This window comes from Azolla caroliniana, unplaced genomic scaffold (assembly GCF_043228905.1).
Source record: "Azolla caroliniana isolate FFs.n. ecotype wild unplaced genomic scaffold, voAzoCaro1.0.p SCAF_7, whole genome shotgun sequence".
NCBI classification, from domain to species: Eukaryota; Viridiplantae; Streptophyta; class Polypodiopsida; order Salviniales; family Salviniaceae; genus Azolla; species Azolla caroliniana.
In genome coordinates, this window is record NW_028230442.1 from 9,286,687 (window position 1) to 9,430,865 (window position 144,179).

General features: G+C 42.9%; 5 protein-coding genes across 7 annotated transcripts in view; 1 reads left to right on the forward strand and 4 right to left on the reverse strand.

The window, feature by feature from the left end:
• LOC147861885 (uncharacterized) overlaps positions 1 to 16 on the reverse strand; it is a 3,242-nt gene extending 3,226 nt beyond the window's left edge. Inside the window, exon 1 of the mRNA XM_087322476.1 lies at positions 1 to 16. This exon is cut by the window's left edge and continues 1,043 nt beyond it. Within this exon, the coding sequence (XP_087178602.1) occupies positions 1 to 16 (16 nt within the window).
• A 32,454-nt stretch (positions 17 to 32,470) lies between these two features.
• LOC147861886 (pentatricopeptide repeat-containing protein At5g27110-like) lies at positions 32,471 to 36,439 on the reverse strand. The gene has a single exon (XM_087322702.1). The coding sequence runs from the start codon at positions 36,341 to 36,343 to the stop codon at positions 33,458 to 33,460; it is 2,886 nt and encodes a 961-aa protein (XP_087178828.1). The 5' UTR covers positions 36,344 to 36,439; the 3' UTR covers positions 32,471 to 33,457.
• Positions 36,440 to 61,833: 25,394 nt separating this feature from the next.
• LOC147861887 (F-box protein SKIP2-like) lies at positions 61,834 to 64,260 on the forward strand. Its single transcript, XM_087322636.1, has 2 exons — positions 61,834 to 61,898; positions 61,987 to 64,260. The coding sequence occupies exon 2, from the start codon at positions 62,188 to 62,190 to the stop codon at positions 63,829 to 63,831; it is 1,644 nt and encodes a 547-aa protein (XP_087178762.1). The 5' UTR covers positions 61,834 to 61,898; positions 61,987 to 62,187; the 3' UTR covers positions 63,832 to 64,260.
• A 1,555-nt stretch (positions 64,261 to 65,815) lies between these two features.
• Positions 65,816 to 68,536, reverse strand: LOC147861888 (ARM repeat superfamily protein). Its single transcript, XM_087322845.1, has 2 exons — positions 68,427 to 68,536; positions 65,816 to 67,617 (listed from the first exon to the last, which is right to left on the reverse strand). Exon 2 carries the CDS (start codon positions 67,587 to 67,589, stop codon positions 66,051 to 66,053), a length of 1,539 nt encoding a protein of 512 aa, XP_087178971.1. The 5' UTR covers positions 67,590 to 67,617; positions 68,427 to 68,536; the 3' UTR covers positions 65,816 to 66,050.
• Positions 68,537 to 109,681: 41,145 nt separating this feature from the next.
• On the reverse strand, positions 109,682 to 136,989 carry LOC147861889 (coiled-coil protein). Of its 3 annotated transcripts, XM_087322896.1 has the most exons (24): positions 136,262 to 136,987; positions 135,637 to 135,804; positions 134,943 to 135,017; positions 134,755 to 134,833; positions 133,308 to 133,372; positions 132,317 to 132,406; positions 130,453 to 130,542; positions 130,261 to 130,347; positions 126,529 to 126,612; positions 126,299 to 126,415; positions 125,088 to 125,122; positions 124,727 to 124,859; positions 122,391 to 122,978; positions 121,293 to 121,882; positions 120,612 to 120,675; positions 117,875 to 117,977; positions 117,549 to 117,751; positions 112,777 to 112,902; positions 112,033 to 112,103; positions 111,443 to 111,505; positions 110,999 to 111,071; positions 110,636 to 110,833; positions 110,300 to 110,350; positions 109,682 to 110,185 (listed from the first exon to the last, which is right to left on the reverse strand). In XM_087322896.1, the coding sequence occupies exons 1-24, from the start codon at positions 136,352 to 136,354 to the stop codon at positions 110,072 to 110,074; spliced, it is 3,360 nt and encodes a 1,119-aa protein (XP_087179022.1). In that variant the 5' UTR covers positions 136,355 to 136,987; the 3' UTR covers positions 109,682 to 110,071. The 3 variants fall into 3 exon arrangements, with proteins under 3 accessions (XP_087179022.1, XP_087179024.1, XP_087179023.1); XM_087322898.1 differs by lacking the exons at positions 135,637 to 135,804; positions 136,262 to 136,987 and having other exon boundaries at positions 133,308 to 133,367; XM_087322897.1 differs by lacking the exons at positions 109,682 to 110,185; positions 110,300 to 110,350 and having other exon boundaries at positions 110,693 to 110,833; positions 112,037 to 112,103; positions 136,262 to 136,989.
• Between the last annotated feature and the right edge of the window lie 7,190 nt (positions 136,990 to 144,179).

Below are 144,179 nucleotides of genomic sequence, written 5' to 3' on the forward strand. Positions count from 1 at the left end.
GATTTTGGAACGCCATGGCCGAGACTAAAATCAGAGGAGGAGGAGGAGGGACTATTTATACTTGATGTATGTATGTATGTATGTATGTATGTATGTATGTATGTATGTATGTATGTATTTATGTATGTATGTGTGTGTGTGTGTGTGTGTATGTATCTATCATCTATGTATGTATGTATGTATGTATGTATGTATGTATTTATGTATGTATGTGTGTGTGTGTGTGTATGTATCTATCATCTATGTATCTATGTATCTATGTATCTATGTGTGTATAATAAGTCTTCATTTGGGCTCATATAGTATGTACCATACGTGCATTCTCGTTCGCGAATGATTCAAACCTTCAAGTATGGTAAATACCATACTTTTTTAGTAATTAAGTAATTATTTATTATAAGGTAAATTTTTTTTTAAAGGTAAGAAAGTTTAGGAAAAAAATTGTAAAACAAAAAAACAATAAGAATGTTTTGATAACATACGCATTTGTTTTCATCCGTATGAAAAAAAGAATGTTTGCCAATGCATTCAGTATATTACGTACTGTGTTTTGGGCTAGCACAAACTGGATTAACCCAGGTTCAAATGAAGAATGCAACAATTTTGAACATTTGAAAGGCCCAAAGTATTCATTTGTATTCAAGAGAAAAAAAGGAGTTGTGCTATTGTGTGTTGAGAGGGGTTTTGTACATTACTCTCGGGGGTGTGCTTTCATACGAAACGAAGAATGTACACACAATTTTGATCTCGAACTTTCTTGAGCCCTTCAATTTGTTCGGATTAACAACATTTTAGCCATTAATAAACTTGTGTCAATCTCATTTATGTTTTCGCTTTAGGTGTAAATCTTTATTAAGTTATCATTGGTTTATCTATGCTTATACGCATTAATAGCAATGATACAAACAATAAATTTAACGTATGGTGATGACCACCTTGGACTCAGACGAAATGATTGTCAACTTATAATGGGAGCTCATTCCTTCAAGGACATAGATTCTGCATGGTCTACACCAACATGCATACTTATTACTATCCAAAATTATTTAGGATACTAGAGTAGAGTGTTTGAATGCGCATTATCTCTTTTGGCACTTCTAGATGGAGTAATATCTTGTGGACCCAACATTTGCTAGGGCCAATGGCGATGACGTATGAGTTTTTCTCATATTACAGACTACGACATTTGTTGATTTGCATTAACTAGGAAAATTAGTAACAAGTTCCATTAACTATTAATGTTATCTACAAACAACCTTTCTCGAATGCTACGATTATTGAAACTATTAGTTATTAGATGAAGTGAAAAGGTTATCCTTAGTTATGGTTTTTAGGAATATTAATCTAACACATACACTAACCATGTTACATGCCTTTACATTATTGTAATCATAGATTGACATATTTGCATTCATGGGGCCTGCCTCACGAATGCATGCGAATACATGTAAATGTTTTCGTCTTTTTTTTTTTTTGAAAATACTAATTTATTTATTTTTAACTGTTTTTTTTTCTATGAGTGAGTGAACAGCAAGCAACAAGTGAGGAAGCCTCACCCTACTCCCTGTGCGTGATGCTTACACCCTCGCCTCCCTCTACGTCCCGTTCTCAGTCTGTATATGTATATATGTGTGTATATATGTATGTGTGTATATACATATATGTAAACGAATGGTTTTTATAATATTCTTGGGGCCATTTTCTATTCTCGAACATCACGAATATCACAGATGTCGAATATCACGCATGTATCAATCTATGATTGTAATGTTTGTAACTTATGAGCAATGGTGATTTCGTCAACTTAGGTAGGTTATACATTCTTTAACATACCTTCTTTTCTTTGCCTTTGTTTTATAACTTGAATTCTCTATATTTTGATGTTGTAATGTAAACCAACAAGACAATAACCGAAGAGAGGAAGAAACATATCAATTGATTAATTTATTTTACCCAGAATTATTGGAGGTCAAATATGAATTTATCAGAACAAAGCACAACATTTTTAAGTAGTTGGTAAGCGACTCTTGATGTTCCATTATTTTACTTGGAGAGTGCACATCTCAATTAAGAGCGAAATAAGTGCAAGCTTAAATGTGATCGAAGGTAGAGAGTTGCAGGAAAATCTTCTATGACGTATACTACCTCAAGTCCAACTTTGAAAAGGCTAGAGGTTCCACTTGTACTAGTAAGTTTCCAAAAACAATAGAGCACTTCACTATATATTGTTAATATGCTTATCTTTATTCATATGTATCAATGAAATTGCGTCACACACAACTTGCATTATCTTAGGTGCAACAAATCATCCTTTCTTATGATTCATTTTGATGACGCCATCTATAGTCAATCAAGGAAAGTCAACACATAGAAATGTCATGGACTTTCTTTCAGTATCTTGAGGGATCTAAACGATCTTCTGACACTCATGAAGGCTATTGCCTAAGTTTTGAATTATCGAAGAAATCGTTATGATAGTCGACAATTTAGATGCGAAAAATGTCGGATATTTCTTTGCTTAGTTTGTGCACATAAAGGTACAAACTTTGCTTCATGAACCAATGATAAAAAGTGGGTTGCGTGTGACTTGTGCTAGTATCCCAATACGATTACATTGTGACTGCGAACTTCTTTTTTCATCTCAATATATATATATATATAATAATAATATATATATATATCCTAAAAGGTCCATTGCACCTACATTCTACAAACTTATCCAACAAATATCCGATTTCATTAGATGGCAAAGGGTACACGCTAAACCTAATCATATAGAAGACCCACCATTCATGGAAAGTATGAGAAACTAGAGTTTAGGAAGCACCAACCAATATTTTATTGTTCTGATGAGGGACACTAATGAGATCTTTCTTACAATATTTTATCTACCAAATCTGTTATTGTAATCAATGTAAAATATAATACCTTGATGAAGAACTTTTCTTCTCTCTTTATTGAGACATTTCCAATGATGGAGGTCTAGAAATTGATATCCATGGGATTTTTATTTTCTTTTAAACTATTCCTAGAAAAACAACAGAGGAAATTGACTAGTTATGATCTTATTTTAAGCTCTCAAATGTGTTGACGAGTCATCTTTGTATGCACTATCCGAAATTTTAATCATTTTACTTACACCAATGAGATATCGTCTACAACCTACCAATGTCTTTATAAGGAAATAGGAACTCATTTGACAAAATTTCTAGAATAGATCTTTTCCATGTTGAAAGCCATGTTCAGAGAGAGTATCTTTCTTTCTTCCTAAGGAAATCAAACACTCAATCATTTCAAACTATGAGATAAGGACACAACCATATGATCATTTACAGAAATTTCCAATATGAGTATCTTCTTATAGTAAAAAATTACAGTTCTAAAACAATACGTTATTCACTCATTTAAATAACCACGTTAATGATACTCAAAGGTAGCATCAAAGAGATTGTATGATAATGGGGACACCTTGACGTTGCAACTTGTAACGATCAACATTACATATTGTGCCCTAAGTGGAATATGTAAATCAATTTAATCTTTCCATCGAATATTAATAAACAAAAATTCAACGTCAATATGATTGATGCATTGGGTACTTAGTAGAATACAACCCCTTCATTTATGTTTGCACCTCAACCATGATGCTTCTCGAGTTGAACTTGTGATAAACGGTACAATACAATGAAGTATGATGCTTGACACTCGACAAACTTATAAAGCATATCTTATGAAGATCTTGTCCTTTAATACCTCAGAATGTGTGACTTATCTCAAGACTTATACCTCCATTGTAGTGATAAGTTCAATGATGTCACCTAAGAATGAAGTTTCTTAAGCAATAGGATGCATCAAGATTTTACTCTATATTATATTGACCATTACATGAATAAGCAACATGATGTGGAAACATTGAATAATGCCAACATCAATGGAGTATGGTAATGAGGTAATTTGCTAGCATATAGAAGATAATGGTATGAAACTTTCAAACATGGAAATTTTGCATGACAAGGTCGGCATCTCCAAAGTTAACAACTAGATTAGGACACAACTTCTTTGGTGAATCTCTAAAGAAATACCATCACGCTATGCACTACATTACGGGTAACTATATATAGTGAATGAGTATTCTTTGTAGGGGAAAAGGACCATATAAACATTGGCGTAACTACTTTTTTAATTGGTATATTTTATAGGGGAAAACTATCTAAAATAAGTCATACATTGAAAGCCAACATGATCTAGTCAATAAGCACTAGTTTATCCATAATCCACTTGGGCATTCTATGCATTATTTGTTAAAAACAACCACCACCAACATTGGTTCCCCACATAAAGTGCAAGCTCCGTGAGTTGTGGAACATAACATTTCTTTTGTGAGGCATGCTCATTAATTCACCAAGTCTCAATTCATTATGAACGAAAAACCTCCACAACGATTCCATAACTTGAGAATTGGGGAAACATCATCCTCTATATGATTAAACTTTAGTTTGTTTGCCTTGTCCCAAATGACCTAGGCGCCATGATGAAAATCATGATCATGAAGACGTGTTATTGGATTAGACATTAACATGATCAATAACAAGATTTATGTTGAACAAGAGTTAACCTCATCATCAGTTGGATATATATCATTGGTTTCACAAATATAGTTTCAAGGTGGGTCCCGACGACCATGCCCATGCCATGCGAGTCATGACCCTATACATCATCATGAACATATGGATGTATGACTTTCAGCGCACAGAGTCATTATAGAGCCCTTTCTATATGCATTTAAATAGAATTTGTAAAATAATTTAAAAATCTACCAAAACATCTTTTGCCAACCAAGTAAAATACTCATTAGTCCTTATCTCTCCCAACATGTTTGAGGATGAAACAATATATTTTGCATGTAGATATTACGGAAATTTAGATGTACACAAAGAGACATATCATTAAGGGCAAAATTTTTGGTTATAAATTATTTTAAAATGAAACATAAAATGAGGTTTTCTGTAGAGCCTAGTCTTCTCTTTTACATCTAAAATGGATTACGAGACTTGATTTCACTACATAACATCAAGTACTTTTTAACTCCATAGTACTCTAAAAGATAATGGATGGCATAGAAAAGCATGTAGCCATTAGGATTTAAGGATGCATGGGGGAGAGGTGTACATTTCTTGAATAGGATGAACATTTGTGAGGCCACTCCAACATAGGGGAATTCCTTCTTTTTGTGCCCAAATGTAGGCTTGTTTTAGATTTGTGAATTACCTAGTGGAACATTATGTTTTTGTTAGATTGAGATTTATTAGATGTGGCAATGTTTTGCCCCACATGAATTTGATTTTGTCTCAGTATATTTAGTGAACATATACCTAATCAAATCGAGCCATTTCTACTCACATAATCGCCATTTTAATGGAATGTAGAACGTTTAAGCCCACTGGTGCTTCACCTTACTTTATGTCGTCTAATGGATTATTTCATTCTTTTCATTGCAGACAAATTCATGTTTCATGCATGTAGGTCATTTGGGCGTCTGTATAAATTGTAAATAAGGCGTGGATGGGAGGGAAAAGGGCCATATGGATACTAATCCTCCATTACTTTTATTTTTTCAATTGTTTGATGTTGAGGCCTCAATTCACACTTGAACGGAAATCCTCCTACAAAATCTGCATTGTATGTAACAATCTTTGTGCATATATGTGTGCGTGTGTGTATGTACATATATTCCGTTAGGTCCATTTTTCACAAATAATATATTAGTGTGTGGATATACCTTGTCTTCTTTAACAAATTATGTACATGGTCAAACGAAAGTTGATAGTCAAAGTTCATGATTTTAAGGCTTTTAACTTTTAGCATGCCATTTATTATTATGCATAACTTATAAGGCATTCAAATGTATTGACATATGTCTAAAATCTTTCATTACTTATATGCAATTATTGCCCAATTCCTAAAGGTACTACTATTAACACATCAAAGTGAGTCTAAGTGTCCTTAGAGTACCATATCATCATTAATTCACTCATCATTCATGAATCATCATGATCTATTGCCTCCCCCTGAAATGAGACAATCATTCAAAATTCCAACATCCATTTGTTCAAACTTCCTTTTACTAAAACAAATTACCTACATATCTACACACAAGTTACCCTCCACTTTCCATTTAAAATTGAAAGTCATTACAAAACTCTCCTACTTGAATATTGATTTTTATTCATAGGTCACACGGGTGATTGATAGTCCACAAGGATAACACAATTTATAAACTTTAATTGAGCAAGCGAGACACAGAGAGCATGTACAGTTGATGTAGTGTTTTTGAGACCTTCCAAAATTTCTGTTTTATCTAATTAATACAAACAAATTCGGACGAAGGGAGAGGGAAGTGTATCAACATCTTTAAAGAGGTCAATGTGCCCTATGAGACCCGAACTACATATATATTATAGTTATAACTTGTTCGCTTGTTCGAGAATTGAAGGTTAATAAGCACTAAATAATGATGTTTATCATGACGAAGGTCATCAATCAATTCAAACTATACAAGCTATAATTTAAAATGAGATGAGCATCAAACATGCTTTAACTTTTCTTGTAATTCCTTCAATATAGTCGTAATTTGTAATCTTGAATGACATGAGTTCTTTGATGTGTCGTAATCTCCTCTTTCCAGAAGAAAATTGTGCTCAAAGATTTTTGCGCAAGGCTAGATTTCACATGAATCTAAATCAATTTAAAGTTAGATGAACAATTTCGTTTAATTTCAGAGAACAAAATATTGTGCATTATGTTTATTTTGATATCTTAAAATTCTTCTAACATATTTTACAATGATACTCATGTCCATTACTTTATTTTTCAAGATTTTTAGCATTACTTTTGACTCCATCAACACCAACAACTATTATTTTAATCAAGTGATTGTATGTTTAATGATTTCATTGTTGCTAGTTTTCTCAAGGGAAGGTTTAGGGTATAATATAGATGTTAATTTTCACCTCCTACTAAAGGTGAACAACGATACATTTTGGGCACACTAATCCTCAAAAGTAATGGTCCAACATGTTATTCTTTATGGAGATCGTCAAGCCCCATGAGTAACGGTGTCATGAAGAATTCCGGCCATATGATGAAAAAAGGGTCGAGGGCATGAGAACGGGGTTTTCGGCGTGAGGAGGACCGGTCGGACAAACGTGTGAGTGGGGGTGTGCAAATAGGCACAAAACGCAAGGACCGGAGTACAATAAATGTAAGTATGTGTAGAATATTTAAGGTACTAGGTAGAGTAGTTATTGGGAACTTTATGTCCCACATGTATAGAGAATACAAATAAGTTTAGATGGAGAGAATCGAGGGCAATCTCTGACAGAAAATGCGGCCATTTACTTGAGATGTAACGACCTCCCCTTGTGCTATAAAAGGGGAGGTTTGAGACTGTTTAGGGATCCTAGTTTTGGGAGAACGAAGTGCTACCAGACCGAGCTCTGTAGACTTCGGCTTCTCTGTGTTCAGTGTTCTATTGTCGTGCTGCGAGGCCTGCATTTCGCGTTGGTAGCCTGTGTGCTCCTAACCGGAGGGTCGCCATCGTCTGTGTGGGTGCATTTAGAGCTCGAAGCTCCTGTGAAGAAAATAGCGCTCGGCCACAACCGAGTCTTAGATTCACTTCTTCAAGAATCAAACATAGAAATGGGAATAGAGATGAATACTCGTACACCAAAAGAAAGTACACAACATGTTTACCGGGAAAATCCTAATAGGGAAAAACCACGGGAGCCCACAGACTCCAAGCTATCACTATATGAGAAAGGTACAATCAGAGACTCGGAGGCAACGACCTCGAGCTCTGTTTCTTCGCCAAGCGGCGGTTACAACAGAGTATCGCTCTCTCTGGTGAATAAGGTTGCAAGAGAAGAAGGATTGAATGGCCCCAATTTGATGCAACATGTTATCTTATTGCTTCTATATGCAGATGATGTGGTACTCTTCTCATATGATGTTGATAGTATGCAACATTTACTTGGGGTATTAGAAGAATTTTGCCATAGTAGTGGACTAGCAGTGAATGTGACGAAAACAAAAATGATGGTAGTGCAAACCATCCAACCTCATCATTACCCTATGCTCACATATAAAGGTGAACATATACAATTTGTTCAAAGCTTTAAATATCTTGGTATTGATGTACCCGCCACAAATAAATGGAGTGCATGCTTTGATTCTAGACTCCAAGCCGGTTGGAAATCATATTACCTTTTGGAGAACCAATGCAACCAAAGTGATACTTGTGGATGGGAAGTAAAATTAATGTTGTTCAATGCCATGGTAACTCAAGTATTGCTTTATGGAGTAGAAGTATGGGGTGGCACCATCTCTCTTAATGCATGGAACGAGATTGAGAAAATTCAAAAGATGTTTTTAAGGAGGCAATTAGGAGTTAAATGCACTACCTCTTACTAGGTTATGCTCTTGGAAACGGGTGTTCGACCCATAGAACTATTGGCACTCCAAAGAGTATATAAAAGAATCATAAAAGTAAGATTCTCTCATCTGGTTGGGTTGTTGACATAAAGAAATGGTTTAGAAGATGGGGTGTGGATGATCTTTTAGCGCTTTCAGGCAATGCTATGCAATATGTAATGATTGAGGAAAGGTTGGTGGAATCATTAACGATGAAGTGGGAGGATGCTAAGAGGACAAAGCTAGAATACTACATTGCAAATGTCAACCCTGAATGTTGGTCTCAATATAAAGCAAGAATGTCTATTGATCGTATCCAACCTTATCTCATTACAAATATGAGTAGCAATGCTCGTAGAGCCCTTACACTACTTCGCACTCGATCTCACAAGTTAGGTATTGAAGTTGCATCATTGAAGTTAGGTAACGAATTTGAAGACACATCGTAAAGTATGCAATGAAGACATGGTAGAGGATGAATGTCACTTGCTCTTCACATGCTCGACATATAGTGCAATTCGTTCAAGATATGTTGACATACTAAGAGGGAGTGATAACTTAAGATCCATACTTAAGACACCACCTAGAAGGTTGAGCTCATATGTGTATGCTTTATTAACACATAGAGACTTTGTGCTTCAACATATGAATACCCCTTCTTAGGAAGGAGACATATATCAAGAACACATCATGTATACTCTAGTCCCATAGGTCAAAATTGGCCTCTTTATGGACGATAAAAATTCTAATTCTAATTCTCTCTCTCTCTCTACAACATTTATACACATACAACAACATGATAACACTCACTGTCCACGCTCACTATAAAGTGATTGCCCTAAGTCATATTTATACTTATATGAACTTAGGGCTATTTACAAATATAGCCTCAATAGGCTTACTCAACACATTTACAAATGTGTCTTCTCTTCCGGTTCTTACCGGGTTCGTCCGATCCAGTTCTCACCGGGCCCATCCGATCCGGTTCTCACCGGGCCCTCTTTATTCATAACCGGATCCCATCCGGAGGGACCGATTTCCCAACAATCTCCCCCTTCACTCCGGCATGGGATGTCTTGTTAGCCCGATCCACTTTCGGCACACGTCCAGCTTGTCGGTTGTCAACACCTTGGTTAGCATATCTGACCCGTTCTCCTCCATGTGGATCTTCGTCAGCACGAACTCTTGATCTTCTACTCTCTCCCAGATCCAGTAGTACTGCCGCTGGATGTGCTTTGTCTTGGAGTGGTACGCCATGTTCTTTTCAAGGTGGATGACACTTTGACTATCGCAGTGGAGCCGATATTCCTCATGTTGGATCCCTAGCTCTCCGATGAAGTCCTTCATCCAGATTACCTCCTTGCTGGCTTCCACAATTGCCATGTACTCCGCCTCTATGGTTGACAACACGACTGTCTTTTGTAGCCTCAATTGCCACGAAATAACTCCCCCTGCATAAGTCATGACATATCCGGATGTAGACTGGATGGTATCCGCATCAACCGACATATTCGAATTGGTGAAGCCTTCCAAGAGGGGTTTACCGGAGCCGAATCGGAGGCACATACTTGAGGTGCCTTTCAAGTACCAGAGTACCCACTTTACCGCGTTCCAGTGCTCTATTTTTGGATTTCTCATGAACCAGCTCACCACTCCGATTGAATATCCGATATCCGGACGGGTACATACCATCGCGTGCATCAAGTTTCCGATGACAGAAGCATATGGTATCTTCATCATATCCGTCTTCTCCGCCTTTATCCTCGGGCTTTGTTTTCTAGATAGCTTGTAGTTTGCCGGGAGTGTTGATTCAACTGGTTTTGCCTCCGACGTGTTGAACCGTTGAAGCACCTTTGTCACATACTTCTCTTGTGACAACCACAACAGCTTCTTCGACCGGTCCCGGATGATGTGCATTCTCAATATCTGTCTTGCCGGACCAAGTCTTTCATTGAGAAGGTCCGGTTTAGAGCCTTCTTCAGTATCCGAATCTTGCCTTGGTCTCGTCCGACGATCAACATATCATCCACATATAGGAGCAGTATCAGGAAATCTCCTCCGTCAAATTTCTTCGCAAACACGCAGTGATCGGCCTGCGTCTTGTGGTACCCTTGGTCGGTCATGAAGGAATCGAACTTCCGGTACCATTGCCGGGGAGCTTGCTTCAATCCGTACAAGCTCTTCTTCAGCCAGCACACCAAGTGCTCCTTCCCTTTCTTCTCAACTTCTTCCGGTTGATGCATGTAGATCACTTTTTCGAGGTTGCCATGTAGGAATGCCATCTTGACGTCTAGTTGCTCTACCTCGAGGTTCATGCTTTCCACTATGCTCAATACCGTCCGGATGGATGTCATCTTTACTACCGGGGCGAAAATCTCATCGAAGTCTACTCCCTTCTTCTATTGGAAACCCTTCACTATAATTCAGGCTTTGTATCTCGGCGGGTTTCTGGCATCTCCCAATTTCAGCTTGTACACCCACTTGTTCCGGAGTGCTCTCTTCCCTTTCGGCAACTCCAGTGGTTCATATGTGTGGTTCTCATGCAGGGAATCCATCTCATCTTGCATGGCACTCAACCACTTGCGGTTGTGGGTGTCTCTCTTTAATTCTTCGAAGCTTTCCGGCTCCCCCTCATCGGTTAGCAACACATGCTCTACATCCGGAAATCTCCGGGGGGCTCTTATCTCTCGAAGAGGATATCTCAGTCCTTGGTTTCTGACTACCGGTTCCTCCATTTGTTCCTCATCCTCATCCGATTCGGGATCTTGTTTGGTTTCGGTGTTTTCTTCTTCTTCTTCTTCTTCGGTCGGTTCGGTTTCTTGTCCGTATCCGGCCGGTTCATCGAGTGTCCTCCGGTTGCCGGCCAACATCCGGTTCTCAATCGGGTAGGTCCTTGTGTCCTCAAACCAGATTTCATTGGATGATCTGGAGTTCATCATCATCTTCTCCGACTCCCAGTCAACAATGGTCTTGTCTTCCATGAAGACTATGTCACGACTCCGGAACACCTTCTTGTCGACCAGATCCCACACCCAGTAACCGAACTCATCATCGTCGTATCCAAGGAATATGCATGGCCTCGACTTTGGATCCAGCTTTGCTCTCTTGTCCTTTGCAACATGCACATATGCGAGACACCCGAACACCTTCAGATGCCGGTAAGATACATCTTTACTGGTCCATACTTTCTGAGGTGAGTCTCCTTCCAAGGGCGTTGAGGGTGATCTGTTTATCACATAGGTTGCCGTTGTTAGCGCCTCAACCGAAAACATCTTGGGTTACTTGGCATGTGCAAGCATGCTCCAGACTCTCTCCATTATGGTCCGGTTCATCCTTTTGGGCAGCCCGTTTAGTTCCGGCGTCTTCGGAACGGTAAACTCGAGCCAGATTCCCTTCGACAAGCAGTACTCCTCGAACTGCCCCGGTATTCTCCTTCGTTATCTGCTCGAACCGCCTTCAACTTCCGGCCGGTTTCTCTTTCCACTCTCACGTGGAGCTCCTTGAAGATGGATAACACTTGATCCTTCGTCTTCAATGGTGAGACCCACAACTTCCGGTTGTGGTCATCTATGAACATCACGAATAAATGCGATGTGGCATGTGACTTCGTGTCCACTTGACACATATCGGTATGCACCAGCTCCAATGGTGCATTCCGTCTCATCAGTGGCCTTGACCGGAAGGAGGTTCGGTTTTGCTTGCCGATTAAGCAATTGGTGCACTTCTTAAGGTGCAGGTCTTTCACCTCCGGAATGAGGTTGTCTTCGGCAAGTCTTCTCATCCCCTTCTGGCTCATATGACACAGTCTCCTGTGCCACAACTCACTGGCAGTGTCGGATGCTACGTTCACTTCTTCCCGGCATATCCGAGCATGCATCAGATATAACGTGTTGATCTTCCAGGCTCGAGCCACGATCAAGCTTCCCTTGCTGAACTTCATGACTCCGTTCCAGATGCTACCCGTGTAGCCTTCATCATCTAGCCGACCGGCTGATATCAAGTTCAGTCGAAACTTCGGAACGTGTCAGACATCCTTCCACAACAACTTGCACCCAGTTGATGTCGTTAACAACACATCTCCTATGCCGAAAATTCGGCATGTACCTTCATTCCCCATCCGGACACAACCATGATCTCTGGCTGTGTAGGATGAGAAGCATCTCCGGTCTGGTGTAAGATGGAACTACGGAAATGCCGACAGTTCTTTTGGAAGTGCCCCGGTTTCTCACAGTAGAAGCAAGTAGGCGTCCTCTTTGACTTCGACCTCGTCCTCGATTTATCCCGGTTTTGGGGACTCCCATACCGGCCTCTTCCCCGATTTTGGTCATCTTCCGTGACCAAGGCCTTCGGATTGGTTCCGGACACCCGGTCCTTCCGGCGAGCTTCTTCGTCTAGCAACATTGATTTGAATCTTGCTAGGGACAACTGTTTTCCTTCCGGCCTGGCGTTGCCCAATGTGACAACTAGCGTCTCCCAACTATCCGGGAGGGAACCAAGCAGGAGTAATGTGAGTACCTCATCACTGAGAGGCACTTCCAATGAAGTGGCTTGGTGTATTAGCTCCTGGAAGGCATTCATGTGTGCCGCCATATTGGAGCCGTCTTGGTACCGGAGCCTCACTAACTTCCGGAATACCAAAACCCGATTAACGACATTTTTGTTCTAGAACATGATGCCGATCTTCTCCCAGAGTTCATGTTCCTTACTCTCTGCATTGAAGTTGTTGTACATGCTTATGTCGATGAAGCACCGGAAGTATGACGTCGTCTTCATGTGCATCACCTCCCACAATGTGGCGTCGATCTTATCCGGTCTCTTGTCCCCGATCTGAACCGGCAACCAAAGAGCTTTAACCACCAACATATCCCTCATCTTCGACTTCCACACTTAGTAGTTGAAGCCGGTGAGCTTGAACATGCTGCCAAACGATTCTTCCATTTCTTTTGTTGTTCGCTCTGATACCAGATTGTGAAGAAAATAGCGCTCAGCCACAACCAAGTCTTAGATTCACTTCTTCAAGAATCAAACATAGAAATGGGAATAGAGATGAATACTTGTACACCAAAAGAAAGTACACAGGATGTTTACCTCGAAAACCCTAATAGGAAAAAACCACGGGAGCCCATCGACTCCAAGCTATCGCTATATGAGAAAGGTACAATCAGAGAATCGGAGGCAATGACCTCGAGCTCTGTTTCTTCGCCAAGCGACAGTTACAACAGAGTATCACTTTGTATCTCTCTTTGTCTCACTCTCTCTCTATACAACAATTATACACATACAACAACATGACAACACTCACTGTCCACGCTCACTATAAAGTGATTGCCCTAAGTCATATTTATACTTATATGAATTTAGGGTTATTTACAAATATAGCCTCAATAGGCTTACTCAACACATTTACAAATGTGTGTTCTCTTCTGGTGTCGTGAAGATTTTCGGCAATGGTGTGAAAATCGCATAAAACATACAAAATCGAGTATGAATCATATAAAACAATAATAGTGAAAATACTATTTTAAATAAATTTAATATCTTAGTACAAAAAGATGGAGGTCTTCAAAGAGCTTTCAAATGCACTTTACTGCATAAGAAACAAACATCTAAGTCTCAAGTTATGTGGGTAGGCAGTTTGTAAAGGAAAAGAGAAAGATAAAACTGTGAGATATCCCACATAGCTAGGACAAATAAGGATCTCACCATATATAAGGCAGAGCAAAACCTATTATCTTTGTGTTTATATGTGGAGCATTGGATGAGTGGGTGTAGCGAAACCGGCAAGCGACTCGGGATGCGGACCGAACTGGCTCGGGATGCGAACCGGGTTGGACCAAACGAATGCAAATCGGACGGATCGGTCAGGTCAGTTGATCGCGGTGCATGGTATCTTAAAGATATTTGGTCCAAAAGCCTAATAGTATTTTGTGCATAAAACAAAAACATGTAAGCAAGACTCTAACTTTGCACCTCCAAGATAGGAAGCAATAGGCTTACCATTAAGCCAAATCATTTCTGTAAACGTAAGTGTTTGCAGAAGCGTAAAACAGAGAACAACACAGAGAGAGAGAGAGAGAGAGAGAGAGAGAGAGAGCAGAACACAATTTCAAAATTATATCAAGACTCTGTACACACACTGTGCTAAGTAGCACTATTTATACAAGTCCTCTTGGGACTGACAGAAGTACCATGTACTTCAATGCTCACACGAGCATCTGACACTTACTACGAGACTATAACTACCTAGTAGTCTATCCTATACTAGGCTTCCGATTGGACTTCCGGTTACAGATTGCACCCGGCCTCCACTGCTTGCCGGTTCGGTTGCTCACCGTCATACCGATCTGTTTCGCCCGATCCGTCTCGCTTACCGGCTCCGGCTTATTCAGCCGATCCGGCTCCGGTTGAGCTTGCCGCTCAACACTCCCCCTCAAGCTCAACCTGAGGTGGGGTCGTAGTGTCGACCTCTGTGGCAGTCGGTTCTTCCAACCGACTTCTCCTGGCGTCACTCCGCCTTGCTCGCGCTCCTCGTCCGGTCCGGTCTTGTTTGCCGCGACCCCTTTGGTTCTGCGTGCCTCGACCCTCTCGGTCGGCATGTCTGCTCAATAGGCCCATCTCAGCACTCACGTTGTTGTGACTCCGGCGCTTGCCGATCCGTCGGTTCTCCCACGATGGCATCGACTTTCGCTGTGTCCGTGTCCCCATGGCCTTCAGTCGATCCGACTTATCCGGATCCATCTGTTGATCCGAGTCAGTTGTCTCCGACTCGTTCCAGCTCTTGTCCGAATCAGTACACTCCGATTCGACTTCCGGCTTCAGGTCTCTCACCACATCGGACCACTTTCGAGTCTTGGCCTTCTCCATGCTTCCCTCGGCTTCTTCAGCCGGTGAACCGAAATCGAATTCTTCATTCGACTCCGCATCATGGTCAGTACCGTCGTGATGACCTCCGCACAACATGCACTTCTCTTCCTGAGTGCACAACTCTTCTTCACAGCCGCTTGCTCCGACCTGTTCGGATGTGTCGACTTCCTTCGTCGACTCGGCTTCCTTCATCTTCTTGTCTCCTCTTCTTCCGGCTCTCCTCTTACTGACGGGTTCAACAGTATTTTTGCCTTTGCCCGTTTCGATAGAGACTTTGCCCTTGCTTCTCCCCCTCAAGTGCGGCACGTCGAGATGCTGAATACCAAGCATGTCGATAAAGTGCTGCAACTTGTCCAATCCGAGCGGCTTGGTGAAGATGTCGGCAACTTGCCGATCCGTATGAACATACCGTAGGTCAACTTCACCACTCAGGACCCGCTCACGCACGAAGTGGTAGTGCACCTCGATGTGCTTTGTGCGAGCATGGAACACAGGGTTCCTGGCAAGCTGCAGGCTGCTCATGCTATCGCAGTAAATCGGGATCGGGGTCGGTACCTCGATCCGCAAGTCTCGCAGCAGTCGCCGAAGCCAGATGGCTTCACAAGTGGCAACGGTAGCGGCCCGGTACTCAGCCTCAGTGCTTGACAAAGCCACTGTGGGTTGCTTCTTGCTGCTCCACGCAACGACCGCGCTACCTATGGAGAACATGTATCCGGAAGTGGAGCGGCGATTAGATGCATCGCCGACCCAGTCAGCATCTGTGTAACCGACAAGCTCTTCGGGTATACCTTGCCGGTATAGCAGTCCCCAGTCCTTAGTGCCGCTGACATACTGTAATATTCGTTGCGCGCATTGAAGGTGCTCCACGGTCGGCTTCTGCATGAACTGACTTACCATGCCGACCGGATAGCTGATGTCGGGTCGGGTGATGGTTAAGTATATCAGGCTTCCGACAACCTGTCGGAACCGTTTCTCATTGCAGGCCGGTCCGGAGTTGGGACGGAGCTTCTGGTTCCGGTCCAGGGGTGTGGAGATAGGTCGGCAATTCGTCATGCCGAACTTATACAACATATTCAACACGTAATGTCGTTGTGAGAGCAATATGCCGTCGGGGGTCCGGATCACTTCGATCCCAAGAAAATAATGGAGGTCCCCCAGGTCCTTCATTTCGAATGCGTCCGACAACTGGGACTTGACGCGGTTGATTTCGGGAAGACCCGGTCCGGTGATGACTAAATCATCCACATACAAGAGTATACATACCGGACCGTCAGAGCCTTGCCGGATGAACAACGAAGAGTCCGACTTAGAGATAGCAAACCTCAGCTTACGCAACTGGTGCGTGATCTTCACGTTCCAAGCTCGGGGGGCTTGCTTCAAGCCGTAAAGCGACTTCTTCAGTCGGCATACCGCCGACTTGTTCATCTCCGATTGAAATCCGGGGGGCTGAGTCATCAAGACTTCTTCTTCAAGCTCTCCTTGAAGGAAGGCGTTCTTCACATCCATCTGGTGAAGATGCCACCCCCTTGCCGCAGCAACCGCTAGTACCACACGAACCGTCATCATCTTCGCCACAGGAGCGAAGGTCTCGTCGTAGTCGATTCCGTGGGTCTGCGCGTATCCCTTCACCACTAACCGGGCTTTGTACCGGTTAACAGAACCGTCGGCATTGTACTTGACCTTGTACACCCACTTGCATCCGATCGGTTTATAGTGACGGGGAGGATCAACTAGGTCCCAAGTTTCGTTGGCATCGAGTGCCCGCATTTCTTCGTCCATAGTGGCACGCCAATTTGCGTCCTTTGCCACTTCCTTGTAGCTCTCCGGCTCACGCACTTCTGTTACCTTAGTCATGTACGCATAATGATGCGCCATGTATTCATTGTACCCGTATCGCATGACGGGATCCTTCTGGCGAGTTGATTGGCGCAACGCACCGTCACCTGATTTGAGGCCCTTCTTGGCCAGTTCGGTCTTTGTTGCCGAAGATCCGCCTTTCTCCTTTCCGGAGTCGGATACGCACCGATCCGACTCTTCGTTGCCGGTTTTGAATTCCGGTATCTTCCTCTTCCCCTTCTCTTTGCGCGTGAACCGTTTCCTTGGTTCCTTGCGCGGGGAGAGCACGGCAGAGTCTCCACCACTTGCCGTCTCTTCATCTGACTGGTCCAACCGACTCAGTCGCTCGTTCGGTCCACTCAACCGTAACGATTCCGGACCCTCAGCTTGAGTCCCGGCTTCATCATCCTCTGCCAGGGCTGATTCAGGCTCACTGGCCTGATCTTCCGGCATTGGGTCGGGATCGGAAGTCGGAGTTGGTACGAAGTACTAAGATGCTGATTCGTCGAACTCGACATCCCGGCTAACTCGGACTTCCTTCGTCCGGGGGTTATAGCACTTATACCCCTTTTGCTCTTGAGCATAGCCGACTAGGATGCATTTTTCCGATTTTGCATCCAGCTTTCTCCGCTTCTGATTTGGCACATGCACATACGCTATGCTGCCGAATATCTGAAGGTGTCTTAAGTCGGCCGTCTGGACCGCCTCCGCCCAGTAGAACTGGGGCATGCTCTTTTCCTCCAGCATTGCCCCTGCCGCTTCGACGAGTGTCCGGTTCTTCCTTTCGGCCACACCGTTTTGCTCCGGTGTGTATCTGCAATTGAACTCTTGCCGAATTCCCTTCTGCTGTAGATAACTAGTGAATTGGCCGGAAAAATATTCCTTTCCGCCATCCGACCGAAGGCATTTGATCTTCCTCTCCGATTCCCGTTCCACCATCTTCTGGAGGCTCCGGAAACAGTCGAAGACTTCGTTCTTCCGCTCAATGAGGTAGATCCAAGTATGTCGAGTATAGTCGTCGATGAAGGAGACGAAGTATCGGCTCCCGCCAAGGCTTACACTTTGTGCCGGTCCCCACACATCTGAATGGATGAGATCGAGCTTGTTACGGCTCCAGTTCCGTTCGGTGGGGAATGGAAGCCAGTGTTGCTTCCCAAGTTGGCAGGCTTCACAAATTTCGGCTCTCCGGCCGCTGAACTTCGGCAAACCGAAAACGACTTGTTTCGTTTGCAGGTCTTGAAGCCTCCGGTAGTTGACGTGGCCTATCCGCTTGTGCCACAGGTCGATGTCCGACTCGAACTTCTGTCGTTTCGCGAACAGAGCGGTGCCAAAGTCATTGGTGTTGAGGATAAACATCTTCCCGTCTCTGTGCCCTTGCGCAATGACTTCGCCCTCATCCTCAATGAAGCACCCGAGGTGCGTAAACCGCACCTGCATCCCCTGGTCGACAATCTGACCGACGGACACCAGGTTCTTCGTGATTGTCGGAACGTGTAATACGTTCATCAGCTTCCCTTTCTGTCCGACGTGGCTTAGAGGGACTTCTCCGACGTGCACGATTGGGTGAGGAGTGTCGTCTTCGGTTTCGACTACTCCTGGTTGATCCGGTTTCTCCAGAAAGGAGAACCACTCTTTGTGGCTCGTCATGTGGTTCGACGCGCCGGAATCAACATACCACACTTCCTCCATTTTGGAAGTGGTCTTCTTCATTGAGTTTGCCTTGTGATTCATCACCAAGGCCGGCCTCTTACCGGCCTTTCCGGTTCCGGATCCTCCTGATCCGTTTGCGTAGTGCGAGTTTTGCCGGCCATCCTTACCGGTCTTGCCGGATCCGGATTTGTCTGAATCGGCATGCTTTCTCCAGCACTCGCTTTCCCTGTGGCCTTTTTTGCCACAGTACCAGCATTCCGTAGCGGATTTGTCTTGCCGGCTTCCGGCACCGCCTTGACTCCCCCTGCTTGTGGAAGTCCCGGAACTGCTATCGGCACGCTCATAGTGCCTCCGTTCCCGCTCTTGCCGGCCGCCTCCATTGCGTGCCGACCCACCTCTTCCACCACGCCCACGGAGCTGATCCGTTCCCGTGTATAGCATTCGGTTGTCCGGGGATGCACTGGTAGATGCACCGGCGTGGTTCTCCTCTACAAGGAGCATCGACTGTAAGTCGAAGAATGAGGGGGTATTCTCCCTTGTACACACCGCAGTCCGGAACGCTCCGAACTTGGACGCCAGGCCTCCGAGGCATACCTGCACCATCTCGTCTTCCTCTACGGTAACATTGATAGAGGCAAGCGAGTCGCAGATCTTCTTTATCCGGCCCGTGTAGTCTGCCACGGACATGTTCTTCTGTCAAACATTGCTCAACTCCTGTCTGAGTTGCAGCTTCCGGGCAGTGGTGCTTGCGGCGAAAACCTTTTTCAGGTTCCCCCAAGCATCCTTCGGTGTCTTGGCGTCATGGATGTGGTTGAGCAGCTGATCGCCGACACTGGACGCGAAGCAGTACATCACCCTGCTTGCCGCCTGTTCCCATACCGGGAAGTCCTTGTGTGCCGAGTCGGGCACCGCATCATTCGCTCCTTCGACATAACTCCAATACCCGTGTCCAAGCAGGTACTGGTGCATCTTGTAAGACCAGGATGCGTAGTTGCTCCTATCGAGCTTCTCCACCGGGAGCGACGTAGCCATGCCTCTATCCATGTCTTCTACTGTGTCTGTTTTCGACCTGTTAGGGTTTTCTTCTCAAGAGTAAATGTTTGCAGCAGAGGTTCTCAACCCTCGCGCTCTGATACCATGTAAACGTAAGTGTTTGCGGAAGCGTAAAACAGAGAACAACAGAGAGAGAGAGAGAGAGAGAGAGAGAGAGAGCAGAACACAATTTCAAAATTATATCAAGACTCTGTACACACACTGTGCTAAGTAGCACTATTTATACAAGTCCTCTTGGGATTGACAGAAGTACCATGTACTTCAATGCTCACATGAGCATCTGACACTTACTACGAGACTATAGCTACCTAGTAGTTTATCCTATACTAGGCTTCCGATTGGACTTCCGGTTACAGATTGCACCCCGCCTCCACTACTTGCCGGTTCGGTTGCTCACCGTCATACCGATCCGTTTCGCCCGATCCGTCTCGCTTACCGGCTCCGGCTTATTCAGCCGATCCGGCTCCGGTTGAGCTTGCCGCTCAACAATTTCTTTAGGGATTATATTTTTATCATTATAGCTTTACATGTAAATTCTCATATTAGAGCTTGATTGAGTGACATGTGATGCATGAGCGCCAAATGGCAAACATGCATCACATGCATTCCATGCATTGTATGCATGTCTTGTACCCTCACATGCATTCTATGCATTGTATGCATGTCTTGTACCCTCACATGCATCATATGCATGGGAGTATCCATAAAAGGGTGGATGAAACAAATCAAAAGGGGAGCGATGTATTAATCAAGAAATTATGAAGAGAAAATTCGTTCTCCAATTGATGGTGTATCTTGTTTCTTAAATCTAAAGTCAAGGGTCCAATCTTAATCTCTCTCTATCTCTCTCATGCCATATCAATCTCTCTTGACCCAAAGTCAAGCATTTAAATCTCTCTCTCTTTTAATCTATCTTAAATCCTTTCTCGCTAAAGTTAGTGCAAACTTCGAATCCTTCCGGTCCAGAACCTCGGTGGTTCCGCCTCACGATCTGCGCCTAGTGATGGATCTTCACGACACTGGTTCTTACCGGGTCCATCCGATCCGGTTTCTGGATCTCTTTAGGTTCTCACCGGGCCCATCCGTTCCGGTTTCTGGATCTCTTTCGGTTCTCACCGGGCCCTCTTTATTCATAACCGGATCCCATCCGGAGGGACCGATTTCCCAACAGCTCCATTGCCAGTTGTGCCCGATTGTACGTTTTGTTTTCCTATTAATCACTAGAATTTGCCGAGTCTCTCTCCTCTTGTGTTCGGGCATTCTTGCGCTTCTTCTGTTCATCTCGTGGTCTTCGTATCCTGAGCAGTGTTCCTGTCTCCGTTATGATCCTGCTATGTGTGCACATCCGTGCGTGTGAGCTGTGAGCTCGTTGTTGCTATCCATCTACCGGTCCGGAGTAGTATTTGTCTCTAAGCCCGGGCGCTCACCGCTCGACATCCAGAATCGTTCTAGATAACCTTCCCTCTCTCGTCAGTTCCTTGGTCCTAGAACCCGACAGACCCGCCCTGTTTCAACACATAGTCGCGGATTACTGGGATATATTTGGTGAACCCGACATGAAAAGGGGAGGCAAAGAAGCTCGAGATGAGGGAAAATGAACTTGCGGAGGTGATGGTGGTGGCCGTCGACCGTAGAGTGAATGTGCGGGAGAGCGGGGGTGGGCTCGACCGGGCCGTTGAAACAATAGTCGACATGATAGGCCGATTTAAAGGGAAGGACGCGACAAGCTACCTGGAGGCCTACCAGGCCGAAATGATTATGAGGGACATCCCGGAAGATAGGAGGTTATCCGGATTCTTGCGAGTAGTGACACCGAGCATCCATGCGGAGGTGCTCGAGGTTCGGGCTGACTACCGGAATTGGGCGGAATTCGAGGGGCGGCTCCTTGAAAGGTACGATTTCGACGACTCACTCTGGTTGTCAAAACAGGAGTTCATGGCGTGGGTTGAGACCCCCGAAAAAGGGGGGAATACATCGGTGCTCCTCCAAGAGTTTGTAAAGCGATTTGCCCGACTCTTGGAATTAGATTAGACCGTGCTCGATACGAGCAAGGTCCTGTTGTTTATTAAGTTCATCGACGCGGTAGACCTAGAGAAGGTGGGTCTCTAGTCGGAGACGGATGAATGACTCACGACTGACTGGGCCGTGTTAAAGAGGGTCTACATCCGTTTCGATAAGTGGTGGGATTGGAACAACGAGGGGTCGTCTACAAGGAAGAAGTTCGAGGATCCGATTCCGACCCGATCAGAAGAGACGAGACGATGGATCGAGTCGTGCACGGCCTTGACGAACGTGACTTTGGAGGAGATGATGAGGATGGTGCACGATCTCTAGATTGCTCAAAGCCCGGAGGGAAGGTGGCAATCAAGAGTGCAATTGAAGCCCACCAAACGATAGGAGATGCATGTCACGGACACAACAACAGTCATATCAAAGATTCGAACTCTTCACCACTTGTATACAGTCAAGTGTTATGTTCTAACCAACACATCCAAACGATGTTATATATATATATATCTTAGTATATTATTACTAGATTATCCATTCCAAGTTCTAGGAGTTTTTAGAAAGTTCTAGAACTAGAAGGTTCTAGAGGGTTCTAGAATATTCTCCCAAACATTCTAATGCATGTACTTCAACTCTCAATATAAATACTTATAACCTCCTTAGTCCCTTTCAGGGGATTCAGAACCAGTCATTGATACATCAATCTAGTATTCTTGTTCCATTTCATCTTGTTGTGCGGAAATAACGTTCGGCTACACCCGAGTCTTCAACAAGGAATAGAAGAGAACAAATTAAAAGTGAGATGACACAGGATGTTTACATGGAAAACCCTAAATGGGAAAAACCACGAGAACCCACAGACTCCAAACTATCACTATATGAGAAAGGTACAATCAGAGACTCGGAGGCAATGACCTTGAGCTCTATGTCTTTGCCAGCCGATGGTTACAACAGAACCTAGTTCTGTATCTCTCTCCCTCCCTCGCTCTGTGTACAACAACAACTCTATATCGTCATCTGCATATTTATACTTATATGACTTTTGGGCTATTTACAAATATAGCTTCAGTGGGCTTATCCTAACATATTTACAAATATGTCCTTGGGTCCGGTTCGCACCGGATCCATCCTGGATTTACTGGTTACGGTTTCCGGATCTTATCCGAAACCCTTCTAAATCCAGCTTCTTCATCCGGCTCGTCCGATCGGGCTTCTCTGGTTCTCATCAAACTCCCAACAAACTCCCCCTTCACTCTGCCATGGGATTTCTCGTTAATCGGATCCGTCTTCAGCACACATCCAACTTGTCGGTTGAAAGCATCTTGGTCAGCATATTCGATCCGTTCTCCTTTGTGTGGATCTTCGTCAACACGAAGTCTTAATCTTCTACCTTCTCCCAGAGCCAGTGATATCTCCTCTGGATGTGCTTGGTCCGGGAATGGTAGGCCGTGTTCTTCGCAAGGTGGATGGCACTTTGACTATCGCAGTAGAGACGGTAATCCTCCTGTCGGATCCCTAGCTCTTAGATGAAGTCCTTCATCCATATTACTTCTTGCCCACTTCCACAACTGCCATATACTCCACTTCCGTTGTTGATAGTGCAACGGACTTCTGCAGCCTCAATTGCCATGATACGACTTCCCCTGCATAAGTCCTAACATGTCTGGATGTAGACCATCTGGTATCCGCATCAGCCGACATATTCGAATCCGTGAATCCGTCAAGTTGGGGTTTACCTGAGCCGAACCGGAGGCACATACTCGAGGTGCCTTTCAAGTACCGGAATATTCACTTGACCGCGTTCCAATGCTCTTTTCTGGGATTGCTCATGAACCGACTGACTGCTATGACAACATATGCAATATCCGGCCGGGTGCACACCATTGCATACATTAGGCTTCTGACGGCAGAGGCATGTGGTATCTTCGTCATATCCAATTTCTTTGCCTTCGTCTTCAGGCTTTGTTTTCCAGATAGCTTGCAGTTTGTCGGGAGTGTCGATCCGACCGGTTTTGCATCCGACATGTTGAGCCGCAGAAGCCCCTTTGTCACGTACTTCTCCTATGACAACCACAACAACTTCTCCGACCGGTCCCGGATGATGTGCATCCCCAAAATCTGTCTTGCCGCACCCAAGTCTTTCATTGAGAAAGTCTGGTTTAGGCCATTCTTTAGCATTCATATCTTGACTTGGTCTCGTTTGACGATCAACTTGTCGTCCACGTACAGGAGCAATATCAAGAAATCTCCTTTGTCAAATTTCTTCACAAACACGCAGTGATCGGCCTGTTCTTGTGGTACCCTTGGTCGGTCATGAAGGAGTCAAACTTCCGGTACAATTGCAGGGGGGCTTGCTTCAATTCGTATAAGCTCTTCTTTAACCGGCATACCAGGTGCTCCTTCCCTTTACTCTCAAATCCTTCCGGTTGATGCATGTGGATCTCTTCTTCGAGGTCGCCATGTAGGAATGCCGTCTTGACATCTAGTTGCTCTACCTCGAGGTCCATGCTTGCCGCTAGGCCCAATACCGCCGGGTGGATGTCATCTTTACTACCCGGAGAAGATCTCGTCGAAATCCGGTCCGAATCTGATTTGGGATCTTGTCTGGTTCCGGTGTCTTCTTCTTCTTCTTCTTCTTCAGTCGGTTTGTTTTCTTGTCTATATCCGATTGGTTTGTTGAGTGTCATCCGGTTCCCGGCTAACATCCAATTTTGATTGGATGATCTGGAGTTCATTATCTCCTTCTCCGACTCCCATTCATCAATGGTCCTGTCTTAATCATCTAGCCGACCGACTGATATCAGGTTCAACCGAACCTTCGGAACGTGTCAGACATCCTTCAGCAACAACTTGCACCCGGTTGATGTTGTCAACAATGCATCTCCTATGCCGATGATTCGGTAGGTCCCTTCATTCCCCATCTGGACACAACCGTGATCTCCGGCTGTGTAGGATGAGAAGCATCTCCAGTCCGGTGTCAGATGGAACGATGCTCTTGAATCGACAACCCACGTTGTCTCGTCGCCGACAAGGTTTAACTCATTTTCCTTGGCAATGAGCATCAATTCTTCTTCAATTGTTGTGATTGTCAACGTTCCCTTCCGATCCGAGCCCTTCTAGTCTGAACCCTTCTTCGAATCGGCATTGGTGGTTCCCATCTCTTTCCGGAAATGCTGACAGTTCTTTTGGAAGTGCCCCAACTTCCCACAGTAGAAGCAAGTAGGCCTCCCCCTTGACTCCCAGTCCTTCTAGCGAGCTTCTTCATCTAGCAAGATTGATTTTACCCTTGCTAGGGACAACTGCTTTCCTTCCGGCCCGGCGTTGCTCAACGTGACAACTAACGTCTCCCAACTATCCGAGAGGGAACCGAGCAAGAGCAATGTGAGTACCTCATCCGTGAGAGTTACTTCCAACGAGGTGGCTTGGTGTATTAGCCCCTGGAAGGCATTCATGTGCTCCGCCATACTGGAGTTGTCTTGGTACCGGAGCCTCACTAACTTCTGGAATACTAAAACCCAATTAACGACATTTTTGATCTGGAACATGATGCCGATCTTCTCCCAGAGTTCTTGAGCCTTAGTTTCTTCATTGAAATGTTTGTACAGGCTCATGTCAATGAAGCACCGGATGTACGTCGTCATCTTCGTGTGCATCACCTCCCATGTCGCGGCATCGATCTTATCCAGTTTCTGGTCCCCAAACTGTACCGACAACCAAGATATTTCACCACCAGCATATCCTTCATCTTCGACTTCTACCCTGAGTAGTTTGAGCTGGTGAGCTTGAACATGCCACCGAACGACTCTTCCATTTCCTGTGTTGTTCGCTTTGGTACCAGTTTGTGCGGAGATAACGCTCGGCTACAACCGAGTCTTCAACAAGGAATAGAAGAGAACAAATTAAAAGCAAGATGACACAGGATGTTTACGTGGAAAACCCTAAATGGGAAAAACCACGGGAGCCCACAGACTCCAAACTATCATTATATGAGAAATGTACAATTAGAGACTTAAAGGGAACGACCTCGAGCTCTATGTCTTCGCCTGTTGGCAGTTACAACTGAAACTAGTTCTGTATCTTTCTCTCTCTCTCGCTCTGTGTACAACAACAACTCTATATCGTCATTTGCATAAAGTGATTTCCCTAAGTCATATTTATACTTATATGACTTTTGGGCTATTTACAAATATAGCCTCAATGGGCTTATCCTAACATATTTACAAATATGCCCTTGGGTTTGGTTCACACCGGATCCACGCGGATTCACTGGTTCCGGTTTCCAGATCTTATTGAGAACCCTTCCGAATCCGGCTTCTTCATCTGGCTCGTCCGATCCAGCTTCTCTGGTTCTCATCCGGATCCCATCCGGAGGGACCGAATTCCCAGCACTTGTCTCATTGTTCATCTTTGTCTTCATGCTCCTGTGTCGTTCCCAGGCTCTCAAGTTCCACGCTCTTAGCCCCATCATCCGTGTTCCATCCGAGTCTGCGGTTGGTGTGTTTGTGACAGTTTGAATCCCTTCCAACTGCAAGCATCACCGGTCTTCGTCATCGCTTTTGCTTCTAGAATTACCATCATCACCGTCCTTGCTTCCAGAGTTACCATCATCAACATCCGTGTCTTTGATATCATCATTTTCAACACCTCTTCGCCCAAGCTTCATCCTCATCAACACTAGTTTGCATGGTCTTTCATCATCATCATTGCTCCACCCTCTTCATTTTCATTATTATCATCTATAGGCATCATTTTGCATCGCGATTTTGGTAAGGATTGCTTTTGATCGCTCACCTTCCTAGTTTCGGTGGGGGTCACAACTGCTTGGTTACCTGGTGGGGATCAAATCATTTCTCGCATGCAAGCCATTTTCATTTTGGTTCAAATCTCGCTCCACTTTCCTTTCAAGACAACCGATTTCGATCGCTCATCTTCCCAGTTCCGGTGGGGGTCACTATTGGGAAACCGGTCCCTCCGGATGGGATCCAGAAGACATTCGGTTACCGGATCGGATGGATCTGGTGTAAACCCGAAGCAGGGACAGATTTGTAAATAGGTTTCATGAGGGTCATTGAGGCCAAATAGTCAGTAAGTTACGATCATTAGAGTTATGATCATTAGAGTGTTATAAATAGGGCTAATGTGAGTGTTATGATCATTAGAGTTGTAGTTGTTGTTATCGTTGTATAGAGCGTGAGAGTGAGAGAGAGAGAAATTGAATCAATTTCTGTTGTAACCGCCAAAAGTTGAAGATACAGAACTCGAGGTCATGGCCTCTGAGTCTCTTTCTGTTGTACCCCTCTCTATAGTGATTCTGTTTGGAGTCCGTGGGCTTCAGTGGTTTTTCCCAATTAGGGTTTTCCATGTTAATATCTTGTGTTGTCTCATTTCTAATTTTATTGTTGTTTCTTCCATTGTGTGATTTAGAGGCTCGGTTGTTGTCGAGTGTTGTTTTCTCAGAAATTGGTATCAAAGCACACAACAAAGGAAATGGAAGAGTCATTTGGTGGCATGTTGAAGGTCACCAGCTCCAACTACTCAGTGCGGAAGTCGACGATGAGGGACATGCTAGTGGTTAAAGATCTTTGGCTGCCAGTACAGTTCGGGGACAAGAAAGCAGACAAGATCAATGCCACGACATGGGAGGTGATGCACATGAAGACGATGACATACATAAGATGCTTCAACGACATGAGTCTGTACAACAGCTATAATGAAGAAAGCAAAGCTCATGCACTTTGGGACAAGATAGACATCAAGTTCCAGAACAAGAATGTCGTAAATCGAGTCTTAGTATTCCTAAAGCTGGTGAGACTCAGATATCAAGACGGCTCCAGTATGGCGGAGCACATGAATGCCTTCCAGGGGCTCATAAAACAAGCCACCTCGTTGGAAGTACCTCTGGCCGATGAGGTACTCGTGTTGTTATTGCTCGGTTCCCTCTCGGATAGTTGGGAGACGCTAGTTTTCACTTTGGGCAACGCCAGGCCGGAAAGGAAACAACTATCCCTAGTAAGAGTAAAGTCGAGCTTGCTAGATGAAGAGGCGCGTCGAAAAGACAAAGAAGTGATCTCCGACACAAAAGACTTTATTACTGAATCTGACGCACAACAAGGGAGAAACCGGAATCAGAGTCCCCAGAATCGGGACTTGCCGGGGGCGAGATCAAAGTCAAGGGGGATGCCTATGTCCTTCTATTGTGGGAAGCTGGGGCACTTCAAGAAGAATTGCCGACACTTCCGGAAAGAGAAAGTAATGGACAATGCCTACTTGAAGAAGGATCCAGACCGGAGGAGTTCGGATCGGAAAGGAACATCGGCAATTGCGACAAGTGACGAAGAACTGCTACTTATCACCGAGGATAGCGAGCTAAACCTTGTCAATGACGAAACGACGTGGGTGGTCGACTTCAGAGCACCATTTCATCTATCCCCCGATCGGAAGGGCTTCTCATCCTACAAAGCTAGAGACCAAGGTTGTGTCCGGATGAGGAATGAAGGATCATGCGGAATAGTTGGCATAGGAGATGTGTGGTTGATGACATCAACCGGGTGTAAGCTGATACTGAAGAATGTCCGACACGTTCCGGAGGTTCGGTTGAACTTGATATCAGTCGGACGACTGGATGATGAAGGCTACATAGGTAGCATCCAGAACGGAGTCATGAAGTTCAGCAAGGGAAGCCTAATCGTGTCTTGAGCTCGGAAGATGAACACACTTTACCTGATGCATGGCCAGATTTACCAGGAAGAAGTGAACGTGGCATCCGAAAATGCCGGTGAGTTGTGGCACAAGAGGTTGTGTCACATGAGCCAGAAAGGAATGCGGAAAGTTGCCGAGGACAACCTCATTCCAGAGGTGAAAGATGTGCATTTTGAGAAGTGCACTGATTGCTTGGTTGGTAAGCAGAACCGAACCTCTTTCCGGTCAAGACCACCGATGAGACGGAATGCACCGCTGGAACTTGTGCATACCGATGTATGCCAAGTGGACACGAAGTCACATGCTAGATCACAGTACTTTGTGACGTTCATCAACGACCACAGTCAAAAGCTGTGGGTCTCACCGCTAAAAATGAAGGAGCAGGTATCCTCTGTCTTCAAGGACTTCCACGTGAGAGTGGAAGGGAAACCGACCGGAAGCTGAAGGCATTTCAAGCTGACAACGGAGGAGAATACGGGGGGCAATTTGAGGAGTACTGTCGGTCGAAGGGAATCCGGCTCGAATTCACCGTGCCGAAGACACTGGAGCTGAAAGGATTGACCGGAAGGATGAACCAGACCGTAATGGAGAGAGTCTGGAGCCTACTGGCACATGCTAAACTGTCCAAGATGTTTTGGGATGAGGCGGTCATGATGGCGGTGTACGTGATTAACAAATCACCCTCAACAGCCTTGGTCGGAGACACACCACAGAGAGTATGGATCGGTAAAGACGTGTCTTACCGGCATCTGAAGGTGTTTGGTTGTCTCGCTTACATGCATGTTGCAAAGGACAAGAGAGCAAAGTTGGACCCGAAGTCTCGGCCATGCATATTCCTTGGATACGACGACGATGAGTTCGGATATTGAGTACGGGACTTGGTCGACAAGAAGGTCTTCCGTAGTCGAGACATAATCTTCATGGAAGACAAGATTATTGCCAATTGGGAGTCAGAAAAGAAGATAACGAACTCTGGCTTGACTAACAGAGATCGGTTGGAAGACGCAACAATCCATCCGGCTGGATGCCGGATGACGCTTGATAAGCTCGATGAATCGGCCGGATTTGGACAAGAAACAGAACTGGCCGAAGAAGAAGAAGAAGCAGACACCGGAGTCAGACAAGACCCCGAATCAGATTTGGATGAAGAACAGACAGAGGAACCGGTGAACGAAAAACAAGGACGGAGATATCCTCTCAGAGAGAGAAGAGCCCCCCGGAGATTTCCGGATGCACAACATGTATTGCTGACCGATGAGGGGAAACCGGAAAGCTTCGAAGAAGTAAAGAAAGACACCCACAGCCGCAAGTGGTTAAGTGCCATGTAGGATGAGATGGATTCCCCGCATGAGAACCACACATATGAACTGACGGAGCTGCCGAAAGGAAAGAGAGCGCTTTGGAACAAGTGGGTGTACAAGATTAAACTGGGAGACGCCAGAAATCCACCAATATACAAAGCCCCGATCGTGGTGAAGGGATTCCAATAGAAGAAAGGAGTGGATTTCAACGAGATCTTTGTCCCGGTTGTAAAGATGACATCCATCTGGATTGTGTTGAGCATAGCGGCGAGCATGGACCCCGAGGTTGAACAACTCGATGTTAAGACGACATTCCTTCATGGGGACCTCGAGGAGGAGATATACATGCAACAATCAGAGGGATTTGTGAAGAAAGGGATTTGTGAACATACAAATGATTCTGTTGAGCGTACCAAGGAAGCCAATGAGGACAATCCCGATCAAATAGCTAATCCTGAAGAGCCCCCCTTACTAGACTTACTATCGGATTGAATGCATATGGCTTATTGTAAAATTTGAATAATATTAATTGTTAAAGTTTGACGTAATATATCATTTGAGTTTATTTATAATTTGTGTGTAAGACTTGTTGAACTTAGAGTTTAAGTATAATTTGTATGTGTACATGTTGTCTTTAGTCTCCATTCTAGTTTGGGGTATTCACATGATAAATTTATACTCTACCATTTGTTCGTATGATTGGAAAGTTATTGTAGACTGGTTTCTTTCCACATTGACGGTGTCATGTGTCATGTGTCAATGGAATATTTCTCTCAACATAATCGTATCTCTTAACTGCAACCTTTACAATTTCCTTTAAGATGTATTATATATAAATATACTCACAAAATTAGTAGAAGACACTTATTCAGTGGGGTATGATTTTTAGATTATGCACAATGACTCGTGATACAATTATACTTGCATGGACTTCCATACCTTATCTAAGATTTGGATAAAAACATGGTAGATAGAATAAAAGACTATTGATTTTGTTACATTGTGATATTATTTAGTTCTATTTTTCGTTATGTTTTAAGAACCCATGTACGCATGCATCATGCCTTTTTGAAAGTCTGTTAAAATAAAGCATTTTTTAACATCTTACCAATATATGAAAAAGAGAATGTGACACATTACCTGTTTCAAATGACCCAGTGTTAACTGATCATAAGATAAAATTTCCGCAGTTTTCCCTAATCTTATGATGAGTATGTGTGGGTTAATTCTAAAAGGAATGAGGGTATGAATTGTAATATTCAATTCTATGGTATGGGATAACCATTATGTGTGTTATAACTTGACCACTTCAAATAAGGCAGTCAAATGTGAACACACTAGGGCCTAGGGTTTCTACCTACATAAGGAGGCTAGCTACCTTCTTATCGAAGGAGGCTTGATTTATGTTGAGACTATGAAAATGTTTTTATGGCTCTTGTACCTATACCCATGCGACCTTCGTAGGTCCCAAGGTACGACTTGCATCAACCCTCAATGGTATGGGACATTGAGGAGGTTCGGGTCCGTCTCATTCTGTTGCTAAGGGGGTGGTCAGGTGGTTTGGCACCCCTCTTTCCTTTCTTTGGTCTATAATTCCTTATGTATTGCTTAATTAATTAGTTAGACTCTAACAAAAAGGGTGGGGGGGGTGAGGGGGAGGGCAAATTAATGAAGATCAAATAAAGCTTTTATAATTGTTAACCCTCCTACATAGGGTGAGATAGAATAAGAAAATGAAAAACTTGGAGGAATATCCTTGAGTTTTGGCATGGTGTGTTTACACTCCATGACACATCGCTTTGGTCATCATAGGCCTATGACCACCTTTGTAATCTGCTGCCCCATGATAATCCATATTTCTAAGAAAGCTTGGTCGCTTGGCTTTGAAGTTCTCCAAACCTAAAAATGAATTATCTTTCTCATTATATAGCTTTCACGAGCTCAGTTGTAAAGTAAAAGTAGTGGTATCTCTTTTAGCATACACCATTGCCTTTTCTTTTAGCATGCGCTTAACCTTCCGATCCTTACATTAGTGCCTGATGCCAACAAGATGTTCATTGTGTGCTTATATCCACTGTTTGTTTCAATTTTGTAGCTTGGGCATTCTTTGTCAACCTTATCCTTACGCATGTGCTTTGATATTGCCAAAATGTTCATTGTGTATTTACATCCACCATTTGCTTCATTTTTATGAGAATGTTGTAGCTACAACCTTATCCTTACACATGAAACAAATTACAAGAGATCTTGTGTCATTTCCGTGTGCCTCATGGAACGTATCTATCGGTTGATGGAGTTATGCCTCTTCTTGATGTTGTTAGCCTTGAGTCAAGACCAACGCATACCCTTTTGATGGCGAATTGGGCGAATGTGGTTGTCGAGCACCTTCAAGCTACTAGCTTGCTTAGCATTTACCTATCAGTACTTAATATCTCTCCCTGGCTTTACTCTCTCTTACAAATCTAACAAGTTACTCCTTTTCTCTAATGGCTTCTATCATTCATTTATCTAAAATCATATTATTACTAAAGCATAGAAACAAATATGCATGGCCTCTTCTTTTTCAATATACACTAGAAGATAGGTAGAGCAAAGACGAGAACAACATATCTTGATCCATAAGAGTAGATGGTTGATCTTATAACACCGCATTCACCTTTTGTCTCATCACAAAGGTTGAGCCCTACCATTTACATAGGAAAGCCTGCAACATTGTGTGCAGTTTTCGTCCTACCACTATAGATTGAGCTCTACCATATACAAAGGAAAACACCCTTAACACCCATGCTAGATGAAGTATACTCATCAAAATGGAAAATTGCTGGTTCCCAACACTTTGTTAATTTAAGCCTATTAACGCTGTATTCAGTTAATGTTAGGTTCTATTAATTTAAGCCAATAACACTGTATTCAGTTTTTGTCCTATCATTATAAGTTGAGCTCTACCCTATACAAAGGAAAACACCCTAAACACCAATGCTAGATGAAGTATACACGTCAAAATGGATAATAGCTTATTTTGCAAGTCATACATTACATCACATTTTTTATTACTTGGCTTTCAGATTTCCTTCAAAAAGTCATTTGGTCTTGTGGTGATAAAATTTTCCTTGATCTATTGAATGTTTTTATCTCACAGCAATAAATGTTACTTGACCTTGAATAGATAACATGATCGCCAGTCCATCTCTAAAAAAATGGTTTGAAGTGTTACAGTATATCCCTTGCACACAATAAGGCATCTTTAGCCTTACAATGGGCTGAAGATCTCAAAGAAAGATCAGTTTAATGCATTTCAATGCGTTCATCCATGCACATCCCAGCACAATTATTGTGTCCATCTTACCTTACACGGTGCTGAATGCTTATATGAGAAACTTAAATGGTATATAAGCCTTCTACTTATGTTCACTGAAAGAACATGATATTGAAGAGAAGAATCCCAATATATCACAAAAGGTCATGTGCAAACAAAATCCATGTCATGGTCATTGATAACATTGATCGAGTTTGCAGGGTAGTGAGACTCATCCCCCGACTTCTATCTATTGATGTATATACACAACTTCAATAACCGGTCAACCATTCCAACCTAATAGTCCTTTCTTGTGAGCTATTCTAAAGGAGTGCTCAGTGGACTCACACCAAAGCTCATCAGGAGAAGACATTTCCCATGCACCCACTTTCTGTCTGGTAAGATCAACTAGGCTCGCAGAATCAAACATGCCTGCATCAGCATAGATGTTGGACATTAGCACATACGCAGCCGGCTCCTTAGGCTGAAGTCGGACAGCACAATCAAATGCAAACTTTCCGACCTCCATATTACCATGCGTTCGGCAAGATGCCAATAGACACAACCAAACTGCTATGTCAGGTTGCACTGGCATTTTGGGAAGAATCCCCTTCAGCTTCCTAAAGTCCCCAGCCCTTCCTAATAGATCAAATAAACACACAAAATGCTTTGGATCTGATGGTAATGCATAGTTCCTCTTCATTGATCCAAAATACTCTATACCAGCATCGACGAGTCCCGCGTGGCTACATGCTGATAGAAGAGATAAGAATGTGACTCTATCAGGTTTAATACCCACTATCTCCATAGATTTGAACCTCTCCAAACATGCCATGGAGTTGCCTTCTCGGCAATAACCGGCAATCAGTGTGCTCCAGATAACAACATCAGGATCCACGAGATTGTCGAAAATTGCCTGAGCATTCACCATCCTTGAGCAACTCCCATAGGCATGAATGAGAGCCGCGAGGGTAAGATTGAGATGGCATCCAGCTGAGACCACATTGAAGTAAATCTCTCCACACGTCTCTATATCACCTAATTCACTGCAAGCTTGCAATGCACATACAAATGTGACGTCACACAAGCTTGCTCCTTCAGCTTGCATCTGCTTATAAACCTTTAACGCTTTACTTCCTTGCCCTTGATCAACGTATGCTGTAAGCATGGCATTCCATGCCACATTATCACGATGGTGAAGGCTATTGAATACATTCTCAGCTTGAATTATGTCCCCACACTTGCTATACATCATCACAAGAGTGCTCGCTACGAATACATTTGAATTGAACCTCATCTTTCGGACATCTGAATGTAAAGATCGACCAATAGCCAATGAATTGGGTCTCATTGATTGTCCTTCTATTATGGCCGGCTCCTCGTCCTCAGCAATAAGAGAGCATCCTTGAAGGGCCATAACCAGCGTTTGTTCATCAGGTTTTGTGCTTTGCTCTTGCATTTCTTTGTAAAGATCGAGAACTTTCTCTCCTTCACCTTGTATCACATATGCCGAAAGGAGAGATGTCCACGATACCACGTCAGGGTGGCATAAGCCACGGAAAACATCTTCAGCTTCCTTGATAGCTCCACATTTTCCATACATATTCACCAGTGAGCTACCCACAAAAGCATGTGATTGGAAGCCTTTTCTCCTTAGATCATTGTGCAGGGATCTACCTATCTTCAAAGATTCAGGTTTAATTGTAGTTCCATTCACAACCAATCCTTCTTCCTTTTCGGCAGCCAGCGAGCATGCTTGAATTGCAATGACGAATGTTGCCTCTTTTGGCCTTGTTCCTTCTTCCTTCATTTGCTTATAAAGATCCAAAACTCTTTTTTCTTGGCCTTGATCAACATACGCCGAGAGCATAGCATTCCATGACACAATATTCCGAGCACTCAATCCATTGAAAACACTCTCAGCTCTCTTGATATCACCACACTTACCATACATACTCACTAGAGTACTCCCAATGAAGATATCACTTTCAAATCCTCTTCTTCTCGCATCAGCATGTATATTTCTTCCAGTGTTCAAATCCCGCATATTCCCACAGGCTTTAAGAAGTGAAACAAATGTAAATTCATTTGGTTCCACGCAATCTTTCTTCATCAAACCATACATTTCTAATGCTTTTTGACCATTATTACATTCGGTATATGAATTAATGAGGGCTGTCCATGAGTAAACACTCCTAGAAACCAAGCTTTGAAACAAATGAAAAGCATCTTCCAAAGCACCACATTTAGCTAAAGCAATAACTATATATTCACCAAGGAAAGAAGTTGCAGGTTCGAATCCATGTCGGGTAAGATGAGCAATTAATTGTTTGGTGTGGAGAAGAGACTTCATTCTACTACAAACTTTCAATAGATGAAAATAATCTCTTTCACAAGGCAAGATTCCGAGCCTATCCATATGCAAAAGAATCTCTAAGCCTCTACCAATCTCACCTTTCTCGCATAGTTCCTGAATCTCTTGACTGAATCCCGACGAATTTTTTCGGAGTCTCCGGCTCAGGACCTTCCCACGTGGGTTCTTTGAGGAATCTTTTTGACAACTCTGATTTGAAACATTCTCACATGGGTCTAGAATCTCTCTAGATGAATCTTTTCGTAATCTCAGGCATGGCATACCTTCATATAGAACCTCTTGACCTGATCCCAAGGAACCTGATTGGAACCTCTGGGTCCGAATCTTCTCATATGGGTCTCGAATCTCTTGACCAAATCCCACAGAATCTTTTTGGTCTTCCCAGTTCAGAATATCCACACATACAATCTCTTGACCGAATGCAACAGAATTTTTTTCGATACTTTGACTTGGAAAATTCCCACATGGGTCTTTACTCTCTTGACAGAATCCCAAGGAATCTTTTCGGACTCTTTGGCCCAGAGTAATCTCGTCGTCGTCGTCATCATCGCCTATTTCAGGTTTATCGAGAGTTGCTACGAGAGCTTCCATCCAAGAAGGCTTGGAAGGGTCCTCATATGATATTCTAGGGTTTCTTGTCTCAGAGAAGGTGTAATGGCATCGATTCTCTGAGCTAATCCGTCTTCGTACTCGAGTATTGTTATTATTATTACTAGTAGTAGTAGTAGAATTACCAGCATTACATTTCCTGAGGCTTTCAGAGATGGAGAGAGATAATGGGCGAGTCTTAGCCATGGCGGAGCTCGGGTTAGAGGCGGAGCCATGGAATCTGTTCCGTGTTTCGACATTGCATCTTCTTCTTCTTCTTCTTCTTCTTCTTCTTCTTCCTTCTTTGGGAAGGAATGCAGGGAAACAAGGGCCTCACTTCATCTGAAATTAAACAAAAAAACACACACATTTCATATATCCATCCATGATTCCATCCATGGCTTGGCTTGGGCTTGTCTTGGCTCGGCTTTGTCTTGCTTTGGCTTTGGCTTGGGCTTGGTTTGGCTTGGCTTTGGCTTGGCTTGGCTTGGCTTGGCTTGGCTTGCTTTGGCTTTGGCTTTGGCTTTGGCTTTGGCTTTGGCTTTGGCTTTGGCTTTGGCTTTGGCTTTGGCTTTGGCTTGGCTTTGGCTTTGGCTTGGCTTTGGCATGGCTTGGCTTTGGCTTGGCTTTGGCTTGGCTTTGGCTTGGCTTGGCTTGCTTTGGCTTTGGCTTTGGCTTGGGCTTGGGCTTGGGCTTGGGCTTGAATCGTGACTAAGACTCCAAGCAAATTGTCCCATTCATGTCCGAAGCCGAGCAACTTGCCTCCCTCGACACCCAATGCCCTTTTAGGCTTCTCACGCCACTCAATTACACTCACACTCTCACTCTCGAGTAAGCTTGCAAAACTCGATCATCGTAGAGTTGTAGTCATGCAGGGTTCCCTTTCTTTCATACCTTGAGGGTCCGCAGTCTATCGGGGATCGAAAAACTTCTTATGATAAAGAATACATTTGTAGCTTGCTTGTTTGATCTAAGGATGGCTTTGACATTATCTTGGCATGTTAGTAGCATCATGCTTTCCTAAGTGCTTCGACATCATTGCATCATAATGTTTGTCACCCGATTACGAGCAATTTTTTGGACTTTTGGTTTGCAATAAAACACACATGTTGAACATGTAGCATGTTTGGGTTACTAAAACGCATCCACCAAAGTGTCAAAGATTGTGCCCTTTGTTGACACTTCTGGCTATTTGGTGACAAACTTTTGAGATCTCGTGTTTGTCAGGTTAAAAACCCTTTGTCTTAAATTTAAATATACTATTGTTGGTCCTCCAACAAAGCTTTTGTAAAATAAGCTCTATGTACACCTATAAATACAAAAGGAGCCTATTATGTATTATTAAGAACTTTAGGGCAAAGGTTAATGCCAACATCATCAAGAATGAAGATTTCAAAATAGGATAAAATAGTCAACGATCTCAAAGAAGTAGATGACTGAAGTGTGTCGGCAATTCATCTCCTCTTGCTTTTCAATGTTACAACAATTAACTTTGTGGTTTAGTGTAAATTATGAAAACTAAGTAGTTAATTTGAGTTAGTTAAGTGTGTATCTAGGTTTCATTCTGTGACCAAAGTAGCAAAGATTGACTCTTCTATCACCCAACACAACTCCTTGCTACAAAGTCACTTGCCTTTAGCTACTCCTAATCCAACTACCGAAGAGACCAAGCCCCCATAGAAAGGATGAATCATTCCCCAAGATTGGCTTGAATATCTTGAGTTGAGTAGACTTATCATACCTGACGTCAAGTTGGCCTTGGTGTAAGCTCATTAACGTTGATACACATCCCGAAGTAGACAACCATGCATACAGCCTCACTCTCCACCCCTATGACCAACAATTATGGTTGCCTTATAGTTGGGATCCTTCTCTCGTCGTTCCACATTCATCAAATCTTGTGATGAGTCTTTTGAAAAGGGAAGTAACAAGAATGGGTCATTATTCAAGTGTGGTGGTGGTGGTTTATTACATGGAAGAGTTTGTTAAAGTTGAAGACCTTTATGTGAAAATTATATATATTACAATTACTTTGTATTTGGAACACTTGTGTCTCATCCATGCCACATTTTTGACTCTTTGGTTGGAGCTTGTGGATACTTAGAGATCCAGCAAGAACATATTGTTGATCAAGTGTGATAGTGGTTCAATGCATGTAGTTTGATAGTTGAATTTTTTTTTGTGCCCTCCCTTTCATATTTCTTCTTCTTCATCATCTTTTATTTTTTCCATATTATCTTTGTGGACAATATCATACTCTCTCATCACAGTTTTCCATTACACCCAATGTTCTTAAGACCAAAGGTTAGAGTATGACAAAGTGGGTAAATGATCAAGTCTTGATAGCATACCTTTATTTCAATTTTGAACATATGGCATAATAAGTCATACCATAGTACAATCAAGACTCCTAGGACATGTTCTTCTTGAATCTCGCAATAACAAGATTCCCCTTAGGTAATTGAAGCCTTATTTTGCAAACACCACCTAGTATCCAATCCCATTTATTCAACCCATTGACAACCCATTCTTTGCCACTTAGATACATGATAGACTTCATGCAACATTAGTTGTTTCCCATTTTCTAACTCCAATTTTACAAATCCAACTCTAACTACTCCACACCTATGAGAAGCCCTTCCCCCTCAAGTTGTATGGTTTCTAAGCCAATGAGACTCATACATTGGGAAAAACCCTTTTGTGTGTTTTGTAGAATGATACACCCAAGTTCGATAATCATGCACATGGTCTTCATCTTCTCAGAGAACATCTCCCATTGTATAGTGAAGAAGTTTTTTAATCCTCATCAAGAAATGGTCAATGATTAATACATACGCCCATCACTAATACGTTTGCCTCCACTCACAAGGGCAATGACAATCCTAATAAAAAAGACCCTTTTAGTAGCAATTATAATACAATGAAATTCTTAACTAAGAGTTGGGTGAACTTAAGGTCTTCTCTTCCACTCTTGATTTCATTGCTATTATTGAATCTAATGTAAATAATGGAAAATAGAACCACTTGATCGTGATGCAATTGCTTCATTATATGAGAACAAATTCATGCAATATTAAAAGTGACATGCATGAGGCTTGAACCCATAGCCTCGCATACAATTACCAAGTGTAAACCATTAGAATAAGTTCTTCTTAAAGTTTATATTATCACCATCATAAACATATTTTATAGAATATACATGGTGATGCAATGAACATGAATGTCATGCATCACACATAACACATATATGCCAAGTGGTGATCATACATTGCATTCATCACACGCACTCACACCTACATGCATTCTTATTCAAACACCTATGTAAGGAAAAGGAACGGAAGCTTGTAGGCATCAAGAGAAAAACATGTATCAATGATTAAGAGATCAAGTTAGCTTATTGGGAAGGTTTCTTATCTCCCAATATCGAAGTGAAGGAATCAAACTGGAGTTCGGTAAAAATATGGTTATACTGGATTATTTTAACTTCGTGTTAGTTTCTTTAACTTGGATATGAAGTTAACTTGATGGGAAAGTTTTTCATCTCCCAAAATCAAAGTCAAAGGTTCAAGTTGAACCTAAGTAAAAATATGGTGTCATTGTTATAGTGGAATATCGCAACTTTGTGTTAGTTTCTCTCCATTTCTTTTATGAACTCTCCTCATTCATAACCCCATTGGTTGGTTCATGACACCGATCACAAACTCTAGCAAATTTTTTGGTGAAACTTGATGTTGAGAATCAAACTCAACTTCCCGTGAGTGGGAACACACTCTAGGATACTCAAGTGTGTGAACACCCCACCTCCTTATATAGTAATGAGTGTGTCATAGAAGTTAATGTCCTATTACACATATTCTTTAAGTAGTTAAGACACTACCTCTTTCCCAAGAGGTGGTACTAGTGAGAGAACTTAGAGAGAAGGTGACTACATAAGCACCTTCTCCTTCTCTTTGTAAAAGTTGTTGGTTATTCTTGTCTCCTTGTAAATATTGTTTTCTGTTTCGACTCCAATCTTGAGCTCTCTCTCTCTCTCTCTCCACACACACACACACACACACACACAGTTCTTCCGATGCACAGAATCCATCACCGATCCTTTACATGGTATTGGAGCACGTGGTTGCTTGATCGAAGCCCATCGCCTTTATGTGTGTTGTGCTCAATCCTGCGTTCGGAAAGAACCGGTTGATCGTTGTAGCAACAACCTACACAGTTCATATCAAAGAGGAGAAGAAGAAGAAGTTCGACAATGAACACTCAGATGAGAAACACTCTTCCTTCCGAGAAGCTTGACAGAAACAACTTTGCATATTGTGAGTACAAGATGCACCAATACCTTGTCGGCCAAGGCTATTGGAGTTATGTCGAAGGAGCAAACGAGAATCAACCCAACCCAACACATGCCAACTACCTAGCTTGGGAGCAAGCGGCGAGTCGTGTGTTGTATTGCCTTGCATCATGCGTCCATGATCACATGCTCGACTACATCTGAGAGGCCAAAATGCTGAAGGAGGTGTGGGGGAACCTCAAGAAGATTTTTGCAACCAACACGACCGCAAGAAAGCTTCAACTCCATCAAGAGTTGAATGGTATACAACAGAGGGACATGTCAATAGGCAACTACACCCTGAAGATCAAGGAGTGGTGTGATTCCCTTCGGTCGATCAATGTTAGCATTGATGACGATGAATGTTGCCTTCCTCTCCAGAGGTGACACCTTCAATTCCTAACTGGAATCAGACCAAAGGACTGTGGTACATGGTGGTCAGATCGCTTTTTCGAAATGGGATGACACCCTACAAATTACTTAAGAGGAAACCTCGGCTATGCATACACGATAGGGAGAGATAGGTTACTTAACAATTATTAATAGCAAACAATAACCCAAAATAGACCCAACACTGTTTAGATTACGGAATGAGTAGTGATTATAGTTACACGGCTATCTGCCGGAATGTATCAGATACACTGTAGTGGGATTAATTATGTAGTAACCTCATGCTTCTCTCCTATATCTCTCTCCTCTTCCTTCGATCTGCTACTCCTTATATAGATGTTCCCTGGCGCACTCCTTTTTCTTCCACGTTTTTGGTTGTGTTTATTTTGGCTACTTCTTTTTTATTGCTTTCGGTTGTTTACCTGCTGCTACCTAATACTTATTGTGATTCACATATGTTACTATTTTGGCCCACGGAAAACAATGAAAATGGTGTAGATTTTCCTCAGAGGCTTAACACCTCAGTTCAGAGCCATTCAGTCGACAGTTCTCGCGAGGGAGAATCCTCCCTCCTTCTTCGATCTCCAGTCGATGTTTTTGGTCGAGGAGAATCATGTTTGAACAAGAAGTAATGCGTAAGAAAGACAAATGCTCAATTCGAACTTCGATGGAGGAAGAGGACAAGGTCGTGGAAGAAGAGTCTGATTCGGCTAAGGCCAACACAACCAAGAGAAACCTTGAGAACATAACTTCTACTACAGACAAGACGTTTCGAATGCACGAGGCAAAGCGTCTGGAAGAAGGGGGAGCAATCAAGCCGGACCCAGCCGACAAAACAATCCCGTCCAATGCAGATACTATGGTAAATTTGGCCACTATGAGGCAGAGTGTCGAAAAAAGAAGAGTGAGTCGGCCTCCACAAGCCGACAAATCCCAAACTACGCCTCCAACTCCGATTGCGACAATCGTGGCAGAATGTTTGTGATGAGGCATAGAGCGAATTCGATGACAACCTCCAACCCGACCAACACCTCTAAACCAAAAGATGTATGGTTTGTCGACTTGGGTGCATCGAACCACATGACATCCCACAAGGATTGGTTCAAGGAGCTACGAAAGCCCGAACGACCCGACTATGTGGAAACTGGGGATGACACAATTCACCCCATTCAGCATGTCGACAATGTCCCATTTGGAGAAGATGGCAACCAAACATACATCAAGAATGTTCTACATGTTCCTACAATAACAAAGAACTTGGTCTCAGTTGGCCAGATAGTCGAACAAGGCATGCTAGTCCGCTTCAACGATGGAGGATGCTTCATCGAAAAAGATGGCCAACTCATCACTCGCAGTTGGAGAGAAGGTTGGATGTTCATCCTCGACTCTCACGAGATGAACTCAGCAATGTATGCCAAGGGCCAGTGAACCAATGCCGACATAGAGCTGTGGGACAAGAGGATAGGCCACATCAACCTCCAAAAGCTCAAGGGAATGCAGTCGAAAGGAGTCATCATCAAACTCTCGACATTTGCCGAAAAGGAAATCGCAAGCGTGTGCGAAGCTTGTCAATTCGGCAAACAACACTGACAACCATTCCCAAAGGAGAGGAACGTAAGCAAAGGGATCCTATATGTAATACATTCAGATGTATGGGGACCAACCCAAACAACAACATTCGGTGGTTGCTGGTACTAGGTAACGTTCATCGACGACTTCTCTAGACATACCTGGATTTATCCCATGCACTAGAAGAGTGGAGTGTGCGCGGACACTTCCAAAAGTTCAAAAACGAGGTCGAAAAGGCAACCAATCGGCATGTCTTTTCTCTGACAAAGACAAAGAGTACTTCTCTGATGCCTTTACAACATACCTTCAACAAGAAGGAATCCGACGGGAATTTACTTGCCGACACACACCTCAACAGAATGGAGTAGTTGAACGCAAGAACTAGCACATACTTGAGGTGGCAAGGGCAATGATGAACGAGAAACGTCTGCCAAAATCATATATGGGCTGAAGTGGCCAATACAGATGTCTATCTGATGAATCGATGTACAACATCAGGAGTGCACAATGTTACCCCCTACGAAAAGTTCTATGGGAAGAAACCGGATCTATCCCACGTCCGGATATTCGGTTCAATACCATATGTACGTATTCCCAACAAGAAACGGCAGAAGCTTGATCCCAAGTCGGAGAATGTATTCTCGTAGGGTAGTCACTCGAGAAAAAAGGGTATAAGTACTTCAACCCTGCCAGCAAGAAGGTACGAGTGAGTAGGGATGTTGTATTCAATGAGTCGGTATCTTGGTATATAGTCGACTCAACACCATCCGACACAGTCGAAACCGAGTTCGATATAGATGCTGAGGAGGATGATCGACCAAGGCTCACATAAGAGGAAAGTCCAATCTCAACCAAGTTGAGTGGACCACGAGAGCCTCCAAGCGACCAAAGCACATCACGGCCAAGTCCAAAATAGGACAAAGGAAAGGCCAAAATGCCTAAGTACGAAGACTCATATAAAAACGAATTGGACCACTCACCCGACAGTGAGCATGGTGAACTATATGTGCTCATCATGAGGACACCAGGAGAACCACGTCGATCCACCCGAGAGAAGAACATAGTCAACCGATTTGGCTACAACGACCACATGGCATATCATTATGCATTCATGATGAAGATGGCGATAGTCTGAGAACCAGAAACCTTTTCCGAAGCCGTGAAGGATGCTAGATGGGTCGAAGCGATGACTGAGGAGATGCAAGCACTCTCCGAGAACGAGACATGTCATGTCATCCCTTTTTTCAAACCACCAAAAGGCAATTGGATGTCGGTGGATCTTCAAAGTGAAGCACAATGCCGACGACATTGTCAATCAATACAAGGCCCGGCTTGTGGCGAAGGGCTATCCGCAAACGCACGGGGTCGACTACGAAGAGACCTTTGCCCCAGTGGCAAAGATGACTACAATTCGAATCATGATCGCGCTTGCAACAGCAAAAGGGTGGCACCTCCACCAAATGGACGTAAAGAATGCCTTTCTCCAAGGCAAGTTAGAGGAGGAGGTGTACATGATACAACCACCTGGATTCGAGTCGACTACTCATCGGACTGTTTTCTGTCGACTCAAGAAGCCTCTCTCCGGTCTCAAGCAAGCACCGAGAGCATGACATTCAAAGATAATGCAATATCTTCAGCAAATCAGCTTCAACATGTCCAAGTCCGACAACTCTTTGTTCATCCGGAGCGACTCTAGAGGACACATATTTATCATTATCTATGTGGATGACTTGGTCATAGGAGGAGAGCATTTAGCAGATATTGAGCACATCAAGAAGCTCCTCTCTAGCCGATTCGAAATGACCGATATGAAGGAGCTCTATTACTTCCTAGGAATAGAAGTAATTCGGATTTCAGACGACATCATGCTTTCCCAAAGGCACTATATCCTCACTTTTTTACAAGTTTGGGATGACACTGTGTAAGCCCATCACTACCCCTCTTGATTGAAATCTAAAGCTAGATGCTGACTCCGGCACTAGAGAGTGTGAGTCGACGCTCTATCGTCAACTAGTCGGAAGCCTCATCTACCTCACAATTACACGACCCGACCTGAGTTACCCGACGTATCCTCTACAAATCGGCCACAGTGATACGACTCAAAGAGTATACCGATGTTGATTTTGTTGGCTACAGAGCTGACCACGATCGACATCCGGATTTGTTTTCTCTCTCGACAACGGCTCCATATCGTGGGGTAGTAAGAAACAACTGGCAGTCGCACTGTCGAGCACCAAAGCCGAATACAGGGGCGCGGCCATAGCCACATGTGAAGTTGTTTGGCTCAAGAGAATATTGAAGAACTTGGGCATTCCCATCAAGGATCCGATTCTCCTGTATTGCGACAATATGAGTAGCATTCACCTAGCTCGAAACCAGTTTTCCACGCTCAGACCAAGCACATCGAAGGGCAGTATCACTTCATCCAAGAGTGTGTTTTGGCTGAGGATGTCGACCTGCCACACATTAGCACGAACCTGTAGTCGGCCGATATCTTCACCAAGGTCCTGGGAGTTGACAAGCTGCGGTAGTTCATGACAAACCTGGATCTTTCGATTGTCGACCAGCCGAGCTTGAAGGGGAGTAAGGAGAGCAGGAGTCCTGAAGGCCAGTTCGAACCAACCATCCAATGATCGAAAGTTAGTTAAGCTGAACAACTGAATCGAAGTATCTTGAAGACCGAACCGAACCAACGTTTCGGCATCTAGAAGTTGTTTTTGAAGGGGAGTGTTGAGAATCAAACTCAACTTCCTGTGAGTGGGAACACACTCTAGGATACTCAAGTGTGTGAACACCCCACCTCCTTGTATAGTAATTAGTGTGTCATAGAAGTTAATGTCCTATGACACATATTCTTTAAGTAGTTAAGACACGACCTCTTTCCTAAGAGGCGGTACTAGTGAGAGAACTTAGAGAGAAGGTGACTACATAAGCACCTTCTCCTTCTCTTTGTAATAGTTGTTGGTTATTCTTGTCTCCTTGTTAATATTGTTTTCTGTTTTGACTCCAATCTTGAGCTCTCTCTCTCTCTCTCCACGCACACACACAATTCTTCCGTTGCACAAAATCCATCACCGATTCTTTACACTTGACATGACATGTCGACAAGGGGAGTTTCCAATGGAAAAAATGGTTGAAAGTAGCTTCAATGTGGACATGGTCAACTTCATGATGGCTGTTAATGGTTTCAGGGTTAGGGTTAATAATGATGAAGATAGAAATAGGTTTAACGATGATGATGATAATGAATGTTGATGGTGATGGAGATGATGAGGATTGCGGATTGCAGAATTGATGGGCGAAGATGTTGATGTGCACTAAGAAGCATTGTGGGGTGGGGTGTGGTGCCTAGAATGGCTCCACCCCCCTCCCCTCCCAAGGGGGTTCAACGTAAGGGAAGAGAGAGAGAAAGAGAGATGAAAGAGAGAGAGAGAGAGAGAGAGAGAGAGAGAGAGAGAGAGAGAGAGAGAGAGAGAGAGAAATCTTCCTTATTCATTCATTCCCCATAAGGGGTTAAATAGTTACAAAAGGGTAGATACACAGGGGTGCAAGCCCCTTTGTCCATTCACACTAATCACTCACTCACACCTCTTCGTATTTGTCCACATGCACACACGTGTGCATGTGTACACATACGTATCTACTCACACTCACAATTACACTTATACACATTTACACATACACATCAACAACATTATAACATTCCACCCTCGCTCATCACACTTGACTCTCCATACATCTCGTACAGTAACAATGATCACGATAAGCCAAATGATACAAGAGCAAAGTACAACTAACTCTTTGGAAAGCAAGTTGAAATTTCTTGGGCAATCAGTGATTCAGAAGATTGGTCAATTTAATAGCGAAGACATCATGGGAGTTTTGGAGGTATATGAGAATGAAATGGCCAATAAATGTACTTGACTATGTTACACATGGTAGGTCAATTCAACAAAGTGGTGACTCTAGAGGTTCGAGTAAAGGTATATGAATTTCAAGAAAGATTCCACATAGATCGGAGTGGGTTTTGTCAAGCATTGTTAAATGAGTATATGCTTGACGATCGTACAAGAGTCATGAATAAGGCCTTTCTCGAGTAGACTACGAAAGAAGGGAAAGGTCTTTCCATATTAGAAATACTAAGAGAATTTGAAAAGAAGCACAATGAGATCTAGGTGAGGGATCGATAACTTCTTCAGTTGGAGAAGGTAGATTTGTTTGTTCGAACAACGAAAAAATCATATAGAAAATATCTAATGATCCTTCTGGAGGATTGAACAAGCACAACTAGATTTGTATCCAACTGGACCGAGGTCCCAAAGGCCTATTGCAATGGAGGATGATGCGAAAACCTCGAGGAAGATTATTATAAGAGATCATCCACCACAAGAATAGATTACTTGAGGCCGAAGCATATTCTCATGAGGAGAGGACGAGACTAGACTCATTTTGTTTTTGTATGTACAGGATTTAGGTAGTAACTGGCGAGATGGTTGATGTGGAAAATGAAACATACTTTTTGATCTCTTGATAAGGATGAATGTTGATGGTGTGGAGGTTAGAAGCATATTCTTGAGGGTCGCGTAAGTGTGTCGTAGTTTATCTACTTATGAAATGATCTTCCCTTGAACAGATAGTTATTATTTGTATAGATGTTCCGACATGAGGGATATGGTATAGTTGTGGGCTAACCATGGCGGCCCACCACATTCTACATCAACATGGTTCATCATAGCTCATGTGATATTATTGGAGTTGTGAGTTGGAGAATAGGTGAAAGGAAACAAAGGATAATTGTTATCATTATGAAGCTAGAGGAGATGATCACATTCGAACGAATGACAACATTTAAGAGGAAGTGGTGTGGACTGACCATTATGACCCACTACGCTCTATGTTCAATACATATAGGATGTCCAAAGTCATTCTTTTTCATCTTTCATTCTCCTTTGTGGTTTTCATAGGTCATCATGGCTAGAGCCATTGTAATGTTTTCATCTTCCATTCAACGTTGTAAGCCTCTGGGCAGATAACTTCAAGTTGTAGACTTCGGGCATTTTTAATACTACTGAAGAAATCTAAAGAGAGAATGGCGTGATAACACCGAACATCTAAACTGAGAATGCACGAGTCATTAAGAAGCTCTTGATGGAAATGTCATTTTCTATAAAGATGGGAAGATTCATTTATTTGAAACTCGACAACCTCTTCGATTCAACTTCCGAAAAGGCGGAATGACAAATTTAATGGAGGGTGTTGAAGCCAAGAGGATACAAGCAATTAAATACTTGGTAAAGAAGGTAGGCGATCCTCATATTGGTACTAGGTTATAGAATAAGGTGATTAATACTGCAAGTAAAGGAAAGGCCATACTAGAGACTTGAGGAAGGTTTGTGATGAGATTTGAAGTAGTATTGAGTGGAATGACCCAGTAGACACATTAACAACATTCATGCAAAAGTTGTTGGGATGAATGCACATGAAGTTCAAGTTGAAAAGAAGAGAAAAATAATGGATAAAGTTGGTCCTTCTCAAAGACTAGAAATTAAGGAGCAAAAGTGAAGAGAAATAGACAAAGCCGCTACAAAAGAAACATCAAAGCAAAAAGCAACCCCGAGATTCAAGCTAGCCTCGAACATAGAGACTATCGTCTACATCAAAAAGATTTTAGAAACTAGAAATCTTGATAGTAAGGTAGAGCTTACTCTCAAGAAAATGTTAGGAATTACGAAGAAGAATCTCATGATGTTACAATTGATGCGATCCGAAGAAAGAGACAAGTGGCGGACGAAGTTAGAGGAGCTAATTCAATTTAAACCCAAGAAGATGTAGATGAAGAAGTTGCACATTAGGTAGAGTAAGAGGTGTACACAAAGATAATAAAAAGAACGAAGACAAAAGTCACTCCGCCTATGTTCATGGGTGGAAAGTCCCAATGGAAACTAAAGCAACAAAAGATCTCTATGGAGGATGCCACAACATTAAAGAGGTTAGGATGTTTCCGTGGATATAAATTTCTTTGTAGATAATTTCTCCATAAATCTAAAGACTTTCTCAAAGATTTCTAGAATGGGCCTCTATAGGAAGGGGTTGTCATGGGGTTGATGTTAGAAAAAGAAGTAAAGGAGATGTGTGTGCAACATCAACTAGTGACACAATTATAAATACTACAAATAAGAATAACGTGGTAAATGATTTACATAGTAGAGGCGTGTTTAAAGGTCAAAAGGAGTGAACTTGCGCAAGTGTGCAAGTTCAAAGGGGGTGGGTGTTGTGAACCATCAACCACCAAGTATGAACAATTACGATAAGTTATTCTATAAGTTTATGTGCTCACCATTGTAATGATGTCTTATGTAATATTGCATACATGGTGACTCACATGAGCACCATGATTGTCATACATCATATGTTGCACATGTGTGATAAGAGGCGATCACACATACACATACACATACATGTCTCATGCACATACACATACACATACACATACACATACACATACACATACACATATGTGAGAGTTTGTGCACATACACATCCCATGCACATATACACACACATATGAGAGAGTGTGTGAATGCGTACAAGTGCACACGTGTAGTTACTAGACATTCCTATACTTACATTGAAGGGCAAACTGCATCAAACTTTCCCTTGTGTATAGAGAGTGCATCTTGCACCAAATAAGAAGGAAGAAGTCCACTTCACAACTATCCTCTCTTGTGACTATTCATTGACAAACCTATCTCTCTTCTAGTCTAGGTACTTGGTGGTCTCACTTTACTTTCATATGCCCACACGTATTTATGCGACAACCGGAACTCACCCTTGCATTTCCCTATTGATTGGGATCCCGTCAATGAAGCATGTGATGATTGTGATGACAAGTCAATAGTTTGATGGTGTATTAATGTTGGTTTCATCATGTGCGTTAATCAGCTCCCACTTTAGCCAAACTAGTATATCCTCACTTAAATTATTAATGAGTAATATATTATATAGACAGGAGATGGAGGAACAGGGAAGAGAGAGAGCGCAACAGAGAGCCGCCTCAACGACACAACAGGGGAACTCTAAAGAAGCATCCTTGCCAAAAGAATCTGAGGAGCGGCCTCTACCGATCGTATTCTCGACAGAAGAAGAGGCTGAATTCAAATCAGAGATTCAACATCTAACTCAACTCTCTGTGATCTACAGAGTGGTGGGAGCTCAGCCTAATAGAGGTGAGTGCAAAGATTTATTACAAGCATCTATGCATGGATTAATTGGTAGGATAATAGATTTCCAATATATGGGACGAGGATTTTATCATGTGGAATTGGATACAATTGAATCAGTGGGCATAATGTTGGAACATAGTCCTCTTGATGTAAGAGGTGCCCGTGCATTTGTGATGCCTTGGAAACAAGGTTTTAATCCTATGGAGGCAATACGGAAAGAAGACCGGATATTTCCGTTAACGATTGTCTTCCCGGGATTACGCAAGGAGTATTTACCGATGCTTGGAGCAATAGCTTCGAGGATCGGAACAGTAGTGAGAGTCCAAGAAAGTATGGATATGCGATTAACTAAAATGGCAGGATTTCCGTCAGCTCGAATCTTGGTAGGATCACTTGAAAACTTACCTACAAAGGTAATGCTACCAAATGAAGAAGGGGATTTTATAGAACAAAATGTGGAGTTTGCTAGACTCCTTGGACAATGCTTCTATTGTTGACAAATGGGACACTTGGCCAAGAATTGCCCAAGGAGAAATGTTAAATTTGGGTAAAAAAAACATTGTTGCGAATATTGTAAACAAGAAGGGCATGAGGCAGATAAATGTCAAGAGAAACTAGCCTAAGATTGTATGGGTGTACAGGCACAAGGGGAAACATGAGACAATCAATGGATAAATGTAAAGGCTAAGCATGGATGCAAGACATTTACGGTGCCTATGCAAGAGATATGCCTCACCCCTAATGCATATAATGAATGCATTGGACATAGAAACTGATACACAAGAACAACCAACATCCACTACTGAGATAAGGGGGGAAAATGTTAGTACCATCCAACCAAATGATGGATGTGTCAAGTCAAGTGTTACTGGCCGGCAAAGTAGTCCAGAGTGTGAAACGAAGGAGTTATTTAATTATTAGGAATGGTTGTAAGTAAGCTATTAGTGTGGACGGACGGACCGGAATCGGTATGCCGTTCCGGATCCGGACCGATCTCTCTCTCTCTCTCTCTCCTCCCTTACGTTGATCCCCCTTGGGAGGGGGGTGGAGCCATTCTAGGCACCACCCCCCACCCTGTAATGCTTCTCAATCACTTGTCAACATCGTCATGATCTCTCTCACCATCATACCCTCCATCATTTTCACTACTACACCATTACCATTCATCCTCATCCTCTACCCTAACCCTAAAACCTATAATACTTTTTGGCGACCACTAAGGCGACCCCCCGTTGGAGACGTAGTCGAAGACTAATACGTGGCAGAGATAGCAACGACGAAATGTGCGATAATGGTGACGATGATGTGCGAGAAATCGAATTTATGATGAGTAGGAAATCGAATCAGTAATGTGCAAGAAATGGCGACCACAATGTGTTGGAAATGGCCACGATAACGAAAAAAAAGAAGAAATAATCATAGCGACAACCGGAATGACAGAGATAGACAACAACGATGGCCAGACTGAAGACGAGTGGGACGACAACCGGACAGCTGGAAAGACATGGCCGTTCGTGCCGAACAACAACGGAGATGACCGGGGATGACGGTCAGGATGAACGAAGACAGTCGGACAAGGTGGACAACGACAGATATGTGAAGCGACAAAGACCGTTGAAGAATGACTTGATGTCGAACGGATGGACGGAAGAATGAATGAAGGACTGGAAAGATATGGTCAGAGAGGGACAGCCAGACCTACCAATAGACAGCATCCCAGAACAACTGGCGGTCGGAGACCGGTCAAAATGCAGACAGAGACGGCTGGAAAAACATGACAGACAGAAAAGACACGGCCGGACGGGCCAACCGGTCGGAACGGTGACGGAGTCGGGACGACGATCGGACGGCGGTGGCCACATACCAACGGCCAAGAAGTGACCGAAGTGGTCGGCAACATCCAGAACGACCGGATAGCAGCAGGGGCTCGACAACCAACGGCAGGAACAATGATGATGCCGAAAGAAGACGGGAGAGACACTGGCCGAAGATGGAGTCGGCTGGGCAGAGGCCGAATAGTGGAAAGCTCGAGAAAAGCATCGGTGATGGAGCGGGTGATGGAGCAGAAGACGACCAAAATGGCCAGAGATGGGAGCAGCCGGACAACAGCTGAACAAACTACCGAAAAACCGGCCAGAAGACGACCAGAACGGGCCGGATCGATGGCCAGAACGACGATACCGACAGAGACTGACGAGAGGCCGGAAAAACGTCGGCCGGAGAGCGGTTGGAGTGGCCGAAGCGACGGACGACGACAGACAGAGACGGCGCTGGAGCCGGAGACGAAAAAGAAAACATACAGAACATCAGAAGGTGAGACAACTAGAAGGGCTGGACAAAGATCGGCAACAATGGTGTTGGTTACGACAAACAACAGAGAAAGATGGAAGACGCGACAGATATAGATAGACGGCCAATGATGACAACCAAAACAGCCAAAATAGAGGAAAAAAGAGAGAAGAAGGGAAGATTTGCAGAAGAAATCGAACAAGAAGAGATCGCAGAGAAGAAAGAAGAGGAATGAGAAGCAACAATGGAAGAACAGAATAAAACAAGAAGAAGAGAGAAGAGAAAGAGAGAAGAAGAGGAGGAGGAGGAGGAGGAAGGAGAAGCACCAGTTCGAAGCAACTAAAGAAAAACAGAAGACAACAACAAGAAGGAAAAAAGAAACATAGGGGGACGTGAAGAATTTCGGAAACATGAGGGTAGACTAACAAATTTCATAAATGTAAGGGTACATACTTAAATATTTTAAAAATCAAACGGTATGTACGAAATTTCGAAAACTCATCAACCTAAACGAAATGGATGCGATCGACACACAACTCACAAAATCAACAAAAGGAAGATACACATACACACAACGTTTTTGGACCCATGATATCAATGTTCGTGAACCGACAGAACGAGCATGTTTGTGTCGATGAAGATTCGCTGACCGACGGAGATGTTCGAGTCAAGCGCTCCGATCAAGGGAGTCGATCGTTGAGAGGACCGATGGAAATTCCGGTCGAAGAAAGATTATGATCAAGGCATGTGGGATCAACGTGCAAGGCACTCTCCCACGGGCGTGCCATATTGTGTTACCGTACGAGATGTACGGGTGATTGATGAGTGTGATAAGTGAGGGTGAAAGATGTAATGTATGTGTAATGTCATACAATTATGAGTGTGAATGTAAGTGTGAGTGTGGTGGATACAAAGAGGTGTGAGTGAGTGATTAGGTGTGAATGCCCAAGGGGACTTGCACCCTTGTGTATCTACTCTTTTGTAACTATTTAACCCCCCTTATGGGGATTCCGCATGAAGGAAGACAAGGACTCATGAAGAGGAAATAGAGGAGGAGCCTACGGAGCACCTCCAGCGACGGTCGTTGGCAAGGATCGTTGAGGCAGCCGGGAAACGTTCGAACCCTCAGACGGAGGGAGTGCCGGCTCCCCATACTGAGACTCCCACGCCAAGGGAGGAACCGGAACCGGTGCGCATGGCACCGGAATCAGAAGCCCCTGCACCACCCGCAGCACCGGCAAGTCCCATTCCGCCAGAGTCGGAAAGGTCAATGCAGCCTCCCTCGGCCAACCAAGAAGAAGCGCAAGGGGAACCAGGACAACAAGGTGGTCCACAGGAAGAAACGGAATTGCAACTCGGCGCAATCAGACGGGACCACCCACCCACAAGCGAGCCCATCCGTCAAACCTCCGTGCAAGCGCAACAACAATGCACCGGTAGCCTGTGGCTCCGGTGGATAAGCGAACAGATTGTCGGAGCAGTGGGGTATATTGAGGCGGAAGAAAGAGCGCAAAGCGAACGGTTGCTCGTCACAACCGAACAACTAGAGACGGCCCGGTCCAGAATCCGGTGCCTTGAAAAAGACTTGGATCAGGTCACGGCAGAAATGGCCAAAATGGCCTTAACGGCAACACAGATCCAAGCACCAGTGACTCTGGTAAGTGTACAGAATAAAGAAACATACCAACCTGTACATACTAATAAGACCCCGGCAACGGAAACTGTTCCAGAGAGAGATGCGGCGCAAGCCCAGGAGCTTACGGAATTGAGAGATGAACTTGCTGCACAAGAAGCGCTAAGGAGCCGTGAACGGGAATTGAAGACAGCGGCCGAAGTAGAATTAAAGAAGACTGCTGAGAACCTCCGCCGGGCAGAGGAGAGCCTCCGGAAAGGCCATCAAGCGTACGACCGGCTAAGGGAGGAAAAAGACAAAGTGCTGCAGGAAAAGGACAAGTTGCGGAAGATGGCGGAAACGGAAATTGAACAGCTAAAGGAGGAGCTCCGCCAGCTGAAGGACCGTGAGGACCAGGCCCGTCGACAGATCAACGTACGGCTCAAGCAAAAGACAGATGATTTTGAGCACCTGCACCGAGACTACAAACGGCTGGAAACGGAGCATAAGGAACAGATGGCTGAGCTCCGGCAGGAAGTTGATCAGGCCGCGACGGCGCTCGCCGACGAACGAGCGGAAAATACAAGACGGTTGGACGAGGCGGAGAAGGTCTGGATGGAGCTCCAGAGTCAGCAGTAGGAAGAAAGGGAGAGAGCGACAACGGTATTGCAAAAATTACAAAGCACATATCAAAGGCAATTGACGCATTACAAGGAGCAGGCGGAAGACAACGTCATAATCATCAAGCAATTAAAGGAGGAACGGCAAGCGGCGGAGATCAAAGCGCAGATGGGAATGGGCCGGATTAAGTGCATCCTCCGGGCATGGCTGAATCAGACAAAACGCTTGATTGACGAAAGCTCCGTAAGATGGTGGACAAAGTGGGCACAAAATACGGCGGAACTCCAATTGCTACGGGCAGACGTGGAAAACCGGCGGAAGGCAGGAGATGATTGTTACACGTTGACTTCCGAGGACTTCACCGCCATACGGGACGAGTTGGCTGATGACTTCCAAGTCCTGGCGGATGAACAACTGGTGGAGGTCCGGCAACTCGTAGCTCCGCTAGACGATGATAGGCTGGACGCTCAAATCCAGTTTGAGAGCTACGAGCAGTCCCGGGTTCGGGAAGAAAAAGCACGGGAAGCGGCAACGGTTAACCTTAGTGATGAGGAACCGTCGCCGGCCGAGGGCTAGGCCAGAACCAGTCAACCGGAGACCACTACGACGGAGGGAGCAACGACAGAAACGCCGGTGTCGGAGCAACAAACGGAGGAGCAGCCGCAACAGCCACCAACAGACCAGTCGCAGCAGCCATCAACGGAGCAGCAACAGCAACAGCAACAACCACAACAACAACAACCAATTCCAGATGAACCATTGGAGACTCTCGAACAAAGCATTTTGGATATTTTGGACGAAGAATAGCAAGGGTCGGATGGTGGATTCGACATACAAGGTACTGTCCCACGAGCGTGCCATGTGTTACCGGCTGGCAAAGTAGTCCAGAGTGTGAAATGAAGGAGTTATTTAATTATTAGGAATGGTTGTAAGTAAGCTATTAGTGTGGACGGACGGACCGGAATCGGTATGCCGTTCCGGATCCGGACCGATCCCGAACAGGTGCGGATGGCACCGTTTTGTACTACAAACCAGAAACCTATTTAAAGGCCCGGATACAATGTAATGAGCAGCGGATAATTAATGAAGCTTAGTGTTTTTTATCTCTCTGTGTTAATTGCCGTTCTGCATTCATTGTTATATCTTACGCGTGTGATTACTAAGTACAATCTTGCTAAGTAACCTAATTAAGTCGGATTAATCGTTGAGCCTAATCCTCTTGCCGTAACACCCCTTTGGTGAAGTGTCTTCCGTAGACACCCTGTGTTAGGCCATTGTCCAGCCCTAAGAGTTAACATCAAGAATATTACGATCACAAAAATTGGATAATGTGATCACAATAAGAACATGTGGGATGTTGAAGGAGGATACTGGAAATGGTGGGTTTTCAATACTTGATTATGCAGCCCCCTTTGGGCATGATTTCACAAAACATTTGGGTGTTAAAGATGTTCATGAACCCAATGCAATAAGGGTCCATGTTTTATTTAGACAAAAACAAGTGGAAATCCCATTTGTCGGTTATTCCTTTCCATTATGTGGTTATGAGAGAAATGACATATGGAATCAACCGAATGTTATGTTGGCCATGAGAGGACAAGTTTTGTATTTTGCCAAATACGTGCAAAATCCTCAATTGGGGGAAACAATATTGAGGGGGTTAGAGAATGCAAGTTGTTCAGTGGTTCCGTATTTGGATGCAATGAACCGCAAGCATGTTGTATTGGATGTACCTTCAGATATATTGTTTGATTTTGGATATGTTTATATTCATGAAGATGATGTGCCAGAAAGCCAAGCCAAGGCTCGGGCCCATCATCATTGGCGATTCATTAAAGAAGGTTGTGACATACTCAAAAGCCAAATGGTGATTATGGGAGATGGGGGGGGCGTAAGCTCCGTAGAACCATCCTCTAAGACTTGAAGGATCGGGTCTGGTTCGGTCTCTAACAATTGTTAATGAGGCTTCTCACGTGGAATGTTCAGGGCTTGGGAGGTCCCTTGTACCGAAGATATAGAGGTAGGTTAAGGCAAGCATTACAAAAGTGTCTCATGAATGGGTCGTTGGATATTATGATGTTTCAAGAGCATCATTTGAATGAGCAAAGAATAAGGAACTATGGCACTATATTACCTTGTAGTTGGGAGATGTTTTGGTCCCCGACTATTGGCACTAGTGGTACACAAGGCGGGGTGTGTATGGAAATAGCACATCATTGGAAATCAAGTATTATATACAAAGAGATCATTGTGCCAGGAAGAGCACAATATATTGTATTACAAGATTTGCATACAACTTGGGGTTACTTGAATATCTACGCGCCAAATCATGCATTGGCTAGGAAACACTTTTGGTGTGAAATTACAAATGCATTACTGAATGTGTCTCATTGGTGTGTTGCAGGGGATTTTAAAATGCTTGAGGACCCGGAGGATAGGAAAGGAGGGAGTGTTTCAACAATTCATGGGGAGGAATTAGCAGTCTGGGAACATATGTGTTTGAAATTGAGTATTTTGGATGCATGGCATATGCCTAATGTTTATAGATCTCAGGATTCCTTGATTTTCTCACGTTCTGATAGGAGAATTGCTGGAACCAATCTTTCAAGATTGGATAGATTTTATGTGGGGGAGGCCTTTGTCTTAAATGGGGGAAATATCACTATTATGCCAGGGACAACTTTCTCTGATCATGCTCCTGTTATATTGAGAACCTTTGGGCAATCGAAAAGGGATTCCATACGATTTAGGATACCCAAAAAAGTAATGTTACATGATAGATGGTATAATCAAGTGACAGATATTTGGCGGAACAAAGATAATATGGATGTTCCCATTACAATCAAAGTGGCTTGTGCTTTGACAGAGATATCACAATATTTTGCATTAAAATCAAGATCTGAATATTATGGAATATCAGGAGAAGGAAAGAAGGATGAGGGCAAGATTGATATCTTTGCAAAGATTGCAACAGGGTTGGCCAGAGTGTGCATGGATAGCTTCACATCTTGAAGAAGCCTGAAAACAAGTTCAACATATGAAAGAATGTCGTAGTCAATTTCGGTATCACAATTCTACTTCAAGATGGACACAAATTGGGGATAGATGTACAGCACAATTTTTTAATATTAAGAGAGTCTCTAATGTAACCTGTTGTTTGCAGAATGAAAATGTTGAACTTGAAATGGATCCAAATGTTGTACGGGAAATTGCCACGAAATTCTATGCTACCCTTTTGTTAGAAGAGCCTATCTCTGAGGATATCAGCCAAAATAGAATGAAGGTCTGGGTGGAAATTCAACCCAAGGTTACTCAAGCAATGCAAGATTCATTGATGTCACCTATTATAGAATTGGAGTTGGAACAAGCGCTATGTACACTCTTTATCGGCCAATAGTTGTCCTGGAGTGGATAAACTTACACCTAAATTCTACAAGAAATATTGGGGGATACTGAAGAAAGACTTAAAAGATGCTTACCAACATATGTTTGAAAGTGGAGAGATGCCCATGTCGTTATCTGAGGGGCTTATTTATCTTATACCTAAAACAGAAGGGGTTTCAAAAGATATTCGTAAATGGAGGCCAATCACCCTCTTGAATACTAGTTATAAACTATTTGCTAAGTTGCTTAGTTCTCGGTTACAAGAGGTATTACCAAAGATAATTCATGTATTGCAAACTAGTTTTATGAGGGAAAGGAGTATTATGGATAATGTTTTTACATTTTGGGAGGCTACTGCAATAGCGGTAAAAAACAAACAAAACCTAGCCGTGTTGCTTTTAGATTTTGAGAAAACGTATGATAGGGTTGACTGGAATTTTTTGGAAGGTACTATGCATCACTTGGGCTTCAACACGGCATGGATTAAGGGTGTTTCTTGTCTTTATAGAAATGCACATAGTCAGGTGTTGTTGGCAGGTGGAGTAGGACCTCGGTTTAACATTACTTGATCTGTCCGCCAAGGATGTCCACTTGCACCATTTTTGTTTCTTTTGTTTGTGGAAGCAATGCATGTATTTATATCATGACAATCTATAGGCTTGCGTGGTTTGGCAATGCCAATGCATGGACAAGATATATTGGACTTGGAATTTGCAGATGATATTGCATTATATGTGGATGGGACTCTAACAAATTTGCAACAAGTACAAGGGGCTTTGTCATAGATTTGTATAGTGTTTGGAGCTAAGTTAAATTGGGAGAAAACTGTTGCATTTTGGGTGAGCAAGGAACTGCCGCCTTGTTGGGCACCGCATCATACTTTCCAGTGGACTCAAAGAGGAGTTGCAGTTCGATATCTTGGAGTGCAAGTTGGGATTGATTTGGTTCCAGAATTACATGTTGCACCATTACTATTAACTTTGAGGAAAAAGTTATTCTTGTGGAGCCATGCTAAACTATCTTTGGCCGGTAGAGTGATAGTTGCCAACCATGTGCTACTATCTACGGTGTGGTATATAGCCTCATCTTGGATCTTTTCAAAATCGTGCATTGGACAAATTTGAAGGCTGGTTAGGAATTTTATATGGGTTGGGGAGGATAAGAGTGATGTAAGAGCGAAGGTGGCTTGGAGTACACTAATAACCCCGAAGCAATACGGTGGTCTGGGGATTATAGGTCCATTACACCAATGCATGGCCTTGTTAGCAAAGTTAATAGTTCGTGGCCTTTTAACAGGACATGCTCCTTGGAAGCAATTGCTTATGCAAAGATTGTATCGTTGTGCTCCGCCGATGGGTGGATTATGGGTTGATAGCATAAGGTGGATCTTTATACCAGACAAGAAACATGTTATGACTAGGAACTGGGAAGACAAATTTTTTAACGGTCTTCTACGAGCATGGGACCATGTACATAAAGGGAACATGGTGTACCAACATGTGAGGAGGAATACTTGAGACAAAACTTAGTGTGGAATCCGAATGTGTGTTTGCCCTCAGGGCACATGTTGGGGTCTCATACGCGATTGGATTGGGCCAAGCTTGATGTAGGGCCAGGAGTGTCCGTTGATGCATGGAAATCATTTCATACTATGAATATAAATGACAGATCAAAATTCTTGTCTTCCTTGAGAGGGGGGCTGATTATGTGGGACTAGGTGCAGTCGGTTTTAGGGCACTCAGCCTCTACGGTATGGTCCATTCATCCTCCCAAGTGGGAAGTAGCATTTATGAGGCTTCAAGTGCTAGTGGGGGTAAGGGGACATTTGTCTTGTGGACGATGTCAAGACTATGATGTGGAGGAAGATGGCAGTATATGTAGAGCAGCGATACAAACAGAGATCTTGCAATATGCTACATTTTCTAAAATAAGGGTCCTTGCTTATGATGGATCTAAGTGGATCATCGACCCACAAGTTGAGGCAGTCAAGGATTGGAAACTGAGAATTTTTGAAAAGAAACCTTTGATAAGGTTGCAATGGGATCCAGGAGAATTTTGGTGGAAAGATCCGTTTGATCGTGCAGAAAAAAGGTGTGGTTTTTTTCAGTACTCAGTTAAGATTGGACGACACATTTCGGCAGCTCAACGTAGGACTACACCACGAGCTAGTCAATTTTGGACCCACCAAGGGATCACATCCGAATTCCTAACAAAGTTTTGGAGAACATTATGGAAAAGGAAGCAAGATATGAAAATAAATGTCTTCCAATGGCTAGTAATACATAGAGCATTACTAGTTGGCCAATGGTTGCAACAATTATTTGCACCAACTGCATGCATCTATTGTAGTTGTCAGATGGAGACATTGAAACATTGCTTGTGGGAATGTCATGCTACACAGCAAGTTTGGAGACGAGTGTTTCGAGTTCTTGCCTGTGTGTTTAGGGATTGCAGTTTTTCGTGGGGTATGGTAGTATGGGCTACAGTGGCACAAGTGATGTGGCCATATGAGGCATGGCCAAATGACACGATTATTAGAATTCAAAGAGGAATGATAATGGTGGTGCAACGAAGTCAAATGGAGGCTCCTTACATGTTAAAGACAATGCAAGAAGTATGGGAGCTACTATGCACCACCACAATGTGGTTTATTTGGATTGCTAGGTGTTCTAAGGTGTTTGGTAATACTACTGTTCATCCAGTGGAAAGTGTACGAAATGTCTGGATGGAGATGGTACATACCTTGAAAGGGCGGTATGAGGATATTAAAGGTGAGACAGATGTTGCAATGTTGCAACGTCTTGAATTTATTGCCTATTGGAAGAAGGCCCCTTTTCTCACAGTACAAAATTCAAGACCTAAATGGTGCTTAGCACCACTAGTATGGTTGTTCCCACCACCAATCACATAACTTGGTTAAGGAGTGGTGGAGTGTTCATACTATTTATCCTTGATGGATGGGACCTAAGGAAGAATGCACCAGATCAATGGTAGCTTGATGGTAGGTCAGTTTTTATTGTAATAATTGTTCATAACTAATGAAAGGATATTTTTCCAAATTTTTTATTATTATTAATGAGTAGTTGTTTTCTTCATGATAAGCTACAATGAACCTCCTTGCATACACTTTCACACATACTCCTCCCGAGAAGTGCCACACTACTTCTCAACTTTTCCCTATTTATGTCAAAAGTTGTTATGACCAAACCAACATTATTATCACTTGTTGGATTTTTTGGCAATGCATAACAAAGCCACCACATGTGGTGGAGTTCAAGAGTTGTAAGCACGAAGAGTTAAGCATGTGGTTTTTGCCACAATGAAAATACCAATGTAAGGGAGCAAGACAAGTCGAGGCATACAAATTTCAAGAGATGTGTGTTTGTGACCCTATTGAAAAGATTTGAACTACCGTACTTGTCGTGTACAATGTTTCTTGACTTGAAAAGGACATGTTTTTTGCAAAATTTGAGCTTGTACCTGACAAAGAAGAGAATATAGTGAGTGCAAGGGTGGGGGGGTGGGTTCGGTGTTTGAACTCGACAAGGACTCAAAACTTGGCAATATGAGGTTTCACGCTGAAAAACCCGAGAGGGGCTCCTGATTCCGTCTTATAGTGTGAAACATTCCCACAAGAGAACTTCTTGTGATGTTAACACACATGTTGCCACACACACACACACACACACACACATTCTCATATGTCCATAGCATGTGTCGAGGGACTCGAAAACCCAAGAGGGGATCCAAACTTTGTCTCATAGTGTGAAACTGTCCAACAACCAGACTTCTTGTGATGCTACCATACACAAACGCACATATATCTCATATATCAATAGCATGTGCCGAGGGACTCGAAATTCGGTAATCTGAGAGGGGCTCCAAACTCCGTCTCACAATGTGAAAGGTTCCAACAACCAAACTTCTTTCTTGTGATGCTACCACACACACACATTCATTCACATTCTCATTCACATTCACATTCTCATTCTCATTCATATGCACATGCATACATACATACATACATACATACATACATACATACATACATACATACATACATACATACATACCATATACATAGTACATACATACATACATACATACATACATACATACATACATACATACATACCATATACATAGTACATACATACCATATACATAGTACATACATACCATATACATAGTACATACATACATATACATACCATATACATACATACCATGTCATGTGCATCCTGCATACAAAACAAATTTGGTACTCGTTTCTGTTCTCCTCCTGTTGCCATGGAAACTTACAGGTGCAGGGCAAGGCCTCTCGTCTCTTCTCTGTGAGTTTCTAGGGTTTCCTGACCTTTCTTCTTCTTCTTGCCCTCTCTTCTTTTTGTGTTTTAATAATTTTTTCATATGTTTTGGTTCAAAAGATTGAAAGAAGGAAGGAAGAAGACCCTTTTCTCTGCTCTGTGGTTTGAGCAGAATATTAGGTTAGGGCTTCCAACTTAATTCTGGGTTTTCCACCATCAGGGTTTCCCTGTTCGTTTCTTTTTTCTTCTCTTTACCGAGTTTTCTTTTTGTCCCGGTTAGGGTTATCCAAATTAGGGTTCCGATTCCGTGATAGATCTGTTTTTGAGCAATGGGTCAAAGTGCTTCTGGCATTGCGTGTGGTTCTTTTCAAACTCAAGAAGAAGAAGCAGATGCAGAAGAAGAAGAAGAAGATAAGAAGGAAGAGAAAGAGATTAAGCTATTCTCAGAGCTTCAAACAAAGAAGAGAGATGAAGAAAAAGAAGAAGAGGGAGAAAAGGACTACACATCTTGGCTTCCAGATGAGTGTTTGGCATGGGTGTTCGAGAAAATGTCCGCCCAAGATAGGACACGATGCTCATTAGTGTGTAAACGATTCTTATTGGTTGAGGCTCATGCCCGGGAGCGCCTTACTCTACGAGCTCATGCATCCATAATATCTGATCTACCTTCGATTTTCACCAGATTCGACCACATTACAAAACTATGCCTTCGTGCCGAACACCGAAAATCAGGTATGGGTACCAGTAACACGATCTGTGATAAAGGTTTGCTGATTGTAGCAATCCATTGCACCAACCTTTCGAAGCTCAAGATCAAGGGCTGCAAGCAAATCACAGATTCTGGGATTGAGCTTTTCGCACGAGCACGTGGATCGAGCCTCAAGAAGCTTGCGTTCGGTTCGTGTAACTTTGGTGCACGAGGTGTGAATGCCATCATTGGGAATTGTTGCTCTCTAGAAGAGCTCACTTTAAAGCGTCTTCGGGGTTTGGTGGATGCACCAGTTGAACTCATTGGGCCTGGGTGTGCCTCGATCCGACGAATATGCTTAAAAGATCTCTTGAATGCACAACTTTTTGGTCCTTTGATTGCAGGGTCGAGGAACCTCCGAACCCTTATTGTATCTCGCAGCTCAGGGAATTGGGACAAACTTCTCGAAATCATTACCCAACATCTCCCTAACTTAGGGGAGCTTCACATGGAGAGGCTACACCTTAGTGACCGAGGCCTACGGGCAGTGGCAAAATGTGCTAATCTCGAGGCTCTTTATGTTATAAAGACCCCTGAGTGCACCAACTTTGGTCTCTTGGCCATTGCTGATGGTTGCAAACACTTAAAGAAGGTTCATGTGGATGGGTGGAAATCAAGCCGAATTGGTGATGAAGGTCTCATTGCATTAGCCATGAAATGTAAAGACATTCAAGAGCTTGTTTTAATTGGTATCAATGCGACATCAGCAAGCTTGGATCTCATAGTATCCAATTGCTCTGGGCTTGAGAGACTGGCATTATGCAATAGTGACACGGTTGGGGATGTGGAATTATCATGTATTGCTCATAAAGCACATTCTTTGAAGAGGCTTTGTGTTAAAGGATGTGCTATTTCGGACGAGGGGATGAAAAGTCTTGCTACCGGATGCCCTCGGCTCATTAAGGCAAAGATCAAGAAATGTCGGGGGGTCACATGGGAGATTGCTTCATGGCTTCAGATTCATAGACCTTTGCTCTTGTTATCTCTAGATTCTGAAGTCTCTCCTCCTCCACCTCCTCCTGGGGATGGGGAAATTAGAGAGGGTTCAAGGATAGTTGGAGAAGAAGGAACAGAACTCATCTCAGAAAGTGCTATATTTCCTATATGTCCGAGGGCAAGGTCACGATTTGCTAAATTTAAGCTCGCTTTGGTTGCAAGCCGTACTTTTATTGCCAGTGCACTCTTTGGGTGGTCATCATTGAATGACTCATGCTCAAATCAGTAGCTGGTTAAATTAGCTAGATGATATTGATCTTTCAGTGGGAAAAGAGATGATGATGTAAAAGCACATTCTTTCGATTGTTGGAATTTTAACACGAGATATTGGAATCATAATGAATTCTTTTCTCGAGTTCATCAATGTTTAAAACACAATCGGTATTTTACTTGATTGATTCTGGTTTGAATGCCAGATAGTTCAACTCTAGAGATTGGAGTTCTCAACTTCATTTGGAAGAATACATGGTAAATACATACATACATATATTGTGTGTGCATGTATGTTCTGAGCCTTTGGATTAGAATCAATCATATATCATTTGTGAATTTCACAATAGTTCAGATGTAATTTGCTCGGCTTCCATTCGATTGTGCCAAATATGGCGACGAAAAAATGTATTTCGTCAAATATAATTTGTTCTGCTTCTATTCAATACTCCAAGATCCAACTTTCTTTCTTTCCTCTTTTAGCTTTTTTTTCCAATTATTGCTCAGTCTGGAATTTCATTAAGCTCTCCTATTAGAGATTGCTAACATTAGTTTCGTGGTACTAACAGGTTGGTAATGTTTTTACCTGTTAAATTGAACATGATTGCAACGTGCAGTGGTGAAACTGCTAATTTTCCTGCTATCTGATGGTAAAATATGAGCTGTGGAACTTTCAGGAGGCTGTAAATTTGTACCACCAAATGTAGCTAAAGTTCACTTTACTGGTCTCATGAAGACTTGTTTTGACATGTAGGAAGTTGATTGCTCCTAAACAAGTAACTTGACATCCTGTTGGATCCCAAATACTGGTTCTATCACCTCCAGGTGACCAGGAAGCTGTTACAACTATTATTTCCAGCATCTTACTACAAAGAAAAACAGCAAAAAGTTATAAGTTATAACAATATGGTCAACAAATGATAGTCATTACAAGGTTGGAAAAACTCTGATAAAACAAAAATAGAAACAAGAAAAAACTTCATGACCAGTCAAAGAGGTTCATGAAATATTTCAATTAGAGAATTTGGAAATACATTCACTGCCATATTGTGACCAAGAATATATTAGAACTTTGTCAAACCGTCAATACCACACCTATAAAAAGCCGTGCACAAATGGTAAAAAGCATATGTTGATCAATCTTCAGGTTTTTTTCAAAGAGGTCTAATGTGCAAGCGACACAAGATGATGAATTACATATAATCCATTGATGTATATAATCTCGTTATATATATATATATATATAACGAGAGAGACTTGGCCAGATGGATGTATAGCTCAGTTGGTAAGGTTGCCTGCCACAAAGGAGAGTCGAGAAGGTTGTGGGATCAACCCTAACGTTCCACAGTGGCATCCAGTAATTTAAGAGATATGTATCTAGTAATAGAGATGTGCGAAAACTGGGTTTCGAACCCGAGATATAGTGCTAGTAGCCTAACTACTTACCACTAGGGTAAGCTAATTACAAAAAACCAAAAAAGATATAGAAATTTGTTAAGTTAATCTAATTCTATCACATGTGACAATTTACTGTTTTGTTACTCTGTCCAATAGTTTGGAAGTGCGTTAATTTCACTCATTGGTACCACATCATACAGACATATACAGACATTCGTTAAATTAATGAGGATTTACCTAATTCTTTATCACCTGCGACAATTTACTGTTCCACTACTTTGTCCAATATTTTGGAAGCACGTTAGTTTCACCCATTGGTACCACATGATACTTACAGTTCACTCACTAATACCACATGATACGTAAAGTTCAGTTTGTGCATGAGCATGGATTGTCTCACTAACTTCCTCAATATACATATCAGACTTAAAATGACCTCATCCTTAAATCCTAGTGCATGTTAAACAATTTAAGGCAAAAAATGCCAAACCAAATTTAATTCACATAACACATTGTAAATATGCGTAAACAAACACATTGCAAACACCTTTCCTCAAACATTATACATGCTTTTTGGGAACCAATACATGAGCTTCAAACTAATCGATGAACAAATGATATGGTAAATACACAAGACATGGTGCCTATTTATACATAATCAACACAACCAAATTACTGCATTGAAATCCTCCAAATCTCAATGCAAATATAACACTATTTTTCTTACATCTCAATGCTCAAGCAGGCCATGATGTGGCAACAAAATATTTTCTTTGTGAAGCCACAAAGACCATGTGGCAATGAAATACACACATTGCAAAAGTGAATAACATGCTCGTATCAATTCCTCTCATGATCCCTACCATCTCCTTGGAATACAATAGCACCAGGCACAACACACGCATCTATGATATGTGATCGATACTCTGGGTCTTCGGCAAAATTGTGCAAAGCCTCAGCTGCATTTCCCTTGACCTCAGTTGATGGATCTTGTAATAACTCAACCAGCATCGGAATTGCTCCATTTTCAGCTAAAACTTGCCTATCCTCATCATTTTTGGTGAGTTGAGCAATAGCTCCCAATACATTCTCTCTCAACTCATCATTCTCATGTTTGAGAAGACCAACAAGAACAGGTATAGCCCCTGATAGTACCACCACTGATACTGAATGCCGATAACATGCTAAGTCCCAAATAATATCCGCCACAGCAGCTTTACTTGCCAAACTTCCATACTGAAGTATCCTCACCAAATGATCCATGATTACGAGTGCATTTTCCTCTGAAACAGCCAATATACAGAAGGCATCTTCGGTGATATCTTTGCCATGAGGGTTCCCACCTTCAAGCAAATCGATGAAAAGTGGTATTGCTCCTGCCTGAGCAACTTGCCATAAATGGTCTACACAAGCTGATATTAGACCAAGCGAATTCCCGGCAACTAATTTGGCCATGTCGTCACCGTCTCTAAGAATATCTATTAGCACGGGTATACCTCCAGCATTGACGATCATCCTTCTTATTCTCTTTGTGAAGGATAGAAGCCCTAATGCATGAGCACCCCTTGCTTTGGCATCCATTGACCCAGCCTTCATTGCCTCTATGATGAAAGAGACACCCGATCGATTCGCAATCTCACGTCGCCCATCTCTTAAGCTTGAGAGAATACACAATATTTCTATACTCATACATTTGACCCTGTCCGATGATGAAGAACTGACAAGAAGCTCCAAAATAATTTGCGCACCTCCCACTTGAAAAAACATCTCTTGGTTGACCTTTGTAGAAAGAACAAGTTCTCTTATCACTTGGAGTGCGAGAATTTGTATTGTTAAATCGTGTTGAGAAGTGGATGAGGAGAAGATCAAAGATAGAAGATTTGGAAACACACCCAATCTTCCAAGTCTCACTCTTAAATCTTCTCCTTTTTTAGCAAGCTTCTTAATGGCAATTAGAGTCACTTCTCGAAATGAAAGACTTTGTGAGGAAACATCAAATACAAGAAAGTTTACTAGAGTAGGGATTGACATCTTCAATGTTTCTTCTGGTATGAACTTTGTTTGCTTTGCAAGAAGTAGACAACCTAAAATTTGTATATCTGGATCTGATGCATTGATTAACTTAAGCAAGTAAAGGCCGCGTTCAGCTCTTATCATCTCCACAATATCATCATCTTGGGATATCTCAATTAAAGTCTTAATGAGCTTTTTCTTGCTTAATGATATCTCAATTCCATTTCTTGATGATGGCAACATGAAGGCAGCTTTTAGCTTTGTTAGGCTGCAAACATTACAAGGAAAAGATTCATCCGAATTCTTCTTGTGCAGATCATGCCATGGCATGATTTGATCTATCACTTCGTCTTTGTCTTCATGCATTACTTCACTTTGCTTAAGATTGAAAAATCTGTTCAATCACATAGTAAAAAAATCAGGAACCTTCACATAATCGTAACCCACTTGTATTTACACAACCTGATGACCTAAAAGCTGAAGTAAAATATACTGATTTACACCACATCAATAATCAAGATAAGATAAGAGAAGTGTGTTATCACATATGCTTTCTTTAAGTAACGATTCAAATGTTAAAGTGTACACCATATTAAAGTGTGTATATGAAGTATTCATTTACTTCCAGCATCTTCAGAATGTTTCGAACATAGTGTAATGTTGTTGAACCATTGTTCATCATGCCGGTTATATATATATTATGTATCTGTCTATACATATAATACCATGTCTCACCTCATTGTGCTGGATTTTGGATCTGTAGATATCCTCTCTGTATACGTAGGATTCCCCACCCCACTTCTATGTGTGACCGTTCATTGTGTTAGTTTGGATTTATTTTCGATGTTTTTTTTTCTATACACCACCGTATTATATATCTATATGAATCCCGCATAATATATTTAATATGCGTATTATATTTAACCAATGGTCAGCATATCGATGGATCCTCAAAATGATCAACAAAGTGTATATATATGCATACACAACAACCTTCTTGTCTATACATCATTTGCTTCACATGTCTTCGTATGATTGCAACCAAAGTGTATTAGCATAAAACCCTAACATCTTAAGATCTCCTCAAATGCAAAAGCCTCTTTCAAAGGGCGTGGATATGGAATAAGGAAAACGACAGAGTGTCTCTAAGCAACAGAGTAAAAGATGAAAGGAAGGAGGGAAGAGGATGAAATTCACACATACCTGTGAGAAGATGGCACCTCACGAGAAGGTTAAGAGGATGAACAACTTAATCTTCTTCTGCTTCTGCTTCTTCTCTGTCTTGTGCGTGTGTCCATGGCCCATGATTGTCGGTGTTAAAGAAAGTATATACATACATACATACATACATACATACTGATACATACATATGAATGGGAAATTCCTGTGCTTCATTCATCTCTCCCAAATGCCCCTGAGTTTTTGTTATTCTCCCATTTTGCCCTTCCTTCCGGTTCTCGTGTCCAGCCCATCAACCGTTCCTATGTGGGTCCACTCATTCCTTGGCCATGGGCATGCATTTGGGAAAAATTATAAAGAAAAAGATTCGAGGGAAATTCCAGAGCCCACCCCCAAGTCGTCATGCACATTCGCACATTAGTATGTGTAATCCATATCTGTGTGTGATTTCAGTGTCCTTAGTTGTGACATTTGTCCTATCTCTGTACAAGTCTAAATGTATTGATCATTATTTGAGGCATATGTGTGTGCCTAATGTGGTTATCTTATGCTTAGATTGTTGGTGTTTAATGTTGTTATTGTAGGACATCCGACCCAGTATGTGTCTTCGTTGGCTACTTTGAGACGATGAGTCGCCTACTTGTAGAATAGCAAATAGAATCTTGTATATGGATCAGGCAAACAGGATGACAAGTGAGAATGTGAATGTTGTGCATTGCTCAATCACAAAAGCAAACTTGTGCAAAAAGAAGAGAGACGATTACACAAAGGAAACAATAAGAGCTCAAGAAGACAATCTCATTACAAATCCCACTGGAACTCATTTACACACTTTTATAGTTGGGGTAACTAAGCCCTAACTGAGATAGTGTTTCACACTAGGAATACAACTTGGGTGGAGTAGGATTTTTACTCCAACAGTTATATGCTTAGACTTCCTAGAATTGCAAGGGAAGCAAGCAAAAGATCCAAAAGACACATAAAAGCAAACTATGGAAAAATGGTTTGGTAGATGGGGATGCAACACACTTGCTTCATGATGCGTCAAGTCTAGATTCAGCTGTAAATGAGACTTTTTTGCAATGCCAATGTATCATGACATGGGACAAATGTGGAGGCTCACGCTTCACACATTATACTACACATATTGCACCTAACCACAAAACCATATTCTTCACAGAACAAGTAAACCATACACATCGATACATGTTAGAGCCCATCCCATTGTCTGCCATTCAAACCATTGCTTCCATGCCACTTCGCTTATATGCATTACAATGTGAGATGGGGCATTGGGACATAAGTGATGAGAGTGGTCGACTATACACACTTTGCCCTAAACAAGTTCGAGAGTATAAGTATCACACTCTGATACAATATTCTACCTTTGATCATATTCGACCATGCTTTCCATACATCTTCGACCATGCCCAATCCTTGCACGAATTTCTCTCCCTCTCGATTGGTAAGGTTCTTGACATCGAGAATCGCTAATCACTTTCACATGTATCACGTGAAATGTAATATTTTTTGTCTCATAGGTCATATTGGACCTCCAACGACAATAATAGAATCTCTAGCATTGTCAATTGCCACAAAAGAGAGAGAGAGAGAGAGTTAAGTAGACAACAACTTCTATTACAAAAAGACTCTATGTACATAGAATGTGCTCAGAGAACACTTTTTATACAAGCCCTCCAAAAGGACTGACAAAAGTATTGACACGTACTTAAATGCTCATTAACTAAGCATCTAACACTAATTAGCCTATAATAGGCCTACTTACAAAAATAGGCATCTAGACTCCTTAATGGCCTGTCAGATTTCATCCGACTCGACCAGCTGATTCGGCCTAGCTGCCGATTCGGTTTATGACTTATTCAACCGATTTGAGCCTAGCCGATCGACCTATGCCCAACCCGGCATTCAGCTTATTCAACCGATCGACGCATGTTGAGCTTATCCACTCAACACTCCCCCTCAAGCTCAACTTGAGGTTGGTTCCCTATGTCAGCTACAACCGGTTCCAGACTCCGACTTCTCGTGGTGTCTTCACACCTTGCACGTGATCCTCGTCTGGTCTGGTCTCATGTTCCTAGACCCCTCCAGTCCTGTTAAGATTCTATTACTTAGCAATGGGCGTGGCGTGGTTCGGTTTCGGTTCGGTTCGGTTCGGTTTCTTGGCTTTGAAACCAAACCAAACCATTTAGTTATATTAAAAACCAAACCAAACTGTTTAAATTTTATGAAGCCATTTAGAGCCGAACCATTTATGAAAATTTTAGAACCAAACCAAATCAATTGATCATAAATCAAAACCAAACCAAACCTCTAAACCGATAAACCTATAAATCTTTAAACCTTCAAAACATTTAAACATTTAAACCTTTAAACCAAACCACATAAGCCGAAACCGCTAACCCGTGAAATTCAAAACCAAACCAAACCGAAACCGATAAACCGCTAAACCATGAAATTCAAAACCAAACCGAAACCAAACCGGATCATAATATTTGAAACCAAACCAAACGGTTTATTTATCTTTGAACCAATAAACCGTTAAGCCATGGCTTAACGGTTCGGTTCGGTTTGAGCCAAAACCGTGCCCATTGCTACTATTACGAACCCATTTTTAATCACTAGACCAAACTAAAGTAAAAGAAGGAAAATAGAATGGATAGAAGAACTCATTCCACCCGACCACCCCCGAGCTATGATCTAGACATATCCAACCAACCTACCACCAACGTTCCATACTGCCGGATATTAGGATGACTAATACCTTGGAAGAGATAAACACGATCATCGAGACGAAATCCTAGCCTGCACCACTAGTGTCTAAGACAACAACCTTCCGATTAGCAATGGGCACGGTTCGGTTTCGGTTCGGTTCGGTTTCCTAGCCTTGAAACCAAACCAAACCATTTATTTATATTAAAAACCAAACCAAACTATTTAAATTTTATGAAACCATTTAAACCAAACCGTTTATGAAAAATTTAGAACCAAACCAAATTTATAAACCGATAAACCTATAAACCTTTAAACCTTCAAAACTTTTAAACCTTTAAACCAAACCACATAAGCCGAAATCGCTAAACCGTTAAATTCAAAACCAAACCGAATCGAAACCGATAAACTGATAAGCCACTAAACCACTAAACCATGAAATTCAAAACCGAACCGAACCGAAACCAAACTGGATCATAATATTTGAAACCAAACCAAATGGTTTATTTATCTTTGAGCCAATAAACCATTAAGCCATGGCTTAACAGTTCGGTTCGGTTTGAGCCAAAACCGTGCCCATTGCTACTTCCGACATAATGTGCTCATGAGGGTAGCTAAGCCTCATATTTATATACCTTTTCCTAGGCCCCTTGAATAGATGTGCCTTTCTAAAAGGGTCTCTATTAGAGTTATGATCTAAAGTAAGCATATGATAAGGATAAAAGATAGATAGATAGAAAGGAGAGAGAGAAAGAAGGGTGTCGATACACCCAACCACCCCCGAGCGGAGGGATCGAAACGGACTTGAGCCTCGATCGGCGTCCCATACCACCGTCGTGGCATCAAGTCATACATGGTGCTGGCGCGCTCGCTACAAGAGTTGACCCACCACGAAACAGAGTCTCGACGTAGTTAAGATATGATGAAATGAGGGTAGTTAGGCCTCATATTTATAGCGATACCCAAGGCCCCCAAGCAAGTTCACACTTGGCGTAACGGGTTGTCTCAATCCCGAGGATTAAAAGTAATCCTCCCCTTCTTTACACTCTCATTTAACCCTCACACTTATCCACGTGTATAGAATACTATGGTAAATTCTCACCGCGGGATATCATATGGTCATGCTCGTAACAGTCTCCATTCATTGGTTGCCCAAATCATGATAGTGCATGCACCTATCATTCCTTCCATCCAATCACATTAGCCCCTTTTTAACATTAGTGAACATACCCTTCACTAATGTAAATATTAGTGACCTACCATTACCAACGTTATGTGTACATATTAAAAGATTGCACTCTTGCAATATGAAGTGAGGAAATTGTGCCTTAAGAGCATGCTCATGTTCCCATGTGGCATCATCAATAGGCTTATCCATCCATTGGATCTTGAATAGTCGAATCTCTTTAGAACATAAACGTTTAGTACGAGAATCAAGAATTTGTTCAGGAACATGAGGTTTGTAAGAAAAATCCTCTTATGTTACAAGATCTTGGATTGTGATGGTGCTATCACCAGAGCCTAAAAATGGTTTTAGAGGACTGACGTGAAAAACAGGATGAATACCAACGTTACAGGGTAAGACAAGGTGATAAGCAGATGACACAACTCGCTTAAGGATTTCAAATGGGCCACAATATCGTGGGGCCAACTTAGCGCACTTGCCCATAGACAATGACGTAGAGTCAGTAGGGACATGCAAAAAAAACTTTTAACCAATAGTAAATGCACGAGGATGTCTCTCCTGATCAGCATAAAATCGAGCATGATCTTAAGCTGTCTTGACATTTTCTTTGGCAATATGCAACATTTTGTTCATGTCTTGCAAAAAATTGTGTGTATTATCTAATGTATCACGATGAATCGTGACATCAACTAGGGCACGTTGTCGTGTGATTTTTTACATTCAATAAGAAAAGTATGAAATAATTATTTTAGGTTAGCTTAAATGGATTAGTACGAAAGATGGATGTCTTCAAGAGCTTCATAACACATTTTACTTCACATGAAACGGATAAACAATTATCAAGTTATGTGAGTATGAAGTTTGAGAAGATTGAGAAAAACAAAACTATGAGATATCCCACATAGATAGGACAACATTGGATCCTATATTATATAAGGAGAGCCAGAACCTATTACTTTATGTTTATGTGTGATGCATATAATGTTCAAGGTGACTTGGGCTAAATTGTGTGGATAAATGGTTCAAATGATTTTGTCTCACGGCGTGTGGCCCGGTCGGGACGTGCGCGCGCGTACATGGCGCGTGTGTGCGGATGCGCGTGCGGATGCGTACACGGCACAGTCGGGATGCGTGTGTGCGCGGATGCATACATGGAGCGCGCACGCGGATGCATACACGGCACGATCAGGACACGTGTGTGTGCGGATGCGTACAGGGCGCAATCGAGACGCGCGCGTGCGCGGATACACTACGTCGTCGCAACTTGCGTGCATGGACGTGTCTATGGTTTGGTTGTGATGCACATACGGATTACGCACAGGCTGAACTTTATGGATGATTGTGGATCCTGTGGCCGAATTATACGAACAGTCACATGCAACTAAAAGTAAAAGTCAAGCAACTAAAAAAGGAGGCCATGCAACTAAAAGTAAAGGTGAAGCAACTAAAAAAGGAGGCCATGCAACTAAAAATAAAGGCCAAACAACTAAAAATAAAGGCCATGCAACTAAAAGGGGACGCATGCAAAGGAACATGGGAAGCTATGATCAACAAGGAACTCCGTATATGTGCCACTTTTTTCTCTAGTTTTCTTTTCCCCATTCTCTTCTTCTCTCTCCCATTCCTTGGGGAAGAATAATCTCTCATATTCATATCAAACCACTCCTTACATGGTTGTTGGCTCCTTTCTTTCAAGAATGATCTTTCATATTCATATCCAATCCGTTATAACATGATTCTAGAATTATAAAGAATCTACTTTCTTTTGCAAGAAATGAACGTTTTCTCCCTCCTACTTGTCTTATGCTCAAATATTGCTTGTGTTGTACGGGTGAGCACTAATTCCTTCCAGTCCATAACCCCGGCGGTTCTGCCACACGATCCGCTCATAGTGACAAATTATCACAACATAATTAAGTGGTGAACCTAACGTGAAGAGGCGGTAGAGAGGATATCAAGTGCGACGATGGCTTCAACAACCGGAACTCAAGGAGAGGAATTAACAAAAGGCATGGTGTCTGTCGTGGAATACATGCTGAAAGTGAGAGATCGAGAGGCTTTAATCGACAAAGTTGTTGATCGAACAATCGAGATAGTTGGACGATTTGGTGCCAAGAACATCACAGATTTCCTTGCTACCTATGAGAACGAGATGCAGCAGAGGGATGTCAACGATCTCAAACAAATTTCTAGCTTCAAACATGTGGTGGAACCAGGGATCTGCGAGTGCGTCATGGAGATCCAAAACAAGCACACAACTTGGGCGGAGTTCGAAAAGGCTCTTCTCGTTGAATACATGCTTGAGACTCTTCGTGGATGACTCGGCATACGCTAATGATTAGGATCGATAAGAAAGGGAAGAATCTGTGTGCGTTGGGAGTATATGCGAAATTCGACCAGAAGTACAACCGACTTTCGAGTGTTGATCAACGAGTTCTCAATGGAGATAAAGTCCTGCTATTTCTAAAGGAGGTGGATACGAAAGACCGATGAGAATTGGGCAGCTTTTTGGAGGATGAAACGCAACCAAATGGCTTGGTAGTGAACTGGGCGGCGGTGAAGAAAGCTTGTAGCTGTCTTGATAAGCGTCGACAATGGAAACAGGAAACTAATATGGAGAATCCACAATCGTGGAGAAGGAAGGCACATGTGACGGTCGAGCCTAACAAACCAATCAACAATTTTGACAAGAAAGCGATGGAGGACTCTATAATCAAAGAGCTCTCCAAGAAGTTTGAAGCGGTATCATTGGCCAACTTAGGTCGACGTGGGCCCAAGGGAAAAGAACCGTATAGATGTGTGTGGTGCGACGGCTTCGAGCACTCGCGAAGGGAGTGCACTAACTTGCAAGACGTGATTCGCAAGAATGTTGTCTATTTGGACGGCAACATGATTGATTCAAGCGAGACCCGGAAGCCACTATGAGTGAACTTCGGAAGAGGCGAGCTGAAAAAGATCACGGAGGAGGAAGACGCAAAGCATGTGGAAGCTATGCACTATGCCGCATCGACCGAGATACGAGTTGGAAGAGAGAATCTAAAGACGATCAAGCCGGGAGCTGGGTTTTGGCCGACAGTCTTCGAGTGTGAAAAGAAAGGAAAAATTGATTTGGAGGATTTAAAACTTGCTAATCGAAATGTGCGACGAGTTACCGGATGGTCAGATCCAATCAACAATAACACAAGCTTTGCGGAGGTTGTGTGTGACAACTATGAAGCTCTTGTCGAAGAGAAGAGGAAAAGAACTAGTGAAGAAGATGGCACATCAAAGCTTCACAATACGAGGAACACAGGAAAAGAAGGGCAAGCCCAACCTACGCCACAAGAAGAGATAGGAGAAACAAGCATGAAGCCCGGTGGATCAAGCCAACCTTCTCGGATGGAAGTCGATGAATCTGTGAAGAAAGGAAAAGAACGAGCGGCGCCGACTTACAAGCTAAGGTCGGACATAGAACAAACAACTGACTTGCGGAAGGTTCTTGAAGAGAAGGTTTTAGACAGTCATGTCGACCTTACTTTGAGAGAACTGCTTGGGATCGCTAAGAAGGAGTTCCATGATAATATCGTGGACCTAATTAAGCGGAAGCGGCAACAATTAGATGAAGAGGAGGTGAAAACAACTGCCATAACCATGGCAAGATCGGAAGAGGAGGAAGAAGAAGAAGTAATGGCAGACAGCCATTACTCTCGGCCTCATTGGGCAAGAGTGACAATGGAGACGCCGATGAAGATTGGGGAGAAGAAAGAGACCGTGGTAGCCTTGATTGACCATGGTTCGGAGATCAACCTCATGTCGACCGAGTTCTACAAGAATGGAAGATGGCCGATTAATACAAACCAAGGATGGAAGGTTTGAGCGGCAACAAAGACCACAGAGGACTTGTACGGAGCTTGTCACGATCGAGGATGTGGAGATGGATCAACATTTTTTCTTGAAAGACTCGGCTTCGCATCCTGTCATCCTAGGACAACCGTATATCGCATCATCTCGGATGGAGACCAAGGTGTTCGATAATGGAGCAGCCTTCGCGTGAGTCAAGAGCCTTGACAGTCAAAGATCTGTTCAATTCCTGATGGTGCGGGTTAACCATGAAAGGAACCAAGATAGCCTTGGAGGCGAATCCTCGGATTTTTAGAGCGGACTATTGAAGCATGGGGCACAAATAGTTCAAGCAATCATAAGTCCCTACAAGGAAACAGAGTACGTGGATTGCAAGGAGAAGCAACATGCGTCACACCTAGCGGCGCATGTAAACTAACACTACTCAACAAGAAGTGCAACCGTCAAATACAAGACTTCGAGAAGGTGCTGAAAGAAGAAAGCATAATCGAAGAAGACGAATTCGTGTCTCCTATTCTGGAGGAAGCCTCATTTAACGACACCATCGACGAAATCGAGGAAGTCGTGGACTTGAGCTATCCTCGCGATCAACATGTGATTTCGGTTAACTCCGTCAACATGTACGCTATCATCGATGAATATCATCGAGGCATCTTGATGGAGGAAGCCGAAGTCAACACAAAATATAAAACGGTGGATGGGAAGATCAAACCAGTTGCAGTTCCGCTACCGGAAGATAGCTAGCAAAAGATGAAGGAAATTGCAAAAGGTCCAAGCTTAAGGAATCCAAAGACAATAGGTCACGTCTTCACTGAAGAGACGAAGGGAAAGCTACGAGATGGAAGGGAGGATTTCCTCCTTCCTGAAGAGGAGCGAATGTTCCGCGGAATGCTTAAAAGACATGGGAAGGCTTTCACATTTTTCCCACAAGAAATCGGATGTGCTGACCCAAGGAAGGTAGAACCGATGGTGATCTTCATGGTGCCGCATGTGCCTTGGAATTTGAAACCGATACCAGTTCCGAGAGCACACCTACCGAAGTTGATCGAGTTCTTAAAGGAGAAGGTGAATATGGGAATTTTGGAACCGTCGAACGCTCCTTATTCTAATAGGTGGTTCACAGTGTCGAAGAAGAATGGATTGTTGTGATTCATCCAAGATCTCCAACTTGTCAACAAGGTGATGATCCGAAATGCCGGAATTGGTCCAAGCGTGGATGAATTTGCCGAAGCCTTCGGGGGGAGATCGATCTATTCTGTTGGTGATCTCTACTCGGGCTATGACTAGTTTCAGTTGGTTGTCGATAGTAGAGACATAACGACAATGTGGACGCCGATTGGGTTGGTGCAGATGTGTACCTTACCTCAAGGTGCAACAAATTCGGTGGCTCATATGGTGAATGCCATGAACAAGGTCTTGAAGGATTGCATCCCAGGCATCACGATGCCATTCTTGGATGACATTCCGATAAAAGGATGTTCGGATGAGGAGAAGGATGAATCGAAAGATAAGGATGGATGCAGAAAGTTCGTCGTGGAACATATGAAAGATTGCGAGAAGGTGCTCCAAGCGCTCAAAGATATGAATTTGACATTTTCAGGAGAAAAATCCGTATTCGGGCAACCGGAGATCTTGGTGGTAGGTCACTTGTGTGGAGCATACGGTCGAAAGCCTTCACCATCCAAGGTGAATGCGATCCAAGACATGAAAGAAGAATGTGTAACCCAAACAGAGGTACAAAGGTTCCTTGGAGCATGTGCCTTTTATCACATTTGGAATCCACACTACACCCACATTGTTGAGCCATTATACGGGCTACTAAAGAAGAAGCGGAGGTTCGAATGGACAAGCGAGCATACTTTCGCCATCTGAAGACTGACGAAATTATTGATGGAGGCACCTACATTACGGAAGGCGAACTATTCAAATGGCAAGCCCATTTTTGTGACAGTGGATACTAGTCTAACCAGAATTGGATGGGTTATAAACCAAGAAGACGAAGATTGCAACCGATATGCAATTCGGTTTGGTGCGAAAGTGTTAAGTGATAGGCAAAGAAGGTATGCCCAAGTGAAGAGGGAGCTATGGGGAATCATATCGGCGATCAAGTCTGATCATGACTACCTTATTGGAGCAGAAGTCATAATCGAGACAGATTGCCTACCAATCTTGGGTATGATATCTGGATGTAGTACACTAGATATTGCCATGCTACGTTGGATTGCATATATCAAATCACTCAACCCGGAGATCCATCATGTAGCTGGGAAGCGTAATGTCGTTGCAGACATGCTATCACGAGCAAGATACGACAGAGAAGAAGATGGACATCTGATGAAGAGGATGTTGACTTGGATTTCTTTACAAGTTCCTACGCTTGACAACTTTCATAGAAGAGGACTACGAAGGCGAATTTGTGGAGATCGGAAATACTTAAGTTCTCTCCAAAACGATGATTCATGGTCGACAGAAGACTTCCACCGAATTCGGAAGAAGGCATACAAGTATTTCCTTAAGGATGGATCTCTTTGGAGGCATGCAAAAAAGAAGAATGGGACTCCGATGAGAATTTTCTGCAAGCTGGAAGACCGACAAAAACTAATGTCCGAATTTCATGATAGTGTTTTTGCAGGCCATCGAGGAATATGGGCTACGTTCGCAAAGCTTCAGGAGAAATATCAGTGGTCGGGCATCTACAAAGATGTAGCAGCTTATGTGGAAACAAACATGTAAGGAATGTCAAATGTTTTCGAATGTTCGCCATCAAGATGAACTTCATCTGACTTACCCGTTGGCTATGCATTACAAGTGGATGGTGGACATCGTAAGGATGCCAATGGGGCGATGACAGATGAAGTATCTTGTGCTTGCGAGAGAGGATCTTACCAATCAAGTTGAAGGGCGAGCATTTAGAACTAAGGAGACATCATCAATATGCAAATTCCTTCTTGAAGATGTTATTTGTAGATATGGATGTGTTGACAAGATAGTGGCTGATAGAGGCGAGTTGGATGCCAAGGAAGCTAAAGAATTCTTCTCTAGGATGGGAATCAAATTATCTCTTACCATGGCGTATAATCCAGAAGCGAATGGTAAAGTGGAACTTGGACATGGACTGATTGTGAAGGCTCTAGTGAAAGCTTGCCATGGGAAAACAGGAGAATGGCTACGTCTATTGCCATTTGCACTATGGGCTGACAGGACTACTCATAGCACGGTGATGGGATACATGCCAGCAGAGTTCATATTCGGACAGAAACCGATAATGCTAGTGGAACAAAGTATTGTTTCATGGTTTGCATTGCCAATGATGGCAAGATGAGATAAGTAGAGAAGATCTTCTAGCATTGAGGATTCGACAATTGGAGCGGAAGTTGGAAGATATTGAAGTGGCTAAAGCGCGGCTAAAGAATGCAAGGCTGAAGAACAAGAGAGACTTCGACAAACGACATCGACTTCATCCGAGGAAAATCGTTGAAGGAGATTGGGTGTTGGTCTATGACTATAGCCTAGACAACCAACATAGTACAACTCGAAAATTTTCACAACGATGGTTTGGACCATATGTGGTGAAGAAAGTGGAAGATAATGCAACATATCATTTAGTAGAACTAGATGGTACACCACTTGCTTTGCCAATTGTAGGTAAGAGAATCAAGATCTTTAAGAGAAGAGAGGCCCCAAATCTTGAAATCGAAGCTCTAGGCGATGTAGCCTCGACCATCGAGGTTGAAAAAGAATAATCAAAATGACGGGAACTGAAACGCTCGTTATGCGCAACGCTCGGCCACAACCAAGCTTAGAATCATACACAGAAAAAAACAGTGAAAGAATGCACGACACGAAGAAGAGAAGAGTACACAGGATGTTTACGTGGAAAACCCAAACTAAGGGAAAAACCACGGCAGCCCACGGGCTGCAAACTATCGCTATGTTAGAATGTACAACAGTGAGTTCACGGAGGCAACGACCTCGTGCTCACGATCTTCACCACAGGCGGCGGTTACAACAGAGGCAACGACCTCTTCCTCTCTCTCCCTCTCTCTGTACACAGTTACGCGCTCTGATCTCGCGCAGACAAGAACAAGAACAACAACCCTTATACATAAGTTTGCCCTAAGTCATATTTATACTAATATGACTTTTCGGCTATTTACAAATATAACCTCGATGGACTCTCAGAAACATATTTACGAATATATCTCTTCATCCAGTGAGCACTCCTCATCGGGTCTTAACCATCCGGCTCTCCGTAGCCGGGTACTCCTCATCCGGTTCTCACCGGGTCTTCACCATCCGGCTCTCCGTAGCCGGGTACTCCTCATCCAGTTCTCACCGGGTCTTCACCATCCGGTTCTCCGTAGCCGGGTACTCCTCATCCGGTTCTCACTGGGTCTGCACCATCCGGCTCTCCGTAGCCGGGTGTTGGGAGACAGGTCCCTTCGGATGGGAAGAGAGAAGAACAGTGCCGATGAACAAACTCGGCCGAGGCCGAAACCGGATGAGGAGTACCCGGCTACGGAGAGCCGGATGGTGCAGACCCGGTGAGAACCGGATGAGGAGTACCCAGCTACGGAGAGTCGGATGACGCAGACCCAGTGAGAACCGGATGAGGAGTGCCCGGCTACGGAGAGCCGGATGGTGCAGACACAGTGAGTTCCGGATGAGGAGTACTCGGCTACGGAGAGCCGGATGGTGCAGACCCGGTGAGAACCGGATGAGGAGTACCCAGCTACGGAGAGTCGGATGACGCAGACCCAGTGAGAACCGGATGAGGAGTGCCCGGCTACGGAGAGCCGGATGGTGCAGACACGGTGAGATCCGGATGAGGAGTACTCGGCTACGGAGAGCCGGATGGTGCAGACCCGGTGAGAACCGGATGAGGAGTACCCGGCTACGGAGAGTCGGATGACGCAGACCCGGTGAGAACCGGATGAGGAGTACCCGGCCATGCAGAGCCGGATGGTGCAAAACCGGTGAGATCCGGATGAGGAGTACCCGGCTACAGAGAGCCGGATGGTGCAAACCCGATGAGAACCGGATGAAGAGACATATTCGTAAATATGTTTCTGAGAGTCCATCGAGGCTATATTTGTAAATAGCCGAAAAGTCATATTAGTATAAATATGACTTAGGGCAAACTTTTTTGAGTTATTGTTGTTGTTGTCATTTCTTGTTGGTGCAAGAAGAAGAGAGAGCACGTAACAATGTACAGAGAGAGAGTGAGAGGAAGAGGTCGTAGCCTCTCTTGTAACCGCCGCCTGTGGCGAGGATCGTGAGCACGAGGTCGTTGCCTCCGTGAACTCACTGTTGTACATTCAAACATAGCGATAGTTTGCAGCCTGTGGGCTGCCGTGGTTTTTTCCCTTAGTTTGGGTTTTTCCACGTAAACATCTTGTGTACATTTTTTCTTCTCCTTTGTGTCGCATGTTTTCCGTTTCCTGTTTTTTGTGTATGATTCTAAGCTCGGTTGTGGATGAGCGTTGTGCATAAGGAGCATTGAGTTCCCGTCAAGTGGTATCAGAGCGAAACGACACAGAAAATGGACGAATCGTTTGGCGGCATGTTCAAGCTCACCGGCTCCAACTATTCAGTGTGGAAGTCGAAGATGAGGGACATGCTCGTGGTTAAAGACCTCTGGCTGCCGGTTCAATTCGAGGACAAGAGACCGGACAAAATTGACGCCGTGATATGGGAGGTGATGCACATGAAGACAACGGCGTACATACGGTGCTTCATCGACATGAGCCTATACAACAACTTCAATGAAGAGAGCAAGGCTCATGAGCTCTGGGAGAAGATCGGCATAATGTTTCAAAACAAAAATGTTGTTAATCAGGTTTCGGTATTCCGGAAGCTAGTAAGACTCTGGTACGAAGATGGCTCCAACATGGCGGAGCACATGAATGCCTTCCAGGGGCTGATCCACCAGGCAACTTCATTGGAAGTACCTCTCGCCGATGAGGTACTAGTGCTACTCTTGCTTGGTTCCCTCCTGGATAGTTGGGAGACGTTGGTTGTCACTTTGGGCAACGCCGGGCCGAAAGGAAAACGGTTATCCCTAGCAAGAGTAAAGTCGAGCTTGCTAAATGAGGAGGCGCGTCGGAAAGATAAAGATACGAGCTCCGACTCCAAAGCGCTTCTTACCGAATCGGAACGCGGAAGACATAGAAACCGTAGTCCCCAGAACCGGGAGAAGTCGGGGACACGGTCAAAGTCAAGGGGGAGGCCCACTTGCTTCTATTGCGGCAAGCCGGGAGATACAAGCTCAGTGCAGCCGACAAGATTAATACGGAAATTAGAAGTCACCGTCGGCGGTCATACATTTCACATCTCGGTAGTAGTGCTACAATTACAGGCACAAGGCGCATACCCGCTATTGCTAGGGCGGCCATGGTTGAAAACGGCACATATCAAACAGAATTAGAGGAAAAATATAATTACCTTCCGGCGAGGAAAAGCCAAGGTACGGGTACCAACACAGCCAAGGACGAGCACTGGCAAGGAATGTACACCGTTGTATGCGGAATGCGTCAACATGCTAGAAGGGTTAGCTGACAAAGAAGAAGCTCAGTACTTGCAGGAAAACCCGAAGATCATACCCCTCTTCGAGATTGACATTGCCGAAGCAGTAGCGCCATACTTACCGCAACCGGAAGAGGCTGAAGTAGAACCGGATAAAGACGCAATCTGGGAGTTACGGCAAGCGCAGGAAGCGTTGGAACGGGAAATGGTCGTTTCACAGCGCATAAAAGTGTCGCAACTGGAAGAGGTGAACCTAGGGACCACAGACGAAGCAAAACCGGTGCACATCGCCAAGGAGATGAAGTCCGAAGACAAAACGGCGATGATCACACTTCTCACGGAATTTCGAGATGTGTTCGCCTGGTCATACGAAGACATGCGAGGACTCGACCCTCAGTTATACCAGCATCAGGTTCACTTGAGCAAGGACGCAAAACCAGTGGCACAAAGACGGTACCGGATGAATCCCAATTATGCCGCCAAAGTCAAGAAGGAAATCGACAAACTACTAAGAGTGGGCTTTATCCGTCCGGTAAAGAAAGCGACATGGCTAAGCCCGATCGTAGTCGTACCGAAGAAGAACGGAAAAATTCGAGTTTGTGTGGACTACCGGAAACTCAATGCAGCTACGGTAACGGATGCGTTTCCACTTCCGTTCACAGATAGAGTGTTGGATGTCGTCGCCGTTCATGAGGTCTATAGCTTCCTAGACGGATTCAGCGGGTATAATCAGATCCGGATGCACCCCGACGACCAAGAGAAAACGGCTTTCGTCACCGAATGGGGGGTGTTTGTGGCCGTGGTGATGATGTTCGGACTCAAAACGGCACCGGCAACATTTCAACGAATCATCATGGAAATTTTTGGTGAATATATTCCGGCTTTTATGCAGGTTTTGTCGAGAACTTGACGTTCCTTATGTCCGACGCTCGGCCACAACCGAGACTCTTTACATACACAGAAAAACAGGTAATGAAACGCGACACAAAAGAGGAGAAATGGTACACAGGAGGTATACGTGGAAAACCCCCAAATAGGGGAAAAAACCACGACAGCCCACAAGCTGCAAACTGTCGCTATGTAGAAATATACAACAGTGAGATCACTGAGGCAACGACCTCGTGCTCTCAGATCTTCGCCACAGGCGGCGGTTACAACAGAGGCAACGACCTCGTCTCTCTCTCTCTCTCTCTCTGTACAGTTACGTGCTCTGATTTCTACTCTCACCAACAACCAAAGCAACAATAACAGAAACCACAACGACTACTCCCAAAAAAAAACTAAAAGTTTGCCCTAAGTCATATTTATACTAATATGACTTTTCGGCTATTTACAAATGTAGCCTCTCCGCAGTCGGGTACTCCTCATCCGGTTCATACCGGGCCTACACCATCCGACTCTCCGCAGTCGGGTACTCCTCATCCGGTTCATACCGGGCCTACACCATCCGACTCTCCGCAGTCGGGTTCTCCCCATCCGGTTCATACCGTTTCGGCCTCGGCCGAGTTTGTTCGTCGGCACTGTTCTTCTCCCTTCCCATCCGGAGGGACCTGTCTACCAACAGGTTTTCCTTGACGATTTCGCCGTCCATAGCCGGGAGGAGGACCATTTTCAGCACCTCCGTCTTTGTCTAGAAAAGTGTAGAGCGTATCGGCTAAGCTTGAATCCGGCAAAGTGTGTATTTGGCGTATCCAATGGAACTCTATTAGGAGATATTGTGAGCCAGGAAGGTATTGCAGTCGACCCGGACAAAGTGAAAGCCATATTAGAAGCAACGGCGCCGGCAACGGCAAAGGCATTAAGCCAGTTTTTAGGCCAGATCCGGTGGCACAGCCGGATGCTCCGATACTTGGCCGACCTGGCTACACCATTTCATGCCGTCGTACATCGGACACCATTCCAGTGGACCGACACCAAGGATAGGGCGTATAGGGCCCTCAAGGTACTATTGTCGCAAGCACCAGTAGTGCAGCCTCCGGATTGGAGTAAAGAATTTCACGTGTTCGTGGACGCCTCCGACATCGCAATCGGAAGCGTACTGATGCAGCTTACGGAACCAAAGTGGTACCAGCCAGTGTACTATGCCAGCCGAAAGCTATCCCAAGCAGAACGAAACTACTCTACCACGGAACGGGAAGCTCTAGGGATGATCTACAATGTGACAAAGTTTCGGCATTATTTATTGGGAAGGAAGTTTTCCTTCCATGTAGATCAATCGGCACTCCTTTACCTGGTGTCCAAAGCGTCACTCACTGGAAAATTGGCCCGGTGGACCTTAGTGTTACAGGAATTCGAGTTTGAAATATTCCACCGACCCGGTATACAGCATGCCGTGACGGATTACTTAAGCCGATTAGAGTCCGGAGAGACGGGTGACGGAGTAGCGGATGAGTTTCCGGATGCGGAGCTGTTTCGAGTCACTACGGAGACGGCAACAGATGAGACGGTGGCCTAGGAAGACAAGTGGCTCACAAATATGCACCAGTTTTTGAGCACAGGACTGCCTCCAGAAGAGATGAACCGGGACGAACGGAAACGCCTGGCGGTGCAAAGCCGACATTTCTGCTTACTGCAAGACACACTTTACCACAAGGGCGCGGACGGCATATGGAGACGGGCTGTGCGCAGCGATGAAAAGGACCTCATACTAAGGGAAGCCCACTGCGGAGTTGCCGGAGATGTGACAGCCAGGAAAATATGGCAAAGTGGCCTATGGTGGCCAACGACATTAAGAGATGCGGTACGGTACGCAAAAGAATGTGACCTATGTCAGCGAATGGGCCAGCCAACGGAGCAAGCTCGTATGCCACACCAGCCGGTACTACCACTCGAGCCATTCCAGAAGTGGGGGCTGGACTTTGTTGGACCGTTCAAACCACCGACAATGAGAACGGGTAATCGATACGTCATCGTCGCGACGGATTACTGCACGAAATGGCTGGAGGCCAAAGCTTTAAGGGACAACACCGCTGCGTCAACGGTGAAATTTCTATACGAGTACATCTGGTGCCGTTACGGATGCCCAATTGAATTAATAAGCGACCAAGGGGGGCACTTTCTCGGCCAAGTAGTGGAAAGCCTGACGACATTCTATGTCGTTGTCCACAAACGGAGCACACCTTACTATCCACAAGCGAACGGTTTAGCGGAATCAATGAACAAGACGCTCCAGAATATCCTCTGGAAGATCGTCAACGAAAACCGAACGGATTGGGATACAAAGCTACATAGCGCGATTTGGGCATACCGGACGGCATACAAAACGAGCATCCGAACAACACCGTTCCGGTTAGCGTTCAGACTAGAGGCGGTAATGCCGGTGGAATTCCAAGTACCTAGCTTACGGATCCAGCTACGGGAACGACTGAACAAGAAGGAGTCGGAGGCAATACGGTTGACAGCGCTGTGTGAACTCGAGGAACAACGACTGGCCAGCATCCTGCAGTTAGAATTGGAGCAACGGCGAGGGAAAGCATTTGTCGACCGGCACAGGAAAGGAAACGAAAAAATGTTCGCAATTGGCAAACCAGTGTTAGTATTTCAGACCCGGATGGGCAAGATGCCGGGTAAACTACGGTTTAGATGGACCGGACCGTATTGGCTAACACGTGAGTATAATGGGTCCTACCAGTTAGGGATACTTGCCGGCGAAGTGCTAGGCAAATGGGTCAATGGATTCCGATTGAAGCCATATAGAGGATCAATGCCTAAGAACCCATTTGAGCAAAGGACCGACACCAGTGAAGGAAACGGCAACCACCAAGACGGTGGAGACGGCGAGCCGATAACTGGGGAGAATGAGGCCGGTAAGGGTCTGAGAGGACCAACAGACAAGTAATGTCACACTAATAATAATAATAACTAAAAATAATAAAAATAAAAATAAAAATAAAAAAATAAAAAACAATCATGCAAAAGCGAGGAATGGATGGATGAAAGAGCGAGGAGCGAAAAGGTACATAGTGGGCATTTAAAGCGCCACCACAGGACATAATGCTATTTTAGTACACGACATGCACACACTCGAAAAAGGCGCCAGAATGCACAGACAAAAATCACTGCGCGTAGAGACCCTTTACTTTCGCGAACCCAAGAGCACAGAAGCACCAAGACGCTGCAAGATCATCAGACGAGAACCTACGCACAAATAACCCCCGCCTTCTGAACTCTCTCTCTCTCAACCTCACTCTCATCACCATCCAACCTCGCCACCGCAATCCAACCTCGACACAGACATGGACCCGCAAACGTTGTCGGAAGCCGCCAAGACATGGCTAAAGCAACACGGGCTTGAGGGCTTCTTGATGATGATGGAAGTACTGCCACACAAAGAAGCCGACAAAGTGATCAAAGAAATCGACACAGAGGTCATAACGGCAGAAGCGATTCGAGCGTTAACAGGCCTTCCGGAGGGAGGCATACTCACGATTGACAATCCAACCCCCGAGCAACTCATCAGGTATTTTGGTGAGTACTCTCTTGCCAGCAAGGGCTACCGGACACGGGGCGGCGGCGATATGTTGTTCCGCGAGATTGCTCGTGTGCTCCACGAATACGGCCACGTGTACCCTAGACCCCCTGTCATGCCGCAAAACCGGGCAAGGATTATCATCGCCACCTATGAAGGGATCAAGGTGGATTGGCCGGTATTGATCACAGACGGGTTGTGTGCGGCGATCGAGATCGTCAGAAGCAAAGACGACAAAGAAGGCCGAGACGGACGGAGGATATGGCACGCCGTAACGCAGTGGCGCACCTTGCTTGTGCCACACGTCCAGCCCGTCCAGCCCAAGAAGCGAGGAAGAGTGGCGGACGGCACCCCAAAGACGGCTTCCAAACGACAACAGTTGTTGGCCTCTAAGGCCACTAAGGGGAAGGCGGCGGATGCAGAACAGGCGGGAAAGGAGAGTGGTGTCGTGAAGAAAACTATCCCTTAGCGCAATCGGTCCATAGCGCGCGTGAACCGGCTCTTCATGCATGCGCGCCCTTTAATGTGTATATAAACAACAGAGCACGCGAGCGGTTACAACCGAACAGGCTGGAGAACAGATGTCGATGCTTGCTCGTCTGCGCACGAAAGGGGATAGGATGGAGGTGCTGCCGGAAGCACACGGGCGTTCCTCGAAGCAGCGCGAGCCTCCCGAAAACCTGCAGAGAAGAGCGATGGACAACGAACAGAGGAGAAGCGTTCGGTTTCGGTCCGACAACACTTCGTCCTCCTCAATATCTCTTATCTCCCCGCATCTCCCTCTCTTTTATAGCTTCAAGAAGGGAGCCGTTTCCCTCATTAACTTCCTACCTACCGATTCTAACTACCTAGGATATACCCTTGTACCTAATTCTCTATTATACACATTAAAGGGCGCGCATGCGTGAAGAGTCGGTTCACGCGCGCTATGCATCGATTGCGCTAAGGGACGGTTTTCTTCACGACATCCGCCCCCACCTAACCGCGCATCCACCGGTATGCGCCAAAATTGGGTTCTGGTTGGAGAAAACCGGTCCGGGTTCCGGTTCCTCGTCCATCGGTTCGTCCTCCGTTTCGGACTGTTCGTAGTCGCTGTCCAAGCCTCTTAGATCAGGTTCGCCGTCGTGGCGCTTCTTGAACGCTTTGATCCGCTTCCCTGCTACCGGTATCGCCATCCTTGTACCGTCGAGTTCCGCCAGGTGATACGTCCCGTTGTCGTTGGCGCTCGTTACCACGTAAGGCCCGAACCACCGCTTTGCAAACTTCCGTGTTGCCCGGTGCTGGTTGTCGAGGCTGATGTCGTAGACTAGCACCCAGTCGTCTTCCTCGATTTTCTTTGGTCGGAGCCGGTGCGTTCGGTCGAACCGGGCTTTGTTCCTCATCCTCGCCGTCCGAAGTCTCTCCACCGCTCGTTCCACGTCCTCTGGCCTCCGCTCGAGCTGCCGTATACGCGTAGCAAGCAGTTCTTCCCGGCTCATCTAGTCTCTCTAGTCCACTGTCGCCCAAGAGGAGATCGTCCGTTCCATCGGCATGATTGGCTTCTGTCCGAACATGAGCTCTGACGGCATGAACCTGGTTACCGAACTGTGCATTGTCCGGTCCGCCCACAAGGCATAAGGTAACAGTCGTGGCCAGTTCCCGACCTGGCCTCCGCACGCCCGGACCAGCGCTTTGACACTCGGTTACGTATGAGCAAAGAAACACAGGGACACGGCCCTGTCAACGCAGAAGACACGAATGGACACACAGACAGAAAGACACGAATGTTTGTATATTAATGAATGACAAATAAACAATAGAGCACGAGAGCGATTACAACCGAACAAGCCGGCGAACAGATGTCGATGCGTGCTCGTCTGCGCACGAAAGGGGATAGGATGGAGGTGCTGCCGGAAGCACACGGGCGTTCCTCGAAGCAGCGCGAGCCTCCCGAAAACCTGCAGAGAAGAGCGATGGAGAACGAACAGAGGAGAAGCGTTCGGTTTCGGTCCGACAACACTTCGTCCTCCTCAATATCTCTTATCTCCCCGTGTCCTTCCCGTGCTCTTTGGTTCGAGACCCCGGTGGTCCCGCCTCGTTTCTCCACGCACGCGCGTAGTAACGCGACATCTTTGGTGAACCCGACGTGAACAAGGTGGCAGAGGAGCAGAAGATGAGGGGGTTGGATCTTGCAGAGGCCATGGCTTCGGCCATAGACCGGATAGTGAGCGCGCGCGAGGGCACCGGCGCCCTTGACAGGGCTATTGAGGCAATCGTTGGTACGATCAGCCGGTTCAGTGGAAAGGATGCCACGAGTTATTTGGCGTCCTACCGGGCGGAGATGTTGATGAGGGATATTCCGGAAGAGAGGCGTCTTGCCGGATTCCCTCGAGTGGCGATGCCGTGCGTCCATGCGGAGGTGCTCGAGGTTCGGGCGGAGAGCCAAACCTGGGAGGAGTTCGAAGGACGGCTCCTGGAGAAATACGAGTTGGATGACGCGCTTCGACTTTCGAAGCGGGGCTTCATGGAGTGGGTGGAGTCCCCCAACAAAGGAAGAAATGCATCGGTACTCCTCCGGGAGTTTGAGGAACGCTTTGCGCGCCTTTCGGTGCTCGATCGGACCGTTCTGGACACAAGTTGTGTCCTACTGTTTGTCAAATTGGTTGACGCACGGGATCGGGAGCAAGTGGGCTCCTTACTGGAAACCGAAGACAGGCTAACGGCCGACTGGGCCACGGTAAAAAGAGTCTGCGGCCGTTTTGACAAACGGTGGGAGTGGGCTGATACAGGGGCGACCGGGGCAGGTCCTGTCGCAGCAAGGAAGCTCGAACCGATACCACAAGCGCGAAGGGAAGAGACCCGGGAGTGGCTCGAAACCGGTTCGGCTTCGACCGGCATGGTCAGAGGCTGGTCCGGGGGAACATCTTTGGAGGAGTTGACACGGGCGGTAAAGGATCTCCACATCGCCCAGGCTCGGAGGGAAGGCGGCGAACAGGCTCGTGACCGACGGCCTCCGGTAGGAAATAGGTGCATGTGGTGCGACGAGGTCGGCCACATCCGGAAATACTGCGGGGACTTTGCGGAGGCTTTGAGAAGCTGGGTAGTGTACCTGTGGGAAGGTCGGGTGCACGCAAGCGATACCCGGAGGGCCCTGAACCGAAACGACGGGCGAGGAGGAATGAAAAGGCTGATGGAAGAGGCGGCGGCCCGGCACGCGGAGACCGTCCACTACTCGGCGTCAGCCAGTATTCGGGTCGGAGGCAGCGAGGCTCGGAAGGAGAGCAAAGCCGGGTTCTGGCCGACGATGCTGGAAGGCCTCGCCGGTGCCCGACTAAGGAAAGACGAGGCGAACCGCGCGGAGAAGCGGGTCTAGGAGGTAATCGGGTGGAGTGACCCGGTCGAAGAAAAGACGGGTTTCGTCGAAGCAGCTTGCGAGAACTAAGAAGCTCTGGTTGAAGACAAACGGGTAGGAAAAACCGGAGGGGCCGGACCCTCACAGAGATACGAAACCCGATTCGGTCTGAAACGGAACGAGGCCGGTGAGACCAGTGCCCGGGATAACCACAAGAAGGGCGGATACCGGTTAGGCACGGATATCGAAAGGACCACGGACCTACGAAAGGTCCTGGAAGAACGAATCCTCGACAGCAAGGTGGAACTGTCGTTGCGGGAGGTGCTCGGAATCACCAAGAAGGAGTTCCACGACTCCATCGTAGACTTGGTGAAGAGGAAGAGGCTGTCGACGGAGGCAGAACCGGAAAGGCCGGTGGAGGTGCAGACGACGCACATAGAGGACATGGCGCTGGAAGACAAGTGGGCAGAGAGCCACTATTCGAGGCCACACTAGGCCCGAGCGACCACGGAAACCCCGGTGAAGATCGGAGATGTTCAGGAACCGGTGATGGCGTTGGTGGACCACGGTTCGGAAATAAACATGATGTCCATGGACTTCTACAAGAAGGGGAAATGGCCGGTCAACACCAAGCACGAGTGGAAGATAAGGGCGGCGACGCACGCCACCGAGGAACTACACGGGGCCTGCCCAAACGTGCGAGTCAAGATCGGCGACATCGAGATAGACCAGCACTTCTTTGTGCAGGAGACGTCCTCGCACCCAGTCATACTGGGAGAACCGTACATTACGGCAGCACGGATGGAGACCAAGGTGCTGGACAACGGGTCGGCTTACACAAGGGTCAAGAGTCAAGACGGGCGTCATTCGGTCCAGTTCCTGACGGTGCGACCGAACCACGAGCGAAACCGCGAGTCCCTCGGTGGCGAGAACCGAGAGGATTTTTAGAGAGGGTTGTCAAGGCATGGGGCCGCGATAGTCCGGACACTCCGGGAAAACCCCACAAATGTACGATAGAGGCGAAACCGAAGAAACCTTGTACCATAAGTAGGAAGTTTTGTTTCTCCAACAACGGAGGGTGTACGATAGTCGGCGTCGTTGGCCGAGAAAAGACAAGGGCGGAAGAGCGACTTCGGGCGTGCGGAGTTCTCGGGTCCATCGAGGAAATCAACGGAACCGTGGAGGCGGTCTCCTTCCACGACACCTTGGGAATACTGCGAGAGGTGGTCGGAGAGGGCCTTAAAGAGGACCGGACGATACCGGTTTGTTAAGAAGAGATGTACGAAGTCATCGCGGACTTCAGTCGGGGGCTCGAGTCGGATCGGACGGCCCGGGTTAACACGAAGTACAAGACTGTGGACCGGAAGGTAAGGCCAGTCGCGGCACCCTTACCGGAGGGCAGCGAGTTGCGAATCAAGGGGGTCGCGTCGGACCCCAGTTTATGAGATCCGGCCTGCATAGGACACACCTTCACCGACAGAACGCTACGGGAGCTCAAAATCAGTGGGGGCGGGTTCCTACTACCGGCGGAAGAAGACCGGTTTCGAAGAATGCTCGGAAGGCACGGGAAAGCCTTCGCATTCTCACCGGAGGAGATCGGGTGCGTAGACCCGGCAGTCGTGAAGCCGATGGTGATATTCATGGTACCGCATGTGGCGTGGAATCTCAAACCAATTCCGGTACCGAGAGCTCACATCCTGGAGCTGATGGAACTGTTGAGGCAGAAAGTCGATATGGGCATCCTCGAACCGTCTAGTGCCCCGTACTCGAACCAGTGGTTTACCGTACCGAAGAAGAACGGGACGTTGCGCTTCATTCAAGACCTGCAACCGGTCAACAGAGTGACCATTCGGAATGCAGGAATCGGACCAACGATAGACGAGTTCGCGGAGGCCTTCGCCGGAAGGTTGATCTACTCGGTCGGTGATCTGTACTCAGGGTACGATCAGTTCCAACTAGCCGTAGAGAGCAGAGACATTACGACGATGCGGACTCCTCTCGGCCTAGTGCGGATGTGTACCCTGCCACAAGGAGGGACGAACTCCGTGGCCCACATGGTGAATGCGATGAACAAGGTGCTGAGGGATTGTATCCTGGACATCACCATGCCATTCTTGGACGACATCTCGATCAAGGGATGTCCGGTGGAGGAAAGGGACGAAACGATTGGACCGGACGGATGCCGGAAATTCGTGGCGACACACATCGACGACTGCGAGAGGGTGCTGCAGAGGCTAGAGGACGCAAGGCTCACCTTCTCCGGGGAGAAATCGGCCTTCGGGCAATCAGAGATCATGGTCGTCGGACATCTATGCAGACCGTATGGCCGGAAACCATCTCCGGCTAAGGTGGAAGCCATCTCCGCAATGAAGCCCGACTGTAACTCGGTGACGGAGGTACGGAGGTTCTCGGGAGCATGCGCGTTCTACCACATATGGATCCCGCATTACGCCCACGTTCCTGAGCCGCTATACGGGTTGCTGAAAAAGGGGCGAAGATTCGAGTGGCGAGACGAGCATACGGAGTCGGTCCGAAAGATGAAGGAGGCTCTTGTTGCAGCTCCGGCACTCCGGAAGGCTGTCTACGAGAAAGGCACTCCCATCTACATAACGGTAGATACAAGTCCGACCGGGATCGAATGGGTCGTCAACCAAGAAGATGAGGACGGCATTCGGTTCCCAATCTGGTTCGGTGCAAAGGTCCTCAGCGAGCGACAGCGAGGATACGCCCAGGTTAAACGCGAACTCTTGGGTATCGTTTCGGCGGTGAAGGCCGATAAAGACTATCGGATCGGGACAGAGGCGATTATCGAGACGGACTGCCTGCCGATTCTCGGCATGGTTTCCGGATGCGCAACCCCGGACCTGGCAATGCTCAGGTGGATAGTGTACATCAAGTCCCTGGATCCGGAAATACGACACATTTCCGGGAAAGACAATGCATGGCCGACATGCTTTCGAGGGCGCGATTCGACGACGAGGACGGCATGGTTTCAGAGGACGAGGAAGTCGGCGTAGACTTCTTCGAGGCGGCTTACGTGACAACCGAGGGGGGGAGCACTCCGACGCTTAACGATTTCAACGAGAGCAAGTACGACGGGGAGTGGCTGCAGATTGGGGGATTCTTGAGGACGATGACGTCGGACGCGTCACGGACAAAGAACGAGGCCAACCGGATCCGGAAGAAAGCATACCGATTGTTTCTCCAGGACGGATACTTGTGGAAGCACCCGAAGAAGAGAAACGGCATCCCGCTCCGAGTAGTGTGATGGAGGAGGAACAGGAGGAGTTGCTGAAGGCCTACCACGACAGCCCCTGGGCTGGACACCGTGGGACGTGGGCCACGTTCGAGAAACTAAAGGGGAAGTACTGGTGGCCGGGACTGTACCGGGACGTGCATCGGTTCGTGACAACTTGTCAAAGCTGTCAGATACACTCCATAGTCCGACATCGGGACGAGCTTCACCCTACATACCCTCCGGCCATCCACTTCAAATGGATGGTAGATTTGGTGACGATGCCGATGGGCGTAGGGCAGATGCGATATCTGGTGCTGGCCCGGGAGGACCTGACGAACCAGGTGGAAGGCCGAGCCCTACAGAACAAAACGACCACGGTCGTGTGTCGGTTCCTGATCGAGGACGTGATATGCCGGTGCGGGTGCGTCGGGAAGATCGTGGTTGACCGCGGGGAGTTGGACGCCGAAGAGGCCGAGGAGCTGATTAATATACAAACATTCGTGTCTCTCTGTCTCTGTGTCCATTCGTGTCTTCTGCGTTGACAGGATCGTGTCCCTGTGTTTCTTTGCTCATACGTAACCGAGCGTCTCTCTCTTTCTCTTTCCCCTTCTATCACCTGCTCTTTGGTTCGAGACCCCGATGGTCCCGCCTCGTTTCTCCACGCACGCACGTAGTAACGCGACAGCGGCAGCCGGAAGCGGCCAACGGATGCGCAGGAGGAACCACCGGCACGGCCCGTAAAGGTTACACTCCGCCGACCGGTGAATAGAGAAGCAAACCCCTTGGCGGAAAAACTCAGTGCCGGGACTCAGGAAGAGGAAATAGAGGAGGAGCCTACAGAGCACCTCCAGCGACGGTCGTCGGCAAGGACCGTTGAGGCAGCCGGGAAACGTTCGGACCCTCAGACGGAGGGAACACCGGCTCCCCATACTAAGACTCCCACGCCAAGGAAGGAACCGGAACCGGTGCGCATGGCACCGGAATCAGAAGCCCCGGCACCACCGGCACCACCGGCAACACCGGCAAGTCCCATCCCGCCAGAGCCGGAAAGGTCAATGCAGCCTCCCTCGGCCAGCCAAGAAGAAGCGCAAGGGGAACCAGGACAGCAGGGTGGTCCACGGGCAAAAATGGAACTGCAACTCGGTGCATCCAGGCGGGACCACCCATCTACAAGTGAGCCCATCTGTCAAACCTCCGTGCAAGCACAACAAGGCACCGGTAGCCTGTGGCTCCGGTGGATAGGCGAACAGAGAGCCGGAGCAGTGGGGTATATTGAGGCGGAAGAAAGAGCGCAAAGCGAACGGTTGCTCGTCACAACCGAACAACTAGAGACGGCCCGGTCCAGAATCCGGTGCCTTGAAAAAGACTTGGATCAGGTCACGACAGAGATGGCCAAAATGGCCTTTACGGCAACACAGATCCAATCACCGGTGACTCTGGTAAGTGTACAGAATAAAGAAACGGATCGACCTGTACATACCAATAAGACCCCGGCAACGGAAACCGTTCCGGCGAGAGATGCGACGCAAGTCCAGGAGCTTGCGGAATTGAGAGATGAACTTGCCGCACAAGAAGCGCTAAGGAGCCGTGAACAGGAATTGAAGACAGCGGCCGAAGCCGAATTAAAGAAGACTGTTGAGAACCTCCGCCGGGCAGAGGAGAGCCTCCGGAAAGGCCATCAAGCGTACGACCAGCGAAAGGAGGAAAAAGACAAAGTGCTGCAGGAAAAGGACAAGCTGCGGAAGACGGCGGAAACGGAAATTGAACGGCTAAAGGAAGAGCTCCGCCAGCAGAAGGACCGCGAGGACTGGGCCCGTCGACAAATCAACGCACGGCTCAAGCAAAAGACAGATGATTTTGAGCACCTGCACCGGGACTACAAACGGCTGGAAATGGAGCATAAGGAACGGATGGCCGAGCTCCAGCAGGAAGTTGATCGGGCCGCGACGGCGATCGCCGACGAACGTGCGGAAAATACAAGATGCTTGGACGAGGCGGAAAAGGTCCGGATGGAGCTCCAGAGGCAGCAGCAGGAAGAAAAAGAGAGAGCGTCAACAGTATTGCAGAAATTACAAAGCACATATCAAAGGCAATTGATGCATTACAAGGCGCAGGCGGAAGACAACGTCAAAATCATCAAGCAACTGAAGGAGGAACGGCAAGCGGCGGAAACCAAATCGCAATTGGGAATAGGCCGGATTCAGTCCATCCTCCGGGCATGGCTGAATCAGACAAAACACTTGATTGATGAAAGCTCCATAAGGTGGTGGACAAAGTGGGCACAAAACGCGGCGGAACTCCAATTGCTACGGGCAGACGTGGCAAACTAGCGGAAGGAAGGAGATGATTGTTATACGTTGACTTCCGAGGACTTCACCGCCATACGTGACGAGCTGGCTGATGACTTTCAAGTCTTGGCGGATGAACAGCTGGCGCAGGTCAGGCAGCTCGTAGCTAAGCTAGATGATGATAGGCTGGACGCTCAAATCCAGTTTGAAAGCGACGAGCGATCCCGGGTTCGGGAAGAAAAAGCACGGGAAGCGGCAACGGTTAACCTTAGTGATGAGGAACCGTCGCCGGCTGAGGGCCAGCCCGGAACCAGTCAACCGGAGACCACTATGACGAAGGGAGCAACGACGGAGACGCCGGTGTTAGAGCAACAAACGGAGGAGGAGCCGCAGCAGCCATCAACGGACCCTTCGCAGCAGACGTCAACAGAGCAGCAACAGCAACAACAACAGCAACAACCAATTCTAGATGAACCATTGGAGACTCTCGAACAAAGCATTCTGAATATTTTGGACGAAGAATAGCAAGGGTCGGTTGTGGATTCGACGTACAAGGTACTGTCCCACGGGCGTGCCATGTGTTACCGGCCGGCAACGGAGTCCAGAGTGGGAAACGGAGAGTTATTTAAGTAGTAGGAATGTGGTTGTAATTAAGCTATGAGTGTGGACGGACGGACCTGAATCGGTATGCCGTTCCGGATCCGGACCGATCCCGAACAGGTGCGGATGGCACCGTTTTGTAATACAGACCAGAAACCTATTTAAAGGCCCAGATACAATGTAATGAATAGCAGTTAATTAATAAAAGCTTCGCGTTGTTATCTCTCTGTGTTAATTGTCGTTCTGCCTTAATTGTTATATCTTATGCGTGTGATTAGGAAAGACGATCATGCTAAGTAACTTAATTAAGTCGGATTAAGCGTTGAGTCTAATCCGGTTGCTGTAACACCCTTTGGTGAAGTGTCTTCCGTAGACACCCTGTGTTAGGCCATTGTCCGGCCCTAAGAGTTAACACTTGTCGGCATCTGCTTTGGTGTTGGCCTTTTGTTCAAATGGGTTCTTGGGCATGGGTCCTTCGTACGGCTTTAGTTGAAACCCGTTGACCCAGTTACCCAGAACCTCGCCGGCGAGTGTCCCTAACTGGTAGGATCCATTGAACTTGCGTGTGATCCAGTACGGTCCGGTCCACCGAAACCGTAGTTTCCCCGGCATCTTTCCCATCCGGGTCTGGAACACTAGTACCGTCTTGCCAATTCCAAACATCTTTTCATTTCCTTTTCGGTGGCGATCCACAACCGCCTTTCTTCGTCGTTGCTCCAGTTCCAAGTGCATGATACTCGTTAGTCGATGTTCTTCTAGTTCACATAGAGCTGCTCACCGAATTGCCTCCGATTCCTTCTCGTTTAACCGTTCCCTAATCTGAATCCGTAAGCTCTGGACCTGGAACTCTACTGGCATGACGGCCTCCAATCCGAATGCTAGCCGGAACGGTGTGGTTTGGATGCTTGTTGTAGGTTTTAGGGTTAGGGTTAATGATGATAATGATAAAGATAGGAATAGGGTTAACAATCATGGTAGATTGATAATGTATGTGTGATGATGATGGTGAGAGATCATGAAGAACAACACAAGCATTGAGGGGTGGGGGGTGGTGCCTAGAATGGCTCCACCCCCCTCCCAAGGGGGTTCAACGTAAGGGGAGAGAGAGAGAGAGAGAGAGAGAGAGAAAATGATTATATGTTTCATTCATTCCCCATAAGGGGTTAAATAGTACAAGTGGGGGTAGATACATAGGGGTGTAAGCCCCCTAAGCATTCATACTGGACACTCACTCACACCTCCTCGTATCCATCCACATGCACACACGTGTGCATGTGTTCACATACGTATAGACTCACAATTACATTTATGCCCCCTACACATACACAACAACATCATGATAACATTCGACCCTCTCTCATCACACTTGACTCTCCGTACATCTCGTACAGGGTAACACAATATGGCATGCCCGTGGGAGAGTGCATTGCACGTCGATCCCACATGCCTTGATGATGATATTTCTTCGACCGGAACTTCCATCGATCCTTTCAACGATCGACTCCCTCGATCAGAGTGCTTGACTCGAACATCTTTGTCGGTCAACGAATCTTCCGCGACACGAACCTTCTCGTTCTGTCGGCTTACGAACTTTGGTAACATCATTCGGGTCGTTAAAAAAACGTTGTATGTATGTGTGTTCTTCTTTGTATCTTGTGAGTTGTGTGTGGATCATGTCCATTTCTTTTAGGTAGATGAGTTTTCGAAATTGCCTCGTTGCCCTTTGGTTATTAAAACTCTAATATATACCCTCGAACTTTTGAATTTGCAATGGGTACCCTCAAGGTTTTGAAATTTGTTGCCCTTTTCTTTGTCTTTTCCTTTCTCCTTTCTGTTTTGTCTTCCTCTCTTTCTTCATTTTTTCTCTTCTTCCTGTTTGTTGGTTCATTTGTGTCTCCTTCTCTTCTCTTTCTTCATTTCTACTTCTCTGCCTCTCCCGGTTGCTTCTTTGTCTGTCCGTGGTTTTTGGTGTCTTTCTCTTCTTGTTCTATAATTTCTTCTTTCTCTGCCTGTCTATGTCAGTGTCAGTTTCTTGCCGGTCCCGTCACCATCTCTGTCTCCGTCCTTCTATGATCGTCGATGCCTCTTGTCTGTCGTCCTGTGTCCACCATCGTCCGTAATTGATCGACTACTCTGGTCGTCCGTTGTTTGGCTGTTACCATCGTTTTACGATTTCTAGCCGCGCCGACCGGATATCTATCAGGTCGCCACTGCTATTCAACCGTAGTCGTCGTTGTTGTTTCAGCCACTCTTCGACCGCTTATCAGGTCGCTATCTGGCCGTTGCTCTGACTATCTCTCCCTCCAGTCATCAGGTTGGTTGTTTGTGCATTATGCGTTTGTACCCGTTCGGCCTCTGGTGTCTGTCGTCGCTCTTCTTGGTCGCTATCCGACCGTCAGTCTTCTTGACTGTTTCCCAGGCCTTGTCCGACTTCTCTGTTTCCGGCTATGTTCGGTCAGTGTCTTTGTCTCTGTCTGGGTCTGCCAGTCACCTCTATCGACCACTGGTTTGCCTCGTCACCATATTCCGACCGTACGTCATCATCCAACGTTGTCCAGTGTCGTCCGGTCTGACCGCCTTGTTGAAGATGAAGGTCGTCTTTGCGGAAGATCAAGAAGCATTCGTTTTCTTCTCTGTTTCTGCGTATGACTGTTTGTAGGTCGTTGCACAGAGAGAGAGAGAGAGAGGCACAAAAGAGTCTTTATTTCATAAAGAAGGATACAACAAGCCAACCTCACAAAGAGGTTACAAGGTCACTATATATAGGGACCGACTTAGGGCAACTGCCCTTTATGCTAATTACATAAATGGCCAAAACGGGATAGTGTGAATACGTCCATTATACACATGTATTCGACACTCCCCCGTAATGGGCGTATACATGGGTTATCTAAGATTACAGGTATAGACTTAGGTTCTCGGACATATCAGCTTTGTTCAAGTCGGCAGGGTCCGAAGGCAGAAGACCGAACTGGTCGGGTCGGAACAGTTGAAGCCGATCATTAAGGAACTGATGTCGGTTGTCGAGAACTATCCTGCTCTGTGTCCGGCTCTAACCAGACTGGTTTGTCGTTACGCCCATCTGATGCCGAAGAGACCGAAAGCGGTCTGCCGAAAGACACTTGGTCATTCCATCTGCGACATTGTCGGTTGTGGATATTTTCTCTAGACCGATTTTCCCTGAAATGACGCAGTCCCGAACGAAGTGATATCGAACGTCGATATGCTTGGAGGCGTTGTGGTGAACCGGATTTTTCGACAGGGCAACAGCACCTTGACTGTCGCTGTAGACAATTGGAGCCGAGTCATGGTTGACTTGTCGAAACGTGTGCGCCAGCCGACCGAGCCACAAAGCTTCTTTTGCTGCGTCGGACGCAGCTACATATTCTGCTTCGGTCGTTGAGGTCGCTGTGCACTCCTGAAGTTTCGACTTCCACGAGATTGCTCCATTGCCGAACTTGAAGCAGTATCCGGTTGTTGATTTCCGACTGTCTATACAGCCGGCGAAGTCCGAGTCGGTGTAACCGACTACGCCTGAGGTTCGGTTCGGACCGAAAAGAATGCCGTGGTCTTTTGTGCCAGCCAGATATCTGAACACATGCTTGACTGCGTTCCAATGCGATCGGCCAGGGTTGTGCATAAATCTGCTAACAACTCCTACGGCATGAGAAATATCAGGCCGTGTCGCGACCATCAGGTACATAAGGGAGCCGACTGCCGGTGCATACGGTACCGACTTCATATCTTCCCCCTCCGGGCCGGATGTCGGGCAGTCTCGCTGAGAGAGCCGAAGATTCATGGGGAGCGGGGTTGAAGCAGATTTGGCTGATTGCATGTTGAAGCGTCCTAAGACACGTCCGATATAGTCGGTCTGAGACAAAAAGAGATGTCGTTTATCGCGATGCCGACTGATCTTCATGCCGAGTATGTGTCGTGCCGGACCGAGGTCCTTCATTGCAAACTTCAACCGCAGTTGCCGAACGAGATCGGCAAGTTCGCCCGCGTGGCGTCCAGAAAGTAGCATGTCGTCCACGTAGATGATGAGGAAGATGGGTGAACCATCTTGAGCTGTGTTGGTGAAGAGACAATGGTCCTCATCGCTTTTTAAGAAGCCGATCGATTGGATGAAGTCGTCGAACTTCTTGTACCATTGTCGCGGTGCCTGTTTGAGGCCGTATAGACTCTTCCTGAGTCGGCAGACTAGATGTTCTTGGCCAGGTGCCACGAAGCCTTTTGGCTGCTCCATGTAAATTTCTTCCTCGAGATCACCATGGAGGAATGCTGTTTTGACATCTAGCTGAATCAGCTCCAAGTTGTCGGCTGCCACTACGCCGAGCAGAAAACGAAGGGTTGTCATTTTCACCACTGGTGAAAAAATCTCGTCGAAGTCGACGCCATATTCTTGTCGGAAGCCCTTCGCAACTAATCTGGCCTTGTACTTTGGGGTGGTCGAATCAGACGTCTCTTTTAGTCGATAAACCCACTTGCAAGGAAGAGCACGTCGGTTCCTGGGTAAGTCGACCAGATCCCAAGTCTTGTTTGCCCGGATGGAGTGCATTTCCGACTCCATCGCCAGATGCCAGGTGGCGGAATCGACAGATGTCGATGCTTCTTCGTAAGACGTCGGTTCGCCGGCGTCGGTGAAGAAAATTCCAGGAGAGTACCTCTCCGGAGGTTGCGACAGTCTCTCGGATCGTCGAGGTATGATTGTACCGGTCGCATCGGGTATCGAGGTCGGATAGTCCGAAAGCGGATTGTTCTGCTGTGCCGAGTCGGAGTTGTCCGAGTCGGTGGTGTAAGGTTCAGCTACCCGTGAAGCTGACCGTGTGTTGAGAGCAGGGCCTTCTTGAAGGGTCGGCACATCGGAAAATGTTACCCTTCGGACTTCGATCGATTTTTCGACTGATGGGTTCATAGCCGACTCGTTGAACACAACGTCCGAACTTCGAACGATTTGTCTGCGTTCGGGGTCCCAGAGTCGGTATCCCATTTCGCCGTCTGATCCATATCCAAGGAAAATGCATTTCCTGGACCGAGGTGCAAGTTTTCGGCGATCATCTTTCGGAATGAGGGCGTACGCCTCGCATCCGAAGATCCTCAGCTTGTCGTAATTCGGCTTGCTGCCGATCCATAGTTCCTGAGGAATTTGAAGTCCTAGAGGTCTACTTGGCGACATGTTGATTATGTGTACTGCCGTGAGTAGAGCCTCTGCCCAGAAGCCATCCGACAGTCCGGAGTGTTGGAGCATGGAAACGATCCGTTCTTGGATTGTCCGATTCATTCGCTCTGCGATCCCGTTTTGCTCCGGACTGTGTGGTGCCGTAAGTTCGCGTTGGATGCCGCGTTGTCGGCAGAATTTGACGAACTCTTCTGATTTAAACTCTCCCCCATTGTCGGTCCGAAGGCATTTCAGCTTTCGGTCGGTTTGATTTTCTACCATAGCGAGCCAATCGGAGAAGATCGAGAAGACACGATCTTTGGTGCGAATTGGATAAGCCCACACCTTTCGAGTCGAATCGTCAATAAAAGTGACGAAGTAAGATGCACCGCCTAGAGACTGATGCGGCATTGGGCCACAGACGTCCGAATGGACTAAATCGAGAGGTCTCGTTTCTCTTGGTGCTGATGTCGGGTGTGATGTGGCTGCTTGTTTGCCATACTGACAATGCTCGCAGAATTGATGGTCCGAGAAGGAGAGTTTGGGGATGTATCCGGCTCTAGATAGGTGCGTGATGCCGGCCTTGCTGAGGTGTCCTAATCGTCGGTGCCATAGTGATGACACAGGAATATCCACCAAAAACAGGTTACCCTCTCTGAGCGTAACATGTAACGGATACAGGGAGTGTATCTTGGGTCCTCTAGCAAGCAGGAGGTTCCCCCTGTGGAGTGTCCACCCTCCCGAAGAAAAACCGGCACGAATGCCGTCTTCATCTAGTTGTCCGACTGAGATCAATGGCCTTGAGAGCTCGGGTACATGTCGGACATTGTGGAGTACAAGTGTAGAGCCACCTGCAAGGTTGAGCTCTACTGTGCCGATTCCGATGATGTCACAGTGTTGTGAGTTGCCGACTCGAACTGAGTCGGAGTGACGGATCGTATATTGCCGAAATTGGGATCGATGAGGAGTCACGTGAAATGACGCGCCCGAATCTAAGAGCCATGTGCTCGATTCTTCAGTCGTGAGTAGAACTTCTGATCCGACTGGATTTTCGATTGATAGTATATTCGGGTCGTCCGGTAGTACATCAGCTGAGAAGCTGACGTAATTGATCTCCTCATGCCGGCCACTCTTCTTGTTGTTCTTGTTCTTGAGTGCGCGGCAGTCGGCTTTGATGTGTCCGGGTTTCTTGCAATAGTTGCAGATTCGGTTATCCCGTGACTGGCTCCGTCTTCGCTGATTGTTCGGCGGTCGTGAGGAATCTCTTCCTCGTATGTTCGATCGGTCTGTCGAACCTTGTACTACGTAAGCGTCGTCTGTTGAGTCTTTGGCGAAAGACTTTCTCCGAGCTGCTTCGGTCAGGATTGCGCTCGTGACTTCAGAGTATTTAACAGCCGTGGTTGACGCGTTGCACACGGTTGTGACGAAAGTTTCCCATGATGAGGGAAGGCTGCTCATGAGTATCATTGCTCTGAGTTCATCCTCGATTGCCGTCCCCTGTGACGAGATTTGGGAGCTTATGCTTTCGTACTCATTGAGGTGTGCTTGAACCGAGTCGGATTCTTTCATCCGCAAGTTGTAGAGGCGCCGGATCAGAAACATCTTCGTTGCGGCGACCTTCTTTTCGTAAGTGTCCGACAGTGTTTTCCACAGTTCGAATGCTGTCGTACACGATTGCACCGTAAAGTATACCGATTCCGATAGGTGCATCCGAATCGTGGCGCGGACGATTCTGTCCAGCTTCTGCCACTCAATTGGTTTGTATCCTTCTGGAGGTTCTTCATTTTCGATGGGATCGATTTGCCCCTTGACTATGAGATAGTCTTGCATTTGTTCCTTCCAGAAGTTGAAGTTCGATCCATCGAACTTGCGTAGACTCATTTCTGACGAGCCGGATGTTGATGCCATCAAATTCGGTTTCGGTTGACTAAGCTCGGTTCGAAGTTGACTACGAACCTTGTTGGAGTGCAGCCGGTTGGCTCACCCGATATCGTTCTAGTCGGATTTGAACCCGAGTCGGTTCGGCTTCGGAACTTGCTCGAATACCGATTATTGAAACCGATTATCTGGACCGATTCTGCTTCGGTTGACTGCAGCGACGAGAGAGACGGATCCAACTGATCCTCCCGAATGTCGATCAGCCAGATGAAGCACGAATTTGGGTTGTTGTCTTGAGACCGATCTGCACCGAGTGGTTACAATGAGCGGCGAGCAGCGTTTGATGACCTCTTCGGATGCCGTTTAACCGAATGGAGCACGATCGTGTCAAAGTTTCACAAGGGGAATTTCACCTCAAGCGGTTACGATCTCGGAGGACAGAGTACAACCTGTTGGCTTACTCCAAGCAAGAATGATCTAACGCGATGAGATGCAAACCTGGTTTTTCTTCTTCTTCTCTCTTTCTTCGAATGACGCGAATACTGTGCAAGCCGTGATGAAGTGAAGAACCGAATGCTGTGCAGTCGGTGATGACGGCCGAACCTAGCTCTGATACCAGATGTTGAAGATGAAGGTCGTCTTTGCGGAAGATCAAGAAGCATTCGTTTTCTTCTCTGTTTCTGCGTATGACTGTTTGTAGGTCGTTGCACAGAGAGAGAGAGAGAGAGGCACAAAAGAGTCTTTATTTCATAAAGAAGGATACAACAAGCCAACCTCACAAAGAGGTTACAAGGTCACTATATATAGGGACCGACTTAGGGCAACTGCCCTTTATGCTAATTACATAAATGGCCAAAACGGGATAGTGTGAATACGTCCATTATACACATGTATTCGACACGCCTCAGTTTCGCATTGCCCATGGTCTTTGTGTAGCATATCTGTGGCGGTCATCATCCATGTCTCTGTTTGTCTGGTGGTCTTCTTCTTTGTTTGGTGCCTCCAACTGTGTCTTTGTGGTGTTGTTGGTTTCTCTAGTTGTTGATGTCTTGTCTGAGTCTGCATCTCCTTCTCCGTCTTCTATGGCCCTTCATCGTTAACCAACTCTGGTTCCGGTTTCGACTCTCTCCACGTGGTTTCTTTTGGAACCATCTCCTGTGCGTTCTCAGCACATCCTGCCGGCCTCTGCTCCACACACTGCGTCTCTGTGCAGTTTCCTAGTGGGCTTCTCTTTCCGGTCGTGCTTGCACTGTACATTCTCAGCACATCCTGCCGGCCTCTGCTCCACACACTGCGTCTCTGTGCAGTTTCCTAGTGGGCTTCTCTTTCCGGTCGTGCTTGCACTGTACATTCTCAGCACATCCTACTGGCCTCCGCTCCACACACCGCGTCTTCCTCCGCAGTCTCCTGGTGGGCGTCTCTTTCCGGCCGTGCTGGCACCGGTTCCCTTCTATCCGGAGTTTAGGGTTTCTTGCTCCGTCGGTTCACCTGGCCGTCTTTCTGGTTGTCTCTCGCAGCACGCTTTCTTGCACACAATGTTGTTGCTAACCGCACATTTTCACATTGTCGTTTCCATTCTCGCACACTCACGTTACGTCATCATTCCGCGACTTCCTCTCATACATTGTCATCGTTTTCTTACATCTTTGGCACCATTTCTTGGACATTTACGACAAAAACAGACCAAACAAAACATACACATATAGAGATTAATTCATTGTAGAATTATGAGGTACTTAATCTTCCATTTTTTATTTCTTTCGCCTTTTGTTGCATATCGCCATCATTTCCCGCACATCTCTCACATATCATCATCACTATGCCTCACATTGTCCCGTATCATTTTTCGACTCCGTCTCCAAAGGGGGGTCGCCTTAGTGGTCGCCAAAAACTGTGTTAATCCTTAGGGCCTAACACAGGGTGTCCACTTAAGACACTTCACCAAAGGGTGTTACGACGAGATAACTTACGACACAACGCTTAATTGGACCTTAATCGGTTACTTAGCAATACGTCATTAACACGCGTAAGATATACAATAAGCACAGAACGGTGAATAATACTCAATGATTAAACAAAAGGTTTATATTACTCTCCGTTCATGACTACATTGTAACTGGGCCTTTATATAGGTCACTGGTGCGAAGTACAAAACGGTGCCAACCAGCACCTATTCGGGATCAGTTCGGATCCGGATCGGCATACCGATTCCGGTCCGTCCGTCCACATCTCCTCATATATTAATATATTAAGACTAGTAATTACAACAGATTCCCAAATAACAATTCCCCTTTTCACACCCTGGTCTTGGCGTCCTTAGCTCCTTTGCCGGTTGGGTAACAATCTTCGACATCATCATTTTCAACACCTCTTGTTGTCTTCATCAAATGCCACTTCTCCTAACCTTGATCATCATCAACACTACTTTGCATGGTCTTTCATCGTCATCATTGTTATGCCCTCTCCATTGTCATTATCATCATCTATAGGTATCATTTTGCATCACAATTTTGGTGAGGATTGATTTCGATCGATCACCTTCATAGTTTTGGTGGGGGTTATAACGACTCACTTTCTTGGTGGGGATCGAAGATTCATTGCTTGCTTGCACTCCATTTTCATTATAGTTCAAGTTTCGCTCCACTTTCCTTTGGCGAGGATCAATTTCGATCACTCACCTTCATAGTTTCGGTGGGGGTCGCAATCGCTCACTTTCCCAGTGGGGATCGAATCATTGCTCGCTTGCACTCCATTTTCATTTTGGTTCAAGTTTTGCTCCAATTTCCTTTGGCGAGGATCGATTTCAATCGTTCACCTTTTAGTTCTAGTGGGGGGTCACAATCTCTCACTTTCTTAGTGGGGATCTCGTCGGTTTCTCGCTAGCGCCCTCTCATGATAGAAGAAGTCGAGTTTACCACTTCGTTTACACTCCTTCATTGGGTGGCGTTCTAGTTCCCAGTGAGGGCCAAATGGTCGCTCATGCTGTTCTGTGGTCTAGTTCCTGGTGAGGACTGCACATGGTCACTCACACTTGTTGGTATTCTCGTTCCTGGTAAGGACCACACATGTTCGCTCACGGCTATTGTTATTCCCATTCCTGATGAGGACTACTTATGATCGCTCACACTAGCTAGTGTTCGAGTTCCCGATGAAGAACGTACATGACCGCTCATGCTCGTTCGTGTTCTAGTTCTTGGTGAGGACCGTACATGGTCGATCATGCCTGTTGGTGTTCCAATCTACTTCGGTTTTCTCTTTCAGCTCACCCCTACACCACACTTTCGAAAAGGCAGTTGTAAAGGGGAGGATAATGTCATGATACAATCGCATAAAATGAATAGTTGGTGAGGATTGAACCTACAACCTCACATCAACAAGATATTATGCTCAACCATTTTGAGATGAGCATGTATTTATACATAACGTACTTGTTCTAAAAATACTCTCTAGTCATATACCTCTAGAAAGTTTTAGAACTAGAGGGTTCTAGAATATTCTAATGCATGTACTTCAGCTCACAGTATAAATACTTGTAACCTCCTTGGTCCCTTTCAAGGGATTCAATGCCAAACATTGACACATCAATCCAGTATTCTCGTTTCGCCCCATATTGTCTCCTTGATCTTCATCTTTGTCTTCATTCTCTTGTGTCGTTCCCAGTGTCTTAAGTTCCTTACATCATCACCCCCAACTTCCCGAGTTTCTAGCCTCCTCACTTCTAGTTCATAGCCACATCATCCATGCTCTGTCCAAGTATGCAATTGGTGTGTCCGGGACACCCGTAAAAGGACTATTCTAAATGGATATACAATCTGTTAGGGTTATCTCCCCCGTAAATCTAAATTACAGTCATATGATTACAAGTCAATCGGCATATGGCTAAATCAACAGAAGTTAAGTATAATTCTAGCCCAATTCGGCTAGTTTGGAACGACATGTTTGTCCGTATCAAATCGTGTTTGATTCCGGCTTCCTGCTCCAAATCCATGCTCAAAATTTTGCACCGAAAATTCTATGCAATTCATGTCTGATTGAGAATAAAAATAGATAACAGTTTTCTAAATTTATATGAATACCAAAAACTGATTACATTGAAGATTGAAAAATCAATCTAAATACTATTGAGATGTTTGTGAATCTTGCGCCAAATCCATGCTCAAAATTTTGCACTGAAAACTCCATGCGATCCATGTCTGATTTAGAATAAAAATAGATAACACCTTTCTGAATTTATATGAATACCCAAAACTGATTACAATGAAGATTGAAAAATCAATCTAAATACTATTGAGATGATTCTCGTCTCTATTACGTGGAGTGGATTGAAAAATCAAAATATAAGAAGATACAAATGTAGGAATTGCGAGTATAGTTTTAAAAGGATATCCTTGAGTTTTTATTTAGAAGGAAGTGAGATAGCTTTGTAGTCTCTTGTCATCGGTGGTCTTGTACCCCCTTGATTCGCAATTCCAAGCTCGTTTGAGATTTCAACAACATTTTCGCCTTGATCCAAAACTCCTCCTCGACAATGAGCTCTCTGCTCCCTTTTATAGGTTTTAAGAGGACCCTTACCAAACAATAAGTTTTTTTTCGTAGCACTCGACCTTAAGACTCGACTTACAAAAAAGAAAATTTACGTTCCTTTTTCATTTTTACCATATACTCAACAACATACCATCTTGTTGCTCACTATAGGACACCTTTCTCCCTTCATCGTCCATTACAAGGTTCAAACCTCTAACCTTCCACTCCTATTGTAAGTTGTTGATGACTACGCTAAATATTTTTTATGTCTTCGACTTTATATGATCCCATGACTTTCTTTTCATATTTGTGCCTTGTCCTTCAATCATTTATATTATATTTAATTTAACTTGATGTGTGCTCCCCACACCATGACATTGTATCTAAGTTGGCCATCCTCATTGAAAGCACCTCCATCTAAATGGATATCTATCTCAAAGTACCTTTACCGATTATGATAATCAATATTCACAATGCCTATATATCTTGCGTGCCTAATTAGCAATGGGCCCAGTTTTGGCTCAAATCGAACCGAACCATTAAACCGTGGCTTAATGGTTTATAGGTTCGACGATAAATAAACAGTTAGGTTTGGTTTCGAATTTAATGGTTTAGCGGTTTAGCGGCTTATCAATTTCGGTTTATGTGGTTCAATTTAAAGGTTAAAGGTTTATAGGTTAAAAAATATTGCTAAATTTTCCCTATAGGCTCTAACTTTCAACTTTTAATTTTAAATCTTAGTTTTAACTTATTAAAATTTATATGCATCATATGTATAGTCTCCTCTTTCATTTATGATGATCAAATATAATAAGCATTATGATAAGTATGATGACCAAATTTATGATAAGTATGATGATCAATATCAATAAAAAATGGTTTGGTTTGAAGGCCAAAAAACTAAATCGAGCCCATTGCGATGCCTAATCATGTTGGAAGAACATTTGTTTTACAATGTTATTAATAAATATTCTGAAGTCACATATATGTCAACAAAGACATAATTTTAAAAGGAGAGGTGAGTACATCACCCCCAATAAACTTTAGGGTTCTATCTTCATCAAAAGAGGGGAACATCTTGTGTCAAGAACCCTATTAGAGAAGGTAAAGGCTTAGACATGGGATGTTTACAATTATTGAGAGTACTATGTATACATGCATATTGTAGGACTACATGTTTATTTGTTGGGGATATTAATTACACAAAAGAGTACTAGGTACACAATCATTAATCTTGACATCACTTTACCATAACTAACAACACAAGTTAGCATTGGTTAACAATGCGAACTAAAGGATGGCTATTAAATGACGATTTGTTACAAAATACTCTTTTCGTAATAAAGTATATATTGATTGTTGAGTGGATTACAAAATAATCTTACATGCGTTTTAACATAAATCTAAATCAAAGGTGTTTAGATCCTCTTAAATTTTAAGAGTGTGAATGATGAATGAAATATTGCATGCTAGGGTTTGTAAATAAACCCTTCAATATATAATATGGCTATCCTTTAAGAAACAAAGCAGCAATCTTTATTGCACATTTTACGGCCTTCACATAGCCTCTTACAGAGAAATTTTCTTAATATACATTCTCTGATATAGGCATTTTATTGCACATTTTATGACCTTCAAATAGTCTTTTGGATTGTTTTGCACACAGGCATGGATGGTGGATGATCATGGTGGAGCCCAACAATAATTACCAACCCAAAGGATTCACTATCTGAATATATAGATTTTATTGTACATGAAAAATACATAGTTTGGGTGGGGCAAAAGAAAGAATGATATATATTTAGCCTTCCTTCTAAGGAGCATAAACTTACATATCCTTCAGAATGTTAAAGGCAATATATCCTTCCGCACTTCAAAGAATTCAGCAGGAGATAGTTCTATGTCAAAATTCTCCTGCCTCAACCTTTTCCAATATTTCCACCCTCGATTTTCTAGTCCATTTGTGACAAGACGCAACTAAGTTTATTAGACTTGTTACTTGCCCTTTTGTGTACTCCTGCATTATGAGCACAAGTGAAAAATCGATAATAGAAAAAGAAGGAAAATGAGGCCCAACATTTGGTTTGAAAAATTACAATGGAAAATTTTTGAGTTGCAAATGTAAGCTTACCGGATGACCTCTAACCCAGTGAAGATACTCGGTCTCGGGGAGATAATAAGCCTGAAAAAAGGGCATATTTTATCTGAGTTCAACTAATTAATTCAATTCTTCATACATGTGTCAGAATCACTATGGGGCAAATGAGGGTATATAGTTGTCATAAGGTTACAAAAGGCATTAAGAAAGGAAAACAAGTGTAATATCTGATGTTTGTCAATGTCTATATTTTCTCCCAGAAGAATACAGGATTAGATTCTTAATCCCAAAATAGTCAATTATTTCTTAAATGCAAAACACATCCAAAGACCTCACTTGCATCCTTCCAGATGAAAAGCTGGGCAGTACCTTGATATATGCTTCCACAATATGCAAATTTGAAGCAAATCTATGAGGAGCAAGATGTCTCAGTCCATTGATTAAGACTTGCAGATCTAATGACATAAGTGCACGCCCCTCGTTTGTGCACCTCTTCACACGAGATAACCCTTCAACCAGAACTTCGGCCAAAGTGTCAACTCCATACTCGAGCAGTACCTCACGAGTCTGTCATCAAGAAAAGAAAGAAATGCTAATGTGAGATCCATAGTCTCAAAATCAGATTTAACCAAGTTAACATATTATTTGACGTCAACCTAATTCTGCCTAAGTGTTTGAAATCACTATGGTAACCTAGCATTGTAAGATCATTTCCTTGCAAAAGATAATCACCTCTTTTGAGATATCTACATGAGCCAATTTATTTGCAAAATGCTTGAACTCTCCAAGCAAAAGGTCAACATACCTGGATAACATAAACAGAAATACATATGAATTGAAATACAATCCTGCCACAAATTTCTAGTTACATTCCAAAATAAAACTATAAATTTAAAGTGCCTATATTTTTTGAGCTCACGAAATAGCACATAATAAATCAATTTAGCATCATGACCATAATAAAGCCATTCAACTATTTATAAGATCTATATGAAAAATATGCTTTTTGTTTCTGACAATGGGGTTACTGTACCATGAAATACAAAAAAACACTCCTAACCACATGAAAGGTTTCCACATTTTGATGACACAGTCATATAGAACACAAGGTATACTGCCATGGAGATTAAAAATACGCGATGAATAACGAACTTCGACATTATAGAAGAAAATTACCCATTATGCTCTGTACCAAGCTCTTTTGGCTCCCACCTGACATTTCCGATCCGATCAACATATCTGGAATAGAAACAATATAATCATTCCGCCATGGATATAGATAAATAGCATACATTGTAATTTGAAAAGCCATGATAAGAGTTATTACAATTTGGGGGAATTGTCGCAGATTAAGTAAACAAAGCATCTTAAAAGATTCAAAGAAGTAAACGCAAAACGAGACACAGAAAATATCAGGCACATACAAAAAACTACAAACACAACATAAGCTTCAGTGACCAGGTAGAAAGTCAGAGTCCATCAACATCATGCAAAGCATAGAGGCTATGACATCTCTACGATCCCAGTACCCAAGAAGAGGTGCACATGCAAAAAGAAAACGAATGAGCAGCAGTATCACTTGCTCAGAGGTGAAGAAAAATCTAGTCCATGAATTAAGCTGGCACTGAAATTCAATCAAACGAAACAAACAAAAAACCTGACTAAAAAGAAAAGAAAGAATAGTATTTTCTTGCTATAAATTAGTCCAACACTACAAAATCAGAGTAGAGTTTGATAGTGCGTTATTTGCACTCACACTGACTTACCCACCAACATTTAAGAGCAATCTTGCAACTGTCCGGTAAACATGTTCCTGTAGATCCACAGCAACATCAACCTGGCATATTTTACATATAAGCAACGGTTCAAAAAACACTACCCTTCATCATAAGGGGCTAATATATAATCAACACAATGAGAACAACAACACATCAACCCACAATTCAAAACCAGCTCTTCCTAGAAAAAAATAAAACCTAAATGGAAAGTAACATCAAGCAAGCAATCAGGGAAATAAGATATAGATGAACACAGAGCAACCTTTAATTTTCTGTGATGAATGATGTTCTAGTAACATTCTCAATATGTGTTCTAATAATACTACCTTACCAGGACATCTCCTGACATAAAGCAATGGTCCATTACGACATGTTCAACAACACACAATAAAACATTGTCAGCTCATTAGTAAACTGGAAAGCACAAGCTGTACAGCCATTGTATGAGATATAACCTCTAATCTATAGCACTGGGCAATCTCATTATTGGTGACTCATGAGCATCCTCATTGAAAGACCCATCGGGGTTTGCATACGTGCCTGAGTCAGATATATAATGATCAAACTATTACTATGGAAAGACCAAGGTTGACTATCCTTGTGCTAATTTTAAGATAATTTACACACCCAAAGAGTACCAATAAACCACTTTGTTATAATATTAACTTTCCGAGGCACTAAAATTCAAGCTCAAATTCAATATTGTAAAGCTTTAAAAGACACTTTGCTTACTGTGCGACTATAGAAATTATCTAGAGAAGCCAGTGCATCCTGGGGTAGCAGCATCTGTAAGTGAGAACGTGATTTCCTCAACATATGAGAAACGCAAAGCAAAGACTCAATGGCAACAAACCGTTCCTGCATCACACACTCAGAAAGTTAGCCCTAGTTTGTGCAGCAAGAATCTCCAGCAAAAACAAGTTTCATATAGCTTCTGCCCTTTTGTACTGAATTCTTATAAATTTACAAAAAGACAGCATCCACACTAAAAACATCATACTATTAATACATTTCTGCCTTGAAATTCATTTAGTACAATGCGAAGAAAATATAATATCAAAAGAATGCATTATCATTGAAAACCTATATGCCAAGGCTTTCGAAAACATGTGTATTGGATAGGTTTCATGCTAGAGGAAGGGAAACAAATCTGGGCATTCTTCGTTATAAGAAATTAAATGGAACGTCTGCAAAAGGCAAAATTCCAAAAGTCAACATATCAATCCCAGCTATCCACTAATGCAAAAAGAAAATATTGATCCTAGAAAGAAAGATATATGAACGTCTTTAAGAGGCCAAAATGTCTATAGGACCAAACAAAAGATTACATCTTAAAATGTTGTCTAGTCTTTGAGAACAACAAACCAAAACAAATGTAACTAGGTAAAAAACTGCATAAAATGCAAGTGACTAAAGAACTCTGTATCTATACATGTATAAATCTTAAGTCAGATAGCTTGTAATTTTATCTTCAATAGATCAACAGCATAGGGTCAATCCAGAACAGAGAGACCACTGAAGACAGGGGAGCACTTGTGATGGCGGGAGGGCCTCTATCGGTCAATGACAACGGTGGTGAGACTGTGGTCAACTAGACCGAGGAATACATGCACGACAAATTGCCATTACTTGATCTATTATCACCCCTTTGGAATGTCCTAGTCCCAAAACCCATTTGTGTAGCTCATGATTGACTTATAGCATGAGTAGTGTGATGGAGTGGGCTAAGAAAGTTGTGATTGTTCTTTGTTGATAATTTGTGCGGTTATGTTGTTGTCCTTCAAAAACTTCTCCCTATATCATTATACAAGCATCGGTATGATGAATCCATCCTCTTATGTGTGCAAAAAGTGTGCCTTATAGTGGGCCATCTTCCTACCAAGAGACGTTGGGGGGTTGATCCATGTTCTTCTGATATATAGCTTGATAGCATCAATTCAGATTATTCTATTCTTTTCAACTTTGGTCATGTTCAAATGATATTGGAATGGGGTTAGCGCATTCATGCTTATGCCAAGTGACTCGAACCATAGTTGCATTTCAGCATACCAACAATGATTATCTCCGTATTTAGCAAATTGTTTTAATGACATTAGTGCTAACCTTGTGTAGCTTCATTTCGAGAGCTCCCAAAGCCGTTCGATACCAGACACTGATCAGAACAATGCCTTGATGATTATTGGGCCTTTTTGTATGGCATGCAACTAGGTTTTCTTTCTTCCTATCTTCTTTACCCAAAGGCTTTGGGAGCTCCCTAAACAAAGTTTTAAGACAGCATTTTAAGATGTAATCTCTTGTTTGGTCTATAGGTCATTTTGGCCTCTTAAAAGGTGTTAATGTATCTTTCTTTGTTATTTCAGCTTGTTCCATCTCCTTTTATTAATAATTTAAAATATTTTCAATTTTCTATTGACAGTATTCTACATTAGGTATATTATTTTAACAGCTATTTGTGAAAATGGCCCTCTTTATTTCCATAACTGTAAGAATACTCATAACTTTTTAGAAATTGTTAGAATGCACTGAAACCCAGAAACACCAATGGTAACAAAGAAAGGACAAAAGCTTTTAGTGCCAGTTTCTTCATTGTTCTAGCACCACACTACCAATTTGAATGGTGTTCTTGCATCTGACCACTACCAATTTAGAGCATGGTTCTTACACTTTAAATGAGATTTCAAAAGTTCAGCATCAGGGGGATGTATTGTTTCTTTCCTCAAACACATTTGCATTTTCTATTTCAGAGTAGTCTTTTCTCGAGGCTTAATCTAATAGAATAGAAATTCCCTAATACTGAAATTCATTGTGGTGAAGTTTAAGTATAGATACAGATTACGATGCAAAGACTCAGAATATTCATGGAATTTATTTGCTTCTGTAATTCGCAATAGCACAAGATACGAAATTCATGCAATTTGGAGAGCAAACTTGTCATAATCTCTAGCATGTAGCAATAAAGAAACCTTTTTAGCTTTTTTGGCAAAGAAATATATAAAGAGGTTTAGTGAACACCGTGACTATAAATCTTCAAAATTCCTCGACTATTTTGCTGAAAAGCTTGTGTCACTATTTCGCACATCAGCTTATAATGCCAAAAAGATTGCCCTCAACATAATCTAGAGAGAAAGTTGTCTGTCATCAACTCCTCTCTATGTCTCATGAGTTCTAATAAGAGCAGTCCCAATCATGGTTGGTCTTCATATTCAATGAAATTGCCTTATGTGTCAAACCGCTGATATCTACCTTTATTTCATAAAAACATCATGGATTCCAGGCCCCCCCCCAATTGAAAATTTGGCCGATCCATTCTTTCAAAGGTTTGCATGCATATATATTTATCTAAATTTCTAACTAATGCGAAGTTTTTCTGAGCTGCCTATTACAGTAGAGAGAGCATGAGATAGATGTGCATCCATATCAAAAGGCCTGATAATGAAACCATCTTGTGATGTGTGTAAACAGAGTGCCTTGTGGTGGGCCATCTTCCTGCTGAGAGATGTGTAGCTCATCCATGTTCTTTCATTATCTAATTGAATGATATCAGGTCACATCACACTATTTTTTTCCACTGTAGTCATGTTCAGGCGTGGACAATCCAAGCTATGTTAAAATGGGGGTAGTGCACCTATACTTATGCCATGCAATTGGAAACATTCCTGCATTTCAGCCAGCTTCAGCCAAAAACAATTGTCTCCAGTTTCAGCCAGCTATTTTAATGGCATAAGTATCCATTGGCTATCAATAACTGATTGAGGTAATGCCTTGGTTATTATTAGGGCTGCTCCAATCTCAGCCCAGATAGTACCATGTTATGCTTTGCTCCCTGTTATGCAGCAACCATCGAGATTAAAGATCATTAAATCTGTCCAGTTATGAGCCCCATAAAGGTTTGGTCCCAAATTTCTACTGTGTAACGAAGAGTTGGTGTTCTGACAATATCAAACAACCACAATTTAGTTTGTGGTTCATGGAACTAGAAATGTGCCACATTGTCTTTCAATGGCACCAAGGGCTGCATATCCACATGAAAACCAAGTGTAGGCAGTCTCCTGTAGGCGGAGCCGAGGCTTTTTGAATGTTACTCATATATATGTGCAAGATAATGAGACCAACTTTTCCTTTCCCAAGAAGAATTCAAGTTCTGATGTTGTAACTCCAAGGGCTTCTAGTTGGCTGCAGTAACCAAGCACACTATATAGTGTGGAGGAATTTCAAGAAATTCACAAAGCAACACTAGATTCTTTATTTATGGTTTCTGGGCTGGGAGGGCTAATGTGTGATCCAAAGTTGTGAACCCTTTTCAGAAACTTATCTGTCTAGATGAACTGCAGCCATTTCTCTCTGCCCAACACAAATTCTGACTCTAGGATCGAAGATTATAGTTTAGCGAAGTAATGACCAATCATAATAGTCCTATAATTGCTAGGTATTATGGAATTTCCACTCTTGAAAATTGGTACAAAGTTATGTTCAGTCCAGCTACTACGAAGCCTTCACACCTAGAAGAGAATTCGTTCTCACAACCACTTAAGGAGATACGCACATTATACTCAGAAGAGTTATATGAACTCTACTTGCAGTAGCTTTAATTCGATTGAGAATTCCATGTAGATGTTTAATGACTTGCAATGAATAGTTTTGGAAATTTGCTAGTTCATCATGTTGTGCTGTTTGGTAGTGCTCATTGTCTTCCACTTTCATAAATGCACTATTTGCCCTCATATCACTGAGTTGTAGATGAACGTAAGCAACTTTTGATCATAATAAGGATTCTGTTTCAATTTTCTGACAACAGTTGATCAATTCTGCAAAGAATGTATATTCATTATAACTGCCAGCGAAATCCATTTGGGCAGAAAAATCACAAGGGGAGCCATCAGCCAAACTAGTCGCAGCCCTAATTTGGGCCATTTTGACAATTGCTAAAAAGTTAGCAGTAGTTTCACAATTATCAAAAATAAAGAGGGGTATTTCACAAATAGCTCTTACTGTATACAATAAACCGTAAACCTAGTTTGGTTAAAAGATGGTAGTTCACAAAAGAACCAAATGTTACTAACCCATTTGAACAGTGGAGTAACAATGTAGCGTGTTAATGAACTTCTACTACGAGGATAGATACAACAATATATTTCTTCGTTTATGATAACATGTCCATGGAACTGTTAAATAACGGATCAGGATTCTAAGTTGCATTTTATCACCCCACAGTAATAAGGAAATTTTTCCAATGTTTTTTGTTGTTTACGTTTTTGTTTTTCAGCATGCACATTGTGATTTGGACTCACAAGAATATATTTCTACATCTTTACCATTCTACATTTTCAACCCTCATTCCCCATCTCTAATCCGTGCTCTACAATCGTTTGGATACAAAAATATTAGAAGTCTAATACATATCAAAAGCAACCTTTAATCCTTATATGTGAGAATGAAAATATTATGAGCAACTACATCTGAACATTAAAAAGGATGACACAGAATCAGTATTTGTACCCACATACCTTTAGGCCATGCATATTCACTGCAGACAAAAATGTGTTTGTGGCTCCCTGGATGGAGTTTAAATGGGTAAAATCTGGGCTCAACTGGATGCCTGAAGTCTGGAGCGGTTGCTGATTGATTGTACTGACACCATTCTTAGAACGCTGATCTTCTAAACCTTGAGATATACGAACCAACGTAGCTCGCAATCGAGTTGTCAACACTGCAATTAGTATAAGCAGAATCTTTCATGAATGTAAAGAAAATGAGTCTACATTTTCTTTTCAATTAACCACAAATTTTCAATCGAATATACTAATTAGAGAAAACGGGGATTGGAGGTTACGATTGGGATTATCAGCTTGTCCTCGAGTGCCAGTAAAGGCATCGCGATGCCCAAAGATCTTGAAAATACAGTGGAAATACAATTCAAATAACTGCCCAAAACCCTGTAAAAAAATCATTAAGAAATCTCAGATTACTTTAAAAGCTAAAACCACGATTGAGAACCATAAAAAGGCAGTTTAATAATAAGACAATTTTCAGTTCAAAGAATGTTGCATCTGAATTCCGAACCATACAAAAACAGCCATCGAATACAACAATTTCATGTCAAACTAAACATATACATAATTTTTAAATTCGAACAGATGGATATGAGCTAAGAACAATTCTAAAATAAAGAATTATAAACTGTTTAAAAGGAATGAAAAACAGATAAATCCAAAGCTCTAAACTAGGCTAAACATTAGGCTACTCTTAATTTCTAATTATTTTTTATAAAACCTGATTATAGATAGGTGCTTCTATTTCTGCATTAGACAAGATGTAAACATATATCTACATCTCAATAGAATGTAAATGGTCTATCCATATATTTATTTTTTGGAATGTGTATAAATAAATGTACATGTTCATTGGCTGTAGTAGAAAGTACTTGTCAATTACTCAGGAATAGGAAATCAAGATGCCGAAGGAATCTTAATATTCAACGGTAAGGAGAGCATGCTGATGCTGAAACTATCTTACTGCAAAGCAAATTATGTCCCGATATATTAATCTTCTTTGAAATTAAATGTATAATATTGGCCCCATTTGCCAAAAAAGCATGAGATTTGTGGCAGTTAGCATGTATCTAAAGTAGACTTGAGAATTAAGTTAATCAATAGAAACCTCTGCATTATGCACGGTACAACCTATTACCATGAAAGAGATGTCAACAAAGGTAATGAACAGACCAAAAAGACACTAATATATAGGAAAAGCTAAAATGATCTTCAACTCAAAAAGACATTAATATTTGCAGATGAGATGGGATCCAATACAATGCTGGACAACAAGGAAAAACAAAAGGAGATGACAAATTCTATTCATCATACAAAATGGATACTACATTGAGCAAGTATAGTATAAATTGGGTGAGAATTGGTACTACTTCTACTCATACAAAGGCAAGGAGATCATCGCATGAGATCCTGCAAGGGCCCTTTTAAAATCAACATGCTCCATGATAAGATGCCGAGGCAGTGCCTGCCATGGTGCCTCAGATTGTGAAGAAGTCAGGCATTTCAGGTATTCGCGAACTTCAATGTGCCCCAGGTGCTGTTTTGGCCGTGAGACAAGTGGCCTCTATCAATCTCCATGGACCATAGATCTGAACTGCTGATAACCAAGTGAGGTAACCAAAGTTTCAAAGAACCAAACATCGCACATGGTTAATAAGACTGAGCCTGGAAAAGAACCCTTTCTACCCTCCCAAAGCTGCATTATTGCATTAAATTTGACCCGGTAAAAACTACTGCACTATCTTTGGCCATAAATCAAAACTGGTGTTGATTTCCTGACCCATAGTGGTAATCCCTCTTATGTTAGAATTCTCCAACATTATTCCACAAAAACCATCACCCCATATCAGCTCATGTGGAACTCTTAAGCCCTTTAATCTACCCATCGATCAGAATTCAGGATCATAGCAAAAACTTTCCAAAAATCCACAAACCTACAGTATATTTGCTCCTTGATCTGAAATGTAAAGATATGCGATATGGTAGAGACCCTTCTCCTCAAACCAGCTTGTCCCTCAACTCAAATACCTTCTTTCTCTGCTAACATGCCCAACCCATTCTTAGAAATAGATGCATATAGTTTGGCCATAGAATGACCAATCACGATATTGTAGTCGTTTGTTGGGAGATGCCAATCTCCTGAAATGAGAATAGGCATAATGGTGACAATACCCCAAGGTCTCTGAGAATGCTTCACACAACTCAGTTAGCCATGAAGGCCAAGAGCTCTGCAATATTATCTCAAGCATATATAAAATGCTCCACTACAATATCTTCGTGATTTGTCCTCTCCTTGGTGCACATTTGCAGTTCCAAGAGCCACGGACTAAGCTATGGTTATTTGATACACTTGACACACCAACTCTTCTCTATGGAGTAGAAACATGGGGACCGAGTCTTAACCAGGCAAATCATTGGAAAGATTTAGAGAGACCTTTAGTGTCAATGATTGCTCGCACGATAAGGAGCAAAGCATCGGTGCCCCACGATATAATCCGGGCAGAGATGGGAGCAGCACCTATAATAACCGAGGCATTGTTCCGATCAGTGACATTTATCCAACGTCTTTGGGAGCTCCCTAAACGAAGGTACCCAAGGTTGGCACTTATGTCATTAAGACAACTGGCTGAAAATGGAGACAACTAGCTCATGCAGTGTACAAAAAGACTCCATACACATGACAAGTATCAAGAGAAGGCATGGCCATGCCTCTCGGATTCCTTACTCAGAAATAATGTATAAATCTGTTTCTAAATATGTGTTAGAAAATCTCTATTCTATGAAATCCAGAAGATGGTGCCCCATTCCAAGATAAGTAGACATACAAGTAGATATTAGACACATAACATAAATAGACAGATAAATAGATAGAGATACATATATTAATCTTCTCACTCACTAGCAGTAATAAAGAATATGTAGCAAAACTCTCAAAATTAATAAAAATCAGAGATATCAAAAATAACAATAGTATGTTACATCGATTAGAAGTACGCTTAACAGTGAGATAGAACTTACTCGGAAAACCTCTGAAGCAATGGGTTGCAGTATCTGCATCAGCCTTGCATATTTATCCATATATCTGAGATTAGAAAAATCTCATTATCAAAACTCCATCATTCAAAAGAAGTAGATTTCAGAACTATTCACTAAAAACAACTATAGACTGTGGAAGTTGTTTCTACGTTCATTATAGCTGTTACAGTGATGAAATATATCAGTTAAGATGCATCAACTACATACCTAGACTAGGCTACATTTTTCGAAGAAATTATAAGTCAAGAGTCTATGAACTAAGGAAGACCTCTAGCTTTGATCATCTACAATATATTTTGAGTCTCCTTTATGGTTTCATCAACAGATAAGAAAACATATTATAATATGTAATCAACCTTATAACTTAACAGCTACCAAAGCTGGAGATTAAATGAAGCTTGAAATCTTAGAAGAGAGTAATGAATCCTGTAAGACATAGCGTATAAAAACATATATCATGGATGCATATTGATGCTAACGATAAGAAATATGAATGAATTTCCAAATGAAGGCATAATATGGCAATATAGGCAAGATAGAACATTAAAACTTTATCGTTTAAAAATATGGCAGTATCATCACACTTAGGCGTCAACCATGAGGATGAAATTGAAATATTTCAGATGCAGGTTAAAAACATCAAGAAGGAAGTTTTGAAATTGCCTTAAAATACCAACGGCTGATCCTGTCAAAATCAAATCTTCATCAGTGATGACTTGACCTCGCTTATCTTTAGATCTGCCATTGTTTGAACCCCTATAGACTCTACTTGGAAGTTGACTATCTTCATCAATGAAATCAGCCAATAGATCTTCATCCTCATCCTCATTAAGCTCATCATTCAAATTGGAATCATGGTGCTCCATTGTACCATTTGTCATTGTTCCACAAGATGCAGCATCTGAAACCTTGAATTGATCGTTATCTGTTCTGGATATATTGCTTTCTCCCATCATTTTTGTTGCATGTTTGAAATCAGTATTTGCCAATGTAACGCCCTGACTTTTCCTTTCACTAAAAGGATTTCCTTTCTCTAGCCAAAAAGCAAATCCAGCTTTGCTCTCTTCTTTCCCAGGCATTCCCTGATCTGATAAAGTATGACTGCTCCTTGAATCACTTTCCCTAGACAAACCCAACGGGGATCCCATAAGTACCGGAGCACCATCACCCAATAATCCAGCCAAATTAACGGTCTTAATAGCAGCTGGAGGAAGTTGTTGCCATAATTCCTTCTCAAGCATCATGCGCAAAACCTGGCAAGCCAAATCAAATGTAAGATTCAGGAACATTCAGATGCTATAGCATAAGAAAAGTAAAATAACTTCCTTTCCTTCATCATAATGTTTTCCCTTATTTTAACATTTAGTATGGGCTTCCTATGGATTTAAATCTTTGGTATAAGTTAGCACTATGCATATTTCCATTTTTGGACTATGATCTTTAGAATAGGATTCTGGTGCATACAGAGGAACTTTGAAGTCACACCAGTCAGACTATAGTTTGGTTATATAATAATATCCTGCCACTCAATTGTGCACCTTTACATATTCATGTAGGATATGCTCACTCTCATGTTGTTATGCACAAAATAGTAACATCACTAGGACCATAGGAAAATTCTTCCGAAGACATGATAATTGCTCTAGAGAATTCAAATATTCTCAACTCTTTTAGTTTAATGGATACATTGTAAGAAAGCATACACAATTCTGTACAGATTATATCATTTTCCAAAATGCCACAAGATATGTGAAGCATTACCTCTAAATTTTGTCGATGAAAGGTACTGAAATACTTTTCGCACAACTTCACAAGTTTGGATCTAAGTGATATAGCTTCTGCACCACTAAATGCCTCCCCGGCCAAAACAAACTTGTTGACCCAATCCAAGCTCTGAAGGAAATGATGTGGGCTGGTAGTACACAATGCATCACATGAAAGTAAGGCTGACACACGACGGGCAGCAAGCTCCCACACATGTTTTCGTCCTTTGTCTAATGCTTTGCTGACACTGACAATAGTCTCACTTCTCATGTTCTCTGTGAGATCACTAAGAGAACCTTGAACCACAGCTTCATCAATTACTTTCCCAATATCCTGATCTTCACCCAACGAGAGGTCATCCGTTTCACCACCAATAGCAAAAGTAGAGCCAATATTGCACAAGGAATCCGATGCAGTATTATAGAGAACACCCTGCGAGTTTAAGCCATGTTCTATTGTTGTTGACACCTGATGCTCAGCAGATTCAATTTTCTTATTTTCACTCACAGAATCTGTTGTTCTATTTCCATAATCACGAGTAACAATTGCTTGAGATTGATTGTCTTTAGTTAGCCTCTCTCTTTCCTGTACAAACGAAGTTCAAAACAGCTGAATTATACATCACAACCTCCAATGTCGATGGTAAAAGTGTGACAAAAATCCAACTCAATAGATTAATTGTATACAGCTCATTGATTTAGGGTTGTCTCGTATATGAAGCCACCTTTCTGTTTTATTAGTTATTATACTCATTATTTTTGTTTTTCCCTAACTATAGGAATGCTCCATCTTTCCATTTCTTGGCTCCATCGCTCACACAACCTTTTCTAATTAATATGATATGCCAAAACCAATGCATTTTCATTTTCAAAGTAAATTCCTTCTTCCGAAATTTGAGTTTTTCCATCCAATGCAGCAGTTTATTAATCTAAATGTTTCTTCATATCTCACTTCATTTTGTTTCTTTATCTTCAGGAATTCCCATTCCTTTCTTTTAAACACCAAAAGCAAAATATGTAGTCCAAAAACCCAATTCTTTGGTATGCATGAAACTGAATATGTGAGGTATTGGATCTGAAACAGCACACTATGCAAGCAAGCCAGTCCGACTATAAACCACTGTAGAGTGCCTGCCAGAGAAGAAAAAGGACAATTCTGGCCCCAGAACATAGAGAATATTACATCTCTCATCATCTGCATCTACTGAAGACTAAATCCAAAGCCCCCATAAGTACTGTACCAGCATATCCTAGATCGTCTACTCTGAAGAAAACATTACTGATGGCATTCAACATTACTGATGCAACAGTATGTTCTTACCTAATGAGAGCTACTAAAGACAGTCAACATCATTGAATAGACTTTGGTGATAATAATCCCATTCGCCTAGATACCATGAGATATGTACTGAGGGTCTAAATTTCACATCCATGATCTTCAGTGCAGTTTACAGAAAGTGAAACCAGGAATACAAGGGTCAATTTGACAGATCTACCCCACAAATTTGTTCCCTGAAAAAGCCTAGAATGCACTGCCTAAACCAGCCATCCGAAAATTATAAAAGTATTCTGTTGAGTAAGCAACCATAATTGGTGCACAGTTACTTAGGGAACCTATTATCCAATGCCATGGAAAATTTGTTTGTCTGTTAGTATGAAGTGCATTCATTAATCTATACACAGCACAATCTTGACTCCAGGATCAAATTTCCATGATATATCTGAGCATTTGCCAAGAGAGCTATTATTGAGAGAAACAAAGTCCTGAATCCCAATTATGCAAATTGAGAGAGTAGGGATTCCATGTAAGCGCCTACAACTGAAGTTCTTTTTGGATGGGAAGATGTCAATAAATCAACTCCATGATCGGGCTGTACCATGCCTTTATAAGACTGTCTTCTGGAAATGTAGCTTGAAAATCCTTGTTAACACTGTTGATAAGAAATTTTGCAAGGTCAATCGCCTTTAGCTAATGAAGACTGGAATCTTTGATTTCTGGCTTTAACTTTCTGTTTACTCCATTACGTGGTTTATCTTTGCAGTTAGTATAGACGCCACACAATTTTGCAAGGCCAATCGACTTTTATCTAAAGATTTGATTTCTGGCCTTAACTTTCTGTTTACTCCATGAAGTGCTTTCTCTTTGTGGTTAGTATAGATACCATGTAACAGCAAAAACCTCCATTAACGATCATATTTGAAAGTCAATTGTCATTGCCATGCTGATCTACTGCATAAATCTCAATACAAACTACTCATATACACTAAGAAAGTATAGAGAGTGGCAGATACAAAGTAATAATTGCATAAATAAAAGTGCAAAAATTAGCATACCTTCATAGGTGGTTGCCAAATCATCATTGAAAAATAAGAACACATAAGATCAAACAACACCTCCAATGTTTTATGAAGACATTGTCGAAACTTTGGTTCTGACAACTGCACACAAAGATCATTATATGGCAGCCTGCACAATAATCATGCACACATGTTACATGAACTTAATCAGACTGTCTTAATCAAAAGTTTATTGCATCACTAAACCAATCGTCAATGTATTAATTGAATCTGAAAATAGTTAAAAATATTCAGAGGTCAATGAGATAGTCATTCTATGATGGCATCTCAGGTGTGGAACTGTGCAAAGTTCGTATGCCAGACGTACGTAATGGACATTACTTATTATATGGTTTACCTGCATTTTTTCTGGGATGTTGCTGGATCTTCTCCCTGGATAAAAGAGTAAGATTCAGAAACATGCACTGAATTATATATACATAGATTGAGCTCACAGAAGGAATTGGGAAAATTGATAGGACAAGTTAGATTGCAGTTGAACATCCCTTAAAGGGAATGTGGTACATAATGTAAGCTTATACACAAATAACAGCGATCCATCAACATAGAGCAGCCTTAACAGGTAATCAAAGTTGTATACTTGGTCTGCTTTATTCCTGGGAACCCACATCACTTATATCAATACCCAAAACGAAATACTGTGTTGCAAGCTTATACGTGAATATCAGTAATCCATCAACTTAAGCAGTTAAAGTTGTATATATGATTTTACATCTTCCTGTGGGACATTTCGTAAACAATCATCTAAAATGTGACAGCCTTGAGTTATATGGAACAGAAAGGGACATATAAACTGTAACATAATCACAATGGACCAATCTATATCATTTACTTGAAGTGTTTGTAATCTGTATCTCCCTGCATTTCTGTATCCTGCCCAACCCTCCACTGCTTAGCCCCTTTTTCTTGCTATACATTTTCACTTTGCCTCTACTTTGCAGTTCTATAAATCCATCCCCCTTTGCAATTGCATTATGATCTATTAGTTTGAGTTAAGCTTTGTCGAACACCACAATAGTTCTGGTACAGAGCACCAGCTATTAATGCCGATGAGCTCACATAGCAAACTTTGTTTGCCACCATTACTAAGAAAGTCTTGAATTCATACAATACTTCAACCAAGGTTTTTATTGAGTCAATGTTCAAGCTCATGGAAAGTTTTCCTCTTGGGTGAGATAGACGAATTGCAAGAGGACAAGAAGGTTTAAAATGAGTTCATGGAAATCAAAAGCCAGATCTACTTTAAAAAATTTATAGGAAATTACATGCACCCAAAGTAGAGTCAATAAAGATCCAAATTACATGCACCCAAACAGAAACGGAAACCCCACAGAAAACTGGCATTGAATGTCAAGAAAACATGTGGGCAGAGCTACATGAGTGGATGGACTAAATAAAGATAGAAGGAAGAAAAAAATGAATATTCCACCAATTAAGTACATCAAAACAAAGTATTGTATGGCTCTTTTCTCTTATTGAGCTCTGTCGCAGAACCATTAATGATGCTGGATATAAATATTTTAGCTCATCCAAAGCATGATTATGTACCTCATAGAGCACATTTTTCAATACTGAATGTGTTTCTAACACAACAATCTGCACAAAACAGTTCTGGACCTTTTCACCCAAGCCCCCATCATCTATCATTGCATAAGCATCAATTACCTGTAAAAGTAAAAGTAACCAAATCGATGTGAAACAACCTAAATGCCTGAATTTAGAGAAAGTGTCATATTTCATCAGCAGAATCATAACTGTTTAACAGCATTGGCACTCACCATTCTATACTTCTCTGCTTCAAAACTTTGACAGACTTCCAGTAAAACATGATCTACCTTCTCCAGTGTCCTTTGCAGCCATTCCTATATGTCAACATCCACTTTAGAAAATATTAAAACAGATTATAAACCCCCCAAGACAGTTTCAATGTTGTGCTTGATGTCATTCAGCACTGAGAACTAAGACTACTTGTTTATTAATCCCTCATACATAGTACTTCATTTATTCCAAGAATTTAATTGATATGATAATAGCCCACTATAAGGCCCTATGTTTACATTTATCACATGTTGGGTTATCATCCGGCCCTTTTTTGCAGAAATATGTGTCTCCCATGGGCTCCGTGTGATGTGACAGCTCATAACTTCGTTACATTAGTTATAGATTAAAGTAAAGCTATGGAAGAATATAGCTGACAATTGTGGAATTGGCAATTGGAATCAGAGGAACCCTCTGTTTGCCATAGTAGTGTTTCTTAAGAATATGGGGGAGATACTACTGCCTCTTTAAACAACGCTTTGGTCCACCACTAGGAATCGGCAACGGTTCAGTTTCCAAACCAAACCGATTAAGCCTTGACTGGTTTGGGAATTTCCAAACTTGAACCGAACTGGTTCCTAAACCAGTTAAGGCTAACCGTTTGGCCCAAATCCATTTGGTTTGGCTTGAGCCATCACAAACCGATCTCAAACCAGTTAAGGAAGCTCAAGCCTAAACCGAACAGAACAGAACCACCAAACCATTTTTAAATGGTTTAACGGTTCGGTTCAGGCTTGAGCCAAGCTGTTGCGATTTCTATCCACCACGCAACATAATCGAATAAAAAGATCACGACGCTTGAGGTTGTTCTTGCTGCAAAGACATAGAAATTATTGAAAGACAAGGATATAGCCACCAAACCACATGAGCAAAGAATCCTCATCACCATATTTAGCATCATCACCCCATGTCAATGCAAGGCTACATGGGTAAGGTCTATCCTGGGGTAATTTTTCATGCACGTGTGTTAGACTATATGAACCATGGCCTCGTCAGCCTTATATCAATTAATCAAGGCTATTACCATCCAATGTTGATGGTGCTTTCCTCGCTACAGAGACCTCTCTGTCTTGGGTAACCCAAATTGGAGATCTTTCTGATGGAAAAGTATCAGTCCGCCTAAGTTCACAATGTTATATCAATGGGAATATCTGGATTCCTTCTCAAGAGCATTGAATGTCTATGTAGATACCTGTATTCAACTGTTTGAGAGCCAGGGTACTTTATGCAACAACCCAAATTTATTATTGTTTAGTTTGGTTTGTTGTTTTCTAAAATGAGACAGCATTTTCAGTCTTATAGATCAGTTTCGCCTCATAAGGGATGTTCACATTGTCATAGAGATTGAGGTAGGCGATATACACAACTACCTCTAGAAGAGAGAATTTGCCAATTGTGTCATCAAGGAGTGGAATCTGGGGAACACTATGTTTGTCATTGTAGTGTCTTTTATGAAATCAGAGGGAGATACCATTGCCTCTTTAAACAAGGCTTTGGCCCACTACACAAGGTAATGGAATATGACGACCAACGATGCCTAGGACTTTTCTTGCTAGAGCTCAAGAGACATAGGGAAAAGTTGTTGAAGAATACAGCCACACAAGCTCATCCACAAAGAACAATCACAACATTCTTTAGCCCCATCACTCCTAATGCTAGAAGTCAACCCCGGGATACACAAATGGGCTTCAGACCAGCACATAACAAAGGGGTTACAATTGATCGGGCAATGGCAATTTGCTGTGCACGTAGGCCTCGTCCCCATGGACCACGACCTCGACAACCTTGTCATCGACAGATAAAAGGCATTATCTCCCGCCACCGTAGGTGCTTCCCTCGCTTCAGAGACATTTCCATTCTGGATCGACCTATGCTAGAGATCTTTCGAAGACAAAAGCTACAATATACCTAACTTGAGGATCTCACATGTGCCAAAAACCAGATTCCCTCATTTCTTTTCTTTTCATGTTATTTACTTTTATATTTACTGTGTAATATTTATTTTATTTTGATTTGTTCTCAAAGACAAGACAACACTTAAGATGCAATCTCTTATTTGGTCTTATAGGCCATTTTGGCCTCTTAAAAGACGTTAACATTTCTTTCTTTCTTTCTTTCTTTCTCTTTCTTTCTTTCTCTTTCTTTCTTTCTCTTTCTTTCTTTCTTTCTTTCTTCTTTCTTTCTTCGTTCTTTTTTCTTTCTTTCTTTGTTCTTTCTTCATTCTTTCTCAGAACATAGCACACCCTGACATGAATCTACCTTTTTTACACCACAAAATGTAAGAAACACTATTGATTGGTTACAATTTGCGAAGGCACACGATCCTGATGGATTGGTAGAGAAGCACTTTATCTATGCCTGTGACATATTGCTTTTGTTGCTAGCACACATCTTTAACAGAGCTATGTGAAGAACATACCATTGTGCCAATCTTTAAGAACAGAGGATAGACTCATCCAAAGACCCTCTTATAAGGACATACATCTACCGCATGCTTTGCACAGTGTAATAGGGCAGCTGTGGACCTCTTCACATCAGTTAGAGATCTAGATAGAGAAACATGTACACAAACCTCTGGAAGAAATAATATATAATCTGCAATTATGTCATCTGAAGAGCACTATGTTTGCCACTTTACTATTTTCTATAAGTAAGAGGGAGATACCATTGCCTCTTTAATCAAGACTTTGGGCCACTACACAAGGTAATGGAAAATGAGGACCAACAACGCTTGGGCCTATTCTTGCTAGAATTCAAGAGACATATGGAAAAGTTGTTGGACAACAATACAACAACAAAATCTCATCAACATAGACGATAGAACAATCTCCACTTTCTTCCATCCCATCATTCCTACTCATGCTACAAGTCAATCACAGGACACATAAGCGGGCTCCAAACTAGGACATTGCAAAAGGGGTTACAATACCTCGGGTAAAAGCTATTTGTTTTGTTGTGCATGTAGGACTCAGCCTTGTGGCACCACAATCTCCCCACCCTTGTCATTGACAGATAAAGGCTAATATCTGCCACCAACATGAGTACTTCCTTGGCGTTGGAGATCTCTCCATTCTGGATTGAAGTATGCTAGAAATCTTGAGATTTTTTTTCATTTAGTTACATTTATTTTGGTTTGTTGTTCTCGAAGACAATGCAACATTTTACTATATTAGTCTCCTATTTTGTCCTTATAGGCCTTTTTGGTCTCTTAAAAGACGTTAATATATTTTTCTTTCTTTCTTCTTTCAATCTTTCTCAATCCTCACATGGGATAATGTTCATTTACCTATCCTTCTAAGTGATGGTCAATCATGTTGACAATTGTTTCACAACGCAACTTATGTTCGCTTATAAAAAGCCATTATCCTAAGAACATATAAGAAGTTTGCCCAGTACCATTCATGCATTCGCATTTGCGAACATTCGTATCATTCGCGTAAGAAAAACACCCTCAAAGTATAGTAAATACCATACTTTTGCGCTCATTATTTATTATAAGGTTGTTTTTTTAGGGCAAGAAAGTTAAGGTAAAAAGTGTAAAAAAAAAACACAAGAATGTTTTAATAACATGCGCATTCGTTTGCATACGTATGAAAACGAATGTTTGGGCTAACGAACACAAATATTACGTACTATGCAACAAACATTCATTACCCCTATGTTATGAAGTATAATAACAAAACTTTTATTACCTCTATGCTGAGGTTCATATCTGCAATTGCTGCAACCCCAGTACATTCGTCCATAATTTGCATGCAAACAGAGCACATTCGTAAAGCCTGCATATAGAATGGATGGTGTGCAAGTAATAATCTAAACTTTCATTAAATTTACTTAGAAGGGGGAAAAAATTCAAGATCGGATATTGAATTTACACAACTCACTTTGGCATAATCTCCCTCTTCAACTATGCCTTCTAGCCGCAACTTGATTTCTATCGCATGTTGTATCTTGATTAAAATTGGCAATACACCCTGTATGCTAAAGTGGGTTAGACCCAGATTGACACAGCAATAGAAAATAAAGGAACACCTCCAATAACTCTGAAAAACAAGAATGACAATGCAGATATATTTTACTATTTTCAGCATCAATCTCCTTCAATTCAATTTTACTTCTTTTTCGTATGCTGAACCATACATAATACATATTTACCAATGCCTCCTGTTGAGTTGTGTTTCCTCCTTTCCTTCATCTCTTTCTTTCTCAAGTGTATCTCACACCACACATAAAGTATCCTCAGATCCTAAGTTTACTTCTTAGAGCTCGTGCCATTTCATTGAAGTATAGTTTCTCGAATAAGTTTAATACATGTTGGAATAACCTAGTAGATAAAAGAATATATTTTTCTACTTGATGCCTTATCTCCAGATCATCTTTCAAGCAATTTGGGACTTTGGAAGTTTTAAGTAACCTAGGAACCAAATTTTACTTTACCCATTTTTAGAAAAACTCAACTTCGATTTGATTCTGTTATATCAAGCATCCATATTTGAAACTTCAATAAGTAACTGTAAACATGGTCATATAAGCTTGGGGTTTGAATTGAAGGGCTTCAATTCCCAGAACCATAGTTGTTAAAAATGTGTATATTATGTATAGAATATGTTTTGAAATATTCTGAAGTATTTAACACGTCTTGTACGTTTTAGAGCTGCAATTTCAAAATGTTCCATGGATTCTAAGTATTCTACATAATTTAACAAGTATTTTACATTTCCTAGAATTAATAGTTAACAAAATAACTATAATTTGGACAAAAAACAATTGTTAGATGCAATACAAATATAAGTTAACATATTCTGCGTATTTTATCATTAGAACACGTATTGTACTTCAAAAAAAAGTAGAATACTTTTGACATACCTAGCAAACATATTGTACACTTATTGTATGCTAAGTATTTTACACCTATGAACAGACGTAAGATTTTGTAATGTGCATTGTGGATCCCAACACTAGTGCTTGTGGTGATGTTGTCATCGGTTTCTCATTATCTCTATCTCCCCCATTCTTCAAAATTTCTCTCCATTTTCATCATCATTGCTTAACATGAAATGTGGCATATAAGGAATTCCAAGCACAAATGACACCTATTACCCCCATTTATGCATGTGTACTAATAACCAGATTCACTAGGTTCCAAGTAAGGTTGAACAAAAGAACGTGAATAATATCCAGGAAAATGTCGATTCACTATTAATCAAGGAATATGCATCCTACCATGTCACAGAAATACAGATCACATTTCTTTTCCACATGTTCTATACTGCAGAGCATAACCCCCATAAACAATGACAATTCAATTCTGTACTGAAAATAATGATGAAAATCTAACGCTACTGAGCCCCATCCCAATTGCAAATCTCCAGTATGCCACAAGCCAAAAAATGGATGTTTTAAGAGACTGAAAAGGAATAATCATTTAACACTCTTGTTCATGTTATGCCAGTCTCTCCATTTTCTTCTCCAGCACGTACAACATCTTTTACAATCACAACAGTTTTTCTTTTACTATCATATTTTTCTGTTCGCTTTAAGACAAACTTTTAATGACCACATGCACATACATCTTGATAATTTTCCTCGACAATTTTACAAACTTATAACATCAAAGCTTTTCATCTTAATATCTCTATGCTATAACTTATCAAGCCTCACTCCTGCAAATTTTCCATATCAGCATGCAAAGTGATGTATCTACAGAAGAGATATAAACATGCAGTGGTATATAGAAGCCAATCATACCAGTAAAAACTGTTTCTTCTTAACGTTGGATGTCACAAGCAAATTTTGTGAAACTTCATAAATGGCAGATGATAGATGCCTCCTTCCATTCTGTAAAAGCAGCAAAATTACTAGAAGTTTTTCAAAAATGACATAATCATTAGAGTTCATGAACCTGTTGATCTTAATATTTCTGGGAATTACAACTGCAAATAGGAAAGACATGTCTTCAGCTAAGCACAGACTTTGATTGATAACTATGCTCAAAATTGTTAGGATCAATACTTAACAAATCATTAGTAAACTACGCTGAGATGGGTCTTTCTTGTTCAAATGAATTTTCCCAATTCTGAAGTGCATAAAAAATGTAACCTAAAGTTACAACTTCAATCATTTCCATTGTAAGGATATAGACCTTTGAAGAATGACAAAAATGACTGCGTGTTATAGTTAACCTCCACTATTCTTCCCTGTACACATGAGTTTTAGAATGTTGGAAGTGCACAAGTTATCATTTCACATTCTTCAAACAGCTCCAACTTACTGAGATTAAATTTAAATACTAACAATGAAAATACAACCACAATGTACAAGCCATGGCAAGAATTAGTATGCATTAGAATTAAGGAGTGTGTGAAAATTAGTTGAAAGAACTGGGAAGAAGTAGTAAGAGCAGAAAATATTTTAAGAGTTATGCCTGGATCTAGAAAACAAATTTTACAATAATTGGATCCCCTTGTCAGATATCCAGTACAAATGGAGACAAATAGAGAGGCAAATGTCAAATAGAAAGTCTTAATACTATTCAATGGAGAAGAATAAATCCCAATTTCATATGAAAAAAGCAAATATGATAGTGGTGATTTATGTATGAAAGAATATCCGCACACTTTACAAGCTATACAGCAGAAAGCCAGATGAATAGCAAACAAGCAAAAGATTGAGGTGTTCATCTGCATAAAAGTCTCCAATGCATAAATCAAGATGCATCATTTACTAGATGAATTGGTACCTTACAAATAATGTTTGTCACCTGCAAATCCTTCTCCAATTCCATAACTAACTGCATACCCTTCACTATCCAAAAAACTTATATATGAAAACGAGATTCTTTATAATTAACAACAAGATTTTTTAACCATAAATAAGAATAAGATTTGAATCTGAACAAACGGATTCTTTATAAAAAACAATAAGATTCAAATTTTAACCATAAATAAGGACATGCTTCCACTTATTTCAATGGAAAAACAAACTAATTTGGTTGGAATTTGCAAACAATGTTGGTAAAATTAATTTGTCACAAGTATTAGTCTTATTACTGTTTACATCTCCCCATCTATCTATTGTGGTAGAGGGTTACAAAAACAGAAATTGCAAGAAGTTAAGGACTTCCTTCAAGTGTTTCTGGCATGTTCAAAGTTTATCATGATAACGCTATAAAAGCCAAAGATTGTGCTAAATATTTGCCAAATGAAAAAGTGGCTAATAAAGTGCAATATGAGCTTGGTGACCAGTATTTATGCTAGATGACTAGGTTGGGTTTGCTCACCATGATCTATTGGGTGATCTTTATGGAGTGAAGTCAACTATAGGAAATAGCTTAAGTATAGGTACAGGGCCTAGAAAATCTACATAGACTCGGTTTTTGGCACACTGCATAGCATAAGGTCTATGGTTGGAACATGAATCTTATTTACTTTTCTGGTTATCTTAAATCGATAGACCATATTATTCATCAAAGTACAAATGTCAGCTAGATGGCATTGCAACTAGATATAGGTACAAGGCATAGTATATAGGTTATAGTGGGAGAGTGAATCTTATTTCTTTCCCTGGTTATCTTAAATCAATAAACCATATTATCCACCAAAGTGGAGATGTCAGCGAGTTGTCATTGCAACCCTGTAGATATGGGTACTCTTTCAAGTATCAAACTTTAACAAAACAGGTGTTTATTATGATTTACAAAACAATAGTACCAAAAAGGTGTTGGTTTCCTCACTCAATAGATTTTACTCCTTGATAGATTCTAGTATAAAGGGATTGCTTTTGTCAACGGATTCCCTCGTATACTGTGTCAAAGGAATCTACACCAAGAACCAAAGAATTAACACAATAATGTGTAGAACGAAATGAATCTACTACAAAACCTGATCCATGAGGCCATATTTCCAAATTGAGTTGTGTATGAATTGATTTGAATTACCCTGAGGGACATCATATCCAAACATGCTAGACACTAGTTACACTGAAGGATATCATATCCAAACATGCCACACACTAGCTACACTACTTGACTTGATTATCCAGAAATGCATTGTCACAAAATAAAATCAACTCATGGATGAATTCGTTTGAAACTAATATGGAAAACTGTAATTGATGAAGTGAAAGAAGATATAAGTATAGAACTTGATGGTTATAAAGTGATGAAATATTATATTAACGTCACACACCCATCTCCTCATGATGATTCATGACTTTGCTCGAAAGTGTTTCTGTATTAAAATCAAGCTGCAACAATCTTTGTGTAACCTGTCTTGGCCATGTCAGGACGTAAAAACATTCGTTAAAAAACAGATTTCAAGCAGATATGTATCAGAAAGGCAGTATGAATCACTTTATCATCATGTTATTTCCTTACCTTCCCTTCAAAGTATTTCTTATCCACATTCTCTGCAGGTAAATTTTCCAGCATGTATCTTACAGGATCAAAATCCTGCAATATCAACAAGAGGATTTATCGAATTGGATTTTGTGTTAAGATGGTTCCACTAGATATGAGTTGCATTCTTCCTTGTAATGGAATGTTATAATTGTGAAGTCACAGACAAACACACACATTGGTGATAGTGATATTCTGAAAAAGACCAAAAATACAATAAATACATGTTGTTTGTATAAGTGGCATTGCTGCAGCTATAGATTCAAAAAAATCTATGAAGTTTCTCTTAAGATGGTTTCATTGGTTACAAACTTAAACACACATTGGCAACATCCCAAAGCATATTATGCAATAAGCTTAAATGTCACCACACAGGAATTCACAGAGGATAAATATAATGAATTTACTATTCAATGGTAGGGTTCAGGGGTGAACTTTGTGGTGTAGACATCACAATAGCTACTACATTTAATATAGCCACAGATCTCGAAAAAGCGCATGGAGCATGCTATAAAGGTCTATGGTTAGGAGGCGAATCTGACCTAATTTTCCAATACTCTTACATTAAATTATCAAAGAATATTCATGGCGTTTGGGCAATTGAACACAACTCAAGCTTTAGAATAAAATAAATCCAGAAAGCTTAAGACATGAACAGATAGTTTTAAATTACTTGTTCGTAAAATTCAGCCTCGAGTTCATCGGGTTTCTCTCCATGGGCTCTACCACCGTAAACAGATAGAGATCCTCCTAGAGTTGATGGAAGATTCAATCGCTCATGGGGAGGAAGACCAGCAATAGTTCGAGCAACCGCTGCAGCAGCAGCAGCTCGAGCAGGAACCTGATACCAGTTATACATTCATCCATTAATTTAAAGCCCACATATGATGTGTTCTATAAAATTTCTCCAGATGCAAAATATCCCCACATACATACATTCATCCATGCGTTCATTAATGCATACAAACATATAATACATGCATATATGCACATATCAACACATATATATACATTCATCCATTCACTCATTCATTCAAAACCCAAAAATGTTTTTTTTTCATGAAATGCCACAATTCTAAAGTTATTGGGTGAGAATGGAAGAATATGCTTCAAATTTATTGTTACCTCAATCTTTTCAAATGCAAAAAAATCAGACATACATACATCATACATTCCATACATACAGATAGATAGAGATACGTTCATGCATTCACTCATTCATTTCAAACCCAAAAAATTGACCTTTTCTATGGAATTTCTCAATATCTAGGCTTAATTTCTTCAAATTTTCTTGTTACCTCCGGTTTTTCAGGTGCAAAAGGAGTGATGGTAAGGGCCTTTCCTGACCTCACTGACTGTAAAAACTTCCCTCCAAGGTTCATAAGATCCATCTTTTAAATAGGGTTTACTGTTCTCAAATGGAATTATAATACCACAATGCATCCATATTTCCATCTCTACACCATAACGGACAAGCTTGATACCAGTCAATCTCTACAATAGGGAGCTTCCATACCTTGATCCATGAATCTACATCAATACATGAAGAAATCTGCATTGCTTTACTACTTATTTTATCAAAATCACAGTTGTTGAAAGCCACAGCATTCTGCCCTGTTTGTTGAGAAACCTCAGCCCTTCCTCGAACTGGAATTTTATGCCTAAACCCTAATTCTGAACCTATTTAAAACCGAAATCCTAAACTCTAAACTCAGACGCAATCCGAAGCCCAGAACTAACTCTAACATGACAGACCCCTGTGAAGATTTTCAAAAGAGATCTGACTCATCTTTCAAGATCTCGACGGCAATAATGATGATGATGATGATGATGAAGATGATGAATAAACAAAAAGAATACTTCACACTGTTTGTCCCGTGAATCGGATATAGTCGAGGATCTATGGTAATCTTAGGTTAGTCTGTCAGAGCAGCAAAAATCTGCCTCTTTCGCTGTCTCGCGCTCTCCGGACTTTATTCGTTGCAGACAAATACGAGGAAGGGAGGATTCGAACCCTTGGCCTTTGAATGTATGTATGTATGTATGTATGTATGTATGTACTGTCACTGTCACACACATAGTAGAGATAGTAGAGCCTTTGCCAAATTCTCAAACATACATACATACATACATACATACATACTGATACATACATACCCTCACTTTTTTCTCTCCTTTTTCACTCTCTTTTTCATAGACAATGAATGAATGTCTTCCTTCCATACTACGAAAGACAAAATGACTACATACTATATAACCTTACACCACCAGCAAGAGACTATGTATATATGTAATAGAACTCATTCTACGGGATCTTTACATACATACTCTGCCCCACCCTCCCTACACACTTATTCAGATGTTTAATATGATGTTCACGTGTGACCTTGCAGAGCTGGCTGGCTGACCCTCTTTTGTCATGCTTGAGATTCTGTGACTTCTCTAACACTGTCAATTGCGCCTCAAAAAGAAGTCATTTTAACTTTACAACATATTCTGTCACCCTAACTTTCGAACCAGAAGTGAGGTTCAATTTGAACCATAGCCCCTCTAAAACGATTTGGAAAAATGAGGCATCGCTCTATTGTTCTCCATTGTGCAAAACCCCAATTGAATGATGATAGTTTTTACTCCAGTCAAATACATTGACACTAAATTAGATACACCTCCAAAACATTATAGCCATTGGGCATGAAAGGAATCAATGCCTGCTATTTCCCAGATCTATTTAACAAAAGAAACATGTTCCTCTACTGATGTTTCTTTCGTCCATGCATCCCCCAATGAATGGCAAAACTCCAACCACAACTCTCCAAATGAATACCTTAGTTCGTAGCATCAATCTAGAACATCAACTTGCCTTGATCACATGAGACCACCAACTAATGGGCTTGCGAAACCCCCATATCTTTATAACCCTTTCTTCCATTCACATATGTTTGTCAATCAACTTGTGATAAGCATCTTTTGCTAGTATCATAGACAAACTCCTATTTCTAACCAATATCCAATTAAGCTCTCGAGATTCACTATGTAAATCAAGAATTGGTTCATACAATGATAATAATCCTTGCAACTTATCCCAAATAAAGGTATAACCTATTGGAATATGAAATGTTGATCTTGTTGTTCGAAAGGCCATTATCCTTCTCTATGACACCAATATAGCATCCTCGATTATTACCAAAGCCAATCTAGCCATCGAATTAAATTGAAGGTTAAGAAGTTGTTTATATTGCCACCTCAACAACCTTGATGCCGTGGAAACCTCCATTTGTAATGAATTGGCACATCCCCTTTTTCGTGGAGGATGCCATTGCACAAAATCTGCACATACTTTGCCAATATGTCAACCATCATGTTTCCAAGTTGAATTCTTCTCTTCTTTGTAAAGTATGTCACCATCTCCATCTAAGGTTATACATCCTCAAACATAAATGGAATGAAAGTAAATCGACGAGCCACCATATGTTCATCCTCCATAGACATATTGTGTAATCTAACAAGAATGGGATGTGTCACAATAGCGAATAGTAAAGGATTGATCAAGCATCTTTGTCTAACTAATCCTCGAATACAAATAGGTTGGGTTACTTCTCCATTAGACATCACAAGTGAAAGAAAACCCTTCCCTAGTGTGTATATTATCCTAGACATACAATCACCAAAACCCATACGAGACATCAATTGGTTTATAAATGACCAATATATATTATCATATGCTCGCACAATATCCAATTATAACTACACCCATTCTTTTTTAGACTCCTTTGCATAGTCCATTTTCATTTGAACATTTAAAACATTATGTAAATATCTCTTTTTGTTAATAACCTATATTGAGCATTATGAATAATAGAATGAAAAACCTTATGTAATCTATTGGCCAACACTTTTGCAAAAATATTGTACATTTCCCCCATGAATGAAATAGGCCTCCATTGAGCAAAGGCACCTTCGTCAAAAGCTTTATGAAACCAATCTTTCATGAATGAGGCATTTCCCTTTCTGTCCACACCTTCTGAAATAAGATTGTAAAAGGCCCCTTTAGCTTAATTACATATTTCTTAATGTAAACAATCAAGTATGTGATTGTGTGCAACCGAAAATAGAAATGGATTAGAGGGGTGAGAGAGAGAGAGAGAGAGTCGACACAAGGTAGACAGAAAACAAACAAAAAACTATATTTCAAAAGAATGATAACCGACACTTACAAAGGTGAGGAGAAGGTATTTATATAGTCACCTTCTCTTTGTTAAAACTACCTCTCGGGAAAGAGGGGGGAACTTAACTAACTCATAATTATGTGTCATAGGAGTTACATATAAGTTGAGAAGCAAGCTCAACAAAGGTATGTGATGCTTATTGAGAAGTAAGATCTTATATAGTAGCTATTAGCTAATTAGCTATTAGTGGACATAAAGGTGAAACAACTATTTAGCTACTGACAGCTAGTTAGCTACTGACAACTAATTAGTTGCATATGTAAGTGATTTGTAACTTAGGTAAAAAGTAAGAGAGTGAGATATAGAAAAGTGAGCGAGAGAAAGAAAACAACGTAGTGAGAGTAGAGAAGAAAAAGAACAAAAAAACAGAAAACTGGTGAGAACGAGTTGAGTTTTGCATGTAATGAAATTGAAGCTTTTGGATTGCTACAGAGGTAAGTCTCTTTCCCCCTTTCTTTCTGTCTTGAGCACACTAATGATCCAACACATCATGATCCGATGTGCACAAAGAAGAGCCATAGTGCCTTCGTAACATGGTATCATAGCAGAGTTGCTCATAAAGAGGAACAATACAAATTTGAGAAGTTTGGTTTTGGTTGCTGGTTTGAATCAGAGAGTTGTCTGTGAAGTTAATTGTAGCAAATGCCCTAATTTGAAAGAGAGAATGGTTGTTGAGCATGGAAGCCAAATAGTCACAGAAAAGTTGGACAAAAACAATTTCCCTGCGTGGAAATTCAGAATGACAAATTTCTTGATGGGAAAAGGATATTGGGATTACATTGAAGGAGACTTAGAAGAGGCTCTAGGGATCCCTGAGGAAATTGCAACTGTTGCACAGATTAAAGCATTTAAGGAATGGAATCAATGGGCAAGGAAAGTATTACATTGGTTGTCACTTAGCATCTCAGATTCGATGCTTGGACATATACAAGATGCTTTGCTCCCAAATGAAGCTTGGGACAGTTTGGTAAAACTGTTTGCAGTAAACACAAAGGCTAGAAAGCTTCAATTGAAGACTAAGCTAAATACTTTGGAAAAAGGTAAGATGCCAGTTAATGAGTATGCTTTGAAAATAAAGAGCATATGTGAGTCACTTGCTTCTATTAATGTAAAGGTAGAAGATGATGATAAGGTGGAAATATGCTTAAGAGGCTTAAGACCTCAATATAAAAGCTTCGAAACATCTATTCTCACAAGGGATAGCATACCAAATTTTCCAAATCTAGTTTCAATGCTTGTAGTGGAAGAAAGAAATCAGATGGATGATGTAAACAAAGGGAACTCTAAGACTGAGGGGCAAGCCCTCTACAATAGTGTTGGAAGAGGCCGAGGAAGAGGCCATGGAAGATTTAGTTCAGCTAGAACCAACAACAATGATCAAGGAAGAGGACAACAGGCTACAAGTGGAAGAAACAACACTAGAGGCTGGGGGAGCAATCAAGGCAGAGGTAAGCAAAACTATTTGAACGATGATGGTTGTTGGTATTGTGGAGAACCAGGCCATACACATGTTGAATGCTATAAAAAGCAAAATGATGAAAAAAGAGGGAAGAGACAACAAAATAATTATGCTTCAACTAGTGAAGACTATGATAAAGGTGGTGCATTTGTTATGCAACATGAAACAACAACAGTGGCTGAATATTCACAGAGATGTTAAATGAAGATTTTATGTGGTATGTAGATTCTGGGGCATCTAATCATATGACATGACATGCAAATTGGTTTGAAAGTTTAAGAGAACTAGATATTCCTGGTTATGTACAAACAAGTGATAACACCACTCATACAATCAAGCATGTTGGAGATATCCCATTGTGGGAAGAGAAGTAAAAACAAAGTATATGCTGAATGTGATGCATGTTCCAAACCTTGCAAAAAATCTGATTTCTATTGGACAAATAGTAGAGCAAGGAATGCAAATTAAGTTTAAGCAAAGTGGATGCTTTATAGAGAAACAGGGAAATCATATTGCAAAAGGAAAACAACAAGGAAGGATGTTTGTGTTAGATGTAGATATGCCTAAAAAGATTACAACCATGTTTGCAAAAGGAATGAGTGTAATCTTAGATGTGGAAATGTGTCATAAAAGAATTGGTCACATAAGTATGCAAACCTTGAAAAATATGTTGAGGAAAAATGCAGTGGTTGGACTGCCTAAGTTAAAAGACTGTGAGATGAGCAAAATATGTGAAGGATGGGTCGGAAAGAGATAGCAATGGCGGTGGTCGGACGACACAACAGAACAATGACAGACAAAGATGAACATAGCATTCGTAAGAAGAAGGATGAAGAAAGGAGCGGCATTAGGAAGAAGAAAGAGAAAGAAGAGGAAAAAGACGAAGAATGAGAAGAACACCGGGTCATTTGAAACAAGTAATATGTCGCATTATGAGAACACTACGTCGAAAAAGGGCACAAAAGCACGCAGTTTTCAAAAAGACACGACGCATGCGTAAAGCTTTTAAGAAAAGGTGGCAAAATATATTGAATTTCAACATGACTACCACTTTGAGTCATAAGTAAAATGCCTCCAAAAATACATCACCAAAATTACAAAATAATGTACAACATGTCTACCAGTTACAATTATACATATTCGTGAGTTTACATCCAAAACAAATTTACAAAGTTTCCGATCATGTAGTAAAACAATCCCCAGCTTGAACCAAACCAATATATTAAGACATGTCTGATGGACTAGAAGAGCATTCTGACGTCTCATCCTCATCATCAGTGGCAATCAAAGCATTATCCTCATCCAATTCCAACCCAACATCTTTGTGGTTATGAGAATTGCTTCTGGTTATTCTCTGTATTTCGTTTGACACCATGTTTGGGATTTTCTCCTTTATTATCTTGATAGTTGCTTGTCTTAGATGACCTGATTTTGTCAATGAGAAGTCATATACTAGTATGTCAACACGGTCTAGTGCGAGAGTAGCCGTGCTCGGTATATTCTTTCTTCTTCTCTTTTTGCTTGAACATCCGACATCCTTAACCATCTCTAAAGAATACTTTCCTGTAAATGCATCAGTTGAATTTGTCTGATACCAATGGACTACTATTGACTTTGTCTGACTACTTTCTTCATCCCTTACTAATTCAATAATTTTTGCAATCCAAAATGGATGGTCCAAGGTATCGTCCCCTGCTAATGTTGCAACCAACATTCCCACTTGTAGTTCTTGCAAATTACCTTGCCATCTTGCCTCAACAGTACGTGACTTTCTTGGTCCCACATAAATATCTCTTTGCAATGGCCGAACTAAATCATGAAGCTCCATATTATTCGATTGTTGGTGATGAGTCTGCGATATCGTTGATGTCATCCCAATGTTCCATGTGAATGGGATACGGATTGGCCATAAACCGGCGATGTAATTATCTAAAATGGTGCGTTGATGGGTGAAGAAAATCTCCTACCATTCAACATCCTCATCACCGACATACTTCTTAGTCCGATCAATATTATTTTGTTTCTCTGCTAGACATCTCAACCAATATGCCCTTTGTTCATCAATAGTACTATTTGGTGCTACATTTTTACGATCATCATATGGTATTTGTTGTGCACCATGTAGAGGTTCATCTGGGATATGAAGAAGGAGCCTACAACCTTCTTGGGGCTCCCATTGTGCACTAGATGAGTATTGTTTCGCAAACAACACCGTCATCTTCAGGTGGGCCGATCTTTGTTTTATGAGGAAGACATGGTTGAAACTTATATTATTAAGAGGTGCAAGCGCCCTACCTTTAGTCCCGTCACTATCCATGCAGAAACGTTTAAAGTCGTATACTTCTTCCAAGTGTTGTACTTCAGGCTTTGGTGTATATGCTTCACTAATCAATTTGGATAGCGTGGGAAGTGTGAAAGCATTACAACGAGCAAGTTTCTTTGAGAACCTACTGAACATTTGATCTATGTGATCATGGGTATGACCAACCAACAAGAAGTTAACCTTTATCTTTTTAAATATGCCCCTCTCTACTAGCATGCTTAGATAGCTGAAGACAGTTGAGTTCTTATTCTCTCTTGCTGTGTTGTCTAGTTGCACATATAGAACTGGCAGGAGTATACCTGACCATGATTGCAATACCCTGTGCATGACAATGACAGTAAGATTAGGGTCGTTGTGGATATTGGGATAAGTTAAGAACACTTGCGGTCTTATAGTTTGACAGTATGTCAAACAACCCAGTAGATGCATTTGCACGAGACACTCATCTCCAATATCCTTGGGGAGTCTTTGAAAATGCGGCAAACAAGTTTTCTTTTGATCCATGCCGTCAATAATCATGCACATATACTTTTCGGGAGATTGAAACGCTTTTTGTCGGTGATGCATAGCCTTAGTACGTTCCAATGCCTGACTTTCACGATGTTCTTTTAACAGGTTCTTGTAATTCTTGATCTCTACATCTGATTTTCCACCCTTGGCCATACTTTTAAAACTCGCACATATTGAGCAGACTCCCATTCGCACCTTTCGTGGGATAACCACGTTATTAAATTGTAACCTCCATAGTCGATTAAAATGCTTGTACTGTATGTAAGGCTCAACATCGGAAGACATGTCGTCCTTGTACGATTGGTAAACTTCCCTTCAAGTAAAGTTATCTGACAAATGAAGTCTTCCTGTCGTTGGCATAACTTCGCACTGTTTTGAAAAATATACCTCTATCCAGAACCATTTTGATCGAACTGTACCCAGGAGCCCTTCACAAGTCGCTCTTGAACTCGTTGCAGCTGCATATTTCCAATGCTATGAGTGATTTTAAAAGCTGCTCGACAACACTTGGTATATAGTCCAAGGAAATATTCAACTTGCGTTGAATTAGGCCCTGCTTTGTGATCCAATTTAAGTTGCATATGCGAAAGAAGAAATGTATCTTGCTCTTCCCCATTAAGCGACAAGTATTTTTGTCGTGTTTCACGTAACCTTGACTTTCCATAAGTTGATAGACAGAGATTCGCACAACACGATTT

What these genes read in the sequence shown, in the direction of transcription:
- LOC147861887 (XM_087322636.1), top strand. Translation starts at nt 62,188, where the DNA reads ATGGGTCAAAGTGCTTCTGGCATTGCGTGTGGTTCTTTTCAAACTCAA.
- LOC147861888 (XM_087322845.1), bottom strand. Translation starts at nt 67,589, where the DNA reads ATGCATGAAGACAAAGACGAAGTGATAGATCAAATCATGCCATGGCAT.
- LOC147861886 (XM_087322702.1), bottom strand. Translation starts at nt 36,343, where the DNA reads ATGGCTAAGACTCGCCCATTATCTCTCTCCATCTCTGAAAGCCTCAGG.
- LOC147861889 (XM_087322896.1), bottom strand. Translation starts at nt 136,354, where the DNA reads ATGGATCTTATGAACCTTGGAGGGAAGTTTTTACAGTCAGTGAGGTCA. An exon ending in TGACAAACATTATTTGTAAG is followed by an intron (nt 132,407 to 133,307) that starts GTACCAATTCAT and finishes CTGCTTTTACAG; the next exon opens with AATGGAAGGAGGCATCTATC. An exon ending in TCAGCCGTTGGTATTTTAAG is followed by an intron (nt 120,676 to 121,292) that starts GCAATTTCAAAA and finishes TTCTAATCTCAG; the next exon opens with ATATATGGATAAATATGCAA.